This window comes from Salvelinus namaycush, chromosome 15 (genome assembly GCF_016432855.1).
Source record: "Salvelinus namaycush isolate Seneca chromosome 15, SaNama_1.0, whole genome shotgun sequence".
Lineage (NCBI taxonomy): Eukaryota > Metazoa > Chordata > Actinopteri > Salmoniformes > Salmonidae > Salvelinus > Salvelinus namaycush.
Genome location: NC_052321.1, coordinates 14,991,793 through 15,111,017, shown reverse-complemented (window position 1 = coordinate 15,111,017; position 119,225 = coordinate 14,991,793). Strand labels below are relative to the sequence as shown.

General features: G+C 43.4%; 4 protein-coding genes across 4 annotated transcripts; 3 read left to right on the top strand and 1 right to left on the bottom strand.

Annotated features, from left to right (window-relative positions):
- Positions 1 to 21,801: 21,801 nt before the first annotated feature.
- LOC120060217 (saccharopine dehydrogenase-like oxidoreductase) lies at positions 21,802 to 30,813 on the bottom strand. Its single transcript, XM_039009368.1, has 12 exons — positions 30,319 to 30,813; positions 28,566 to 28,678; positions 25,691 to 25,771; positions 25,254 to 25,383; positions 25,113 to 25,162; positions 24,844 to 24,974; positions 24,647 to 24,764; positions 23,642 to 23,761; positions 23,484 to 23,540; positions 23,154 to 23,265; positions 22,893 to 22,974; positions 21,802 to 22,794 (listed from the first exon to the last, which is right to left on the bottom strand). Exons 1-12 carry the CDS (start codon positions 30,515 to 30,517, stop codon positions 22,704 to 22,706), a joined length of 1,284 nt encoding a protein of 427 aa, XP_038865296.1. The 5' UTR covers positions 30,518 to 30,813; the 3' UTR covers positions 21,802 to 22,703.
- Positions 30,814 to 30,959: 146 nt separating this feature from the next.
- tfb2m (transcription factor B2, mitochondrial) lies at positions 30,960 to 43,259 on the top strand. The gene is made up of 10 exons (XM_039009366.1): positions 30,960 to 31,099; positions 31,809 to 32,101; positions 34,062 to 34,251; positions 35,005 to 35,096; positions 35,189 to 35,342; positions 40,449 to 40,597; positions 40,690 to 40,779; positions 40,983 to 41,042; positions 41,319 to 41,467; positions 41,642 to 43,259. The coding sequence occupies exons 2-10, from the start codon at positions 31,847 to 31,849 to the stop codon at positions 41,829 to 41,831; spliced, it is 1,329 nt and encodes a 442-aa protein (XP_038865294.1). The 5' UTR covers positions 30,960 to 31,099; positions 31,809 to 31,846; the 3' UTR covers positions 41,832 to 43,259.
- A 331-nt stretch (positions 43,260 to 43,590) lies between these two features.
- Positions 43,591 to 56,540, top strand: LOC120060215 (mucin-2-like). Its single transcript, XM_039009365.1, has 4 exons — positions 43,591 to 43,691; positions 48,301 to 48,394; positions 53,809 to 54,108; positions 56,078 to 56,540. Exons 1-4 carry the CDS (start codon positions 43,638 to 43,640, stop codon positions 56,509 to 56,511), a joined length of 882 nt encoding a protein of 293 aa, XP_038865293.1. The 5' UTR covers positions 43,591 to 43,637; the 3' UTR covers positions 56,512 to 56,540.
- Positions 56,330 to 77,698, top strand: LOC120060214 (consortin-like). The gene is made up of 10 exons (XM_039009364.1): positions 56,330 to 56,439; positions 59,884 to 60,011; positions 62,809 to 62,839; positions 67,265 to 67,351; positions 67,544 to 67,646; positions 69,740 to 69,761; positions 69,907 to 69,967; positions 71,553 to 72,178; positions 74,408 to 74,561; positions 74,738 to 77,698. The coding sequence occupies exons 2-10, from the start codon at positions 59,937 to 59,939 to the stop codon at positions 74,944 to 74,946; spliced, it is 1,368 nt and encodes a 455-aa protein (XP_038865292.1). The 5' UTR covers positions 56,330 to 56,439; positions 59,884 to 59,936; the 3' UTR covers positions 74,947 to 77,698.
- The last annotated feature ends 41,527 nt before the right edge of the window (positions 77,699 to 119,225 follow it).

Here is a 119,225-nt window from a genome sequence, read left to right as displayed (position 1 = left end):
CCTATATAAAATAACTTAACTGGCTGATGTAGGCTATGAGACTTAAAACTTCTTAGGGATAGGGGGCGACATTTTCACTTTTGGATGAATTTGTGCCCAAATTAAACGGCCTCGTACTCTGTCCTAGATCATATGATATGCATATTATTATTACTATTGGATAGAAAACACTCTGACGTTTCTAAAACTGTTTGAATTATATCTGTGAGTAAAACAGAACTCATATGGCAGGCAAACTTCCAAACAGGAAGTGAAAATTCTGAAATGGGTCGCTGTGAAAGGCATCGCCTATTCAATTGCCTTATATTTATGGATCTGTATGTACTTCATACGCCTTCCACTAGATGTCAACAGGCAGTAGAACGTGGAATGAAGCATATAGCTTCATGTGGGACCGGATGAGAGCCTTTGGAGTGACAGGTCAGGCAGATTGCCAGTTCTTGGCCATGCGCAGAGGGAATGTGATGTCTTTGTCTGCACTGCGTTAGATAGACATGAAGAAATGCTCCGTTTGGGACGTTATTGGATATATATGAGAAAAACATCCTGAAGATTGATTCTCAACTGAGTTTGACCAGTTTATTCAATTTGTAATATCACTTTTTGAAGTTTTCGTTCATTAGCGTAAAGTTCTCTGGACACGTGAACGACACATGCTAGCCAAAGTTGCTAATTCGACAGAAGTAATGGACATTATAAAACAAAACAACGATTTATTGTGGAACTAGGATTCCTGGCACTGCATTCTGATGAAAGTTCATCAAAGGTAAGGGAATATTTATGATGTTATTTCGTATTTCTGTTGACTCTGTTGACTCCAACATGGCGGAGAATGGCTGAGCGCTGTCTCAGATTATTGCATGCTGTGCTTTTTACAAAAGTTATTTTTTTTAAATCTAACACAGCGGTTGCATTAAGAACCAGTGTATCTTTAATTATATGTTAAACATGTATCTTTCATCAAAGTTTATGATGAGTATTTCTGTATTTCACGTTGCTATCTGTAATTACTTTCGCTATTTTGGAGCCATTTCTGAACATGGCGCCAATGTAAAACCACGATTTCTGCCTATAAATATGCATATAATTGAACAAAACATAAATGTATTGTATAACATGATGTCATATGACTGTCATCTGATGAAGTTGTTCAAAGGTTAGTGATTCATTTTATCTCTATTTGTGGGTTTTGTGAAAGCTATCTTTTCTGTGAAAAAATGGCGGTGTGTTTTTGGATACTGTGGTGAGCTAACATAAATATATGTTGTGTTTTCGCTGTAAAACATTTTAAAAATCGGACATGTTGGCTGGATTCACAAGATGTTTATCTTTAATTATGTGTACAACATGTATTTTTCATCAAAGTTTTATGATGAGTATTTCTGTATTTCACGTTGCTCTCTGTAATTATTCTGGCTGTTTTGGAGCCATTTCTGAACATGGCGCCAATGTAAAACCACGATTTCTGGCTATAAATATGCACATTTTCGAACAAAACATAAATGTATTGTATAACATGATGTCATAGGACTGTCATCTGATGAAGTTGTTCAAAGGTTAGTGATTAATTTTATCTCTATTTGTGGGTTTTGTGAAAGCCATCTTTGCGGTGAAAAAATGGCTGTGTTTTTTGGGATATGGTGGTGAGCTAACATAAATATATGTTGTGTTTTCACTGTAAAACATTTTAAAAATCAGACATGTTGGCTGGATTCACAAGATGTTTATCTTTCATTTGCTGTATTGGACTTGTGATTTCATGAAATTATATTATATGATATCCCTGTGGCGCTAGGCTAGGCTATTCTAGTCAGCGTTTCTGATGAGAATGATCCCGGATACGGGATGGGGGGTCCGTAGAGGCATCTTTCACAATAACAAAAATATATGGCCTAATAGCATAAGGGCTCAGGGCCAGACCCGGATGCAGACACGGGAGGCAGATGGTTTGAGTGTTTGATATGTATTACATTCAAAAAGGGTAGGCAAGAGAAGGGTCGTGGACAAACAAAAGGTCAAAACCAGTTCAGAGTCCAGGAGGTACAGTGTGGCAGGCAGGCTCGAGGTCAGGGCAGGCAGACTGGTCAGGCAGGCGGGTACAGAGTTCAGAAAACAGGCAAGGGTCAAAACCGGGAGGACTAGCAAAAGAGAGAATAGCAAAAGCAGGAGACCGGGAAAAACACGCTGGTTGACTTGAAACAGACAAGACGAACTGGCACAGAAAGACAGGAAACACAGGGATAAATACACCATGGGAAATAAGCGACACTTGGAGGGGGTGGAGACAATCATAAGGACAGGTGAAACAGATCAGGGCGTGACAAATAGAAGTGGGATTTTTTCTACATGGCCTACTTACAATTGCAACTGGCCACAAATGTAGCATCCTTCAAAAAACACTAATTTAAACCAAAAAAGGTAATATCTGTGTCTGAATGTCTGTATCGGGATAGCCTGCTCTTGTCAGCTTGAGACCTACATATCCTTGGATAAGCACTCACAATAATGTTATTATTTACTAAATATAGTCATATAGGCAGGGCAGATTTTGGTATAGGCGACATGGGCAGCCGGGGGCGGCACGGGGCGCCCACACAAAAATAATCGGAATGGTGACATTTGCGCGATCAGTTTTCTATCGCTCATTTGCACCTCACATAAATGATATAATGTCACCGTGTGGGACTGTGGGTCAATTAACCTTGTCGGAGTTGGCGCCCTGATTCTAGTTTGTGAGCTAGGCAGGCTACTGCCTGGGAAGGTCTCCCACTCAGAAGTATGAGATGGGGAGGGGGGTTGGGGTAGCTTGACCTCAGGTCTCTGCACTGGAAGCCCGAGGTAGGGGGAGCGGGGGAATCTATCAAATAGCGCACCTCTAACTTTGTACAGTACTAATGCAATTAGTAAAATCAGTCACACTACGAAATGTTACCAAATAAACCACAATTCATTCATAATACTGTGAATATATAGTTTCACAGACATATTGTTGCATTTTTTTCTGGTTTGTGCGAAATCGTTAAGAATAATATAAAACCAGTCTGCACACCACCAAGGTGAATTGGCTTAGTCTTGACTCTTGGGTGACAGTGTTGGGGGATGGGTAATGTATTGATGCTCCGTGCCAAATCAACACACATTTGTTTCTATTGGTCTTTGCTACTTCTCTTTGATATTTATGAGTCTTATTTTTGTATATATTGTTATTATTACAGGGGGGGGGGGGGGGGGGGGTTGATGAAGCCGCTGCTGGCTTATCCCGCCCTGGTTTACATTATAAAAAAACAATTAACCTCAGTTAGGGCCAGAGTAGTTACCATAATTTTCTCACATTGCCATTGACAGTTTTTTCTATTGTCTCTTTTTGGTCCATTTAGATTGTTAATATAGATTGTATACAATTTTTTATTTATTTAAATGTTATGGTTAAAAATGTTAATGTTTTACTGTGACTTGTTGTAGGCTCCTAAGTGGACCATAAGGTTAAAAACCAAACCAAATTAAGAAAACTAAAGTAAAAAATAAAAATAAAAATAATAAGTAACTCCGCTAGAGTCTCTCTTTTGGGTCACTTTTGCCGGTCCCAAGCCCGGATAAAGGAGGAGGGTTGGAATTGTGACATAAAAAAGGGAAAAAAATCGACAGATTAAAGTTCATTTGTAGTTCTTAACATATTTAGGGTGTTTTTTACTCACTTTTTGTCTCTCCCACGACGTTATTCCTCTTTCCTACAGCATCCATCACAATTACATGCACATGGCCAATTATGCAAATTAGGTGATGAAGTCATTTAGCGACTTCTAGCGACTTTTAGAACAGCCAATAGCTACTTTCCTTACTGAGGGGTTGGCAACACTGGTGGGAGCTTTTCGGCACAACACCTGTTCCTGTCGTGAGTCCATATTGCGTTCATAGAGGAAAATGAGGACTCGCAGGTGTAAGTCTATCCAAACATTGTTAGCACATAAAATGCAAGTTTCTTTATTGTGCTGTATATTGTGCATGCCACCCAAAACACACACAAGGATTCCGCACTCCTGAGCGCATCCTTGATTTGGCTCAATGTCTGGAATTCAATCAGCTCAGTTTGAATTGCGGTCTCATCCATCGAGGGTATCGTTTTCTTAGCAAGGGAGGATAATTCTCCATCTGGGCGGATTGTGAGAGGATCACATACAAATGCAATGATATCATTGGGCATGCTGTAGTCTTCAAATCTGGTGGAGAAGTGGTCCCTCAGCTGCTTGATGAAATCTTCCATCACCTCTGTGACAATGCTGCGACCTGGTACCCCTGCCTGTCGTTTCTTCAGTGTGCTGAAGTGCAGTAGCCTTCCAGATGACAAGTCCAAATCAAACAACTCAAGCTTCCTAGTAAAAGCTTCAAGTTTTTCCCACCATGTCCACCACTGTTATCCCTCATCCTTGTAACCCATTTAAGTAACATAATATGTCAGCCAAAAAAGCAGTGTGTAGCTTGCAGTTAACGCGTCAATGTTTCTGCGTGGCCTATGTCTGGGGCGGGAAGGCCACTTTGAAAGTTCCATGCTTAGATTCATAATGACGTCTGAGATTGAATTATTTTCAAACAGCGACATGTTCATTGCAAATAAGACACTGGCTTGGCATTGGGAAAAGATGGTAAAACGAACACATATCTCTCTGTACATCCTTCCCGGAAACGTTTTCATTATCCACCTTTCTTTTGATACTTTTTGATATCGACATGTACACTTGCTATCAAGCTAATTGTTCTGAACGAACGTTGACGTAAAACAAGTAGTGTAGCCTACGTAGACCTGTTTTTCCCCACCAATCAACGCATAGAGAAATAGACAAAATAATAATTGAATAGAGACATGGTGATTTTATGAGCGTAATAAGATCGAAAGTATTATGTTATTGTAACTGAATGTATTATGTACTCATCAGATGTGTTCAAAATGATGTTCAATTTATAGTGTAGGACAATTAATTGTGTTAATATTATATACTAAGTCATTTATGGTCCACCGACTATTAGCTCTGAAAAAAATTGTCCCGAGGCCAAACCTAGTTGACGAACCCTGGATTAGAAGCTTTTGCAGGAGGTGTAAGAAATTGTAATAGATACTGGAAACTTGTTATAACAACTTCTCAACATAAGCTATCTTTTCAAAATCCATGTACCCACCCCCTCTTTCTCTTTAGACACATGTTGGTCTCATTAGATACCAACCACAGACACACACACTCCCCTCCCCCATGAACAGGCCCCTGCTAAAACAAAACGCACACGCATTCTGCTCAAGGTTGGGACTCTAAGACAAAGAACCATGTTAAGAGCCAATGGAACGTCGACACCAGGCCCGAACAGGACTACCCACGACCCAGAGCGACCAATCAGAAGGCCAGACTACCAGATCAACCTACATTTTTTACTGCATATATAATCTGCACAATATGTTTAGCGCTCTCTTTTCCGACGGTTCCATACGAGCTAGACAGAAAGGGGCCGTGCAGCACGATTTCCCAGATATCTTTACCTTTGAATAAACTGCCTTATTATACAATATACACCTCGTCCTATGTCTCAACTTGATCTCCTGTCTCCAATAACGTTTTATCAACAGAGGCCCTGTGCCAATGGGAGGTCAGGGGTAAGGGTTTAGGGGTCAGTCGGAGTGAGAGCGAAGTTATAGACGTGAAGATACAGTACAACTTCAACCACAGAGTAAGGCTACCTTCAAACCACGCATGTCCAACGAGGCTGTTTGGTGAGGAAAAACGCTGTTTTACGTTTTTAATTGGTTGATGGATTGTCTTAGAAACTTTTCTGATAGACAGCACAACACAAGCCCCCACCCCCCATTGAAAACCATTGAGTTGCTGCATCTTTTACGCATCCATTTGTCTGATTGGACCCTTATATTAGTCAATCAACAATGTAAATGTTAACTCTTGCTTTCTCTTTCAAGAGCATTCAGTACCTTTATCCATCTCTCTACAGGTGCTACAGAGACAGAATATTCCAAGGACCTCCAGAGCCTTCAGACCAACTACCTGCAATTTCTCCAGAACACAGAAAAGTAAGCTCTGCTGGTGATATACTTTCACTATGGCGGTCTGTGTTATTACATTTTTATTTAACTAGTCAAGTCAGTTAAGAACAAATTCTTATTTACAATGACAGCCTACTTCTAAATCCCCCCGGCCAAACCCTCCCCTAACCCAGACGACGCTGGGCCAATTGTGCGCCGCCCTATGGGACTCCCAATCACGGCCGGTTGTGAGAGCCCGGGATTGAACGATGCAGTGCCTTAGACTGCTGCGCCACTCAGGAGGCGACATACAGCATATTATAAACCGGTGGTTCTGTGAAGGAACAATTAAGCTTAATGACAATTGTGTTAGACAACTGTACTGTCTGCTTTAAAGCTATTATCCCAGTTGAAGGGCAGTATGAAACGTGGCAATCCCACATGTCCTATACATTGAAGGGGGGGGGTATCACTTGGATGCCAATATGTCTGTCTTTTATAATGGATAAGCTTGCCAAGAAAACTCAGAGGAGAGTGCTGATCTGAAATAGATGTCCCTTGTCTACATAAGCTAAAATGTCCAATGCTGGCGGGGGTCCAGAAAAGGTCTCCCCTGTGCAGGTCACTATTGAATAAACTCTGGGTGAATGCTTAACAGTTGTCGACTACAAGAGCTGATTTTTCTACAACAGTTCGAGCCCAGAATACTGATTAGCTGACAGCCGGGGTATATCAGACCATATACCAGGGGTATGACAAAACACTTTTACTGCTCTAATTACGTTGGTAACCTGTGTCATGATGTGACCCTTTCAGGGTGTAGATTGTGGCTCCCACCACATTGGCTACACAGCTGGAAATGGTTAAACTCTTGAGACTATTGATCCCTACAGAATAAGTGCAATCTTAGATGTATAATTACTAGTCTGCAGCTGGAAATTATGTAAAACTAGGACGAGAATACAGACAACCGCAAAAGCATCTATCCTATGAGAAGATTTCTGAATGGTACTCTGAAGTATACATTCTAGCCACGTACAACCACAAAAGACTTTGTGACTTGAATGAAAGTTTACCAGAGACTCTGATGAACCCTACAGCACGGTCGAGGATTCCAACAGAGAAGACAACAACGACATACGGGCGTAAATATATATACATTGCAGTTATTCTCGAATGAGCGCCCGATCATGTGCAAAGGATGAGCATTTCAATTAATATAATTATAAACTGGGTAGTGAATCCATGTTGCATTTCCCGCTCTTTCTCAGTCCACACCCCCTTCCCTTTGTCTACCAAGCAGTCATATCAGTTTAGCCCACTAGGGACTTTTTCATCATTGTTAGTAACCAATATCTACTGTTTGTTTTGATGTATTTCTGTGATGATTTAGTTAGTAAATACATAATTAAGGCAATTTGTATATTGCTGATTCATAATTTATGCTTGGGTTCATGCAGATAACCAAGAATTTTACAACATTCAGATGAGACTGATAGAAGGTAAACAATAATTAATGATTGACTGCTGTTGATATAAAAGATCTTTAAGAGTGGATTCGGGAGATAGCCGCTCTATATAAACTAATGCTTCCGTGGTGCCCCGGATTCCTAATGAGTTAGTTATTGCCTGATTCATTTAATCATATAATTAAACGTTAGGTAATCAATTTGAAAATAGCATGTCATCACATTAAGGATAGTAAAGACACGACACCTGTTTATAATAGCAATAAGGCTCCTTGGGTTTGTAGTATATGGCCAATATAACACGGCTAAGTGCTGTATCCAGGCACTCAGTGTTGCACATAAGAACAGCCCTTAGCAGTGGTATATTGGCCACATACCACACCCCCTCAGGCCTTACTGCTTAATTATCCTGGGCCACTGGTTGGATTTGATTTGCTGTACTCACTCAAACTTATGCACTCTCCTCCCTCTAAGTCTCCCAGACTTTTATAAAAACTAAACGTGTCATCCCCCTATTCCCAGGTGAGTCTGCTGGGCCATGGAAGTCTGGAGCACTATAGCAAAACTGCCACCATGTTGTCAGCTATCAGCAGACAGTTCCCTGAGGAAGGATGCAACGATCAAGGCTTTAAAAAATAAACTACTCTTGTAAAAAAACTTTTTTTTACTAACTACATCTGACAACATGCAGACTTTCTCCAAGAAAACAGAGCTTATGATTCAAAAAGGTTTAAAATCAATGAACGTCTCATATCTAGGGTGAATACATTTGTATTCATGTATATAAGACGTCACACAGGTATGCCAAGTGAAATATATATCCCAAACAAGACTGAAGTATAGGACAAATAGGCTGCGTTTAGACTGGCAGCCCAATTCTGATATTTTTTTCACGAGTTGGTATTTTGACCAATCAGATCAGCTCTGAAAAATAACTGATGTTAATATTTGAGTTGTTACATATATCTTAAATGGCTACTAGACAGAGATAAGGAGACTCTTGCTGTCAACAAAGGGGAAGGTACCACTGAAGGCCTATGGCGATTTTTCAGTAGCATATTGTGAAATATTAATGTAATAAAACAGAATCATTAAAAGCTTGAAAGGAACCTGTAACCACACCTGTATAGCATAAGAAAAGCCAATATACAAAATAAATAGACACATTGTAATCCAGATGCATGCCTGGATAAGAAGTATCAGAATCAATATAATGAATGCACTTATGACTATAGCCTGGTGGGTGCTGATATAATCTATATAATGAATGTACTTGTGACTGCAGCCTGGTAAAGGCCCCTATTATTATTTTACCAAACTGTCACAGTTGCGCCACCAATATAATCGGTTCAATGATTAGTAGAGTGTTCAATTATTTGTAGAGGCGGGAAAAAGCCCACCTCAAACAATAGTGGCGCGAAGCCAAAAAGAGTTGATCATTAACATAAAGAGGAGTAACTGTGTATGTGATGTAAGGATGAAAACTGTATACAAGGAGTGTGCCGAGGCTGGGAAGACAGTTGATCCATGGACCAGCTCGGCTTGTTACTTTGTAATAAAGTCTACCTTGAATTCACAAGTTCCGGTATCTGAGAAATATTATTGGACAAATTTTTCTACGACAGCCCACGTATTCAGTCAGGCAACTTGAAGCAGATGTGTCACCATCCAGGCTCTTGTTACAGCATGTGACAGTGATAGAGCGTGTGCAGATTCAAAATCTGCAAGTGCATTTTTGATTCAAACCAGAATATTGATAGCCATAAATGGACTTGCAATAATTCAGAAAATAAATGATGTTTGCAAATCTTATTGAATGTATTCAAATGTCACAAGTTTGCGACTGTTGTTAAATCTTTCACACATCATGATACAAGCTTGCGAAATTAAATTACACATTTGCGAATCGTACTTGCAACCACGAATCTCAATGTGCGACCACGAAATAAACTCACGTAGTTCTGTCATCATTATAATCCCATATACATTCAGCCTCTTGCGAATTGAAGAGAAAATTATGAAAACACCGAGAGACGAAAGATACATTATTTTATGTTTTTGTCTTGGTCAATTCTTTGGGGAAGCCTGGCCTTCCTTGGCATCCATGAATACACGCCACTGCCGCAGTGGGCAATAATTTTGTTCAAGGGCTATATCGGGATTTGCTTTCGGACCGATTTGTTCATCAAAGCAATTTGCGGGCCAGAAAAAGGGCAGTTATTTAAAGATATATCATTATCATTTCTATCTGGTTTTAGATGTTAACGTCAGGGATGCACCATAGACTTAGATAGATGACTCAGCTTTGTATCTGTCCTATTATGGCATCTGTGAGAGCACGGGCAGCGCCATTGAGGCCAGCTCCATTTTTAAGTAGTCCTTTTTGCTCATCTAACACTGCTATGAGTTGGTAAACAAACTGAAAGAATGCATACTGCCACATGGAGTGTGTTGTCTGAACATACTGCCACTTACTGCCACCTGCAGTTATGGAATATCAAATCAAACTGTAGTAGTCACATGCGCCAAATACAAATACCTTACAGTGAAATGCTTACTTACGAGCCCCTAACCAACAATGCAGTAAAAAAAATATATAAAAAATGGATAAGAATAAGAAATAAAGTAACAAGTAATTAAATAGCAGCATTAAAATAACAATAGCGAGACTATATACAGGGGGGTACCGGTACAGAGTCAATATGCGGGGCCACCGGTTAGTTGAGGTAATATGTACATGTAGGTAGAGTTATTAAAGTGACTATGCATAGATGATAACAACAGAGAGTAGCAGCGGTGTAAAAGAGGGGGAGAGGCAATGCAAATAGTCTGGGTAGCCATTTGATTAGATGTTCAGGAGTCTTATGGTTAGGGGGTAGAAGCTGTTTAGAAGCCTCTTGGACCTAGACTTGACACTCCGGTACTGCTTGCCGTGTGGCAGCAGAGAGAACAGTCTATGATTAGGGTGGATGGTGTCTTTGACAATTTTTAGGGCCTTCCTCTGACACCGCAGTAATGTACTGGGCCGTTCGCACTACCCTCTGGAGGCTGAGCAGTTGCCATAACAGGCAGTGATGCAACCAGTCAGGATGCTCTCGATGGTGCAGCTGTAGAATCTTTTGAGGATTTGAGGACCCATGACAAATCTTTTCAGTCTCCTGAGGGGGAATAGGTTTTGTCGTACCCTCTTCACGACTGTCTTGGTGTGCTTGGACTATGTTAGTTTGTTGGTGATGTGGACACCACAGAACTTGAAGCTCTCAACCTGCTCCACTGCAGCCCCGTCGATGAGAATGGGGGCGTGCTCGGTCCTCTTTTTCCTGTAGTCCACAATCATCTCCTTTGTCTTGATCACTTTGAGGGAGAGGTTGTTGTCCTGGCACCACACGGCCAGGTCTCTGACCTCCTCACAAGTATAATTAATTGGCTGTTTCTTCCTGATGACCTGGATGGAATCATGTGATCTTTCCTTAACCCATAGAACTCCCACCCAGTTGACTACTTCAAAAAGGTTGGAAGCCCTCAATGGCAATCTCTATGCAAAAAATGGGTTATTTCCAAGTAGTGTTCTCCATCTATCTCTATGGGATGCACTGATGTGGCCATTCTGGCATTTAGAAAGTATTCACACCCCTTGACATTTTCCACATTTTGCTGTTACATTGTAACGGCAGTGTAGCAGGGATCGGACCAAGACGCAGCATAGTAAGTGTCCATGTTTTAATAATAATCGACTGAACAAGACACAATACAAAATAACAAAAGTGAATCTACCGAAACAGTCCTATCTGGTGCATAGAACACAAAGACAGAAGACAACCACCCACAAAACCCAACACAAAACAGGCTACCTAAATATGGCTCCCAATCAGAGGCAAACGACTAACACCTGCCTCTGATTGGGAACCATATCAGGCCAAACACAGAAACAGGAAAACTAGACACACAACATAGAATGCCCACTCAGCTCACGTCCTGACCAACACTAAAACAAAGAAAACACAAAAGAACTATGGTCAGAACGTGACATACAGCCTGAATTTAAAATGGATAACATTGAGATTTTGTGTCACTGGCCCACACACCCACACACAATACCCCATAATGTCAAAGTGGAATTATGTTTTAGAATTGTTCTTATTTTTTTAAAGTTTAAGCTGAAATGTCTGCAGTCAAAAAGTATTCAACCTATTTGTTATCGCAAGCCTAAAAAAGTTCAGGAGTAAAAACTTGCTTAACAAGTCAAATAAGTGCTATGGATTCTAACATTACATTTGAAGTCGAAAGTTTACATACAGTTAGGTTGGAGTCATTAAAACTCGTTTTTCAACCACTCCACAAATTTCTTGTTAACAAACTATAGTTTTGGCAAGTTGGTTAGGACATCTACTTTGTGCATGACACAAGTCATTTTTCCAACAATTGTTTACAGACAGATTATTTCACTTATAATTCACTGTATCACAATTCCAGTGGGTCAGAAGTTTACATACACTAAGTTGACTGTGCATTTAAACAGCTTGGAAAATTCCAGAAAATGATGTCATGGCTTTAAAAGCTTCTGTTAGGCTTAATTGACATCATTTGAGTCAATTGGAGGTGTACCTGTGGATGTATTTCAAGGCATACCTTCAAACTCAGTGCCTCTTTGCTTGACATCATGGGAAAATCAAAAGAAATCAGCCAAGACCGCAGAAAAAGAATTGTAGACCTCCACAAGTCTGGTTCATCCTTGGGAGCAATTTCCAAATGCCTGAAGGTACCACGTTCATCTGTACAAACAATAGTACGTATAAACACCATGGGACCACGCTGCTGTCATACCGCTCAGGAAGGAGACGCGTTCTGTCTCCTAGAGAGGAACATACTTTGGTGCGAAAAGTGCAAATCAATCCCAGAACAGCAGCAAAGGATCTTGTAAAGATGCTGGAGGAAACAGGTACAAAAGTATTCACAGTAAAACGACTGAACCTACATCGACAAAACCTGAAAGGCCGCTCAGCAAGGAAGAAGCCACTGCTCCAAAACAGTCATAAAAAAGACTACGGTTTGCAACTGCACATGGGGACAAAGATCGTACTTTTTGGAGAAATGTCCTCAGGTCTGATGAAACAAAAATAGAACTGTTTGGCCATAATGACCATCGTTATGTTTGGAGGAAAAAGGGGGAGACTTGCAAGCCGAAGAACACCATCCCAACCGTGAAGCACAGGGGTGGCAGCATCATGTTGTGGGGGTGCTTTGCTGGAGGAGGGACTGGTGCACTTCACAAAATAGATGGCTTCAAGAGGGAGGAAAATTATGTGAATACATTGAAGCAACATCTCAAGACATCAGTCAGGAAGTTAAAGCTTGGTCACAAATGGGTCTTCCAAATGGACAATGACCCCAAGCATACTTCCAAAGTTGTGGCAAAATGGCTTAAGGACAACAAAGTCAAGGTATTGGATTAGCCATATCAAAGCCCTGACCTCAATCCTATAGAACATTTGTGGGCAGAACTGAAAAAGCGTGTGCGAGCAAGGAGGCCTACAAACCTGACTCCGTTACATCAGCTCTGTCAGGAGGAATGGGCCAAAATTCACCCAACTTATTGTGGAAAACTTGTGGAAGGCTACCCGCAACGTTTGACCCAAGTTAAACAATTTAAAGGCAATGCTACCAAATACTAATTGAGTGTATGTAAACTTCTGACCCACTGGGAATGTGATGAAAGAAATTAAAGCTGAAATAAATCATTCTCTCTACTATTATTCTGACATTTCACATTCTTAAAATAAAGTGGTGATCCTAACTGACCTAAGACCGGGAATTTTTATTCGGATTAAATGTCAGGAATTGTGAAAAACTGAGTTTAAATGTATTTGGCAAAGGTGTATGTAAACTTCGGACTTCAACAGTATAGGTAGTGTGGTGAAGTGTAACTCTCCCCACACTCAAAGCAGGAGTAGGGCTTCTTTCCTTCATGTCGTTTCTGGTGTACTTGTAATCTTTTTAATGTATCAAACTTCATCCTACAGTCAGGGCATTCATAGCTCTTCTTCAGTTGGGTGTGGGTCTTCTCATTACTTTTCAGGCCTTGTGAAGTTGGGCATCACTTCCCGTAATGAGAGCAGGCGTAACAGTTCCCTCCTATATGTCGTCGTTGGTGTACCTTTACGTAATCGGCTGTTTTGAAAGTCTTTGGACACATACCAGAGGGAAAAAATCTCCAGACCACCTTTAATCCACACAGAGACGCATACAAAGCTCTCCCTCGCCCTCCATTTGGCAAATCTGACCATAATTCTATCCTCTTCTTACAAGCAAACATTAAAGCAGGAAGCACCTGTGACTCGGTCAATAAAAAAGTGGTCAGAGGAAGCAGATGCTAAACTACAGGACTGTTTTGCTAGCACAGACTGGAATATGTTCCGGGACTCTTCCGATGGCATTGAGGAGTACACCACATCAGTCACTGGCGTCATCAATAAGTGCATCGATGACGTCGTCCCCACAGTGACTGTACGTACAGTACATACCCCAACCAGATGCCATGGATTACAGTTAACATCCGCACCGAGCTAAAGGGTAGATCTGTCGCTTTCTGACACTAACCAGGAAGCTTATAAGAAATCCTGCTATGCCCTCCGATGAACCATCAAACAGGCAAAGCATCAATACAGGACTAAGATCGAATAGTACTACACCGGCTCCGACGCTTGTTGGATGTGGCAGGGCTTGCAAACTATTACAGACTCCAAAAAGAAGCACAGCCAAGAGCTGCCCAGTGACACGAGCCTACCAGACAAGCTAAACTACTTCTATGCTCGCTTCGAGGCAAGTAACTCTGAAACATGCATGAGAGCACCAGCTGTCCCGGGCGACTGTGTGATCACGCTCTCCGCAGCCGATATGAGTAAGACTTTGAAACAGGTCAACATTCACAGGGTCAGACGGATTACCAGGACGTGTACTGCGAGCATGCACTGACCAACTGGCAAGTGTCTTCACTGACATTTTCGACCTCTCCCTGTCTGAGTCTGTAATACCAACATGTTTCAAGCAGACCACCATAGTGCCTGTGCCCAAGAACACTAAGGTAACCTGTCTAAATGACTACCGACCTGTAGCACTCACATCCGTAGCCATGAAGTGCTTTGAAAGGCTGGTCATGGCTCACATCAACACCATTATCCCAGAAACCCTAGACCCACTCCAATTTGCATACCGCACCAACATATCCACAGATGATGCAATCTCTATTGCACTCCACACTGCCCTCTCACTCCTGGACAAAAGGAACACCTATGTGAGAATGCTATTCATTGACTACAGCTCAGCATTCAACACCATAGTGCCCTCAAAGCTCATCACTAAGCTAAGGTCCCTGGGACTAAACACCTCCCTCTGCAACTGGATCCTGGACTTCTTGACGGGCCGCCCCCAGGTGGTAAGGGTAGGTAACAACACATTCGCCACACTGATCCTCAATACGGGGGCCCTGCAGGGGTGCGTACTCAGTCCCCTCCTGTACTCCCTGTTCACTCATGACTGCACGGCCAGGCACGACTCCAACACCATCATTATGATCACCGACAACAATGAGACAGCCTATAGGGAGGAGATCAGAGACCTCACCGTGTGGTGACAGGACAACAATCTCTCCCTCAACGTGATCAAGTCAAAGGAGATGATTGTGGACTACAGGAAAAGGAGGACCGAGCACACTCCCATTCTCATCGTCGGGGCTGTAGCGGAGCAGGTTGAGAGCTTCAAGTTCCTTGGTGTCCACATCACCAACAAACCAACATGGTCCAAGCACACCAAGACAGTCGTGAAGAGGGCACGACAAAAGCTATTCCCCCTCAGGAGACTGAAAAGATTTGTCATGGGTCCTCAGATCCTCAAAAGGTTCTACAGCTGCAACATTGAGAGCATCCTGACGGGTTGCATCACTGCCTGGTATGGCAACTGCTCGGCCTCCGACCGCAAGACACTAGAGGGTAGTGCGAACGGCCCAGTACATTGCCAATCTTCCTACCATCCAGGACCTCTATACCAGGCGGTGTCAGAGGAAGGCCTTAAAAATTGTCAACGACTCCAGCCACCCTAATCATAGACTGTTCTCTCTGCTACCGCATGGCAAGCAGTACCGGAGCGCCAAGTCTAGGTCCAAGAGGCTTCTAAACAGCTTCTACCCCCTAACCATAAGACTCCTGAACATCTAATCAAATGGCTACCCAGACTATTTGCATTGCCCCTCCCCCTCTTTTACACAGCTGCTACTCTCTGTTATTATCTATGCATTGTCACTTTAATAACTCTACCTACATGTACATATTTCCTCAATTACCTCGACTAACCGGTGCCCCCTTTATATAGCCTCGCTATTGTTATTTTACTGCTGCTCTTTAATTATTTGTTACTTTTTTTAGTATTTTCTTAAAACTGCAATGTTCGTTAAGGGCTTGTAATTAAGAATTTCACTGTAAGGTCTACATCTGTTGTATTCAGCGCATGTGACAAATAACATTTGATTTGATTTGACATAGAGCAGTGGTAAGGCTGCTCTCCCGTGTGGGTAATCTGCTGTCTTTTAACCTGGCTTCCCACATTCGAGACAGCCATATTTTCCTTTTTATAGCATTCTTCTTCTCCCTTTTGTTCTTCTTCTCTTGCCATGTCGATGGTTCTTGGTCCCTCCTGAGAGAATGAGAAGATTTTGCATTATAAAAAGCAACAACATTTTTCACTATTACATCACTGCTGGACACTTCGAAAGGGAGGTAAATACTAGCGGCTAGCTGAACGATTTATCTTCCAATTCTCGAGTGAAACTTGGGGTAAAACATAACTATTAGGTTTGCAAGAATACATTAATGTGAAACTCAAATAAACAAAAACATCTACAAAACAGTTAAGTTTTGGCAATGTACAACGATAATATGTTAGGCTCATTGTTTACAATGTGACGTCATAGTGAAATAGGGTTCTTACAATTGGGGATCTATTTCACCAAACCTAATGCTGGAGCTATCTGTGACCATCAGATGCATTCCCAGTCAAATCAAATCAAATTGTATTTGTCATATACATGTGTTTAGCAGATGTTATTGCGGATGTAGCGAAATGCTTGTGTTTCTAGCTCCAACAGTGCAGTAATATCTAACAATATACACAATCTAAAGTAAAGGAATGGAATTAAGAATATATAAATATTTGGACGAGCGATGTCAGAGTGGCATAGACTAAGATACAGTAGAATAGGATAGAATACAGTATATACATATGAGATGAGTAATGCAAAATATGTAAACATTATTAAAGTGACTAGTGTTCCATTATTAAAGTGGCCAGTGATTTCAAGTCTATGTATATAGGGCAGCAGCCTCTAATGTGCTAGTGATGGCTATTTAACAGTCTGATGGCCTTGAGATAGAAGCAGTTTTTCAGTCTCTCGGGTCCCAGCTTTGATACACCTGTACTGACCTCGCCTCGCCTTCTGAATGATATCGGGGTGAACAGGCAGTGGCTCGGGTGGTTGTTGTCCTTGATGATCTTTTTGGCCCTCCTGTAACATCGGGTACTGTAGGTGTCCTGGAGGGCAGGTAGCTTGCCCCCGGTGATGCGTTGGGCAGACCGCACCACCCTCTGGAGAGCCCTGCGGTTGCGGGCAGTGCAGATGCCGTACCAGGCAGGGATACAGCCTGACAGGATGCTCTCAATTGTGCATCTATAAAAGTTTGTGAGGGTTTTAGGTGCCAAGACACATTTCTTCAGCCTGCTGAGGTTGAAGAGGCGCTGTTGCGCCTTCTTCACTACACTGTCTGTGTGGGTGGACCATTTCAGTTTGTCAGTGAAATGTACGCCTAGGAACTTGAAGCTTTCGGTCCCATCGATATGGATAGGGGGTGTTCCCTCTGCTATTTCCTTTAGTCCACAATCAGCTCCTTAGTTTTGTTGACATTGGGTGAGACGTTATTTTCCTGGCACCACACTCCCAAGGCCCTCACCTCCTTCTTCCTATAGGCTGTCTCATCATTGTTGGTAATTAGGCCTACTACTGTTGTGTCGTCTGTATTTGATGATCGAGTTGGAGGTGTGCGTGGCCACGCAGTCATGGGTGAACAGGGAGTACAGGAGGGGGATGAGCATGCATCCTTGTGGGGCCCCAGTGTTGAGGATCAGCGAAGTGGAGGTGTTATTTCCTACCTTCACCACCTGGGGGTGGGCCATCAGGAAGTCCAGGACCCAGTTGTATAGGGCGGGGTTCAGACCCAGGGCCTCAAGCTTAACGATGAACTTGGAGGGTACTATGGTGTTGAATGCTGAGCTATAGTCAATGAACAGCATTCTTACAAAGGTATTTCTCTTGTCCAGATGGGATAGGGCAGTGTGCAGTGCAATGGTGATTGCATTGTCTGTGGATCTATTGGGGTGGTAAGCAAATTGAAGAGGGTCTAGGGTGTCAGGTAAGGTAGAAGTGATATGATCCTTGACTAGTCTCTCAAAGCACTTCATGATGACATGAAGTGAGTGCTACGGGGCGATAGTCATTTAGTTCAGTTACCTTTGCTTTCTTGGGTACAGGAACAATGGTGGCCATCTTGAAGCATGTAGGGACAACAGACTGTGATAGGGAGAGATTGAATATGTCCGTAAACACTTCAGTCAGCTGGTTTGCACATTCTCTGAGGACGCGGATGCCGTCTGGGCCGGCAATCTTGCGAGGGTTAGCACGCTTAAATGTCTTACTCACTTTGGCCACGGAGAAGGAGAGCCCACAGTCCTTGGTAGTGGGCCGTGTCGGTGGCAGTGTGTTATCCTCAAAGCGGGCAAAGAAGGTGTTTAGCTTGTCCGGAAGCAAGATGTCGGTGTGCGCGACGTGGCTGGTTTTCCCTTTGTGGTCCGTGATTGTCTGTAGACCCTGCCACATACGTCTCGTGTCTGAACCTTTGAATTGCGACTCCACTTTGTCTCTATACTGATGTTTTGCATGTTTGATTGCCTTACGGAGGGAATAACTACACTGTTTGTATTCGGGCATATTCCCAGTCACCTTGCCATGGTTAAATGCGATGGTTTGCGCTTTCAGTTTTGCAGTCGTGAAATTCATAGATTAGGCCTTAAGAATTTATTTAAATTGACTGATTTTCTTATGAACTGTAACATGTTGCGTTTATATTTTTGTTCAGTATAATTAACAACCGGTGTAAGGTAGGTTCCATAAGGATAGGACCCGAATGGATGTTTTCCTCTGCGAGATCCAGGCTGATATAAAATTTCAAGAGTAAGTCCTGAGCAGAATAGATCTGTGGAGGGTAAGTCTCATAAGTCCCGAGCAGGATAGTTCCTGTGGAGGGTAAAATTTCAAGAGTAAGTCCCGAGCAGAATAGATCTGTGGTGAATAAAATCTCATAGATAAGTCCAGAGTAGAAAGCCTGTGGAGGGTAAAATCTCATAGAGTGCATTTGTAAATCAAGACCTATCTTAAATTGGGCTCTGGGATGATGCAATTGTTGAGAAAGTGAGCTTATGGTTGTGTGGGGGTAAGGGTTGAGTGTGTGTGGGTGTATGTGTGTATCCCACAACTGTTGCGAAGGAGTAAAAGATGTTAGGGACAATAGAGGATGATCCACAGCTATATATAATACAAATTGAGGTGAGGGCGATGGAAATGTATTTGGCAGTTGATCTACTTCAATTCGGTTAATGGCAATGTGCGCTCTTTTCAAAGGATGGATCCCAGTCGGTTCAGGGCTATGGGATACAGGGGGTCGAGGGTGGTCTGCCGGGCATTGGGATGACAACCCAACTCGGAATGAGGAGGGATTTTAGCGGGTGGAATAGTAGGGACCAATTGGAGGTTTACTTAGTAGAAATGCAAATATCATGGTACAGCTATATAGACACTGAATCATCATGTTACTATTTTGATACAAATAATTGAAAGTTGTGTCTCATTATGGTAAGTGGTGAAATAAGTATAGCCAGTTACAATTGTAATGGCCTAGCAGATAATAAGAAAAGACGATCAGTATTTACCTGGCTAAAAGAGAAGGAATATAATATCTATTGTTTACAGGAAACCCATTCAACAGTTTTAGATAAAGTTTTGTGGAAAAAGAACTGGGGGGGCGAAATATATTGGGGGGGGCGAAAAATCACCCTGATTAACTCTTTAGTCATATCACAGTTTACCTATTTGCTTATGGTTTTGCCTACACCTAGTGACCTGCTTTTTGAATTATATGAACAAAAAATATTCAATTTTATTTGGAACGGCAAGCCAGATAAAATTAAAAGGGCCTATTTATATAACGAATATGAATTCGGAGGGCAGAAATTATTAAATATTAAAGCATTAGACCTCTCACTAAAGGCATCAGTCATACAAAAGTATACTTAAATCCAAACTGGTTCTCTAGTAAATTGGTACGAATGTCTCATCCTATGTTCAAGAAGGGCCTTTTTCCCTTTATTCAGATTACACCTGCTCACTTTTGGTTGTTTGAAAAGGAAATAATCTCCAAAATATCTTTATTTTTTAAACAAGCCTTAGAAAGTTGGTTGCAATTTCAGTTTAATCCACCTGAAAGGACGGAACAAAGAGTACAACAAATATTGTGGTTAAATTCAAATATACTAATTGATCAAAAAAACTGTATTTATCAAAGAAAAGTTTAGAAAAGGTATAATTTTAGTCAATGATATCATAAATAGGATTGGTGGAGTTGTCACACATGCAGCTAACACAAACATATGGAAATGTCTGGAAGAGGCAAGTAGAAGGGGAAAAAAGTAAGGAACTGTATTAAAGAACATAAATGGTTAAAGAAAAGTGTGATAAATAAAAACATATACCAATTAAAAAACTGACAGCTGTGCCATATAAATTGCAAAATAGTTGGGAAGAGATTTTCGATGTACCCATTCCATGGCACATGGTTTACGAATTGATATGCAAAACAACGCCGGATTCAAAACTTCAATTTTTTCAATTTAAATTACTATACAAAATTCTTGCAACTAATAGAACGTTATATATATGGGGGATACAATCTTCCCAGCTCTGTAGATTTTGCTGTGAGAAGGCAGTCATTAGATCATTTATTTTGGTATTGTCCATATGTATCTTGTTTTTGGTCACAGGTTCAGGAATGGCTAAAGAATTGCAACATTTGCCTAGAACTAACGCTACAGATAGCAATACTGGGTGATTTGAAAAGCCATAGTCAATCAATCAATAATATAATAATAATAATTATTATTTTTTAAATTTACAATCTGTAGAAGCTATGAGAATAGGAAGGTTCAATTATTTTGTGAAGCATCACAGCACAGTTGAAAAATATATGGCAAATAGAAATCCGAAATGGATGATGTTGAGAGATAGATGGGAGGGGTTGAATGGAGCTGAAGGGTGGAACTAATAACAAGATAAACAATGTAAAACATACGGGATTTGTAAAACGTATATAGGTTCGGAACTTTTGTGAAATAGCACAGTTACAAATAGAAATCAAACTGGATGGACTAAGAACAATAATAATAATAAAAGGTATATTCTTAAAAAAGTATGTATGTCTATATAGGTATGTGTATATGTATGCATGCGTGTATGGATATATTTACCCCCCAAAAATGGGGGATTGGAAATGATACAGACAATTACATTGGAAGCAACATTCTTTCCGCAATATTAAGCTGATCCACCCCTAAAAAATAAATCTCATAGAGGGGAAGTCCTGAACACGGTAGTCCTGTGGAGGGTAAACCCCTAGTGTAATGGTATATTGGCCAGACCTGTAAGAAGGGTGGAAGCCCAGTCGCAGTGGCCGTGATTGTTTTTACCCTCTAACGTGTGCGGTCTTTGTAAATGTCTCAGAGAGCCTTTTGGGCCTTCCCTACAATCGTACCACTGACCTGCACAACTCTGTAGGCTAGGCTATTCTGACTTGCCCACGAGGGAGCCAAACCAGGCAACTTCACTAAATGTTAAGACGGGCTCAATAAAACAGATTATCATTCAGCCGTCTAAGTTTGCACAGGAAGCACATGTTTATTTGGCTGACGCATCAGAAAACCAGCTTAATTAATAATACATGGGAGAAGGTTACAACTGGACAGACAGGTCTGAAAACAACTTTTTGCCCTTAGTGCCAAGGTACTACATGCACAGTAGACTTGAAACGATTGTAGATATTGTAGACAGAATAGGTAGGTATACTGCCCCTCCTCCTGGACAAGAGTCGTTGTCAGACCAGGCCTTCTCTGATATTTTCTGTGTAACTAAACCCTTACTGGTAAAGTGAGAACTCAGACACAAGGTTGGTTGACTTCAGTAGTCTGGGTTTTATTCGGTCAGGTAGAGAAGAACTATAGCCCTAGCAGGCAAACAGAACAAGGACAAAACCTGCCCCAACACACACGCATAAATCAGTGATACACAGAAGACACGTCACTCCATCTTTCTGTGTGTTTCGAACTCAAACACCTATTTCTTACAAGCAGCAAGCACTGCTTTGTCGATCTCAGGTAAGTAATGTTGCTGCACATTCCTTAACAGATCCAGCAAAACTATGTTGGAATACTGCACACTATGGTTCACAAATGAAGAATTTCTGAAACCGTTCATAAGTGCTGATTCTCTTGAAGCAAGGTAGGTTTCTGACGATGTGCTTGAAAATTAAACAGAGAAAGGACATAGAACTTACCGGAACATCCATAACAATGCGGTCAGGCTTTTTATTGAGAAAGAAAAACACAGGCACACACCAGCACGCACGCGGGCATGGACCACACGCACGGGCATGGAACACCCACCACACACAAGCATGGAACACCCACCACACACACCCACAGGCATGGAACACCCACCACACACACACAGGCATGGAACACCCACCACACACACAGGGGAGAAGAGGCATTTGTATCCTACTCTACACAAACTGCACAACCGCTGGCGAGTTTATTAAAGCCGAGGCGACATTATTTGACAATAAAGTAACGGTCTTTTAAAAGACTCTACAGTCCCAGTCAGACAGAGGGTGGTCATTATCGGGCCATGCTGTAAAGTTAGAAAGAAGGAAAAATCTAACCTTCAGCCTAACCCTGATTAATATGTTTCTGATATAGCCAATTTTCTCTTTGTAGCATGACCATCTAGTGAGAACACCAGTGGAGTGCCAATACTGATGACCTGGGGTCAGGTCAGAGGAGGTCACACATTATATGACAGAGAACTGGATGCCATGTTTGTTGAGGCGCTCCACCAGCGTGGTTCTGGAAAAAGCTGCTCCTGGGGTGTACACACCACCCCTAAAGAGAGAGACAGAATGGGAGAGAGGGAAAGAAAACACATCAGATGTAATACAGTACCCTGGTTGTGTGTGTGTGTGTGTGTGTGTGTAACTCACTTCTTGGGGAGGGCTGTGGGTTCGTTCAGGATGGTGATGGCAGCCTGTACCATGGCGATGGGCGTGGTCACGTAGCCTGCCTCTGAAACAGGGAGAGAAGCATTGCGTTATACCCAGCAGCGGCCGCAGGTTAGGTGGAGTAGGGGTTAATAAATAGTCCTTGGACTAGTGTGTTTGTGGAGCAGAGGGCGTTTGTGTGGGTGTGTATTTAAGTACCAGGTCCTTGGACTAGTGTGTTTGTGTGGGTGTGTGTTTAAGTACCTGGTCCTTGGACTAGTGTGCGGATCTTAGCGTTGGGTCGTCCCTGGCTGGGGTCCTGTCCCTCAGTGTAGCCCTCTCCATAGAACACAAACTGGAAGGATGAACCCTCCATCTGAGACACACAAACACACCAATCACTGACAAGCGGGACCAACCCTCTGAGTGACACAAACACACCAATCATTGACTAGAAGGACCAACCTCCAGCTGAGTGACACAAACACACCAATCAATGTCAATTTCACAAACAAATTAAAGTTCAACATACCAGTAGATGTTACTCATACATTTTAACAATACACATCTCTCAAGAGATGCATAAAATTGTACCTGCTTTCTGGTTGGTCCATCCTTGGAGAAGAAACCAAAGGAGAAAAACTCTGGAAACTAAATACAGAAGAGAAAGACAGAATGGAAGGTTTTAGGTTTTCCTTTCGTGTGTGTGTGTGTGCCTATAACAATGTGTCTGTCAGTGTGTCCTAGTTCACCTTAATCAGCAGGTTTCGTCCAAAGTCGAATTTGACCAGGAACCAGAACATCATCCCAGCGAATAGCATCTTGACAATGTTGGCCACACCACCTACTCCTGCATATGCACCATACTGGACCTGGGGTCAGACAAAGGTCAAACAGAAGTCTCTCCCAAACCACCCACTTGCCCCTACCAACTCGCTCGGAAGGGCCCTCCATTGTCACGTGTTGCTGACGAAACTCAGAGGGTGACTTCCAGAGAGTGGCGAGGGGATCAATAAACCAATGACTGGACACAATCGTTTATTTAAAAAATAAAACAGTATGAAGTTCCCTGTTGTTTTACAAAATATAAAACAGTTAAACATTTAATTTGGGAGGTATTTCATTTGTTACTTGTGTCAACCCTTGAAATCAGACAAACAAATGGACGTGACATAATTAGGCACACCTCTCCATTCTTTTGTGTTTTAGTTTTTTCCTTTCAATTAAGACCTAGACAACCAGGTGAGGGGAGTTCCTTACTAATTAGTGACCTTAATTCACCAATCAAGTACAAGGGAGGAGAAAACACCCAGACATTCGGCCCTCTGGACTGAGTTTGACACGTGCTCTACACCCTCAATTTTCACTCCCTAAGCTTTGGCATGGTTGTGCATAGGACGGAGACTCGCGGGAACGTCCAAATGGAGGGACGAGGGGAAGGGGGTGATTTGGTATTTAGGCGAGGTTCTTAAACATGGACTTTTCCTCAACAGGCCCCATGTCTCATCCTTACAAATGTTAAACATAAATAAGGCTTACATAAATAAAATGTACTCAATTATCCCCTGTAACAGTTTGTAGCACACAGTATTCAAGTCATTACTCTGATATCCTATCCACACAAGCATTTATTAGGATACATTCCATTTCAAAACTAAGTTTGAACATTAGAGCCACAACACAAAATGGCACTGTGCTCATGACAACGAGAATACACATTGGTCGGTGCGTGTATGTACTGTATTTGCGTGACGTACAGGTGTTTCCTGGTGTTCCTCCAGTAGAAAGCGTTGAGATCTCTTCACCACCGAGGGGTCGGCTCCCATGAACGGGACCGCGTACTGCTGAACCTCATTACTATAGAACAGGGCACTCCTATTCACACAAACAAACAATAGAAAGTAACATTATCCAACATACACACACACACACGCACACACATGGCTCCCTGTACCTGCGTTTGATCTTTGAGCCCACCACAGGGAGAGGTTTGTGTCCAAACTTCTTCCTGAGGCTCCGCAGCTTCCCGCTGTCAGCAAAACCATAGATGGCCGACTTCCATGTCCCGTCATTGATAGATCCACCCTGAGACGGAGAGAGAAAACCGAATACCAACAAACATTCTTTAATCAAGATTGTACCTAATAATGTTACAAGGATGAAGCAGGGATTACAAGGATGAGGCCGGGGCAGTGTGAGGGTTTATGGGTAATGGAGTCTTACCTCAGGTCCTGTGCTGGCTGTCAGGAAGCTCTCCACAGCTGTAAGTGTCCCTGTGGCGAGAGACACACAAATGTGACACAAACACCCAATGGAGAGCACACACAAACAGATAAAGTAAACCAACCTCAGGGACACACACACCTTTGAATTGTTCCCTGGTGTAGAGGACTCCCATGTCTGCAGGTATGGAGTCAAAGCCACAAGCCCCCACGATGTACACTCCCTTATCAGCTGCCTGGCTGTTGTAATTCAACTGCATACTCTCTAGGAACTACACACACACACACACACACACACACACACACACACACACACACACACACACACACACAGTCTCTGTATTGGGCTGTTGTGGTGGTAGAGCATGTGATTTTATTGATGTTGTGGAGAAAACAGGCAGGGTAGGCTGAAATATTTAAGAGGACAGCATGGTGTCCAGCAGCCTTCCCATTTAACTTAGTGGTGTGTGTGAGATATTGCTTCTACCTTTCAAGCCCTGTCCGGTCTACGGGAGTGATATGGTGTAGAGGGTTGATTAGTGGTTGAGGCCTGGTGACTTTGTTGTTGCGTTGTCTTACCTGGGGTTCTCCACAGATGTCAATGCAGTGTGCGCTGTTCTCCACGCATGCCTTCACCACAGGCTCACCCCAGAACCTGTACTACACACACAGCATTATTATCTAAAATATGACACCTCACTAAGGTGTTTATGTTACTACAGCAAAAACTCATTCACATACACTGCTCAAAAAAATAAAGGGAACACTTAAACAACACAATGTAACTCCAAGTCAATCACACTTCTGTGAAATCAAACTGTCCACTTAGGAAGCAACACTGATTGACAATAAATTTCACATGCTGTTGTGCAAATGGAATAGACAAAAGGTGGAAATTATAGGCAATTAGCAAGACACCCCCAATAAAGGAGTGGTTCTGCAGGTGGTGACCACAGACCTCTTCTCAGTTCCTATGCTTCCTGGCTGATGTTTTGGTCACTTTTGAATGCTGGCGGTGCTTTCACTCTAGTGGTAGCATGAGACGGAGTCTACAACCCACACAAGTGGCTCAGGTAGCGCAGCTCATCCAGGATGGCACATCAATGCGAGCTGTGGCAAGAAGGTTTGCTGTGTCTGTCAGCGTAGTGTCCAGAGCATGGAGGCGCTACCAGGAGACAGGCCAGTACATCAGGAGACGTGGAGGAGGCCGTAGGAGGGCAACAACCCAGCAGCAGGACCGCTACCTCCGCCTTTGTGCAAGGAGGAGCACTGCCAGAGCCCTGCAAAATGACCTCCAGCAGGCCACAAATGTGCATGTGTCTGCTGAATGTTCTTCCTTGTGATCCGAACACCTCAAATTTCATCTGTCCATAACACTTTTTCCAATCTTCCTCTATCCAGTGTCTGTGTTATTTTGCCCATCTTAATCTTTTTTATTGGCCAGTCTGGGATATGGCTTTTTCTTTGCAACTCTGCCTAGAAGGCCAGCATCCCGGAGTCGCCTCTTCACTGTTGTCGTTGAGACTGGTGTTTTGCGGGTATTATTTAATGAAGCTGCCAGTTGAGGACTTGTGAGGCATCTGTTTCTCAAACTAGACACTGTAATGTACTTGTCCTCTTGCTCAGTTGTGCACCGGGGCCTCCCACTCTTTCTATTCTGGCTAGAGACAGTTTGTGCTGCTCTGTGAAGGGAATAGTACACAGCGTTGTACGAGATCTTCAGTTTCTTTGCAATTTCTCGCATGGAATAGCCTTCATTTCTCAGAACAAGAATAGACTGATGAGTTTCAGAAGAAAGTGCTTTGTTTCTTGCCATTTTGAGCCTGTAATCAAACCCACAAATGCTGATGCTCCAGATACTCAACTAGTCTAAGGAAGGCTAGTTTTATTGCTTCTTTAATCAGTACAACATTTTTCAGCTGTGCTAACATGAATGCAAAAGGGTTTTCTAATGATCAATTAGCCTTTTAAAATTATAAACTTGGATTAGCTAACACAACTTGCCATTGGAACACAGGAGTGATGGTTGCTGATAATGGGCCTCTGTACGCCTATGTAGATATTCATTTTTTTTTTTTTTATATCTGCCATTTCCAACTACAATAAGTCATTTACAACATTAACAATGTCTACACTGTATTTCTGATCAATTTGATGTTATTTTAAAATGGACAAAAAGAGTGTTTTTCTTTGAAAAACAAGGACATTTCTAACCCTAAACCCCAAAAGGCACCTAAATGACTCTCAGACCATGAGAAACAAGATTCTCTGGTCTGATGAAACTAAGATTGAACTCTTTGGCCTGAATGTCAAGCGTCACGTCTGGAGAAAACCTGGCACCATCCCTACGGTGAAGTATGGTGGTGGCAGCATCATGCTGTGGGGATGTTTCTCAGCAGCAGGGACTGGGAGACTAGTCAGGATCGAGGCAAAGATGAACGGAGCAAAGTGCAGAGAGATCCTTGATGAAAATCTGCTCCAGAGCATTCAAGACCTCAGAATGGGGCGAAGGTTTACCTTATAACAGGACAACAACCTTAGGCACACAGCCACGACAACACAGGAGTGGCTTTGGGACAAGTCTCTGGATGTCCTTGAGTGGCCCAGCCAGAGCCCGGACTGGAACCCAATCGAACATCTCTGGAGACCTGAAAATAGCTGTGCAGCGACGCTCCCCATCCAACCTGACAGAACTCAATGGAAGAATGGAAGAAACTCCCCAAATACAGGTGTGCCAAGCTTGTAGCGTGATACCTAAGAAGACTCGAGGCTGTAATCGCTGTCAAAGGTTCTTCAACAAAGTACTGCGTAAAGGGTCTGAATACGTATGTAAATTTCAGTTTTTTTTAATACATTTGCAAACATTTCTAACAACTTGTTTTTGCTTCATCATTAAGGGGTATTGTGTGTAGTTAGAGAAAAAAAACATTTAATCAATTTTAGAAAAGGCCTGCAACGTAACAAAATGTGGAAAAATCAAAGGGTATGAATACACACACATATGTATGTATATATATATATATATACACATATATACATATACATATATACATACACATATATACTGGAACATGCCACCTCATGTTACACTCACAGGTATTCTTTTTCTCTGGACTGGCTAATCCTGTGCGTATGCGTGCTGACATACAGTACAAGGTGCACTGGTGATCGCCACTATCATCATTGCTGGCGTTTCACAAGTTGCAAAGTCATGTCCTCACTGCTATTAGACCACATTCTGCAGCCCCATGGCACAACAGGAGGGCAGAGTGGTGATCAGGACTGACATCAAAACACTCTTCCATACTAATATCTCAATTCTAACAATGGAAGAGGCAGCATTGATATCCCTCTTCATTTCTGACAATCACACTCATTGTGTCTCTGCAGCACTTACAGTATGTGTCTGTGTGTGTGTGCTGTGGTGTGTGGCATCTCCACAGTCAGTACTTACTGGCCCCACACAGTTGAGAACAATAACAGCCTGTTTGCACATGGCGGCCAGAGAATCAGGCTCTCCCACATCAGCCACAATGACCTCCACCGCAGTCCTCAGCTCTGGCTTACCTGAAACACACAGCAGAGGAGTCAGTCATTTCACCATTATATTATTAACATATTTACAAATACAACACACTTCATTATGTGTTGAACAAACTACAATATATTGTACAACAATGATCTGGTTTAAAATAGCTCAGTGACCAAAAAGTAATTGGGTGGGCCAGTGTGGCTGACCCTTTGTTTGGCAGACCCCTGAATTGAATTCTGAATGTGTAGCCTATCCTTCACAGTACAAAATTGCTATCTGTTTTTACCCCCAAGCCTCTGTGTCACTGTTTCCTTCAATCTAGTCCAGATAGATTTCTAAGTGCTAAAGTGTGTCACCTTTTGGAAAATTTGTCCGAATGAGGACTAAAAGAGACCCTAATAAAATAAAATCAGCCTTTTCTATTCTGGTTCAACCTTTGAAGAGCATCATGAACAGTACACCGTCAGTTATCTCTCCTGTGCAGTTTTGCATTATCCCCCAGTATAAGTTATATGCGGTACACTACTAGCCTACTGTAATTAACAAACATGAACTGCTGTAAGTTATGCACACACTGAATGCATACACTGAATGCTGTGCCATATACGTGACACAGCCATAACAGATAGGAAAATACTGCCTGATTGAAATCTCAAGGATGGAGGAAAAACAAGGGGTCAGTAGACAGATGAACGACTATAAAACAATACAGTCACAATGTACACAAATGCCAAACTAGGCTATGTGTCTGTTGCATATTTCAAACGAACTCTCTAAAGTACCTGAGAATGCGTATTATTTTGCCATATAACCCATTACAATTGTGTCTAAAATAACAACCTGGCCACGGCTATAGAGCAGTAGACAGAGTCACCATTGAGGCCAGGGGTGGGAAGGTAGAGGCTATATCCCTGTTGGGGTATTTTCCATCAGCTGTTGGCGAGGGCTATCCCAGGAGGGCAGCAAGAACAAAGAACGGCTCCATTCTCCTAATCTCAACCCTATTAGAACCCATCCCTTTCCTGGCAAGCCAGACACTCACTAATCAAAAACTGAATTAAGATTGAATGTATTAAGTGTTGCGTAGAGCAACTTTGTAGAGTGTAAGCCATCTGGTCTAACAACATATTTCCAGCTACCACAACTACTGAAACACATAAGTGACTAAATCAAATTGTATTGGTCACATACACATGTCTAGCAGATGTTATTGTGAGTGTAGGGAAATGCTTGTTTCTGGCTCTAACAGTGCAGTTATATCTAACAATTTCACAACAATACACACACATCTAAAGTAAATTAATGGAATGAATATATACATTTATGTCTGTGCACTTGAGTTATATATTTTTTCTAAGCCTATGGCATACTGAGTGCAGAACATCCTTGCTCAAAACACTTGGTTAAATGATACAGTGACTCAGTGACTGAGTTTGCTGACTGGCACTGGCACTGGCACGACACAGTAGACACACTGTGTGACACCCAGCTAGCAAACTTCCTTGAATCCCTCTGTGAAATCCAATGACAATGCACAATGGTGTCAGTCAGCTAACTAGACCAAAGATCCTCTCTGGCTTGACATATATCCAGATTTAACTAATTCAATGTTTAACAAACTGTATTAGCTAGTTTGCTAAGGTTACATGTCAATGAGGCCAGTAACGTTATGTACCGAGGGCTCCGGCGGCCTGCTCTAGAACTTTGTCCAGTTTCTGTCTGCTTCTCCCAGCCACAGCCCATTTCAGCGTCCCATTCGGGCCCTCCGACACGATCCTGGCCACCTCTTCAACAACGAACTGCCCGGTGAAACCCGAAGCTCCGAAAATAACAATGTGATAAGGTCTGCTAGAGGAGGTATCCACCTTCGCCATAGTTACAAATAGCTAGTTATACTCAAGGAAACACACAGCACAAGCTGCGAAAACGGGAATAAGCGTACAAGAAACGTGCTCGTACAAGTCATATAGCAAAGCTGCGACTTCCGTAGTCTGATGATAATGCTGCTCGGTCGACGCAATGATCTAATTACCAAAACACCGGTGATGCAAATAGTCTACATGCACAAACTACGCGTTTTACTTATGGTAGTTTAAAGACATATTTTTGCATTTGTTATAAACATGTTATTTGATCTCATTAACCACCCGATTAGAATACATACACAAATTAAAGGGTGGAATAAAATAAATAACCGATTGAAACGGTGAGATCAAAAAGTAGGCGTGGTTATACAAAGTTTTGATTAAGATTGGCTCTCTGTGCTGTCAATCTCTTATTTTGCGTCGTCGCTTGCTAGTGACGTAAAACCATCACTGTAATATGTGCGTTGTGAAATCAACGAGGGTCAACATGTTCAATGTCACTGCATTTTTACAACATTCTGGGAGATGTAAACTGTCTTTAGATTAAAATAAGATCAACATCAGGACAAACGACGATATATCTGAGATAAAGTAAGCCCAGTTTTGACGCAATGTATCATACTTGCTGTTGATGATCAGCTTGCCAGATATATCTCTGTTAGTCAGCTAGCATTGTAGCTAGCTAGCTTATTTGCTAAACGTAGCGTTGCAGAGCATTTTCCATAGTACAAGGCATGTAAGCTAGATAACTATCCAGACCGATAGCCATATCCAAAATTGTTTGGCAGAATAACTTTAAAATACACGTTTAGGTTGGTATCTAATGTAGCTAGCTACCTAACATTTTATATAGGTAGCTAACTACCTAGCTAGCTGGCTACCTCAGCTTTTGATATAACGTTAGTAACTTAGCTAGATTACTTTACTTCCAAAGTTATCGATCCGATTTGACGATAAGTCAAATTATTCACTCAACATCACCAAGTATATAAACATAATTTAACGTTGAGAAATAATGTCAAGACACGTGGTGTCGGGCTTGAGTGTAAACTAGCTAACGTTATTTAGATTCTGTAAAGTGTCGTATTTCAAGGACATGTTTTTGTTGACTGTACGCTGGTCCCCATCAACTGTGTCTATCATGTTTTTTCTTCTAGTAAACTATAGACACTACTCGTAAACTAAGTTCTCATTGAGTGGTGTCTAACCAAACTATTGCATCCAGAATAATATGTAGTGTTAACCATAGAGACTTATTCAGAGTTCTTCTAAACCTCTGCCTCTTCTTCATCATTCACAGGTTGTGACCATCATCTCTCCTCTTGCCATCTGTCCGCCATGTCCACTCAGGCAAGTAAACTGTTTGTGGTAGCAGTGCGGTCTGCATGTTGCCACCCCAGGGCTAGGCCCACCCTGAAGCAGCCTGCCTCTCCCTGTAGCCCCAGGGTCCTGCTCCAGAGACGGCCCTTCAGTCTGGACTCGCTTTCCTCGGGCCCCGGCCGGCCACAGCCCCAACAGGCTAGAACAGACCGGGCATCCCCCTCTTCAGCCCCAACCCACAGGAACCTGTCTGCTGTGGCTGTCTCTGTCCAGGTAGAGATACCGGTGGTGTTTTATGGACAAGTAACAATGTATCCATAACAACAGCAAACCAGTTGCTCCAAAACTGTGGGAAAGCTACTGGGTTTGTGTTTGTTAACAATGTCTTATTGGTTTTGCACAACAGTTGTGCTCGAGCTCTGGGGGCCCATGTAAACCTTTTTATTTTCGGTATCTACTAGGAAGCTACGTGTTTCTTGGGCTATAGGAATGTGACTGAAAAAGTGCCTCAGGTCTTGAGAAATGAAAAAATGCAACTGATTGGAAGTATGAGTATATCGGTGAACATATGCAGTGGTCAAGGCTACGACGGCGCCAGTGCAATGAGTGGTGCTTACTCAGGTGTTCAAAAGCACGTCAGACCGAGAGCCTAATGCTACTTACTAGGGATGTGACAAATGTACAATTTCTCTTAATGTTTAAAATGTCTTTATTTTTTATTTATTTTACATTTTAAAGTGATTTGAGTTCACAATCCAGATGTGGTTCTACGTATGACCTCTAGGGGCAAAACCGGTAGTCACTAGTTGCCAAGACATAAAGCCTGCAGATTTCTACAATTTCTCTACTTGAAATTGGATTTTAAACTTAAACACACTGCTAACCTTATGCCTAACCTAAATCAAGACCAAAAATAAATAAAAATTCATGAATATTTATGAGATAGACAATTTTGGCTTTGTGGCTGTGCAGCATCAGGGAAACAGAAGAGAGGTGTTGCAGAACTGCTGTATATGAAGCATCTTTCATTGAGCCTCTCATTCTCTTTAATTGCTGGCCTCAGCACGTTATTGAACAAGATTAACTGTATAGGATGCTCTGGGGACAGGTCGTCTGGATACTGGACAGCCAATAAATTGGCTGATGCAAACAGATTATCATCTTTAGTGGATAACAATTCTCGGTTTGAGTTGTGTGGTTGCAATATCAACAGTCCCTTATCTCTGGTATATCTTGGCATGCATCATTCAAGACTATTTCAACTCAGTGTGCAGCGCAATGGACATAAGTGCCAGAGTTTACAGTACTCGATATAGAAAACAGTTGGGCCAGCAACCTCAACCTACAGGTTGTGGCAAAAACATTTGCACACAAAGGACTTCAGGCGAGTCTCAAATTGGATTTAATTATATGTATCTTGAATATTGCAGCCCATTTGTGTAGGCTATTAGTCAGACAAAACCCGCTGAGTTCAACAATAAATAGTGGCTGAATTAATCCACGAGCCGACTCCTTTTTCCCCCTCGTTAGGCTATGATATTACATTTTTATGAATAGTTACTAAATACTGTATAAAGCAATAGATGGTAGGATACACTGCATAACGAAACAATCCCTAGTAAACTAGTGTTTTGAGGGTGGACTGGCTGTATTATTTGGCATTAATAGACTGGTTTTACACACAACTTTCTATCCAAGCTGGGAGAGCGCACGAGGACAGCTCATGTCATGCAGGTTCAGGTACAATCTGCAATGTTTGAATTTCCAACTTTTTAATTACTGAACAAGTAAATACATTATTGCCAGCAGTCAAAAAATGGCAGCATTGCTACACCTATGTATAGATTTGTGAAATGTTATGCTTAGCTTGAGAAAATGGCAACCAAATAGACCTACCAAGAAACATTTATCCGTTAGCTAAAGCAAGGCTAGACATACCCTGGCACCACAGAAAGCCTATCATTAATTCAATAGACATGCAGCCGCATAGACATGTCAAAATTTGGGTACCACGGACAGTGAGCAGTATAGTTAATACTTTGAGTGGCTGACATGTTCAAATTTTTATTTGGGTGGGGGCAAACAGCGACCTTACGGGGGTCCAGAGAAACTGCATTACGCCAGTGGTGGCCGGTCCTGGGTTGAGGTCGGAGGGAGCGATGAAGGAAGAGGGGGGCGTGTTCATTGAAGCAGGGAAGATGAAAGGATAATGTTTGTTAACGTGTGTGTTTAGGACCAGAGTCGCCCGCTGGGCAGGTATGACTTCCTGGACCTGGGGGGGGTAGAGGAGAACACTCAGAGGGCTCAGCTCTGTAGAACCATCAGAAGGTTCATCATAGACCCAGCCCTGGCCAAACTGGTCATTCACCACCTAGGACCTGACCTGGAGGACAGCAAGGCCGCTATATTTGAATGTAATCCAGGTACGTGCTGCGTCTGTGTTCTATGTCATTTGGGACTTAAAATCTAATTTTAGTTGTCTCGTGCACCGAATACAACCTTACAGTGAAACGCTTACTTACAAGCCCTTAACCAACAATGCAGTTAAGAAAAATACCTAAAATAAATAACAAAATTAAAGAGCAGCAGTAAAATAACAGTAGCGAGGCTATATACAGGGGGGGGATACCGGTACAGAGTCAATGTGCGGGGGCACCGGTTAGTCAAGGTAATATGTACATGTAGGGAGAGTTATTAAAGTGACTATATGCATAGATAAGAACACAGAGCAGCAGCAGGCTTGTGTTGTCAGTAACAATGGGAGAGGTTTGTGTGTGTGGTCAGTAACAATGGGAGAGGTTTGTGTGTGTGGTCAGTAACAATGGGAGAGGTTTGTGTGTGTGGTCAGTAACAATGGGAGAGGTTTGTGTGTGTGGTCAGTAACAATGGGAGAGGTTTGTGTGTGTGGTCAGTAACAATGGGAGAGGTTTGTGTGTGTGGTCAGTAACAATGGGAGAGGTTTGTGTGTGTGGTCAGTAACAATGGGAGAGGTTTGTGTGTGTGGTCAGTAACAATGGGAGAGGTTTGTGTGTGTGGTCAGTAACAATGGGAGAGGTTTGTGTGTGTGCTCAGTAACAATGGGAGAGGTTTGTGTGTGTGCTCAGTAACAATGGGAGAGGTTTGTGTGTGTGCTCAGTAACAATGGGAGTGTTCATTAGAATGTGTGTGTGTCTCAGGCCCAGGGGTGTTGACTAGGACTCTGCTGAATGCTGGAGCTCAGAGAGTGGTGACGCTAGAGGGAGACAAGTGCTTCCTACCTGACCTACAGGTGAGTCTACCCAGCCTTGGGCCAGGGTCGTTTTCAGTAGGAGAGTTACATGTCTACACATTCATTGTACCAACATTCTGGTGTGTGTGTAGGCTTTGGAGTGTCTTCTGGATGGTCAGCTGGAGGTGGTCCACTGTGATTTCTTCAAGCTGGACCCTATGGGCAGAGGCAGCATGAGACCTCCGGCCATGTACTCTGACAAACTGTTCACTGACCTGGGCATATCAGAGGCAAACTGGACCGATGGTGAGACACAGGAAAAAGACATACAAAGACACATTATCAGATTCACCAAGTACATCTATACTAGGGATGCAACGGTACAGTGGGGCCACGGTTCGGTATGTATCACGCTTTGTGGGCAACGGTACGGTTTCGATATCATTTATATTTAAGCAAAAAATGGAAACATCACCCTTTAAACAATGTACTCTTTATTTTGCCTAAAGACAAATCAAACTTTCCATTCGGAAAATTGCCGCATGACTGACTAGGCCTGGTTTCTGTCTCCACTGTATGAAATCAAGGGGAGAAAAAAAGTTCTAATTAAAAGTGCTTCTTAGCTTTGACAACCTGTAGCTCTTCATCTCCCAATCCAGTACATAGTGAACTGTCAGAGGGGTAGCTTCCAGTACACAGTGAACCGTCAGAGAGAGGTAGCTTCCAGTACACAGTGAACTGTCAGAGAGGGGTAGCTTCCAGTACACAGTGAACCGTCAGAGAGGGGTAGCTTCCAGTACACAGTGAACCGTCAGAGAGGGGTAGCTTCCAGTACACAGTGAACCGTCAGAGAGAGGTAGCTTCCAGTACACAGTGAACCGTCAGAGAGGGGTAGCTTCCAGTACACAGTGAACCGTCAGAGAGAGGTAGCTTCCAGTACACAGTGAACTGTCAGAGAGGGGTAGCTTCCAGTACACAGTGAACCGTCAGAGAGGGGTAGCTTCCAGTACACAGTGAACCGTCAGAGAGGGGTAGCTTCCAGTACACAGTGAACCGTCAGAGAGAGGTAGCTTCCAGTACACAGTGAACCGTCAGAGAGGGGTAGCTTCCAGTACACAGTGAACCGTCAGAGGGGTAGCTTCCAGTACACAGTGAACCGTCAGAGAGAGGTAGCTTCCAGTACACAGTGAACTGTCAGAGAGGGGTAGCTTCCAGTACACAGTGAACCGTCAGAGAGGTAGCTTCCAGTACACAGTGAACCGTCAGAGAGAGGTAGCTTCCAGTACACAGTGAACCGTCAGAGAGAGGTAGCTTCCAGTACACAGTGAACCGTCAGAGAGGGGTAGCTTCCAGTACACAGTGAACCGTCAGAGAGGGGTAGCTTCCAGTACACAGTGAACCGTCAGAGAGGGGTAGCTTCCAGTACACAGTGAACCGTCAGAGAGGGGTAGCTTCCAGTACACAGTGAACCGTCAGAGAGGGGTAGCTTCCAGTACACAGTGAACCGTCAGAGAGGGGTAGCTTCCAGTACACAGTGAACCGTCAGAGAGGGGTAGCTTCCAGTACACAGTGAACCGTCAGAGGGGTAGCTTCCAGTACACAGTGAACCGTCAGAGAGAGGTAGCTTCCAGTACACAGTGAACCGTCAGAGAGGGGTAGCTTCCAGTACACAGTGAACCGTCAGAGAGGTAGCTTCCAGTACACAGTGAACCGTCAGAGAGAGGTAGCTTCCAGTACACAGTGAACCGTCAGAGAGAGGTAGCTTCCAGTACACAGTGAACCGTCAGAGAGGGGTAGCTTCCAGTACACAGTGAACCGTCAGAGAGGGGTAGCTTCCAGTACACAGTGAACCGTCAGAGAGGGGTAGCTTCCAGTACACAGTGAACCGTCAGAGAGGGGTAGCTTCCAGTACACAGTGAACCGTCAGAGAGAGGTAGCTTCCAGTACACAGTGAACCGTCAGAGAGGGGTAGCTTCCAGTACACAGTGAACCGTCAGAGAGGGGTAGCTTCCAGTACACAGTGAACCGTCAGAGGTAGCTAGCTTCCAGTACACAGTGAATTGTCAGAGAGGGGTAGCTTTGCGTTGCTCTGGATGTCCAACTATCAGTGGAGAGAGCTAGATCGGGTGTCTGTGTCAATTCCTTTTCAATTTCTCTCTGATGTTTCATAGTTTGGGAATTACTTTGCTGCTGAAATGTGTGCGGGAGGGGAAATTGTAACACGGCAAAAAAAAAAATCAGGTGACGAAATCCGAGTCAACCACCAAATAGGGCTGCAAATCTTTGGCTATATATACTCCCACTGCTTTCGTTAATTCTTAGTTTCTGAATTTGTCGCAAATTGTTATTGGAAGGCATCAGTGAGAGATTGTGTTATCGCTAATGAGTGGACTCCTTGCTCCAGCGCCACCTGCAAGGGATACGGCCGGGTGATGGATGGCGACGTAAATGACACATCATGTTAGAAGTGTTTCCACTCAAGTAGCCGACAGTGGCAAAGCAATGCTTGCAGACTGTACTTTGTTTGTTTACGGTCTTCTTACCCTCGGCATCGTATTGTAACGTCCCTGGGTTTATAAGAGCGGAAAACGACTCTGCCGTTGGAGCATATTTTTGCGGCACAGTCGATAGCGCGCTGGACTTTGGGCTAGAAGATCGAGGGTTCGAGACCTGTTCCCTGCTGTTTCATTACAGTATTGAACGCTGCGGATTTGAAAGACGGCGGTCCCTCTAAAAATGAGCTTCTCTCGGTCTTGCTAGCGCTCGCCATTGTCACGTTGGAGCTGAGAGAATACTTGTTTTTAGTTTCCCCTCTCCTCGTGGGGCCCCTTTAGGGAGATTTCCTACTGAGACGTCATTGCAAATCGTCCATTGGTTGTTTAACCAATTTAATCCCGAATTTTTCCCAGACATGAAAATATCCAAATCAAGTGTCATTAGTAACCCTTTGAAGTAATCAATCATTATTTTTTGAAATTTTAATGGAAAAGTAGGGGAAAAAGTGTGTTTCATGGTCGGTGACAATTGTGACCAGTGGGATAATGTTACGTATACTGAATTAACATATTTCTCCTATGCAGTTATCAAAGTTCTTATATATCCCAACCCAGTTATTAACACATTTAAAACTCTGTCACTGGCTGTCCCCAGCATTGCCACTAGAATGCCCCGTCACATTCTAGTGTGATTATTTTACACATCAAAAACCCTTATACAACACCGATATGAACACTGAGAGCAAAGACAAAAAAACAACAACCATCAATGTATTTCAACATTGTTACTTTATTGTAACATGTATTGAAACATTAATATTGTAACTTTTGAACTTGTACTTTAGTGCAATATTCATTGTAACATTGTCATTGTGACATTTTAGTGCAACATTCACTAACAACTGTATAGCAGTCATGTGATTCATTCCCACTGAACATAAAGGTAACATTTAGGATAGAGGTAGCCTGTAGAATATGCATTCAAGTAGAGGCCTACACTGAACAAAATACAATTTTATATATATATATATATATATATATATATATATATATATATATATATATATATATATATATATATATATATAAAAAGCACCACTGCACAATGAGTGCTTATATATATATATATCTCAGAGGTAGGCTTCAGAACCAAGTGCAAGATTAGTTTGTGCATCACTATTTTAAACTGTGATCAGTCAGACCTACTGTCATACAGTGTCTTGAATCAATTGACCTTCTTTTCCAAAAACATTTGTCATTTTGATTGTCTTTTTCGTCATCTTTTCTTTTCTTCCTAGAGTCCGTTGTACTGCTTCTCCTCACCCTTTATCGACGTTTCTATTTTTCTTTTGTCTTTTTCAGCCCTTTTTCATTCGCTCTTATCTCCTTTTCTACTGTCCATGGTATATCTTGAAGCACTCAATGTGCAGTGGCGCTTTGCATTTCTCACATGCACAGGTAGTACGTTTGTCACAATGACGACTTCTCTGGAACCGGTGCATCGTGTTGATTGGCCAGTGAGAAGCTTTGTCATATCTTGCCTGGTCTTCAACAGTAGCAGCCAGTAAAGATCTCCTTCCGTGGCTCAGTGGTTTCGTGCCAAACTTTTGCATATTTGGGCTGTATACTATGTGTTTTGGAATCACATCAGTGGCAGGCCTCTTAGATCGTTTGAACACTCAAATCTTTATTTTTGACCACCTGCAGCTTTTCCCTTGGCTCTTCTGGCTGACCCCTATGACTTGTAGAGGCCCTTTGCTCTTTTGACTGGACCCTCTGGTGGGTAGAGGCCCTTGGCTCTTCATTATCAACAATGGAGGGGGGGGGGTGTAGGTCATCATCACTGATAACGTTGTTGCTGTCATGATCTGTTGCATAGGTTCAGCATATGCATTCAACAGCCTGGCTGGCAAATGGCCTGTCCATAGTCCATATCTGACCCATCGCTATCACAATCACTCAGGACAGCATCTTTCTCATTTTGAGGGATAACTGCAATGTTGCATGCCTTGTCTGGGCGGTCACCTAGATCCAACATATCCAGAACTTGACTCAAAGTGAAACTAAAAGAAAGAACAGAGTAGAAAGTTAGTTAGAACAAGAACTATGTATGTGTATAACTATGTGAATACCTAGATGCACTGTGTTATCCCGCCGGTCACTATTGTTGCCGTCAACATGTTTACACATTCTATGACCACACTGAACAAAGTTGAGTAATTGCAAATGCATATATCAATACTAGACAAAGATTTTTGGTACACATCATCTTTATGTTAACATACTTTACTAACCTTTTGTTAGGGAGCTTTGATGCAGCCATCCTCTTCTCATGGTGCAACCAAGAAGTAAACAGCTCTGGTCATGTGACACTGCACATCTTTCATTGAGACCCTTTATTATTTCAATATTTGCTGGAAATGCATTGTTACATCATTCAGTAAAAGTTTTAGAGCCTTTTAACTGAAAACGTTTTTTTACGGTCACTATTGTGACTGATGGGATTAAATAGGTTAAGGGGGAGGGGGTTGCGGTCACTGCGGTTGCCACATTGAGACATTGTTGTGGAGTAAAGTTTGTCAGCCCTCAGGAGCCCCCTAACGGCCCCAAGCGGCACGTGTAGTCTGCAGCGCAATAAGCAAGTTTTGGAAAAGAACAGGCATACCATAATTCCACGGTTCATGTGTGCGTATTGAACCGTAGGGGGCATACTGAACGGTTCGATAACATACTGTACCGTTGCATCCCTAATCTATACCAGGAATTTGACCTGGTGAAAAGGTGCTGACCACAATAGAACAAACTATCCTGTTTTTCTGTGTTAACTCTGTGTGTGTGTGTGTGTGTGTGTGTGTGTGTGTGTGTGTGTGTGTGTGTGTGTGTGTGTGTGTGTGTGTGTGTGTGTGTGTGTGTGTAGAGGTTCCAGTGAAGGTGGTTGGTATATTGCCCCAGCGCATTGAGAGGAGTCAGCTGTGGAAGCTGCTGTATGTTCTGTTTGATCGGCTCTCTATCTACCGTTACGGACGAGTAGAGCTCACCATGTTCATCAGCGAGAAGGAATACCTGGTGAGTGCACACACACACAGAGACTCACTGAGTGCCAATGCAGTGGTGTTTTAACAATGGTGTGGATGGGTTTTGTTCTTTCTCTCCCATAGAAACTAATGGCTAAGCCAGGGGACATGTTGAACTACAGAGCGTTTGGAGCTTTATGGCAGATGGCATGCCACATCGAACTGCTACACAAGGTGAGAGGGAAGGGCTATAACTGGAGGACTGGAAATAAGCGGGAGGGGGAGAGAAGTTGATATACCTGGTGGGAAGATTAGGGTGTGTGTGAGTTAGTAAAGGTAGAACTGGAGGAATGGAAAATAAAAGCGGTGAGAGCAGATGTCACAGAGCTTTGACAGTGTCTCTTCTAACAGATGCTCTTCTCTGTGTGTTCTTTCAGGAGCCGTGGGCATCATTTGTGACTTCTTCTAAGTACAAGCTGGCCATTCCAAAGAGCAGAGTAAGGATGCACTGTTCTACCAGCATCATAATGGAACATTCACTTTGTCAGATCCTCCTGTGTTTGAATATACAGTGAAAGACTATGTCATGTACTGCATATTGGAGACTTGTTATAAATATTTGATTTGAAGTGCTAATTCTGCTCTTCTGTGCGTTTTACATTTTATGATCGTTGCTATTGAGTTAGTCTCTTCTATAAAGCATGCTGTACCGGCCTAGCTACAACCATTAGAAAACAGACACAAGGTCTGAAGCCTGTCGTTTCCCCCTCCAGCTTCCTAATGACAACCTGTGTCTGGTGCGAATCACACCTCGCAAGGACCTGTTCTCCACCTCGCTGACCCCCTCCAATGCAGCCACCCTGGTTATGATGGTCAAGCAATGTTTGGCCAAGAGGAAGGCACGGCTAGTAGACCGGCTCAAGTGAGTGGAACTTGCGCACGCACACACACACACACACACACACACACATTATCTTGCACAGACTGTTTCAAGTGAGTGCTGTACAAACTTAAATATGATCCTTGTTGGCCACATTGATAATTTAGTCTGCTCTGTTTCTCCGTCTCTGCCTCTCACCCTCATTCTCTCTCCCAGTATGTGGAGTCCAGACAGTGGTCCTAAGCTGCTGAAGGAGATGGGGATGCAGGAGGATGTACTGACGGGCCATGTCTACCCAGAGGAGTACAAACAGCTGTTTGAACTGGTGGAGAAGTCCCAGGAGTTCACCCAGAGCTGGCTGTATGAGGAGGTATTGGAGAACACCCAGAAGGAGGGATGGATATAGACACAGCGCCACCACGAGGATTGGAGGGGTAGTGCAGCCAGGCTGCCCGAGGCTACAATTCTAGATAACCCTAAACCCCCAAGTTCTTGGACTGTTGAACCACTCCCAACGTCATGGTGGTCCTGAGCTGATGAGTTTGGTATTTGATCTTTTTAAAAGGGGCAACAGTGTTTGGACTAAGCTCTATGTGAGTGCTGTCCAGTCGAGCCGAAGAGTTGACTGGTGAAAGGCTGCCGATCCTACCCTCATAGGACGTTTTCTCTACGGTTGGTTACGGGGAGCAGCAGAATGGTTACTTTATTGGCAAGGTTATAATGAGTCAAGATGTATTTAAACCATTCAATCACATTCTGTCACTCATGGGTTATTAATACTGTAGGCTTTTTGCTAACACAGCACATGCAACTAACTGGGTCATACTAGTATTTGTTTCCTGAAAACCTGATGTTGAATTGCATTGAATACTACATCGGGCAGAAATGAGCATTTTGAATCACGAAAGTTTCCTCGCATGACATCTACAAGCCAGAATGTTGAATAAAATATTTTAAAGTGCTTTAGCGGTTGGTCCTTTTGGAGGTAGGAATGTGAGACAATATATCCACAGGAAAGTGAAATTACATCAACTTTTCAAAGCACTGGTAGAGCGTTCAGATTTATATCACCTGAAGCATGCGCAGAACCATGTGAAGCCGTGCACGGGCCACGTGAAGCCGTGCACGAGCCACGTGAAGCGTGCATGAGCCACGTGAAGCAGTGCACGAGCCACGTGAAGCAGTGCACGAGCTTGGCAAGTATGCATGCTTCAGATCTAAATCTGAAAGCAATAGCAGCACTTTGAAAAGTTGATGGAATTATACTTTCCTGTGGAATTATACTTTCCTGTGGATATACTGTCTCACATTCCTGCCTGCAAAAGGGCCAACCGCATGGACAACCAGAAAAGTACATTCAAATAACATTTTATTCAACATTCTGGCTTGTAGAGGTCGTGAGAGGAAAAGTTCCTGATTCAAACGCTCGTTTCTGCCAGACATAAAATTCAATGCAATTCAACGTCAGGTTTCCAGGCAATCATATGTGATTGGTTTCTACCGCTTTAATTGTTTTGTGTATAGGTATAACTTTTTAGTGTACATGCATACCATGTCTACATGTATTGACAGTTCATTCAATTATATGTACAGTTTGGGGTATTAGGACTTCTTCTAAATGGTAAGTACTAAAATGTCTGACCATGTTCAATCACGCATGGTCAGTCCGTGCCATTCTGTATTCACTGATTGTCATCATATGCCTTAGCATTCCAGCTGGATAAAGATAGTGATTTTGTGATTGGAGTACATCAAAAAGCCTATTGAATCGTTTCATGCTATAACCATTGGAGGAAATGTAATTATCAAAATAAATGTTTTGATTTATACTGGTCGACTATTTCAAACGTAATTTATTTAAAATGTATGCATTAATTGGTGTACATTGTGTGTTGCAAATCATGACTGTGGGAGTCTGTGCATTGTTGGTCGACAATGCTGTTCAGAAACAACTAGTATTGTCACTATTTTTGACAAACTGTTTATCCCCGCAATAAACATGTGTTTCCCTCTAGAAAAACCTAACTATCTAAAAAAAAAATGAGGGAATGAAATTTGACCTGCCCTTACATTAGTCGTATTTGTAGCTACGCTATATGACCGCATGATGGCGCCAAGCCACTGCAAAAGCTGTCCACCGATGGAAAAGCGTCAGATTGTAATTTTTCCGGATAGCTGTCGGGAAGATACCGGAAAACAAATATCAGTGTCAATGTTTGGTTCAGCACCCTGCATACTGGATACAAGACACGAATTTCATTCAATCGTAAGTAGCTAGCTACCATTAGTTATGGCCGTGTTTTAGGAGACAACGACTTGTATCAAAGAGCACCGTAAAAACCTGACAAGCGCTAGCTTGACAGCCAGACATGTTTATGTAGCTAGGTCACAGCTAACATGATCCAACCGTGTGTTAAACATCACATACGTACTCATGTATTCTATATATTATTAATTCATATAGAATTTTGCAATAACACGGGACCTTAATAGCTAGCAATGTGTATAGTAGTAGGTACAGTAGCGTTAGCTTCAAGCAACGTAGACCGCTATAGGTAGGCTAACTAAGGTTAGCTTGTTATGCTAGCTAGCCAAGTAAACCCATTGACAAGCCAGTGAAGAAAACTAATCACGACATTACCTAAAATTTGCTAGCATTGTCAGGACAATTGTCTGCATTAAGAAAAAAATGTCTGCATTGTAGCCCTTGCCGTAAAGCAGTTTTTTCCCCCAATAGTTGTGTATTGTAGCTAGTCTTATGGCTACTGTTAGGTTGTCTACTCTAGGACATTGTGCGCCAGTCTTTGATGACCGTTCTGACTACAATAAACATGATGCATCATGATATTATTATGTTGGTCACCATCCGCAACTGGCAGTTTAGTACACGACAACATTAGCTAAGTGATTTGAATATGTCAGAGAGAAGACCCTTGTTACTGTCCTCTGGGTGAGGACCAGTGTATGTTCATTTTATGAGAGGAATACATAACTGTCTCCACGTAGACCCCCAGATACACATACAGCATCTGTGTAGAGGGAACATGGAAGTGCGTCTTATTACATTCAGATGAGTCACCTGAACAGTCCTCTATGTAGCTGCTGTGTGTTGTGTAATCCCTTGTATCTTCAGGTTGATGAGTCATAGAATCAACTCCGGTTAGGCTAGTTAATATTGATTATACTCCCCGTGTGTGTGAATTAATTGCAAGTTCTAGCCTGTGCATGTTCCCACTTGGGTGTTTTTGTCAGTTGAGTTGGCTTTGGATCGATTGTGTGTGTGTTCCAAACATTGTTTTTAACCCTTCTCTCACGTGAGATGGGCTGACCTACTTTCTCCTGCTGTCTAACTGTGTGTACTTCATTATTTATGGACCCCCTGGAAGAGAACGGAGACAAGGGATGATGTGGTGATAGAGAGAGAATAAGCGGTAGACCGAGAGCGGGAGCCAAGAGTAACAGAGAAGGGTAGATGGATAGGGAGGACGAGAGATAGCAAGGAGGGTTAACATTAACAGTGGCCAAGTTCAGCTGGCGCCAACATGCCCTGCTGAGACACACACACTCCCCTTAGAGATGCATTGCGAATAACACCATTCATTCAGAGGTAGGCGTTGCATAAAGCCACCATACCTGCCCTGCTCTTCAGGTTATTCTGCATGTTCCATTCAATACTCATGGGATACGTCCATTCTATGAAGTCTATTTCTTCGGGCCTAACCCTCTAGAACATGGATGGGCAATTGGCGGCCCCCCCTTTGAATGCCCTCAGATAAATTTTTCCGGAGCTAAGGGTCTCAACTTACTGTTGCGAGTTAGAATAGTAGAATAGACAAGGTGCAATATAGAAATGTGGTTGTGCATCAGCAGTTTTTCTCTGTCAGTCACTGATGGTCAGTCAATTAGCCCATGTCAGCTACATGTTTAACTGCCAGCTATCTAAATTTATCATGGTTGAATTACCGGCCGGGGGGGGGCATTGATTTTGTTAGTCTCACTCATATATCATGTAAAAAATTGCAAACATTTCTCTCCACCCTATGGCAAGATGTTTCGAATTGCAGGAAATTAGCTGTAAAATAATTGCAGATTTCTTGAGTTAGATTAATTCGGACTATTTTGAAGAAGTGTATACAGGCTACGGCGTCTCAAAATGGACAAACAGTACTATTCCCGCTTTTTTTTCTCGTTTTTCAAGCGAAGGTCTTTTAAGGGAATAGGCGTCAGCCTGCTTCAGTTTGGCTGGCGCCTAACCGAACAAATTAGTGTGCTTGCATACTCCCTTATAATACATATTTTTGGCAAGGAGATCATAGTTGAGCAATTTTGCATCAGACTAGAATGTTTGGTGCAGTATTTCTCACATCAGAAAATTTGCATGAGGATGAGTCGTCTCTTGGGGAACGACAACAGGCATTTACGAGGGGGCGTAGACCTCGGCTACCGACTTCAATTTACCTCGATAAAAAAAGGTTGTGTGCCCGAACAGCCGAAGTCCAAAATGAACAAAAACGGCACAAAATGTTGTCATAATATATGCACAAACTATTCCGAACTGCCTTTTTAATGCTGAAGTGTATTCTAAGTAGAGGTTGACCGATTAATTGCCATGGCCTTTTTGGACGCCGATTACATTGCAATCTACGAGGAGACTGCGTGGCAGGCTGACCACCTGTTACACAAGTGCAGCATCAAAAGGACCTTGTGGCTGCAAGGAGCCAAGGTGTAAGTTGCTAGCTAGCATAAAACTTATCTTTATAAAAACAATCAATCTTCACATAATCACTAGTTAACTACACATAATTTATGATTTTACTAGGTTAACTAGCTTGTCCTGCATTGCATATAATCAATGCGGTGCCTGTTAATTTACCATCGAATCACAGCCTACTTCAACTTTGCCAAACGGGTGATGATTTAACAAAAGCACATTCACGAAAAAAGCACAATCGTTGCGCAAATGTACCTAACCATAAACATCAATGCCTTTCTTAAAATCAATACACAGAAGCATATATTTTTAAACCTGTATTTAGTTAAAATAAATTCATGTTAGCAGGCAATATTAACTAGGGAAATTGTGTCACTTCTCTTGCGTTCAGTGCAAGCAGAGTCAGGGTATATGCAACAGTTTGGGCCGCCTGGCTCGTTGCGAACTGTGTGAAGACCATTTCTTCCTAACAAAGACCGTAATTAATTTGACATAACATTGAAGGTTGTGCAATGTAGCAGCAATATTTAGACTTAGGGTTGCCACCCGTTTGATAAAATACATAACGGTTCCATATTTCACTGAAAGAATTAACGTTTTGTTTTCTAAATGAAAGTTTCCAAATTTGACCATATCAATGACCAAAGGCTCGTGTTTCTGTGTGTTTATTATATTATAATTAAGTCTATGATTTGATAGAGCATTCTGACTGAGCGGCGGTAGGCAGCAGCAGGCTCGTAAGCATTCATTCATACTGTTTGCCAGCAGCTCTTAGCAATGCTTGAAGCACAGCGCTGTTTATGACTTCAAGCCTATCAACTCCCGAGATTAGACTGGCAATTCTAAAGTGCCTATAAGAACATCCAATAGTCAAAGGTATATGAAAAACAAATGGTATAGAGAGAAATAGTCCTATAATTCCTATAATAACTACAACCTAAAATTTCTTACCTGGGAATATTGATGACTCATGTTAAAAGGAACCACCAGCTTTCATATGTTCTGAGCAAGGAACTTAAACGTTAGCTTTTTTACATGGCACATATTGCACTTTTACTTTCTTCTCCAACACATTGTTTTTGAATTATTTAAATCAAATAGAACATGTTTCATTATTTATTTCAGACTAAATTGATTTTATTGATGTATTATATTGTTAAAATAAAAGTGTTCGTTGTTCATTCAGTGTTGTTGTAATTGTCATTATTTTATATATATATACATAACAAAAAAACGTCTGATTAATCGGTATCGGCTTTTTTTGGTCCTCCAATAATCGGTATCGCCGTTGAAAAATCCTAATCTGTCGACCTCTAGTTCTCAGTGTTTTCAGATCTGGAAGAATACGTCAGTTTACTCAGGAATTGCGTTAGACTTGTTCTCTCTTTTCTATTCCCTTACTTACACTGGTAATAACGCCTTGCCTTCTGATAGGCTAAGTGAAAGTTAAACCATATTGATTATGCCAATCAAATCCTCTCAGATTGTCATATGTGCGTAGGGGTCCATTTGGGATTGGGACATGACTATCTGTTGGATAGAACAGGGAATCATGTCAGCTTTATTCATTTTCTTTCTGCAATGCTCTGAACACACCCCTATTCTAACCAACTCACATCTGTTCACCTCTGACCTTCTTCCCCTGTCTCCAATCTGATTGGTCGAGATCCAGACATCTTTTAGCAACCCAGGGAGTTCTGACCAGCCCTTGTAAGGACAGAATGAGTGTTTGTGTTATGTCTCCCCGAGTTTTAATAGAGCTTTCTACGAAGGAGATTACATTTGATACTTTTATACTTCCTATAAAAACATGTAGTACATTAGGAGGAAGTCCTTTCTCTTGTTTTAGGGGTCAAAAGATCAGATTTGAGGATTTTAGCTTGTTTTACTGCTGTAATGTGGTGAAAGTTTAAACAGAATTGAACTGATTATAGGAAGGCTTATAAACAGCCCAGTATCTCAGGACAGGCAAGGCAGTGGAACAGTGAAAGCCTCTTTTCTTTCTCTCACTACTCCCTCCTTCTTTCTCCCCCCCCCCCCCCCCCCCCCTCTCTCTCAAAGGGCATTGGAAACATATGTTTACATTGCCAAAGCAAGTGGAATAGACAATAAACAAAAGGGAAATAAACTTTCTCTTTCTCTCTCTCAATCTCTCTCTCTCTAGTCAGTAGGAGGAGGGCTGTTTATTGTAGGCGTGGCAAGGGGAGTGGCCGACCTTCATGCTGAGAGGTCACGGAGGAGGAGCCCCATGGATGAGGGTAAGGATGAGAAGGTGAAGGAGGGAGGAACGGAGAGGAAGGGTGGGACCTAGTCAGTTGAACAACTGAATGCCTTCAACTGAAATGAGTCTTCTGCATTTAATCCAACACCTCTGAATTAGAGAGGTGAGGGGGGCTGCCTTAATCGACATCCACGTCTTCAGCACCCGGGGAACTGCCTTGCTCAGGGGCTGAACAACAGATGTATACCTTGTCAGCTCGGGGATTCAATCCAGCAACCTTTCGGTTACTGGCCCAACGATCTAACCACTAGGCTACCTGCCGAGCCCATGGGTGAGAGCGGGAGGCAGGGGGAGAGAGGAGCCCTCTGGATAAGGTCTAGGAGAGGAGAAGCAGGGGAGAGAGAGGAGCTCTCTGGGTAAGGTCTAGGAGAGGAGAGGCAGGGGGAGAGAGAGGAGCCCTCTGGATAAGGTCTAGGAGAGGAGAGGCAGGGGGAGAGATAGGAGCTCTCTGGATAAGGTCTAGGAGAGGCAGAGGGAGAGAGAGGAGCCCTCTGGATAAGGTCTAGGAGAGGAGAGGCAGGGGGAGAGAGAGGAGCTCTCTGGATAAGGTCTAGGAGAGGCAGGGGGAGAGAGAGGAGCCCTCTGGATAAGGTCTAGGAGAGGAGAGGCAGGGGGAGAGAGAGGAGCTCTCTGGATAAGGTCTGGGAGAGGAGAGGAGAGGCAGAGGGAGAGAGAGGGGCCCTCTGGATAAGGTCTGGGAGAGGAGAGGCAGATGGAGAGAGAGGAGCTCTCTGGATAAGGTCTGGGAGAGGAGAGGCAGGGGGAGAGATAGGAGCACTCTGGATAAGGTCTATGAGAGGAGAGGCAGGGAGAGAGAGTAGCCCTCTGGATAAGGTCTAGGAGAGGCAGAGGGAGAGAGAGGAGCTCTCTGGATAAGGTCTAGGAGAGGAGAGGCAGGGAGAGAGAGTAGCCCTCTGGATAAGGTCTAGGAGAGGCAGAGGGAGAGAGAGGAGCTCTCTGGATAAGGTCTAGGAGAGGCAGGAGGAGAGAGAGGAGCCCTCTGGATAAGGTCTAGGAGAGGAGAGGCAGAGGGAGAGAGAGGAGCCCTCTGGATAAGGTCTAGGAGAGGAGAGGCAGGGGGAGAGAGAGGAGCCCTCTGGATAAGGTCTAGGAGAGGCAGAGGGAGAGAGAGGAGCTCTCTGGATAAGGTCTAGGAGAGGAGAGGCAGGGGGAGAGAGAGGAGCTCTCTGGATAAGGTCTAGGAGAGGAGAGGCAGGGGGAGAGAGAGGAGCCCTCTGGATAAGGTCTAGGAGAGGAGAGGCAGGGGGAGAGAGAGGAGCTCTCTGGATAAGGTCTAGGAGAGGAGAGGGAGAGAGGAGCTCTCTGGATAAGGTCTAGGAGAGGAGAGGGAGAGAGGAGCTCTCTGGATAAGGTCTAGGAGAGGAGAGGGAGAGATAGGAGCCCTCTGGAAAAGGTCTAGGAGAGGAGAGGCAGGGGGAGAGATAGGAGCCCTCTGGATAAGGTCTAGGAGAGGAGAGGCAGGGGGAGAGAGAGGAGCCCTCTGGATAAGGTCTAGGAGAGGAGAGGCAGGGGGAGAGAGAGGAGCCCTCTGGATAAGGTCTAGGAGAGGAGAGGGAGAGAGGAGCTCCCTGGATAAGGTCTAGGAGAGGAGAGGGAGAGAGGAGCTCTCTGGATAAGGTCTAGGAGAGGAGAGGGAGAGAGAGGAGCCCTCTGGAAAAGGTCTAGGAGAGGAGAGGCAGGGTGAGAGAGCTGAAATATTGTCTTATGTCCCGATTCTTCACCCTTTTCTCCTGGTCATTGATTTTAAAAGCATAGTGTTAGTGTGAATATTGGCTGGAGCATTTGCTGGAGCATTGGCTGGAGGGAGTTTCCACCAGTGTAAAATACATTTGAGAAAGTGTGCAAATATCACTAGCAACAACAGAATAAACATTTTGGGATTACATATAGAAGGTCAATTTTATTCCGATTTTGTTGCGTTACCAAGTGGGATTGAAATAGATTGAATTGTACTTTTTTGTCATTGATCTCCATAATATCCAAGTGAAAAGAAACTTGACAGCCAGTGTCATAACACGTTATGAAACGGTTTTAACCATGTCAAAATATGTCATAACAGCTGACATTACTTGTCATAACCAGTGATAATATGGTCATAACACTGTCATGACCCATATAGTTACACCTGTTGTGACATATTGTGTTATTTTATGGCTGGTTATGACACCTACATAAGAATGTCAAAACCCACATTTATTCAAATTAGTTTTTTCCCAGCAAAGAAGTTTCCTTTTGTTTGAAAGTTTGTTTCTTAAATCCTTTGTTGTTGTAATGAATTCTTTAGTCATATTTTTTAAAATTATATTTATGACACTGTCATGAAGCACTATGACCATCCTGTGTCACTTTACTTGGACTAAGACAATACACTTTATGACATTAGTGCATTATGACATAATCATATAAGCCAGATAGGCCTATCACATACATGCCCTTATGTCAGTCATCAGTCACAAAGAGGGTGTCTTGTCCTGCTCCTGAAATCTGCTCCTGCATTTATCCCAGTCATCAGAAACAGAGTATTGGGGTAGCTGCATGTCTGACATTAATGTGTGCACAATTACAATGATAATTTTATATGGTCAATTTATTTTATTTTATATACAGTTGAAGTCGGAAGTTTACGAACACCTTAGCCAAATACATTTAAACTCAGTTTTTCACAATTCCTGACATTTAATCCTAGTAAAAATTCCCTGTCTTAGGTCAGTTAGGATCACCACTTCATTTTAAGAATGTGAAATGTCAGAATAATAGTAGAGAAAATGATTTATTTCAGCTTTTATTTATTTCATCACATTCCCAGTGGGTCAGAAGTTTACATACACCCAATTAGTATTTGGTAGCATTGCCTTTAAATTGTTTAACTTGGGTCAAAGTTTTGGGTAGCCTTCCACAAGCTTCCCACAATAAGTTGGGTGAATATTCGCCCATTCCTCCTGACAGAGCTGGTGTAACTGAGTCAGGTTTGTAGGCCTCCTTGCTCACACACGCTTTTTCAGTTCTGACCACATATTTTCTATAGGATTGAGGTCGGGGCTTTGTGATGGCCACTCAAATACCTTGACTTTGTTGTCCTTAAGCCATTTTGCCACAACTTTGGAAGTATGCTTGGGGTCATTGTCCATTTGGAAGACCCATTTGCGACCAAGCTTTAACTTCCGGACTGATGTCTTGAGATGTTGCTTCAATATATCGACATAATTTTCCATCCTCATGATGCCATCTATTTTGTGAAGTGCACCAGTCCCTCCTCCAGCAAAGCACCCCCACAACATGATGCTGCCACCCCCGTGCTTCACGGTTGGGATGGTGTTCTTCGGCTTGCAAGTCTCTCCCTTTTTCCTCCAAACATAACGATGGTCATTATGGCCAAACACTTCTATTTTTGTTTCATCAGACCTGAGGACATTTCTCCAAAAAGTATGATCTTTGTCCCCATGTGCAGTTGCAAACTGTAGTCTGGCTTTTTCCTTGCTGAGCGGCCTTTCAGGTTTTGTCGATATAGGACTTGTTTTACTGTGGATATAGATACTTTTGTACCTGCTTCCTCCAGCATCTTCACAAGGTCCTTTGCTGTTGTTCTGGGATTGATTTGCACTTTTCGCACCAAAGTGCGTTCATCTCTCAGAGACCGAACGTGTCTCCTTCCTGAGCGGTATGACGGCTGCGTGGTCCCATGGTGTTTACACTTGCATACTATTGCTTGTACAGATGAACGTGGTACCTTCAGGCATTTGAAAATTGCTCTCAATGATGAACCAGACTTGTGGAGGTCTATAATTTATTTTCTGAGGTCTTGGCTGATTTCTTTTGATTTTCCCGTGATGTCAAGCAAGGAGGCACTGAGTTTGAAGGTAGGCCTTGAAATACATCCACAGGTACACCTCCAATTGACTCAAATTATGTCAATTAGCCTATCAAAAGCTTCTAAAGCCATGACATCATTTTCTGGAATTTTCAAGCTGTTTAAAGGCACAGTCAACTTAGTGTATGTAAACTTCTGACCCACTGGAATTGTGATACAGTGAATTATAAGTGAAATAATCTGTCTGTAAACAATTGTTGGAAAAATGACTTGTGTCATGCACAAAGTAGATTTGCCAAAACTATAATTTGTTATCAAGAAATTTGTGGAGTGGTTGAAAAATGAGTTTTAATGACTCCAACCTAAGTGTATGTAAACTTACGACTTCAACTGTATATATATAAATATATTTTGAAAAGAATAATGTGCAAATATTGCACAAAACAGGTGTCCAAAGCTCTTAGAGACTTACCCAAGGAGACTCTCAAGAAGGCGTTTCTAACATGAATTGACTCGGGGGTGAATAATAATAATTAGTGTTTTCTTTTGAATGAATCTTAATTAAAAAAGTATTTTGTGTAGATTGTTGACAAAAATAAATGAAATCCCTTTTAATCCCACTTTTTGTAGCACAATAAAATTAAGAAATCAATGGAGGTGTAGACTTTTTTCATAGGCACTGTATCTCAACTCCTAATATTGAGATAATTACACTGACTGGAGCTAATTGCATTCATTGGAGCTAATTACACTCACTGGAGTATCTGACATGGTCTTTGAAAAGGCGAATACCAGTGGCAGAAAGTGTTGGAAAGCTTTCTTGACTTGGACAGGCATTTTTGCCGACACATGGATGACCTTTTGTTTAACCAGCTAAACAGCTGCTTTTGGCGAATGTGTTTGGAGTTATCTTAGTAGCTAATAGGCTGTTAGAGTTTACACTTCTTCTTCCAATTATAATGTGGGAAGGTCAAAATAATGAAAAACTATCTACCAAATCTATTCATTTTAAAACGTTTATTACTTCTCCTTTCCATTACCATTCACCTGATGATAAGACGAGACGTGTGGGGGAAAAAACTAGTTTTGCTAACATATGATGGGGGTTACCGGTTTGCCTGGGAGGGTGTTTCTGGGTCTCGGATTTGCCTGGGCGGGGGGTCCCTGGGTCTCTGATTTGCCTGGGAGGGGGTTTCTGGGTTGCTAATTTGCCTGGGCGGGGTTTCTGGGTTGCTAATTTGCCTGGGCGGGGGTGCCTGGGTCTCTGATTTGCCTGGGAGGGGGTTTCTGGGTTGCTAATTTGCCTGGGCGGGGGTGCCTGGGTCTCTGATTTGCCTGGGCGGGGGTGCCTGGGTCTCTGATTTGCCCGGGCGGGGGTGCCTGGGTCTCTGATTTGCCTGGGAGGGGGTTTCTGGGTTGCTAATTTGCCTGGGAGGGGGTGCCTGGGCAAGAAAAGGTTGAACACCCTGTATTAGATCTACATGAGTGCCTACAGAGTCGATTGGAATCTCCTTCTGTGTGTTATGACAACAACAGAACCTGTCTCTTTTTTCTGCTTCCAGGTCAGTGTGAGAGGGCGGGACCAGTGGTGTCAGAGGGTCAGGAGGGCGGGGTCGACCTCCACTACAACCAATCAGACCCCTCGGAACCAATTCAGGTCTCCGCCCACCAAAACCAGAACTTGACACAGACTCAACTAGATGATGGTCAAAGGGTTGGATGTGACTCCATCGAACACGACTCTTTAAACGGCAATAGGGATGAAGAGGAGGAGGAAGATGATGATGTGATAGTGGAAGAAGAGAAGGACAGCGTGACAGCACCTGACACTCCTATGACTGACTCCTCCTTCTCAGACACAGGCAAGATGTGTGTGTGTGCGTGCATGCATGTGTGTGTACGTGCATGCGTGCTTGTGTGTCTGTGTGTGCGTATGTGTCTTTGTATGTGTACACTTACAGTGCATTGCAAAAGTATTCATCCCCTTGGTGTTTTTCCAATTTTGTTTCATTTTGTGTAATTTAAATGTATTTTTATTTGGATTTCATGTAATGGACATACACAAAATAGTCCAAATTGGTGAAGTGAAATTTAAAAAATAACGTGTTTCAAATGGAGCACCATTAATTCCCTTATTAAAAAATGGAAAGAGTATGGCACCACAACAAACCTGCCAAGAGAAGGCCGCCCACCAAAACTCACAGACCAGGCAAGGAGAGCATTAATCAGAGAGGCAACAGAGCTGGGCTTTACAGAAGAGTGGCCAGAAAAAAAGCCATTGCTTAAAGAAAAAATAAGCAAACACGTTTGGTGTTTTCCAAAAGGCATGTGGGAGACTCCCCAAACATATGGAAGAAGGTCCTCTGGTCAGATGAGATGAAAATTTAGCTTTTTTTGGCCATCAAGGAAAACGCACCTCACATCACCCTGAGAACACCATCCCCACAGTGAAGCATGGTGGTGGCAGCATGCTCCGGGGATGTTTTCCATCGTCAGGGACTGAGAAACTGGTCAGAATTGAAGAAATGACTAAATACAGGGAAATTCTTGAGGGAAACCTGTTTGTCTTCCAGAGATTTGAGACTGGGACGGAGGTTCACCTTCCAGCAGGACAATGACCCTAAGCATACTGCTAAAGCAACACTCAAGTGGTTTAAGGGGAAACATTTAAATGTCTTGGAATGGCCTAGTCAAAGCCCAAACCTCAATCCAATTGAGAATCTGTGGTATGACTTAAAAATTGCAGTACACCAGCGGAACCCATCCAACTTAAAGAAGCTGGAGCAGTTTTGCCTTAAAGAATGGGCAAAAATTCCCAGTGGCTAGATGTGCTTATAGAGGTGTGCTTATAGAGATATACCCCAAGACACTTGCAGCTGTAATTGCTGCAAAAGATGGCTCTACAATGTTTTGGCTTTGGGGGGGGTGAATAGTTATGCACGGTCAAGTTTTCAGTTTTTTGTCTTATTTCTTGTTTGATTCACAAGAAAAAATATTTTGCATCTTCAAAGTGGTAGGCATGTTGTGTAAATCAAATGATACAACCCCCCCCCCAGCAGATCAGATTTGTGGCATACAGCCCAGGTCACACAGTGATGTCAGAGCAACCACATCAGCTACAGTCAGAGAGATAGAGAGGTAAAGGAGAGTGGTACAGCAAGGAGTGGGACAGAAGGAGAAGAAGAGGTAGATTGATAGGGGAAGATGTTAATAGAAGTCAGGGAGAAGAAGGGAAGACGTTGGGAGTCAGTGGAGAGGTAAAGTGATTGAGAGGAGCCTGAAAATCTGTGGTGCCTGTCCCATAACACACACTGTCTGGGCAAGGCGTGAGTAACTATCAGTTGCCACTGGGTGTTGCCTATTGTGTTGTTTTTCCATTGTGATGTCATTGTAGCCAAATGTGCTAGCCTGTGATGTGAGCTCTGTGTGTCATTGTGCTAGCCTTTGTCCATCCCTTGTTTTAGCCTTTAGTCTGGCTAACAACAAGGCTCACTGTTGTGTGTGTGGGTATGTCGGTTTAAGTGCTCAATGGTGCATTATACTATGAATGTTATGTCACTACCAACCAAATTCATTTCCCACCATGGGATAAAAAGGCTTTATTGACTTGTTAGGACTTGGGATTGTTCAAACGGGCTGTATGGTTTCCACAGAACAGAATCACAAAGAGAAAACTACATAGCGAGAGTGTGTGTGATTGCTCAGTAGATACTTTTATGACAGGGTTACTTTGATGTTTGATGTACTCTCTCTCTCTCTCTCTCTTTTTGTCTTGTCCCTTTCTCTATCTTCTCCATCCTCAATTCTCTCCCTCTCTCATTGTCTCTATAGGCAGTTTGGTAGAGCTCCACCCCTCTGTGTCTCCAGAGACTACATGTCCCATCAGCCCCGTAGCAGGTAGTCCAGACGAACCCTCCTACAGTAACCCTGAAGGGAAGACACACACCTCCACCACAGAACCTACCACCTCCACCACAGAACCTACCACCTCCACCACAGAACCTACCACCTCCACCACAGAACCAACCACCTCCACCACAGAACCAACCACCTCCATCACAGAGCCTACAGGACCCACCTCCACCACAGAACCTACCACCTCCACCACAGAGCCTAGCACTACCCTCCTAGCCTCCCTACAGGAGCTAGGGGAACGTAAAGATCACTCCCACCTTCCTCAGTCCCTCCATCAGGTGTGTGCCCGTCCCTCTCCATTCTATATATTGTATTTCTACCTGCCTGCGCTGTTCTCAAGTAAACATTAATCTGGCAGCCTGGTGTAGGTGTGATTCCCTCTGTAGTTAGCTGTAATTCCTCACTATATATGCAAAAGTATGTGGACACCCCTTCAAATGAGTGGATTAGGCTATTTCAGCCACACCCGTTGCTGACAGGTGTATAAAATCAAGCACACAGCCATGCAATCTCCATAGACAAACATTGGCAGTAGAATGGCCTTACTGAAGAGCTCGGTGACTTTCAACGTGGCACCGTCATAGGATGCCACCTTTCCAACAGGTCAGTTCGTTACATTTCTGCCCTGATAGAGCTTCTCCGGTCAACTGTAAGTGCTGTTATTGAAGTGGTAATGTCTAGTAGCAACAACGACTCAGCCGCAAAGTGGTAGGCCACACAAGCTTACAGAACGGGACCGGTGAAGTGCGTAGCGTGTAAGAATCGTCTGTCCTCGGTTGCAACACTCACTACCGAGTTTCAAACTGCATCATGGAGCTAACCAATGGGTTTCCATGGCCGAGAAGCCGCACACAAGCCCAAGATCACCGTGCACAATGCCAAGCGTCGGCTGGAGTGGTGTAAAGCTCGCCGCCATTGGACTCTGGAGCAGTGGACACGTGTTCTTTGGAGTGATGAATCACTCTTCACCATCTGGTAGGCCGACGGACGAATCTGGGTTTGGCGGATGCCAGGAGAACGCTACCTGCCCGAATACCAGTGCCAACTGTAAAGTTTGGTGGAGGAAGAATAATGGTCTGGGGATGTTTTGTTATGGTTCGGGCTAGGCTCCTTAGTTCCAGTGAAGGGACATCTTTATGCTACAGCACACAATTAGATTCTAGATGATTCTGTGTTTCTAACTTTGTGGCAACAGTTTGGGGAAGGCCCTTTCCTGTTTCAGCATGACAATGCCCCCTTGCACAAAGCGAGGTCCATACAGAAATGGTTCGTCGAGATCGGTGTGGAAGAACTTGACTGGCCTGCACAGAGCCCTGACCTCAACCCCATCGAACACCTTTGGGATTAATTGAAACTAGAGGTCGACCGATTATGATTTTTCAACGCCGAAACCGATACCAATTATTGGAGGACCAAAAAAAGCCGATTCCGATTAATCTGACTTTCTTAATTTTTTTCTATTTTTTTAATTTATTTGTAATAATGACAATTACAACAATACTGAATGAACACTTTTATTTTAACTTAATATAATACATCAATCAAATCAATTTAGCCTCGCATAAATAATGAAACATGTTCAATTTGGTTTAAATAATGCAAAAACAAAGTGTTGGAGAAGAAAGTAAAAGTGCAATATGTGCCATGTAAAAAAGCTAACGTTTAAGTTCCTTGCTCAGAACATGAGAACATATGAAAGCTGGTTGTTCCTTTTAACATGAGTCTTCAATATTCCCAGGTAAGAAGTTTTAGGTTGAGGTTATTATAGGAATTATAGGACTATTTCTCTCTATACCATTTGTATTTCATATACCTTTGACTATTGGATGTTCTTATAGGCACTTTAGTATTGCCAGTGTAATAGTATAGCTTCCGTCCCTCTCCTCGCCCCTACCTGGGCTCGAACCAGGAACACATCGACAACAGCCACCCTCGAAGCATCGTTACCCATCGCTCCACAAAAGCCGCAGCCCTTGCAGAGCAAGGGGAACAACTACTTCAAGTCTCAGAGCGAGTGACGTTTGAAACGCTATTAGCGCGCACCCCGCTAACTAGCTAGCCATTTCACATCGGTTACACCATCCTAAACTCAGGAGTTGATAGGCTTGAAGCATTGCGAAGAGCTGCTGGCAAACGCACGAAAGTGCTGTTTGAATGAATGCTTACGAGCCTGCTGCTGCCTACCACCGCTCAGTCAGACTGCTCTATCAATATCAAATCATAGACTTAATTATAACATAATAACACACAGAAATATCAGCCTTAGGTCATTAATATGGTCAAATCCGGAAACTATCATTTCGAAAACAAAACGTTTATTCTTTCAGTGAAATACGGAACCGTTCTGTATTTTATCTAACGGGTGGCATCCATAAGTCTAGATATTGCTGTTACATTGCACAACCTTCAATGTTATGTCATAATTATGTAAAATTCTGGCAAATTAGTTCGCAACGAGCCAGGTGGCCCAAACTGTTGCATATACCCTGACTGCGTGCAATGAACGCAAGAGAAGTGACACAATTTCCCTAGTTAATATTGCCTGCTAACATGAATTTATTTTAACTAAATATGCAGGTTTAAAAACATATACTTCTGTGTATTGATTTTAAGAAAGGCATTGATGTTTATGGTTAGGTACATTTGTGCAACGACGATGCTTTTTTCGCAAATGCGCTTTTGTTAAATCATCCCCCGTTTGGCGAAGTTGGCTGTCTTTGTTAGGAAGAAATAGTCTTCACAGTTCGCAACGAGCCAAGCGTCCCAAACTGCTGCATATACCCTGACTCTGTTGCACAGAACGCAAGAGAAGTGACACAATTTCCCTAGTTAAAAGAAATTCATGTTAGCAGGCAATATTTACTAAATATCTAGGTTTAAAAATATATACTTGTGTATTGATTTTAAGAAAGGCGTTGATGTTTATGGTTAGGTACACATTGGTGCAACGACAGTGCTTTTTTCGCGAATGCGCTTGTTAAATCACCCGTTTGGCGAAGTAGGCTATGATTCAATGATAAATTAACAGGCACCTCATCGATTATATGCAACGCAGGACAAGCTAGATAAACTAGTAATATCATTCACCATGTGTAGTTAACTAGTGATTATGTTAAGATTGATTGTTTTTTATAAGATACGTTTAATGCTAGCTAGCAACTTACCTTGGCTCCTTGCTGCACTCGCATAACAGGAGGTCAGCCTGCCACGCAGTCTCCTCGTGGAGTGCAATGTAATCGGCCATGATCAGTGTCCAAAAATGCCGATTACCGATTGTTATGAAAACTTGAAATTGGCCCTAATTAATCGGCCATTCCGATTAATCGGTCGACCTCTAATTGAAACGCCGACTGCCAGCCAGGCCTAATCACCCAACATCAGTGCCCGACCTCACTAATGCTCTTGTGGCTGAATGGAAGGAAGTCCCTGCAGCAATGTTCCAACATTTAGTGGAAAGCCTTCCCAAAAGATTGGAGGCTGTTATAGCAGCAAAGGGGGGACCAACTCTATATTAATGCCCATGATTTTGGAATTAGATTTTTGACGAGCAGGTGTCCACATACTTTTGGTCATGTAGTGTATTTACCAGACTGACTGAACACACACACACCACACCACACCACACACACGCGCACAGTGTGTATGGTATAATCCCTGTTGTTATGATACATACAGAGCTCTGGGTGAAGTGAAAATGTGTTGTCTATTCCCTCCTCCACCAGTAGGGGCACTGCTGTCATTTCTGATCAGCACCTCTCTGCATCTGTCTACTCCAATGATGTATATACATCATTGGTCTACTCCCTCCCTCCTCCCAACACTTTCAACTGTCTCCTGGGGGCGCGTTCAGGTGGGTTCAGCGTTACAGAATGTTCAGATATAAATGTATTGTTGAGAACAGACATGGCTCAAATGGAACCCTGGACCCTAGCACAGACTGGGAGGATTTGACCGGTGCAGTCAATATGGTAATAGCGCCACCTTGCTCTCTGATAGGTTAGGTGAAAGTTTCACCATATTGATTATGGCAATCAAATCCTCTCAGATCTTCACATTCACATAGGGCAGCGGTTCCTAAACTAGGGGTCGCAACCCCATGTGGGGTCGCCTAATATGAAAATGGTGTCACGGGAGAATTTCTAAAATCCTGCATAAGAAAATACAAAACAAATTATTTACTGTATATTATAATATCGTCTTTGTATCTCAAAATCATTGTAATGTGGTTAACCTTAAAAATCAAAATGAAAATGATTCAAATCTAAAGGGTAATATTCAACTAGATTATGGAAAAAGGCTACACTTGACCGGTGAATCGGTTGGACCCGCTACACTATGAAACCACACAATATTGCAGAGACTTTGATATTACCAGCCGCAATTTATATGGTGAACGCAATGTGTGGGGAGGGAAGAGGCACAGAAAATCACATCAATACCTTTGTCAAATAACAGTGTTTAATGAAGAATTCATGCTATTGCTAGCAATCAACAGGAACCTCTTAATGACTCAAACTGCCATATGGAAGCATTGTATGGCACAACGAGTGCAACTGGCACCAAACGAGCTGAGCAGAGAACTCTGAGATCCTCTGCAACGGTTAACTCCGATTGTAAACTACATCAAACCACACCCACTGCGCACGCCTGTTCACAAAACTTTGTGGAGATATGGGATCAGAACATGACAATGTTCTATTTCACACCGAAGCTTGGTGGTTATCAAGGGGGAGTGGTGGAAATATGTTTTTAATTAAGAGAGGAACTCTTGTAGTTCACAATGGAGGTTAAAAAAACTTGGTTGACTTTCTGTGTAATGAAAAGACAATGTGTCTCCTTGCCTATGTAACAGACACATTTAGAAACTGAACAAACTGAATGCAAGCATGCAGGGAAATACAAACACATTCTACAGATGAGTGACCGATCCAGAGGACAGCATGTTTGTAACAGAAAACAGCATCAGGAAGTGTCCCACACGAGTGATGACTGCTCACATCCAATGCTTGGAAGAGTACTTTGGGACCTACTTTCCAATCCGTTTGACTGATCCTTACTCAGTTGACATACCGGTTAGTGAAATCAAACTCGGAAATCTCTGACTTCAGTGCGTTCAAGACAACCAGAAATACTGTTAGAATGTTTTGCAGTTGACTGTCATAGTCCTTATTTTAAAAAAAGAAAAAAGAAAAAAGAAAGAAAAAAGTGAACATTGGCTATTAATGACATTATTTTCACATGGTTGGGGACGCAAGAATTTTCAGATATCAAAATGGGGTCGTGGGTCAAAAAGGTTTGGGAAGCCCTGTAGGGTCAAGTGGTCCATTTGGGATTGGGACATGAATCTCTGTTGGATAGAACAGGGAATCATGTCAGCTTTATTCATTTTCTTTCTGCAATGTTCTGAACACACCCCTATTCTAACCAACTCACATCTGTTCACCTCTGACCTTCTTTCCCTGTCTCCAATCTGATTGGTCGAGATCCAGACAGCTTTTAGCAACCCAGGGAGTTCTGACCAGCCCTTGTAAGAACAGAATGAATGTTTGTGTTATGTCTCCCCGAGTTTTAATGGAGCTTTCTACGAAGGAGATTACATTTGATACTTTTATACTTCCTATAAAAACATGTAGTACATTAGGAGGAAGTCTTTTCTCTTGTTTTTTTGTCAAAGCCTCTTATTTCTCTCTCACTGCTCCCTCATTCTCTCTCTCCCCTGCGCTCTCTCTCACTCCCTCCCCTTCTCTCTCTCTCACACACACATGTTGGCCTACGCACCACAAGCAAGCAAAATGAGCAATTCATATTTATATAAATGTTTTGTTACTTGCAACAAAGAAGAGGGAGAAAGAGTGAGTGTGAGTGAGGTCAGTGGGTTGTTACCGCCTCTCACTTGATTAGAAATGCGAGCGCTCATGCCCTCTTTCTCACACACTCTCTCACTCTCTCGCTCTCTCGCTCGCTCTCTCTCTCTCTCTCGCTCTCTCGCTCTCTCTCTCTCTCTCTCTCTCATCCTCTTTCTCACACACTCTCTCTCGCTCTCTCGCTCTCTCGCTCTCCCTCTCCCTCTCCCTCTCCCTCTCCCTCTCTCTCTCTCTCTCTCTCTCTCTCTCTCTCTCTCTCCACTTCAGTCAGCAGGAGAACAATAACAGTCACTAGAGAGGTAGAGTCTGACACACCGCTGCTGCTTTGTCAGGCTGTGGAGCTCGCCTCACCTCCTAGCTACAGGTGGATAGGGGGAACTATGGAAACTACAAATGCAACTGTGATCAAGAAGGATTTGAAAGACTTTCCAGCTATTTCCTGCATTTTCCACTGTGTCCATGGAGATTAGCAGTGTTTCTCTTGCTTACCCGACGGTGTTTGTGTGTGTTTACCTTCTTTAATGCCTCTTAGGGAGGTTGTTTACGTGTTTCTGTCTCACGGTTAAAGTCATACTAGACGTAATTTAATCATTATACCGTATTAGGCTATACACAATGTTTAACTTCTTGATAGTACAGTTGATGGTAATCCAGTATGTATTTGTCTATTCCTTGGTGGAATACACTTGTTAGTTGTTCTGGGTGACTAGATTTTAAAAGCAGTGTCTAAATGAATATACTTGTTAACCTTTAACCCTCTCCTCTCTGTCTCCCTCTCTGCAGATAGCTGAGGCCTTTGTCCTCCAGGAAGATTGTATCCTTATCACTTGTGTGTGTGCTTGTTTGACTGTGTGTGAGAGCGTATGTGTGTGTGTGTTATGCCCTCTAGGTCTATGAAGAGTGTATCCTTATCTGTCAGCTCATATCTCTGTCTCTCTAGTAAATGACAGGGTTCTCTGGTTCATTCCAACTCTCAGGCTGTGCTGTGTTCCAGTTTAAACCTACCACAGGGTTCTCTGGTTCATTCCAACTCTCAGACTGTGCTGTGTTCCAGTTTAAACCTACCACAGGGTTCTCTGGTTCATTCCAACTCTCAGACTGTGCTGTGTTCCAGTTTAAACCTACCACAGGGTTCTCTGGTTCATTCCAACTCTCAGGCTGTGCTGTGTTCCAGTTTAAACCTACCACAGGGTTCTCTGGTTCATTCCAACTCTCAGGCTGTGCTGTGTTCCAGTTTAAACCTACCACAGGGTTCTCTGGTTCATTCCAACTCTCAGGCTGTGCTGTGTTCCAGTTTAAACCTACCACAGGGTTCTCTGGTTCATTACAACTCTCAGACTGTGCTGTGTTCCAGTTTAAACCTACCACAGGGTTCTCTGGTTCATTCCAACTCTCAGACTGTGCTGTGTTCCAGTTTAAACCTACCACAGGGTTCTCTGGTTCATTCCAACTCTCAGACTGTGCTGTGTTCCAGTTTAAACCTACCACAGGGTTCTCTGGTTCATTCCAACTCTCAGACTGTGCTGTGTTCCAGTTTAAACCTACCACAGGGTTCTCTGGTTCATTCCAACTCTCAGACTGTGCTGTGTTCCAGTTTAAACCTACCACAGGGTTCTCTGGTTCATTCCAACTCTCAGACTGTGCTGTGTTCCAGTTTAAACCTACCACAGGGTTCTCTGGTTCATTCCAACTCTCAGACTGTGCTGTGTTCCAGTTTAAACCTACCACAGGGTTCTCTGGTTCATTCCAACTCTCAGACTGTGCTGTGTTCCAGTTTAAACCTACCACAGGGTTCTCTGGTTCATTCCAACTCTCAGACTGTGCTGTGTTCCAGTTTAAACCTACCACAGGGTTCTCTGGTTCATTCCAACTCTCAGGCTGTGCTGTGTTCCAGTTTAAACCTACCACAGGGTTCTCTGGTTCATTCCAACTCTCAGGCTGTGCTGTGTTCCAGTTTAAACCTACCACAGGGTTCTCTGGTTCATTCCAACTCTCAGACTGTGCTGTGTTCCAGTTTAAACCTACCACAGGGTTCTCTGGTTCATTACAACTCTCAGACTGTGCTGTGTTCCAGTTTAAACCTACCACAGGGTTCTCTGGTTCATTACAACTCTCAGACTGTGCTGTGTTCCAGTTTAAACCTACCACAGGGTTCTCTGGTTCATTCCAACTCTCAGACTGTGCTGTGTTCCAGTTTAAACCTACCACAGGGTTCTCTGGTTCATTCCCACTCTCAGACTGTGCTGTGTTCCAGTTTAAACCTACCACAGGGTTCTCTGGTTCATTCCCACTCTCAGACTGTGCTGTGTTCCAGTTTAAACCTACCACAGGGTTCTCTGGTTCATTCCCACTCTCAGACTGTGCTGTGTTCCAGTTTAAACCTACCACAGGGTTCTCTGGTTCATTACAACTCTCAGACTGTGCTGTGTTCCAGTTTAAACCTACCACAGGGTTCTCTGGTTCATTCCAACTCTCAGACTGTGCTGTGTTCCAGTTTAAACCTACCACAGGGTTCTCTGGTTCATTCCAACTCTCAGACTGTGCTGTGTTCCAGTTTAAACCTACCACAGGGTTCTCTGGTTCATTCCAACTCTCAGACTGTGCTGTGTTCCAGTTTAAACCTACCACAGGGTTCTCTGGTTCATTCCAACTCTCAGACTGTGCTGTGTTCCAGTTTAAACCTACCACAGGGTTCTCTGGTTCATTCCAACTCTCAGACTGTGCTGTGTTCCAGTTTAAACCTACCACAGGGTTCTCTGGTTCATTCCAACTCTCAGACTGTGCTGTGTTCCAGTTTAAACCTACCACAGGGTTCTCTGGTTCATTCCAACTCTCAGACTGTGCTGTGTTCCAGTTTAAACCTACCACAGGGTTCTCTGGTTCATTCCAACTCTCAGACTGTGCTGTGTTCCAGTTTAAACCTACCACAGGGTTCTCTGGTTCATTCCAACTCTCAGACTGTGCTGTGTTCCAGTTTAAACCTACCACAGGGTTCTCTGGTTCATTCCAACTCTCAGACTGTGCTGTGTTCCAGTTTAAACCTACCACAGGGTTCTCTGGTTCATTCCAACTCTGACTGTGCTGTGTTCCAGTTTAAACCTACCACAGGGTTCTCTGGTTCATTCCAACTCTCAGGCTGTGCTGTGTTCCAGTTTAAACCTACCACAGGGTTCTCTGGTTCATTCCAACTCTCAGGCTGTGCTGTGTTCCAGTTTAAACCTACCACAGGGTTCTCTGGTTCATTCCAACTCTCAGGCTGTGCTGTGTTCCAGTTTAAACCTACCACAGGGTTCTCTGGTTCATTCCAACTCTCAGACTGTGCTGTGTTCCAGTTTAAACCTACCACAGGGTTCTCTGGTTCATTCCAACTCTCAGGCTGTGCTGTGTTCCAGTTTAAACCTACCACAGGGTTCTCTGGTTCATTCCAACTCTCAGACTGTGCTGTGTTCCAGTTTAAACCTACCACAGGGTTCTCTGGTTCATTCCAACTCTCAGGCTGTGCTGTGTTCCAGTTTAAACCTACCACAGGGTTCAATCTTATCGTTGTGCTCTTTCTTGTCTTTTGGTCAGACAGGAACACTATAGATGTTTTCTGTGCAGGGGCTTTCTACAGCAAAGCTGTGGGCTTATACAGAGTGCCTCAGTGCCTGTCGAAAGAGAGAAAAAGAGAGAGGAGGATGAGAGAGCGAGAGACATGTTTATGGATGACGGTGGCTAACACACCATCCCTGTGTAATATATGGAGCTCTCAGTACACTGCTCTGTGTAAGACAGATTCAGAACCAACTGGAGACATGATGGACCACAGGGAAAAGCCCAGTAGACATACATAGTTATGTTCCTATCACCCATACAAAGCTTATTGGTTCAGAAGGAGAGAAATAAAATATGTTTACAAGTTTGGAATCTGTACCCTTCCTCGACACGCAGCCCATGGAGTGTAGTGCAACTGGGGAACGCACATATTCAAGCTCACACACAGACACACAGCTATGATCCCTTATTGATGTCAGTGTAGATGAAGGGGAGGAGACAGGTTGATGAAGGATTTTTAAGTCTTGAGACAGGTATTGTGTCTGTGCCATTCAGAGGGTGAACCAGCAAGACAAAAGATTTAAGTGTCTTTGAACGGGGTACGGTAGTAGGTGCCAGGAGCACCAGTTTGTGTCAAGAACTGCAATGCTGCTGGGTTTTTCATGTTCAACAGTTTCCCATGCATCTCAAGAATTGTCCACCACCCAAAGGACATCCAGCCATCTTGACACAACTGTGGAAAGCATTGGAGTGAACATGGGCCAGCATCCCTGTGGAACGCTTTCGACCATGCCCTGATGACTTGCGGCTGTTCTGAGGCAAAAAGGTGGTGCAGCTCAATATTAGGAAGGTGTTCCTAATGTTTTGTACACTCAGTATATCTACCATTTTAAGGTGATTCATTGTCGTTAGCCTCCTATCTTGATATCTCTTAGTGCTTGGTGAGTGCTGTGTGTTTATTGCTGCTAATCTCTTTATATTCTGTGGGGACATTCTCTATCTACTCACTCACTCTCTCTCTCCTGAGAACCCCACCCTCCCTCTATCTTTCCATCTCGTTAGCTCGGCCACTCTTTTTCCTCCCCTTAATTCCGTAAGTGTGCACTCGTTCCCTCCCCTTCATGGATTTAAAAGCCTTGTAGAGGTCCCCTGTCTACTGTTTAAAAGCCTTGTAGAGGTCCTCTGTCTAGTGTTTAAAAGCCTTGTAGAGGTCATCTGTCTAGTGTTTAAAAGCCTTGTAGAGGTCCTCTGTCTTGTGTTTAAAAGCCTTGTAGAGGTCCTCTGTCTACTGTTTAAAAGCCTTGTAGAGGTCCTCTGTCTAGTGTTTAAAAGCCTTGTAGAGGTCCTCTGTCTTGTGTTTAAAAGCCTTGTAGAGGTCCTCTGTCTAGCGTTTAAAAGCCTTGTAAAGGTCCTCTGTCTAGCATTTAAAAGCCTTGTAGAGGTTCTCTCGAGCGTTTAAAAGCCTTGTAGAGGTCCTCTGTCTAGCGTTTAAAAGCCTTGTCTGGTTTGTGTGGTTGACTCAAGTGGTTTGTTTGTCTCGTTGTTATTTTGTAGGACCCCTTCACCCTCACACAAGACACACCTACTCTTTATTCACTCATCTCGTTTGTATTACAAACCAATGACTGAATTATGTAGGCAGATTAGTCATATTGTGTGTGTGTGTGTGTGTGTGTGTGTGTTTCCTTAACCCTGTGTTGACCAGATGAGCGAGCAGTGTGCTGTGTTCAGCTGGAGAGACTCTACCACCAGAGACGACTACACAACCTGACAACACTGCAGGAACAGTGGGGTATCTCTCACTCTCTCACTCACTCTCTCACTCACTCACTCTCACTCACTCACACTCACTCACACACAGAGCCAATTGAAGTCTCATTATGTATCATTACCTCACCTTCTCTCCCTCCCCTTACTTTCTGGGTGTGTTTATGCTGTGTCATGATTCCTTCCTCCCTCTAACCTCTGACCTTTGTTCCTCCAGAGAGGAGGTGTAGGTCAGACGGTCAGGGAGAGAGGAACAGTAACACCAACCTGGCTGCACAGCAACTGGACAGACTCGCATACATCTGCAAAACACACCAACGGTTTGTGTAAAGTGGGTCTTTAGATGTGGTCCTTTACAGCTCAGTACAGGTAAATGTTGTCCTATAACAAGGAAGACCACCGTACACATGTAATATTTCATGGGAAACCTTGAGAAGCAGGTAAAGTGATGTACATCGACACACCTGTGCTCTCCCAGGTAGTTTGTGTGTGAGTTACAGTGGTGATGGGTTAAACATATGGCCTTTTGGTGTTGCTGCACTTTCAGTCATTTGAGTTGCAGCACTGCTAGAGTTTCAGACACACACTGAAAAAGCTAGGGAAATGAACATTCCCTGGTAGCCTTGGCTACTCAGAGACCTTTCTTCAATCACAGAGGAGGAAAGTCACAGTACTAACTAGAGGTCGACCGATTATGATTTTTCAACGCCGATACCGATTATTGGAGAACCAAAAAAAGCCGATACTAATTAATTGTCCGTTTAAAAAAAAAAAAGATGTATTTGTAATAATGACAATTACAACAATACTGAATGAACACTTATTTTAACTTAATATAATACATCAATAAAATCAATTTAGCCTCAAATAAATAATGAAACATGTTCAATTTGGTTTAAATAATGCCAAAACAAAGTGTTGGAGAAGAAAGTAAAAGTGCAATATGTGCCATGTAAGAAAGCTAACGTTTAAGTTCCTTGCTCAGAACATATGAAAGCTGGTGGTTCCTTTTAACATGAGTCTTCAATATTCCCAGGTAAGAAGTTTTAGGTTGTAGTTATTATAGGAATTATAGGACTATTTCCCTCTATACCATTTGTATTTCATATACCTTTGACTATTGGATGTTCTTATAGGCACTTTAGTATTGCCAGTGTAACAGTATAGCTTCCGTCTCTCTCCTCGCTCCTACCTGGGCTCGAACCAGGAACACATCGACAACAGCCACCCTCGAAGCAGCGTTACCCATGCAGAGCAAGGGGATCAACTACTCCAAGTCTCAGTGCGAGTGACATTTGAAACGCTATTAGCGCGCACCCCGCTAACTAGCTAGCCATTTCACATCGGTTACACCAGCCTCATCTCGGGAGTTGATAGGCTTGAAGTCATAAACAGCAGAGCTGCTGGTGCCCATGATCGCTCAGTCAGACTGCTCTATCAAATCATAGACTTAGTTATAACATAATAACACACAGAAATACGAGCCTTAGATCATTAATATGGTCGAATCCGGAAACTATCATCTCGAAAACAAGACGTTTATTCTTTCAGGGGAAATACGGAACCGTTCCGTATTTTATCTAACGGGTGGCATCCATAAGTCTAAATATTCCTGTTACATTGCACAACCTTCAATGTTATGTCATAATTACGTAAAATTCTGGCAAATTAGGTGGCCCAAACTGTTGCATATACACTGACTCTGCGTGCAATGAACGCAAGAGAAGTGACACCATTTCACCTGGTTAATATTGCCTGCTAACCTGGATTTCTTTTAGCAAAATATGCAGGTTTAAAAAATATATACTTCTGTGTATTGATTTTAAGAAAGGCATTGATGTTTATGGTTAGGTACACATTGGAGCAACGATACGCACCGCATCGATTATATGCAACGCAGGACACGCTAGATAAACTAGTAATATCATCAACCATGTGTAGTTAACTAGTGATTATGATTGATTGATTGTTTTTTATAAGATAAGTTTAATGCTAGCTTGCAACTTACCGTGGCTTCTTACTGCATTCGCGTAACAGGCAGGCTCCTCGTGGAGTGCAATGTAATCAGGTGGTTAGAGCGTTGGACTAGTTAACTGTAAGGTTGCAAGATTGAATCCCCCGAGCTGACAAGGTAAAAATCTGTCGTTCTGCCCCTGAACGAGGCAGTTAACCCACCGTTCCTAGGCCGTCATTGAAAATAAGAATGTGTTCTTAACTGACTTGCTTAGTTAAATAAAGATTAAATAAAGGTGTCAAAAAAATATATATACCGATTTCCGATTGTTATGAAAACTTGAAATCGGCCCTAATTAATCGGCCATTCCGATTAATCGGCCGACCTCTAGTACTAACTGACTTTCTCTCTCTCTCTCCCCCATCTCTCTCTCTTTCTCCCCCCATCTCTCTCTCACAGACTCAGTCCTGGAACAGAGAAGGTAAGAGGTCTTCTGTCTAGCAGTGACACAGTATTCTGTGCTCTGCTCAGCTGATTTGAATGGAAGTTGTTCATATTGCTCGTCATTGTGCAATGTGAATGTATGCATGGGCGTTCACTCTGCTTTCCCTTGTGTGTGTGTGTAGTGTGAGGCTGTGGACTCTGTCTCTGTGCGTGTTGAAGATACATGTCCTTCACGCAGCTCAGGTAAGTGTGTGTCTGTTTGACCTGTCCAATCAGCCAGTTGCAGGCTCTGAGCCTGGGTGTCAGTGAACCGTTGAAGTTTGGTTGAGGAAGCAGGAGTTCATCAGTGCAGGATCAGTATCTGTTACTCTGCATGTTACTGCTGAGAGGTTCTTAAGAGGCAGCTGACCTGTCAATTATTAAACAGGACATTTACAACTATACCCTTTTCCTCTACTTTCTCTCACTCTTTCTGTCTCTCCCACTTTCTGTCTTTCTCTCCCTCTCTTTGTCTCTGTCTCTCTCTTTGTCCTTTTCCCTCTCTTTGTCTCTCTGTCCCTCTCTTTGTCTCTGTCCCTCTCTTTGTCTCTCTCTCTCCCTCTGTCTCTCTTCCTCACTGTCTCTCTCTTGCTCTCTTTGTCTTTCTTCCTCTCTCTCTCTCCTTCACTCTCTCACTCTCTTTCTGTCTCTCCCTCATTCTGTCTCTCTCACTCTCTTTCTGTCTCTCTCTCCCTCATTCTGTCTCTCTCCCTCTTTCTCTTTCTCCCTCTCTGTCTCTCTCCCTCACTCTCTGTCTCTCTCTCGCTCTCTTTCTGTCTCGCTCTCTTTCTGTCTTTTTTCTCTCCCACCTGGTTACCCATGAACATCTGAAATACATTCTATCGTGTGTTTGTGTGTGTGTGTAGACACATGTAGTCCCAGGTGTGTTACCTGTCTCTACACACAGACATGTAGTCCCAGATGTGTTACCTGCCTGTACACACAGACATGTAGTCCCAGATGTGTTACCTGCCTGTACACACAGACATGTAGTCCCAGGTGTGTTACCTGTCTGTACACACAGACATGTAGTCCCAGGTGTGTTACCTGCCTGTACACACAGACATGTAGTCCCAGATGTGTTACCTGCCTGTACACACAGACACGTAGTCCCAGATGTGTTACCTGCCTGTACACACAGACATGTAGTCCCAGATGTGTTACCTGCCTGTACACACAGACATGTAGTCCCAGGTGTGTTACCTGCCTGTTCTATCATGGCCTGGTTTCACTTTCACAACCCAGGCGTGACTAGACAGAAACACACACACTTAAGTTAGAACGCTCAATGTAAGTGTTCCAGAGGCTGGATTAGTGAGGAGAGTATCACTCTGTCGCCCTCTTTTATACGGATCTGATAAATATTTTCACATTCAATAAATATTTGGATCTGAGGGACAACTTGTCCTCGCTCTGTTTTCGTTTGAGTGAAGTGGACGAGGAAGTGTGTTTGTGTGTGTCTCTGTATGTGTGTGTCTCTCTAGTGGATATGAGATAGAGGGAGTAGACAGGAAATGAGATGTGTTCCGATGACATCAAGTACCCTATAAAACAGCAGCTAAAAGAGGAAGGGGTTGTGAAGAAGATGTTTAGGAGAGAACTAGCAGGTGTATTGATGCTGAGGACCAGTGATTCCCTCTCAGTTACTGATGTAGGTTACACAGTGGCTCTTCTGGAGACTAGATGAATCTGCAGAGGGTTTGGATGTTTAGGGGATTGTAAAGGGAGAGGTTGGGGTGGGGGGCTTGTAACACTTTTCCCATGTTGCTCTCTATCATTGGTCGGTTAGTTGGGTGTGCATCAGCGATGGAGGAGGACCATAGAGTAACAGACTCCACCCTCTCCCAGAGCATCTACCCAATCAAATCAGCTGCAGCCCTGATGAACAGCCTTTGCTTTAATGACTTTGCAGCTCTGGACGTGGCACAGAACAGCAGAGACTCCAAGAGGATTGAGGGTTTCCATAGAGACCGTCTTATTGACGGCTCCCTTGCCAAAGGGGAGGAGAGGGAGGGCAGGGCTGAGTTCACAGGCGCTCAGAGCGAAGGAACAGGACAGCAGACGGAGAGAGAGATGGAACACACCACTCAGGAGGGATACGCTGGGCCTGACCCTCCTACGGATGGGGAAATTAGCCGATCCAAGCCTGAGGAGCGGCTGGGAGGAGAGGAAGAACAGGAGGAGGTGGAAGAAGCAGAGGAGGAGAAGGATAGTGACTTGTGTTTTAAAGCTCTAGAGGAGATCTCAGTCTTGGCAGTGAAGGAGCAGCTCACACTGGAGGAGGTGCAGCAGGAGGAGAACCAGATTGAGGAGCTGTGCGAGGAGTATGTTCAGGAAGAAGACGTGTTTGTTGTGGAGATTATCAGAGATGGAGCTGCGTCTCTCGACGGCCTGGCCAAACTCATCACAGTGGAGGTGAGTGGGAGAGAAACTGTCTGGGTAACCCTCCCTGGGACTGTTGTCCAGTGACACACACGGTTGCTGATTATCTGAACAAAGGGATTTTATTGCTCTGTGCATGATTGTGTGTTTGAGAAGTCTGACGTGACCTGTCTTAATGCCAACTCATTACTTCTCTACGCAGCTAGAGCCTAATGGCATTATATAGCCATTTTGTTGGAAATGAGTGTTTCCCTTGGCAGTGTGTTGGAGTAAAATGTGGCTACTCAGAGGAGTGGCCCATAAACCAGGTCTGGCTGTTACACTAAGAGAAACTTGTACTCACAGATGTGAGTTTTCTGACCATCTGGCTACCCAAAAACTCTTCCCCTCTCTCTCTCTCCCATCCTCTTGTGAGGTAGTATATCAGAGTGAAGAGTGTTATGGATGAGGTGTCTTCCTGTGTGAGGAGACAGAGGGTAAGAGTCAGTAATTAGTACACAGACAGTGTTATGTTCTCCTTGGGGGAGGGGGTGACGTTAATTTACTGCCTTTCTATATAATTATAAAACTTTTTGGAGAACAGCGAAAATGACCCCAGCCATTAACACCTTGGCTGCTGTATGTAGGTTCATTGAAACACATCCTATTAGCTATACAATTACATTTTTATTTGTATCTTTATTTAACTAGGCAAGTCAGTTAAGAACACATTCTTATTTTCAATGACGGCCTAGGAACAGTGGGTTAATTGCCTTGTTCAGGGGCAGAATGACAGATTTGTACCTTGTCAGCTCGGGGATTCGATCTTTACAGAGCCTACGCTCTGTAAAGCAACGTTGTGAGACCGTAGTAGCGTATTTCTTGCACCTACTGCGGTAGGTTATTTTTAACGTTAGTTTCTCACTTCATCCTTCTAGCTGGTTAAGTAATAATATCCAAAGCCCTTCAACATTACTGCAATAGAAGCGACTAATTACCAGTTGTGCACTCATTCTCCTAAAGTCGTTTTTTGCTTGGGGGATGTCTAGACACAGCAGGAGTCGCAGGACGGTGTCGCCCACCAGCCTGTGTCGCGAGAGTGAACCGTTTGAAAGAGTGGTGAATGTGCTGCTCAGAAGGCAAATCCAGGAGACGCAGGCAAACATAACGAACAATCCATTGTTCATGATTCCACTTGTTTGTAAAATGAGTAAAGTTGCCCAGCAAAAAAACAAGTAATGTTGCTTAAACAGAAGGAGAACTAACAGTGACAACCAAAACCAGTGTGGTTTTAGGAGGGGTTCTGAAAGACACTCATGGGGGTGTACCCAGAAAGTTGACTAGCAACAACAACTGGAACCTAACACACCTACCATGAACACCAACTACATTTGCCCAAGATAAATAAAAACTTAATGACAGGAAACTAAAAAAAATGTTGCACTTGACACATTTATGAAACTACTTATTCCAGTTACTAATAAGCACGCACTCATTAAGAAAATGTCTGTAAAAACTGTTAAATCCCCTTGGATTGATGAGGAATTGACATTGTATGGTTGAGAGGGATGAGGCAAAAGGTATGGTAATTAAGTCTGGCAGCCCAACTGATTGGCAAACGTACTGCAAATCAAGAAATCATGTGACCAAACTAAATTTAAATTAACTACACTATGAAACAAAGATAAATTATATAAAGAATGATAGTAAAAAGCTTTGGGGCAACTAAAATGAAATTTTGGGGAAAAAAGCCAACTCGGCTCCTTCATTCATTGAATCAGATGGCTCATTCATCACAAAGCCCACTGATATTGCCAACTACTTTAATGACTTTTTCATTGGCAAGATAAGAAAACTTAGGGATGACATGCCAGCAACAAACGCTGACACTACATTTCCAAGTATATCTAACCAAATTATGACAGACAAGAATTGTACTCTTGAATTCCGTAAAGTCAGTGTGGAAGAGGTGAAAAAAGTATTGTTGTCTATCAGCAATGACAAGCCACCGGGGTCTGACAATCTAGATGGAAAATTACTGGGGATAATAGCAGACGATATTGCCACATCTTCAATTTAAGCCTAAAAGTCATTACACACCACAGATCAGCAAATATTCTTTACATCAACATATGAATCATTACAAAACTTACTGTGTTTTATGTGTGTATCCTTATATGTCAGGTGTATGTGTCTATTGTGTACAGAATATTTATGGCGTGTGTGTATGATGTGTATGCTAACCAGTTGACCTGGCACTGACCTTGTCCCTCTGACCTCCAGATGACCCCTGCCCCTAGCCTGGTGTCCATCCTGAAGAAGAGGAGGAGGAGTGTGTGTGTGGAGAATGTGTGTGTTGCTCCCTCCTCGGCCCCGCACAAACATCCTGCTAAGCGCAGGGTCCGCTTCAAAGTACCTGATGACGGCTTTGACCAGGGTGAGGGTGTGTTTGAGTCAGTGTATATATGCCCAACAATGGCTATAATCAAGTGTATGTGTGTCTGCATTCTTACTATGTCACCCTCTCCCCGTCTTCTCCCTTCTCCAGACAAGAAACAGTTGAATAAAGCTCAGTTAATAGACATCTAAACATGTTGCTCTTCCCTCCTCCAGACCAGGTGGGCGGAGACTCGTGCCTGCTCCTCTTCCTGCTCTGCCTGGTCACCGTGGTGATCAGCCTGGGAGGCACTGCCGTCTACTGTGCTCTGGGCAACGCCCACTCCACCGTCTGCACCGACTTTTCTCGGAACGCAGACTTCTACCTCGCACAGCTGCATCGTGGAATGAATCAGCTCCGACACTGGCTGACCCCTGGGTTTTAGCTGACCCCCAAGGAGGAGAGAAGATGGGAGAAGGAGAGGAACGAGAATCCCTTGTTTTGCAAGGTGGATACTCTCCTTTCTCCAACTTGGACAGGATTTCTCTCCATGTCCTCCCGTTTTCCTATCTCTCTCTCCGTCTTCACTGGCTGGCCAGTTAATGTGTGTGATGGGAGAGCGAGTGATGGAAGGTGTATGTGGTACTAGTAGCCTGCAACCACACTAACAGCAGCCTAAGATATCTGCAGCGCTGCCTAGTAGAACTAGTAGGACTGAGGACCTGTAATATACTGGACTACCTATAGATTTGAACTATACACTACTGGACATAGACCGACTCTGTGTCAGCCCAGAGGAAGGGATAGACTAGGCTAGACTCATTACCACTTACCTTGGATCCGTTCACTACCATATGGAGACGTCTGGATCCTTCAGGCATGGACAAGACCGCTCACATGCGCAAACAAGAAGCGGCCGGTCAGCCTTTTTAAGAAACCGCCGCCGCTCTTTGTTTATGGACTCCATTTTGAATCTCAACTGCACTTCGAATGTGAACAATTCTGCTGTGGTCAGAAACATTAAATAATGTCTTAAAAATATTATATTAATGAACGTTTTGTTTTAATGAAACAGATTTGACTTTTCTTTATGTTCCTCACTGTTGAAGATTCTTACGGAGTATGTCAGGGTGTTTCTTTGGGCTGAAGTTAAAAGTTGCCCCTAACCACAGATCTGAGATCAAATCTTAACCTTATCCTCAACCAAAAGGGGGAGGAAATGTCTGACTCTGTATCAGTAGTAAGGGCCAACTTCTACAACTTGTGTTTGAGGGTGTCTGGGATTATTGGGTTGTTTTGGGGTACAGATTGTAGCGTTGGCCCTTGATGGCCCTCAATGACCATATATGCAACATGGACAAGAAAGCAATACGTCTGTAATCGTGTTCAAGAATGTTTAGCGCCCTAAGGGTCAGGTCGGTACTAGAAGAGGAATATCTGTTCAGCTGAGAATTGTCTTTGCTCAGGCATGTGTATATTTATCTTTATTGTAAAATAATTATGGGCATGATCAGTATTACACCGAGTGCATTACCTCCTGCGATCAATGGACTTGATTGATTTTTACTTATTATAATTTTTGTGCTCATTAATTCTTTTATTTCAGGCTTTTTATTAGTCTATTTAATCTGTGATCTATTTTACTGTTTGTGTCAGTCGGCGGTATGTTTTAGTTTCGTCTGGAGTTCAGTAGACATGTCACAGTGGCTCCTATGATAATGTAATGATGATGTAGTAGGCTGGGCAGTGACTCTTATGGTGCATCCCAACAGTCTAAAGTGTTTTCCTCTTCTTGTCTCCTCTCTTTCATCTCCTCTTATCTGAAAACACAAGACAGGTGAAACCAACAGCAAAATATCACCCTATTCAGAACTGTTTTCAAATGGACAATATAGATATGCAATATGCTTTCGTCTTTCAAGGTTCTTTCAGAGGGGGGAAGGAGAAGAGATGAGGAGAGGAAGCCACAGTAGAGTATTGAGATGCAGCCTTGGTTTTAAAATGATTTTCACGTGTCTGGCTGGTCCAGATGACTCTGTCTTACTGTTTGGATCTGAAGTATTTATATCATATCTGCACAACGTGGGGGGAGAGAAAAAAAACGACCAAAGCATGTGCTTTTCTGTTGTTTTTCTCGTTTTGGCTTGATGTGGTTATCGTTGGTTGTTATTTTCCCTTGTTTTGTTCTTGAAGACTATGTTTTGAAAAAGAGGAGTCTCTTTCCAAGACTCACCAGTTAAAGAATGCCAGTTGGAAAAGTCAGAACAGAAGCGGGACAGAACATTTTGTCTCTGTTTTCAACTTTTGATCTGTGTATGATGACATGTGAAGACGATTAGCTAATGTTTGTCATTGTGGCTAATGCTGCATTCAGAACCAAGTGGGAAGGTGGAAATTACCAGTGGTGAATTTGTAATTGCGAGTTTGATGCATTCACTTGCTTTGAACTTGTTGAGAAACGCTGATTGGCTTAAGGCAAACAAGCTGGGACAAACAAACTAAAAGTACAGCTATCATGCTTGTAAACAAATTAGAGTTCAAAAATCATATTAATACATTGCTTTTTACAAATAATGTTTTGTTGCATTTATCGAGATAATTTCCTTAGTAGGTGACGTTGGAGTTGAGCATGTGGGAGAAGTCGGCGCTCAGGGATGATAGTTTCTGACTAGTAATTACAGGTTGGAGGGCCCGGTCGTATATGGTAAGCATTTTGCTACACCTGCAATAACATCTGCTAAATATGTGTATGTGACCAATACAATTTGATTTGAATACCACCTTCACACTTAGTTATGAACGCAGCATCAAATCTTTCTTTACAGTCTGTGAAGAAAACAATGGGCAAGTTTGTTTTGCATGGCCTGGTACCCCGGATGAGTGGAGTTTGTTCATTTGAACCATTCCATTGGCACTAAGAGAAATCTCCAGCCACCTGGGGCACTGGGCAATGCAAAACGAAACTCATCCATTGGTCAAGTTTGTTTTGTATGGCCTTGTGCCCCGGGTGGGTGGTGTTTTCTCATTTTAAACCATTCCATTGGTCCTTAAGTGAAATCTCTATCTACCCAGTGCACCGGGCTTTGCAAAACGAATCACCATTGAGAGGGATGACTGTGGTGAGTACCTTTTAAACACCTGTTTCTCTCTGTTGATTGGTTAATAAACCTCACTGTGGGGACTGATCTGACACAATTGTACTTTGTTATAAAGTTGTTATTCCAGCTATTAAGTTTGTAAATTGTTATAAAGTTGTTCATCACAATAGTGTGATAAAGACTGTTACCAAATACAAAGAGGAACTCTTTAAAGAAACACTTCTGAATGATACATTTTAGGTCGCTAGGGGCAGCCTTGAACCACATTGAAGAGCCTCCCTCACACACAGTGCCTTCAGAAAGAATTCACACCCCTTAACTTTTCCCACATTTTGTTCTTACAAAGTGGAATTAAAATAGATTATTATAATTTAATGGAAAATAAACACTAATTTATGTTGATTAGATAAGTATTCAACCCTCTGAGTCAATGCATGTTAGAATCACCTTTGGCAGTGATTACAGCTGGGTCTCTAAGAGCTTTGCACACCAGGATTGTAGAATATTTGCCCATAATAATTTCAAAACATATTCAAGCTCTGTCAAGTTGGTTGTTGATCATTGCTAGACAGCCATTTTCAAATCTTACATAGATTTTCAAGTGCATTTAAGTCAAAACTGTAACTGGACCACTCAGGAACATGTTCTCTTGGTAAACAACCTCCGTGTAGCCTATATTTGGCCTGATGTCCCAGTGAAAGGTGAATTTGTCTCCCAATGCCTGTTGGAAAGCAGACTGAACCTAGTTTTCCTCTAGGGTTTTGCCTGTTTTTTTATCCTAAAAAAAACATGTGTGTGTGTGTGGTTGACTGTCATTACAATTTCTTCAGGGGAACCTGGTAAAATGAAGGTTGTAGTGTAGATAGCCACTGGATGTGTCTGAAAGCACTGTCAGCATGCAGCCAAAGTTACTAACCACTTTTGGAGCTAACTAGTGCTCTCCCAAATCGTATCCTGATGTCGACAGCAGATGAATTGTATTCATAACATGGCTAACTTAGCTATCTAATATACATTTTGAAATAACAAGTTATATTAACTGGCTAGCTAACTAGCTTTAGCAACGTTGGGTGGTCAATACTGAAAGCTAGCTAGCTAATCAGCTGAGCTAGCAAACAATGTAACAAAAGTATAATTTCTTATTTGAAAATTACTCCCAACAGGTTCTGCATTTCAGGAATTATAGTAGCAAGTACCCCTGGTGTACTGTTCAATTATTTAGCCATTTAAAAAATATATATGTTTTGGGATAAACTCTTCATTTTGGTAATGCCCTCCAATGGCTTTCATGTGTTTCAACGAAATACATCATTATAGATGAATCACACTCCTGCAAGAAACCGATGTTCATTTACAACTTTTGGTATTTTTGCAACAACAAAAAAATTGTCTAGCTATGTTTCCATAAACTTGTCCATTTTTTTTTTTTTTACATTTTAAGTTTGCATATAGAAAAGAAATGTTCAAATTGCCTGCATTTCCATGTAACTATCTTCTGTCGATAAAAAACCCCCAGCTTACTTAATGACGTAAAAAAAAAAACTCTGAACCCCTTGACGAGGTCGCTACTTTACCCCATTCCTTCGGGAGAGCGTGTCCCCATGCTTCTATACCAAGTCTCTTACGTGTACAAACCTTTCCCATGACCACCCATGCTCCATCCCATTTCTGACATCAATATAGCGAATTCGGCGGGTAGCCCTGACCAGGACTTGAACCTGGATCCAGCAACTGTCAAGCCAACACTTTAAACATTATGCCAAGAGGTTCGAACCCCTTGACAAAGTTGCTAGGTGTTAAGGTCACTACACTATTATTTTGTATTTAGCTCCTTAGCTAATGTGTCATTACAACTAAGGTACTTTTGCTGCGTTCAAAACAACTGGGAACTCGGAACTGTGTACCCGGGAAATCTCCCGACTTCAGTGCTTTCAAAACAACTGGAACTCTGAAAAAACTAGCTCAGCCTGGGAAAAATCGATTTGAATGGTCATCCAACTCGGTGACTCGGGCCTCTTTCTAGAGTTCTGACCTGAAGATTACTGAGGTCATTATTTGACCTCGTACTTTTCTGAGTTCCCAGTTGTTTTGAATGCGGCATTAGCTACAACGTTTAGCCAACTAATCGAGAACACCTTGCCTGCACATGCTTTGATCTCCGCAATGGTAGTATGCGTGAGCTCATTGACGAGCAAGGAAACGTGTGACGCTGTTTAGATGGAAACAGGCATGGCAGAGAGATTTTCCACTAATACTTTCCTTCACATAAAGTTATGTTAAACTGTTAAAGATTAGTAGGCCTATGTTAATGAATCAGTTATTGATATGTAGGCTGCTAATGATGTGATAAGTCAGTTCACCAATGACATCAAGGTATGTTGAATGAATGGCAGCCGAGTAGTCAGACCTAATTTGATGGATTAGGTCAGGGATGGAGATATGAAAAACTAATTTAGTTGTTTCATATTCCAAATAGCCTACAGTAAGCTAAACTACTATGTTGCATCCAGTAATTGAATTATTCAGAATTTTCTCCAGAAACAAAATTAAGAAGGCACTTTCCATCTTCACTAAACTATCCATATAAAGATAACAATATCCCCTAAATTGTACCTAGAAAAATGTGAACGTGTTATTGAGACCACCTCAATTTAATTTAGGATCAAACGCATGACTGCTGTGTTGGCTACCTTGTTTGATATAATATAAGACTGAGTTTAAGAAAAATGCTAAATTCTCCAACTTCCTGAGGGAGAAGTTGACTGACCCCCTCCGGACCTCCCCCTACATCAGCAACACCTTGTCAGAAAATCCCAGGGAGAGCCCTGATTTGTACATTTAAAAACATACAAATTGTTCAAGGTTGACAGTTCTGGAATTATTGGTGTTCTGACAAAGTGATATGAGAAAAATATACAGTGACAGTATAATAATAATTGTGTTGGGTTTACAGACCACAGTATGCGGATGTAACACACGGTGTTCCCAGTCCCACGTGTGAGAGTGTCACGGCAAGAAGGGATCCAGCTTTTGTCAAATTAACGTCATTTGACTTTTCGGAGCAGGTTAGGCGAATTTACTCACCAGGTTAGGAGAATTGGGCGAAGTTTAGGAAAAGTGTTAGCTAAAATGCCATTAATTTGACAAAAGCTGTATCCCTTCTAGCCATGAGAGTGAGAGAGCGGCTAACGCTTCGAACACACCGACAGTGTCACTGCATTTTGGTACACCAGAATTACATACATTTCCAATGAAACGCTGCGTTTGCCTTGCAGTTGCAGTGCATACCTTGGATTTATCGAACGTATGCGGTCAAACTGTATGCGTAAACTAGGCTTGACAGAAATTATAGCAGAAGGTGTGTTGAAGTTTTGTTGCATACATATCCAGATGATGCTGCGTGCTATTTTGCGCAATGCAAACGCAGTGTTTCGTTGGAAATCAATGTAAAACTAGTGTCGGTGTGATCGAAGCCTAAGCAGGCTGCGTGTCCAACACATGCGCCAAAGAATCTGCCACGGCTGCTTCTCACCGTAAGAATTGTAGGATGAGGTTGACCTTGTCGTTGGCTACTACTAGACACTGATCTGAAGTCAGTTTTTGCACAATAGGATTTGGAGAGGGTAAACTGAACCCCGACCTGTGCCTACGCGCAACCTCGGCGTTTAACTTGCAAATGGATCAGGTTATCAGATAAGGCTGTATAGCTAGCCAATTGATAGATAATTACTTGAATAGATCACTACAACAAAGCCGTACCTGCTCATTTTATTGTTTCCCACCAAAACGGAGTGGAGAATCATCTACAACAGTCAACAGTACAAAAACTGTGGCACACAACCACTGTACTCAAACTGATCGCTAGATGGCATTGTTGCGCTGTCATTTTCTTCTGCGCTAGAAAGTAGGGCAAGCCTACCTATCCCAGAAGTTTGGTGTAAAACCCGTGAATTCAGATAAATGAAAAGGTGTCGCATAAAGCTTTCTTAATTTTTCAATGTTTTATTTTCACTGCCTCAGGGATCACATACACAGACGTTTTGGCTTAGCAGCCTTCTTCAGTTTGTAGGTACAAATATTTTTCATCCAAAACAGCATTTGTAAGGAACATAGGTGAGCAACCGATGAGCAACAGGTGCTTCAAATCAGGGTTGCCACTCATCTGCCAATCAGGGACGTGGCTTCTCTGGTCTACCTGTTTACAAATTACAATCACAAAGAAATTCTGAATTATAGGGTATGGGAGCAGGCACAAAGGGCAACTGACTGTATTCAACACTGAACAAAAATATAAATGCAACAATTTCTAAGATTGTACTGTTACAGTTCATATAAAGAAAGTCAATTTAAATAAATTCATTAGGCCCTAATCTATGGATTTCACATGACTGGGAATACAGATATGCATCTGTTGGTCATTGATAACCAATCAGTATCTGGTGTGACTACCATTTCCCTCATGTAGCGCGACATCACCTTCACATAGAGTTGATCAGCATGTTGATTGTGACCTGTGGAATGTTGTTCCGCTCCTCTTCAATGGCTGTGTGAAGTTTCTGGATATTGGCAGGAACTGGCCCAGATCATTCCAAACATGCTCTTTGGGTGACATGTCTGGTGAGTATGCAGGCCATGGAACTACTGGGACATTTTCAGCTTCCAGGAATTGTGTACTGATCCTTGCGACATGGGGCCGTGTATTATCATGCTGAAACATGAGTTGATTGCGGTGGATGAATGGCACAGCAATGGGCCTCAGGATCTCGGCACAGTATCGCTGTGCATTCAAATTGCCATTGATAAAAAGCAATTGTGTTCATTGTCCATAGCTTATGCCTGCCCATACCATAACCCCACCATCACCATGGGGCACTCTGTTCACAATGTTGACATCAGCAAAACACTCGCCCACACAACTGCCATCTGCCCAGTAGGGTTGAAACCGGGATTCATCTGTGAAGAGCACACTTCTCCAGCGTGCCATTGGCCATCGAAGGTGAACATTTTACCACTGAAGTCAGCTACAACTGCAGTCAGGTCAAGACCCTGGTGAGGACGATGAGCACGCAGATGAGCTTCCCTGGGATGGTTTCTGACAGTTTGTACAGAAATTCTTCAATTATGCAAACCCACAGTTTCATCAGCTGTCCGGTGGCTGGTCTCAGATGATCACGCAGGTGAAGAATCCGGATGTTCAGGTCCTGGGCTGGCGGAGTTACACTTCCGTGGTTGTGAGGACGGTTGGACATACCGCCAAATTCTCTAAAACGACGGAGGTGGTTTATGGTAGAGAAATGGACATTCAATTCTTTAAGCATCAGCTGTGGTGGACATTCCTGCAGTCAGCATGCCAATTGCACGCTCCTGAGACATCTGTGGCATTGTGTTGTGTGACAAAACTGGACATTTTAGAGTGGTCTTTTATTCTCCCCAGGACAAGGTGCACCTGTGTAATGATCATGCTGTTTAATCACTTTCTTGATATGCCACACCTGTCAGGTGGATTATCTTGGCAAAGCTCATGAAACATGGGACCAACACTTTTCATGTTGCGTTTATATTTTTATTCATTGTAGTAGACTGTGAGATTCACAGATGATCAATTTAATGCATGATACAGAGATATTTAGCTAGTCTATAATTTCAGACGGCACACACTGTTCAGTCCCATAAAGTTTCACTCAGAAAAACCCAATTATGTAATTTACAGTAAATTAAGCAAGCCTATTTGATTTAATGCAGACATAGGCCAGCTGGGAGTTTTGTAATGTCTGTCATTAGTTCTAATCCCGCTCTCTGTAGGCTAGCTGAGGAGAATGGTGTCGGCAGAACATCCGGAGCGGCTCCTGGAATGACCTCCGCAGGTAGTTGTGGAGAACACATGTGGCCTTAACGCAGGCATCGTCATTTGGGGCTGAGACCAAGCACTCTCCAATACATTCTCCACCGGGCTGCCAGAATCCCAAAGACGCATTCAACAACTAACCTTGCCCTGGACAGTCGTTTGTTAAAGATCCTTACAGGCTTTGGCAATGGCAGCTGGCGTCCAGCGTAGGGCCTCATGAGGTGGGGTCTTAAAGGGAAGGCTTCATCGCCGACGAAGACGTGGGGAACAGGTTCCAGGTCTTCAGCCCCAGGGAGTGATGCAGGTGGTGGAATCTCCAGGGTGCCATCCTGAAGTGCCCGCCATCACTTCCCTTGCCGTAAGCACCAACATCGACAACACGGAAACAGTAGATGGCATCTACTACAGCCAAGAGTACAACTGAATATGTACCCTTGTAGTTGTAGAATTGCGAACCTGAGCATGGTGGAGCCTGGATTACTACATGTTTCCCGTCAATGGAGCCAAGACAGTTGGGGAAATTCTACCTCTCCAGGAACTCGGCAGCGATGGCCCTCCAGTCTTCCTCCTTGGGGACAGGCATGTATTCACCAACCAGACAGTCCCAAATGGCTTGTGCCACAGAGGGGACAATGCCTGCCACCGTGGCCTGTCCAACTCGGAAGCTGAATCCTATGGTCCCAAGAATCTGAAATATAATTCAAAATAATGATCAATATTGTGTGTAACTTGAATTACACACCCACATATTCTATCTAGTCATATAGCTACCTCATTACAGTTTATTATGCTCTACTAATTATATTGTAATACTCATCAACCATCATTAACAATGCCTTGAAACAGTACAATTCAGTCTATGACTATATCAATAAACTGTAGCCCAGGCCAACTCTACTCTTAGAAAGAATGGTACTGTCACGATCGTCGTATGAGAGAGACCAAGGTGCAGCGTGGTATGCGTACATTCTCTTTAATGAATGAACACTGAACAAAAACAACTAACGAAACGTGAAGCTATACAAATAGTGCAGAGGCAACTAAACATAGACATGATCCCACAAACACAAAAGGGAAATGGCTGCCTAAATATGATCCCCAATCAGAGACAACGATAAACAGCTGCCTCTGATTGGGAACCATATCAGGCCACCATAGACATACAAATTCACCTAGATAACCCACCCAAGTCACCATCACGCCCCAACCAACACAGAGAAAAAACAGCTTACTATGTTCAGGGCGTGACAGGTACTATCTACTTAAAAGGGTTCTCCGGCTGTCCCCATAGGATATCCCTTTTTGGTTCCAGGTAGTACCCCTTTTGGTTCCAAGTAGAACCTTATTGGGTTCCATGTACAGTGGGGCAAAAAAGTATTTAGTCAGCCACCAATTGTGCAAGTTCTCCCACTTAAAAAGATGAGAGAGGCCTGTAATTTTCATCATAGGTACACTTCAACTATGACAGACAAAATGAGAGAAAAAAAATCCAGAAAATCACATTGTAGGATTTTTAATGAATTTATTTGCAAATTATGGTGGAAAATAAGTATTTGGTCAATAACAAAAGTTTATCTCAATACTTTGTTATATACCCTTTGTTGGCAATGACAGAGGTCAAACGTTTTCTGTAAGTCTTCACAAAGTTTTCACACACTGTTGCTGGTATTTTGGCCCATTCCTCCATGCAGATCTCCTCTAGAGCAGTGATGTTTTGGGGCTGTTGCTGGGCAACACGGACTTTCAACTCCCTCCAAAGATTTTCTATGGGGTTGAGATCTGGAGACTGGCTAGGCCACTCCAGGACCTTGAAATGCTTCTTACGAAGCCACTCCTTCGTTGCCCGGGCGGTGTGTTTGGGATCATTGTCATGCTGAAAGACCCAGCCACGTTTCATCTTCAATGCCCTTGCTGATGGAAGGAGGTTTTCACTCAAAATCTCACGATACATGGCCCCATTCATTCTTTCCTTTACACGGATCAGTCGTCCTGGTCCCTTTGCAGAAAAACAGCCCCAAAGCATGATGTTTCCACCCCCATGCTTCACAGTAGGTATGGTGTTCTTTGGATGCAACTCAGCATTCTTTGTCCTCCAAACACGACGAGTTGAGTTTTTACCAAAAAGTTCTATTTTGGTTTCATCTGACCATATGACATTCTCCCAATCTTCTTCTGGATCATCCAAATGCTCTCTAGCAAACTTCAGACGGGCCTGGACATGTACTGGCTTAAGCAGGGGGACACGTCTGGCACTGCAGGATTTGAGTCCCTGGCGGCGTAGTGTGTTACTGATGGTAGGCTTTGTTACTTTGGTCCCAGCTCTCTGCAGGTCATTCACTAGGTCCCCCCGTGTGGTTCTGGGATTTTTGCTCACCGTTCTTGTGATCATTTTGACCCCACGTGGTGAGATCTTGCGTGGAGCCCCAGATCGAGGGAGATTATCAGTGGTCTTGTATGTCTTCCATTTCCTAATAATTGCTCCCACAGTTGATTTCTTCAAACCAAGCTGCTTACCTATTGCAGATTCAGTCTTCCCAGCCTGGTGCAGGTCTACAATTTTGTTTCTGGTGTCCTTTGACAGCTCTTTGGTCTTGGCCATAGTGGAGTTAGGAGTGTGACTGTTTGAGGTTGTGGACAGGTGTCTTTTATACTGATAACAAGTTCAAACAGGTGCCATTAATACAGGTAACGAGTGGAGGACAGAGGAGCCTCTTAAAGAAGAAGTTACAGGTCTGTGAGAGCCAGAAATCTTGCTTGTTTGTAGGTGACCAAATACTTATTTTCCACCATAATTTGCAAATAAATTCATTAAAAATCCTACAATGTGATTTTCTGGATTTTTTTCCCTCATTTTGTCTGTCATAGTTGAAGTGTACCTATGATGAAAATTACAGGCCTCTCATCTTTTTAAGTGGGAGAACTTGCACAATTGGTGGCTGACTAAATACTTTTTTGCCCCACTGTATAACATTTTCCCAAAAGGGTTATACCTGGAAGCAAAAATGGTTATCCTATGGGGAAAGCAGAAGGACACTTTTGGAACCTTTTTCTCTAAGAGTGTATGTGAGTCCAATAAGAATGTAATGAATGACTGTAACTGTGTTGAACAACAATGGGTCCTGGAGAAGACTAGCCTACCTTCATCAGGGCAGAAGGCACCTCAACTTCCTTTTAATTTGGTAACATTGCATAATTAAAAAAGGATTATAAACCAACTTTGGGAAAAGCTATAGTCCTAATGAACATTCTGTAAAAGTACATCTGATGTCAAATAGGGACTATTAACTAGAGCCCTTTAGCTAGCTAGGTTGCACATAAATACAATGTATCAAATATCAATCAATTATGGTATCAAAGGCTTTAAAAATGTACTAGAATGTATCTTTCTTACCGGAGACAAATCGCCAGGCGTTCAACTGGGCTGATGGACTCCCGGTAGTTGGTATCCATCCGGGCGATCCTGGCTCCAACCATCTGGAGCACGTGATCGAACTGGCTTTGGTCCAGACGAAAGTAACTTCAGAATTCCTCTCCAAACAGTCGAAGCGCTTGAATGAGACGGTGGAACTCCCCTGCCTGCTTTCGGGAATTGAACCATCTCTGGAACCACACAGACCTGTGCTTTCTGGACTTTAACCATCTCTAGAACCACACAGACCTGTGCTTTCTGGACTTTAACCATCTCTGGAACCACACAGACCTGTGCTTTCTGGACTTTAACCATCTCTAGAACCACACAGACCTGTGCTTTCTGGACTTTAACCATCTCTGGACCCACACAGACCTGTGCTTTCTGGACTTTAACCATCTCTGGAAAAACACAGACCTGTGCTTTCTGGACTTTAACCATCTCTAGAACCACACAGACCTGTGCTTTCTGGACTTTAACCATCTCTGGACCCACACAGACCTGTGCTTTCTGTACTTTAACCATCTCTGGACCCACACAGACCTGTGCTTTCTGGACTTTAACCATCTCTGGACCCACACAGACCTGTGCTTTCTGTACTTTAACCATCTCTGGACCCACACAGACCTGTGCTTTCTGGACTTTAACCATCTCTGGAACCACACAGACCTGTGCTTTCTGGACTTGAACCATCTCTGGACCCACACAGACCTGTGCTTTCTGGACTTTAACCATCTCTGGAACCACACAGACCTGTGCTTTCTGGACTTGAACCATCTCTGGACCCACACAGACCTGTGCTTTCTGGACTTTAACCATCTCTGGATGTAATGTAATCCCACATTTTTTTACTGGATATGTGTGCAACAAAAATTCAACATTAACATTTTGCTACTTTCTGTCAAGTCTACGCATACAGAACGTACTGCAACTGCCTCTGCAACGCAATGCTGCAAGGCAAACGCAGCGTTCCATTGGAAATTAATGTCCTTCTGGTGTATCAAAACGCAATAACGCAGTCGGTGTGTTCGAAGCGTTACTTACAAGCCCTTAACCAACAAAGCAGTTCAATGAATAGAGTTAAGAAAATATTTACTAAATAAACTAATTTAAAAAAAAATCGAAAACGAACACAAGTAAATTGACACCGTCTAGTATATTGGTCCTGGATGTTAGGAAGCTTGGCCCCAGTGATGTTTGTTTGTTGACCTGTGGCTACCAAGCCCACGCTGGGGTGTGTGAGGGTATGAACTAGCTAGAGGGGCAAATCAAAGGAATTAAAGCCACATTAAAGCAGGAAGTAAATGCTGCCTAGGTGATCTCTCCGTGGTTTGTTCTTAATGAGAGCTAGGGGGTGGAGGACACACACACACACACACACACACACACACACACACACACACACACACACACACAGTTGAATAACCCCATGATGGGATGAAAAGATCTGGCAGTCATGAAGCATACAAATGCCTACTTTAGATAAAAGGGGAAAGATGCAATGTTCACAGAAAATCTCCAATGCAAAGCAGGGGACGGGGATTGTTGAGCGCCTAGTCAGCTTTCCTCTCCATCCTCCTCTCTCCTACTGCAGTCAGGTGTCTCAAAACATCTGAATGTGAGGATACACACGTAACGGCAACATCTGTCACACACACACACACACACACATGCTAAATGCTATCGTGCTGAGCTCATGGTGTCGTGTGAATGGGTGTGTTTTAGGATGTTTTAACTCTATAAATGGACTCAATAGCCAGCTGATTCATTATAATGGTGGGGATTTTTTATTATCTAGATTTTAAAGCATCTGGTTGGTCAGGTGAGATCAAACAGAGTGCAGCTCTGTGAACAGTGTGTGTACACATTTACTATACTTGTGAGTACCAGAAATTCTCACAAGAATAGTAAACAAACAAAAATGCAGAGAAATGAGGACATTTTGCCGGTCCTCACTTGTAAAAATGCTGTTTTAGGCTAGGTTAGGTTTAAGGTTAGAATTTGGGTTAGGTTTAAGGTTAAGGTGGGGGTTAGGGGTTAAGGAAAATAGGATTTTGAATGGAAATCAATTGTTGGTCCCCAAAAAGTCCTCACAAGTATAGTAAGACACAGCTGTGCGTGTGTGTTGTGCGATCAATGCCGTAGTAAAAGTTTATGAAGCATGCAAATAGGTCATTGTAAGTCAGCATTTCACTGTAAGGTTTACACCTGTTGTATTCGGTGCATGTGACAAATAACATTTGATTAAATTTTTTTGAAATAAATTCATTAGGTCCTAATCTATGGATTTCACATGACTGGGCAGGGGCACAGCCATGGCAATCCAAATAATTTTTTCTCCACAAAAGGGCTTTATTACAGACAGAAATACTCCTCAGTTTCATCAGCTGCCCGGGTGGCTGGCCTCAGACGATCCCACAGATGAAGAAGGCGGATGTGGAGGTCTTTGGCTGGCGTGGTTACATGTTGTCTGCGGTTGTGAGGCCGGTTGGATGTACTGCCAAATTCTCTAAAATGACGTTGGAGGAGGCTTATGGTAGAGAAATGAACATTCAATACTCTGGCAACAGCCCTGGTGGACATACCTGTAAACAGCACGCCAATTGCACGCTCCCTCAAAACTTGTGATGATCATGCTGTTTAATCAGCTTCTTGATATGCCACACCTGTCAGGCAGATAGATTATTTTGGCAAAGGAGAAATGCTCACTAACAGGGATGTAAACAAATTTGTGCACAAAGTTTGAGAGAAATAAGCTTTTGGTGCAAATGGAACGTTTCTGGGATCTTTTATTTCAGCTCATGGAACATGGAAGCAACACTTTACATGTTGCGTTTATATTTTTGTTCAGTATAACTACATTGGTAACCAGTTTATAATAGTAATAAGGCACCTCGGGGGTTTGCGGTATATGGCCAATATACCACGGCTAAGGGCTGTATCCAGGCACTCTGTGCATAAGAACATCCGTTAGGTGTGGTATATTGGTCATATACCACACCTCTTTGGGTCTTATTGCTTCATTAAAAAGAATGGTTCCAAAAGGGTTATTTGGCTGTCCCCCATAGGAGAACCATTTTTAGTTCCAGGTAGAACCCTTTATGGAACCCAAAAGGGTTATTCAAAGGGTTATCTTATGGGGACAGCCGAAGAACCCTTTTAAGTTCTAGATAGCACCTTTTTTTCTGAGTGTAGCATCTTAAACATGACAAACAGACCTGTCAGATCAGAGTACAGAGGCAGGAGAAAGCACCGCTAAACTGTATTAGCCTCTAAGCCTGGAAATGAGAAAATCAGTCAGCCACGACGGGGCAGCCCTGAGAAAAGGAACCCACCAATTTCTACCTCACATTGAACTACCACTATACAGCATACTGGGGAAATGAATTACCGTGCACACACACTTTCATCAAAGCAGACTTCCATCTTCATTCAGCACATACAGTACCAGTATTCCATCTAAAATGAAAATGTACATTAATATGAATGATCCAGAGAGGGAGAGGAATAGAGAGAGCAGCTACTTTAATTCTATACTGATTTTAAACGTTTAAACTCCATTCAATATATTCATGAATGTATTGATACTGTGGCAGAATACAGACTCTCTAGCAAAATGTCATCACCCTATCGATCAGCTGAGAGAGAGAGATGAAAGTCATGAGATGTGGGGGGAAGAAAAAGAGAGATTTAGATGAGAGGAGGAGACGCACATTTTGGGTAAAGACTCAGAAGATGGACAAATCCAGTGTAGATAAAAAGCACAATCTTACAGGATGAGGGAAGGATGCTTCTAGAAGTGTCCTCACCTTGATTTGCTGAGAGAGCAGAACAGAGATCACATAGACTCAATAACCTGCTACATATTGGCAGGGCCAGGTCAATAACAGCAGTAGTCAACCTGTGTGCAGTAATATTGATATTTACAGAGAAAAATCATTGGATATCTCTGAAGACTGATGGGGTAAATAGAACAGTTTGTGTGTGTGTGTTTGACTGGGGTGTCTGTGTTTGTGTGTTTGTGTCTGACTGTGTGTCTGTGTGTCTGTGTGTGTGAAGGCATATGAGGTCAGTAGAACAGACAGGATTATGAACACACTTAATCTGATGGTTCCAAATTTAAATCCCAGCATTCCCTGTGTGCGCTCTGGTTTATTCCACACCATGTAACCATTTAACTACTGACAGGACTGAGATAAAGGGTCTGTCTGTGTGTCTGTCTGTCTGTGTGTATATCTGTGTGTTTGTGTTTTGACAGCACCTCCATGGTTAGTCTAGATGTCTATCTCTCTCTGACTGGCTCCCTCCCGTAGTCAAACAAAGCTAAGAGCTGAAACATATGCTAGAGAGTTCTCCAGTATACTGGGAAAATGAATAGGCGATACATCATACTAATAATCTGATTTATTAGGAGTTCGCTCATGAAAGCTTTTCCCAACTTTTACTGTACTGGTACTACTTTATATTAGGCAGGATATAGACTCTGTGTAATGACACCACTCAGAGCTTTCCCTAACCAGCATGGAGTGGACTTCCTCAGTATAAGGACCTGGCAAACACTGGGATTTATGGTGCGTGTGTGCGTTCCATCCAACCTAGTAATATGAGCTGAGATGACATCATCAATGTCACATTCTCATGCTAGCTCTGTTCAGGCTGTGAGTCAGTGACAAAAGCATTAGGACTTCTCATACAGGATACTTCTGTTGGAATTATTTGACAGAGAGAAAATACCACCCCTACCTTGTCACAACACAACTGATTGGCTCAAACGCATTAAGAAGGAAAGAAATTCCACAAATTAACTTTTAACAAGGCACACCTGTTTATTGAAATGCATTCCATGTGACTACCTCATGAAGCTGGTTGAGAGAATGCCAAGAGTGTGCAAAGCTATCATCAATCTCTGTTAGAAATGAGTGAGTGGGCTGTTTCTCCACTTTGTGAAGTCTCTTCCCCAAACGATTAGTTTAATATCAGACAGGATTCACACTGCCACTGGCATAACATTAATACACACACACACACACACACACACACACACACACACACACACACACACACACACACACACACACACACACACACACACACACACACACACACACACACACACACACACACACACACACACAGCTAGTCCCTTGGATAACTTGGCTCTCCTTAGGGAGGAGTGGGATGTGTAATTGTATTTATTTATTCGTTATTAAGCCAAAATGATCCTGGACTGGTGTGGAGGAATGTCCAATTAGGATGGGATGGAAGCGTAAAAGTGGTGTGTGTGTATTATGCACTGGGGTATGTGTGTGTGGAGATGTGAAAAACAGGAAAATCCTGATTTAAACAGGGATCATCCGATGGGACCTGTTACATTCTGATGGAGGGAAAGAGAGAGCGAGATGGAGAGAGGAGCATCAACATGTTTAATTAAAGTTGCAGAGCGAGGATTGGTTATCACCCTGGAGAGAGGGAGTGGCAGAGGGAGAGGGAGAAAGTGAGAATGTACAGCGCATTCGGAAAGTAGTCAGACCACTTCCCTTTTAACACATTTTGTTACGTTACAGCCTTATTCTGAAATTGAAGTATTTTTTTCCCTCATCAAGCTACACCCAATACCCTATGATGACAAAGTGAAAACCGGTATTTAGACATTTTTGCAAATGTATTACAAACTAAAATAGAAATACCTTATTTGCATAAGTATTCAGACCCTTTGCTATGAAACCTGAAATTGAGCTCAGATGCATCCTGTTTCCCATACAGGTGCATCAAAGCTGGGACCAAGAGACTGAGAAATAGCTTCTATCTCAAGGCTATCAGATTGTTAAACAGCCATCACTAACACAGAGAGGCTGATGTCTACATACAGACTTGAAATCATTGGCCACTTTAATAAATGGATCACTAGTCACTTTATTAATGCCACTTTAATAATGTTTACATATCTTGCATTACTCATCTCATATGTAGATACTGTATGTTATACCATCTATTGCATCTTGCCTATGCCGCTCGGTCGTCGATCATCCATATATTTAAATGTATATATTCTTATTCCATCCCTTTAGATTTGTGTGTATTAGGTAGTTGTTGTGGAATTGTTAGATATTACTTGTTAGATATTACAGCACTGTCTGAACTAGAAGAGCAAGCCTTTCGCTAAACTCGCAATAACGTCTGCTAACCATGTGTATGTGACCAATACAATTGGTTTTGATTTGATCATCCTTAAGATGTTTCTACAACTTGATTGGAGTCCACCTGTGGTAAATTCAAGTGATTGGACATGATTTGGAAAGGCACACATCTGTCTATATAAGGTCCCACAGTTGACAGTCCATGTCAGAGCAAAAACCAAGTCATGAGGTGGAAGGTATTGTCCGTAGCGCTCTGAGACAGGATTGTGTTGAGGCACAGATCTGGGGGAACGGTACCAAATGTCTGCAGCATTGGAGGTCCCCAAGAACACGGGCCTCCATCATTCTTAAATGGAAGAAGTTTGGAACCACGGACTCTTCCTAGAGCTGACCACCCGGCCAAACTGAGCAATCGGGGGAGAAGGGCCTTTTTCAGGGAGGTGACCAAGAACCCGATGGTCTCTCTGACAGAGCTCTCTCTGACAGAGCTCCAGAGTTCCTCTGTGGAGATGGGAGAACCTTCCAGAAGGACAACCATCTCTGCAGCCCTCCACCAATCAGTCATCTATGGTAGACTGGCCAGACGGAAGCCACACCTCATTAAAAGGCACATGACAGTCCGCTTGGAGTTTGCCAAAAGGCACCTAAAGACTCTCAGACCATGAGAAACAAGATTCTCTGGTCTGATGAAAACAAGATTGAACTCTTTGGCCTGAATATCAAGCGCCACGTTTGGAGGAAACCTGGCACCATCCCAACGGTGAAACATGGTTGGGCAGCATCAGGCTGTGTGGATGTTTTTCAGCAGCAGGGACTGGGAGACTAGTCAGTATTGAGGGAAAGATTAACGGAGCAAAGTACAGAGAGATCCTTGATGAAAACCTGCTCCAGACTGCTCAGAACCTCAGACTGGGGTGGAGGTTCACCTTCCAACAGGACAACAACCTTAAGCACACAGCCACGACAACACAGGAGTGGCTTTGGGACAAGTCTCTGAATGTCCTTGAGTGGCCCAGCCAGAGCCCGATCAAACATCTCTGGAGAGACCTGAAAATAGCTGATGCTCCCCATCCAACCTGACAGAGCTTGAGAGGATCTGCAGAGGAATGGAAGAAACTCCCCAAATACAGGTGTACCAAGCTTGTAGCGTCATACCCAAGAAGACTCGAGGCTGTAATCGCTGTCAAAGGCGTTATAACAAAGTACTGAGTAAAGGGTCTGAATACTTATGTAAATTTAATTAAAAATAATAATTTGCAAACATTTCTAAAAACCTGTTTTTGCTTTGTCATAATGGGCTTTTATGTGAAGATTGAGGGGGAAAAAATATTTAATTAATTTTACAATAAGGCTGTAATGTAACAAAAGGTGGAAAAAGTCAAAGGGTCTGATTTCTTTCCGAATGTACTGTATGTGTGAGAGAGTTATCGTCATGCATTCATGAGCACAGTTAGAATAGATTCTTCTGGAAGGTCTTTTAGACCCCAGCCACTCAAGCCATAGGCTGTTCTCTCTGTTTCCGCACAGCAAGCAGTAACAGTGCATTAAGTCTGACACCAACAGGCTCTTGAACTGTTTCTATCCGCAAGCCTTAAGACTACTAAAAAGCTAACTAAATAGCTAACTTAATGACTACACGGACTATCTGAGTTGACCTGTGTATTTTATTAAAACAAATGTGCACTGTCTCTATGCCCACTCACAGGGCCCTACACACTCACACACACTGACACACACACAAACATTCACTTCATCATTAGCACACTCACACATCAATTGTTTGAAAGGGAAGGTCTGCACATACATTTATACTGACTCTACACACACGCACACCTACACACACGCACACCTCAGGTGGTAGAGCATGGAGCTCAGGTGGTAGAGCATGGAGCTCAGGTGGTAGAGCATGGAGCTCAGGTGGTAGAGTATGAAGCTTGCAACGCCAGGGTTTGATTCCCACAGCGGACCAGTACGAAAATGTATGCACTCACTCTGTAAGTTGCTCTGGATAAGAGCTTCTGCTAAATTACTTAAATATAAATATCTATCACTCAAGTATCCCTGCACGTTGTAAATCTGGTACTGACTGACCCTATATATATATATATAGTATGCTTACTTACTTTTTGTTATGTGTGTTTTTTTGTTCTACCTTGTTATTTTTAAGTATTACATTGTAATTGATTACGGCATTGTTGTGTTTACAGTTTGCAAGAAAGGCATTTCACTGTACTTGTGCACCTGACATTAAAACTTAAAACTTGAAACTTCGGTTTGAATATTTCAGCTCTTTTTTGAGTTTCTTTTAGTTTCTGAAGAACAACTGAGTAACGTTCTCTATGAAAAGGGGTGCTGACTAACCAAAAGTACAACTCAGATGTATTTTTGTTTCGGCCAATAACTGATACCTCACACATGGGAATGGTGAGTGAGTGATGGATGGAGAGAGGGAAGGAGGAGAGAGAAAGCGACAGACAGAGGGACACTATGAAAAGGGCAGGTCTGTATCCACCTGCCCCAGGAGAAATAGAGGGATGGAGAGTGAGAGAAAAAGGAGCGAGAGACCACCTAGACTCGTGTGTGGTGTCTGGCCTTTTGGCCTTTTCCCTTTTGACCAGCTGTGTGACATATGTTGGCATCAGGTCTGAGACACTCCTCATCATAACTCACTTCCTCTTTCACTTTTCCTCCTTTCATCTCTCTCTTCCCCCAGGCTGAATATTACCTTTGGTCATTCAGTAATAATATTGTGTGTGTGTGTACCTATACGGCTGCCAGAGGGAGGGCCAGTGCCGGCAGAGTAAAAACAATCACATATTACCCCTGGGGTCACAGACGTCAATGGCCATACAGCAGACCACCAAAATGATATACTGGTATAGACACACACAAACTTGTGCACGCACACACACCATCCCTCCCTAGGGCAGTATTCCTGATAATCCCATTACGGGAACGTGGAGCTGACAGTGGAAGAAAACAGCACCTGGAAGTGATAGCTGACGGATGGAATACTACACTGTTTCAGCTCCATGGAATAACACTATAATTCTCAGGGACCAGCACGGTGTTTTCAGTGCCAGGAACAGGCAAGCTTAGGTCCTTCCTCTTTGGTTTAAATTTAACTAACACTGTAGATCTGATTAAATCAGTGTCAATCAGATGACCATCTGAGGGACCGCTCAGCATCATCCTAGGGACCAGCGCTGGCCCCCAGACCGCAAGTTGAGCAACACTGCTCCCTGGCCTCCTTTCATTTAATCCCACGTCTTAGGTAGCACTTCGGTACAGGGAGAGAAACTTAACCGGATAGTAGCTGAATATAACATGAACACATTATGATGTCACTGTGTAGCTGAAGCTAACGCTAGGCTAAAAATATACAGGTTAAAAGAAGAGGATTCTAATATCTCAGAACTCTTTGCTCTACTATTCTGATAACCATCACTTTTTTAATAGCAAACACAGTCTGCATGACTGGTGTGTCAGAGAGCGACAAAGAGGCTCTGTGGTACTTCTGTGCTACTCCACATCTACATAATGCAAAGCAGTCCAACTTTAGTTCACAATTCATGGACAGAGAAAGGGGAAGGGTGGGTTAGTGGGAGAGAGCGAGACAGAGACGGAGAGGGAAAGGCAGACAGACGTACACAGAAAGATGTGTTGTCACATTGATGTAAGACAAGATGGAGGAGTGAAGAGCCAGGGCCCACACCATTGTCTTACATCAGATGGTGTCATTCTAATGTGACACACTGTTGTCGCGCTATCTGATCTGAGACAATGGCGTCCACACCATAATACCCAGTCTCTCCATTATATCAACACACTCATCACTCCCACTCAACAACGCTGCCTTGGCACAGTATAGGCATGAAGTCACTTGCATAAATTGTTTGAAATAGGGATGTGACAAATGGAAAATTGTTCTTAACGTTTAAAAAGCCCTTTCTTTCTGCTTTTCCGTTAAAACGATGAGAAAAATTTAAAAAATGTCACGTGAATTCACAATGCAGAATATGGTGGTTCTATTTATCCAGTGGCTACTTGCTGTTGTTTACGATAGTGATTACTCTAGTCTGCAAGTGTTTTGACCAAAATGAGCATTGAGACGATGTGCACTCGATGTCCCAACTAACACTTATCAAAATTACAAAATTCTAAATCCATTCGCAAGCATTGTCCCCCTCGACCTGTTTTGTGCATGGCCCCCTCGACCTGTTTTGTGCATGTCTCCCTCGACCTGTTTTGTGCATGTCCCCCTCGACCTGTTTTGTGCATGTCTCCCTCGACCTGTTTTGTGCATGTCTCCCTCGACCTGTTTTGTGCATGTCCCCCTCGACCTGTTTTGTGCATGTCTCCCTCGACCTGTTTTGTGCATGTCTCCCTCGACCTGTTTTGTGCATGGCCCCCTCGACCTGTTTTGTGCATGTCTCCCTCGACCTGTTTTGTGCATGGCTCCCTCGACCTGTTTTGTGCATGTCTCCCTCGACCTGTTTTGTGCATGTCCCCCTCGACCTGTTTTGTGCATGTCTCCCTCGACCTGTTTTGTGCATGTCTCCCTCGACCTGTTTTGTGCATGGCTCCCTCGACCTGTTTTGTGCATGTCCCCCTCGACCTGTTTTGTGCATGTCTCCCTCGACCTGTTTTGTGCATGTCTCCCTCGACCTGTTTTGTGCATGGCTCCCTCGACCTGTTTTGTGCATGTCCCCCTCGACCTGTTTTGTGCATGTCTCCCTCGACCTGTTTTGTGCATGTCCCCCTCGACCTGTTTTGTGCATGTCTCCCTCGACCTGTTTTGTGCATGTCTCCCTCGACCTGTTTTGTGCATGGCTCCCTCGACCTGTTTTGTGCATGTCCCCCTCGACCTGTTTTGTGCATGGCTCCCTCGACCTGTTTTGTGCATGGCTCCCTCGACCTGTTTTGTGCATGTCTCCCTCGACCTGTTTTGTGCATGTCTCCCTCGACCTGTTTTGTGCATGTCTCCCTCGACCTGTTTTGTGCAAGTCTCCCTCGACCTGTTTTGTGCATGTCTCCCTCGACCTGTTTTGTGCATGGCTCCCTCGACCTGTTTTGTGCATGGCTCCCTCGACCTGTTTTGTGCATGGCTCCCTCGACCTGTTTTGTGCATGTCTCCCTCGACCTGTTTTGTGCATGTCTCCCTCGACCTGTTTTGTGCATGTCTCCCTCGACCTGTTTTGTGCATGTCTCCCTCGACCTGTTTTGTGCAAGTCTCCCTCGACCTGTTTTGTGCATGTCTCCCTCGACCTGTTTTGTGCATGGCTCCCTCGACCTGTTTTGTGCATGGCTCCCTCGACCTGTTTTGTGCATGGCTCCCTCGACCTGTTTTGTGCATGTCTCCCTCGACCTGTTTTGTGCATGGCTCCCTCGACCTGTTTTGTGCATGGCTCACTCACTGTGAAACACGGGTACTGGGGAAGACACAGATACATACTCTGATACACAGTGAGAACGCTGTCAAAATATATACATATATACAGTACCAGTCAAAAGTTTGGACACTACTCATTCAAGGGTTTTTCTTTATTTTTTAAACTATTTTCTACATTGTAGAATAATAGTGAAGACATCAAAACTATGAAATAACACATATGGAATCATGTAGTAACGAAAAATGTGTTAAAATAATCCAAATATATTTTATATGGGAGATTCTTCAAAGTAGCCACCCTTTGACTTGATGACAGCTTTGCACATCTCATTGCAAAATCATGGGCATTAATATGGAGTTGGTCCCCTCCTTTACTGCTACAACAGCCTTCTGGGAAGGCTTTCCACTAGATGTTGGAACATTGTTGCGGGGACTTGCTTCCATTCAGCCATAAGAGCATTAGTGAGGTCGGCACTGATGTTGGGCGATTAGGCCTGGCTCACAGTCGGCATTCTAATTCATCCCAAATGTGTTCGATGGGGTTGAGGTCAGGACTCTGTGCAAGCCAGTCAAGTTCTTCTACACTGATCTCGACAAACCATTTCTGTATGGACCTCATTTTGTGCACGGGGGCATTGTCATGCTGAAACAGGAAAGGGCTTTCCCCAAACTGTTGCCACAAAGTTGGAAGCACAGACTCGTCAAGAATGTAATTGTATGCTGTAGAGTTAAGGTTTCACTTCACTGGAACTAAGGGGCCTAGCCCGAACCGTGAAACAAAGCCCCAGACCATTATTCCTCCTCCTAACTTTACAGTTGGCACTATGCATTCGGGCAGTTAGCGTTCTCCTGGCATCCGCCAAACCCAGATTTGTCCGTTGGATTGCCAATGGCAGCGAGCTTTACACCACTCCAGCCGATGCTTGGCATTGGCAATGGTGATCTTTAGGCTTGTGTGCGGCTGATCGGCCATGGAAACCCATTTCATGAAGCACCCGACTTACAGTTGACCGGGACAGCTCTAGCATGGCAGAAATGTAACTAACTGACTTGTTGGAAAGGTGGCATCCTATGACGGTGCCACGTTGAAAGTCACTGAGCTCTTCAGTAAGGCCATTCTACTGCCTATGTTTGTCTATGGAGATTGCATGGCAGTGTGCTCGATTTTATACACCTGTCAGCAACGGGTGTGGCTGAAATAGCTGAATCCCCTCATTTGAAGGGCTGTCCACATACTGCTGTATATATAGTGTGTATGTATAGTGTTCACACAGCTTTATTCTGTGCCCGTATTGTAATGCAGCCTGACATTCTCTATACCACAGAGAGGGGGCACTGTGGCCTCAGGTATTAGCCCACTTTCTATCTCTTTCTCTCTCTCTCTCTCTCTACCCATCTTTCTCTCTCTCTCTCTACCCATCTTTCTCTCTCTCTCTCTACCCATCTTTCTCTCTCTCTCTCTACCCATCTTTCTCTCTCTCTCTCTACCCATCTTTCTCTCTCTCTCTCTACCCATCTTTCTCTCTCTCTCTCTACCCATCTTTCTCTCTCTCTCTCTACCCATCTTTCTCTCTCTCTCTCTACCCATCTTTCTCTCTCTCTCTCTACCCATCTTTCTCTCTCTCTCTCTACCCATCTTTCTCTCTCTCTCTCTACCCATCTTTCTCTCTCTCTCTACCCATCTTTCTCTCTCTCTCTCTACCCATCTTTCTCTCTCTCTCTCTACCCATCTTTCTCTCTCTCTCTCTACCCATCTTTCTCTCTCTCTCTCTACCCATCTTTCTCTCTCTCTCTCTACCCATCTTTCTCTCTCTCTCTCTACCCATCTTTCTCTCTCTCTCTCTACCCATCTTTCTCTCTCTCTCTCTACCCATCTTTCTCTCTCTCTCTCTACCCATCTTTCTCTCTCTCTCTCTACCCATCTTTCTCTCTCTCTCTCTACCCATCTTTCTCTCTCTCTCTCTACCCATCTTTCTCTCTCTCTCTCTACCCATCTTTCTCTCTCTCTCTCTACCCATCTTTCTCTCTCTCTCTCTACCCATCTTTCTCTCTCTCTCTCTACCCATCTTTCTCTCTCTCTCTCTACCCATCTTTCTCTCTCTCTCTCTACCCATCTTTCTCTCTCTCTCTCTACCCATCTTTCTCTCTCTCTCTCTACCCATCTTTCTCTCTCTCTCTCTACCCATCTTTCTCTCTCTCTCTCTACCCATCTTTCTCTCTCTCTCTCTACCCATCTTTCTCTCTCTACCCATCTTTCTCTCTCTACCCATCTTTCTCTCTCTACCCATCTTTCTCTCTCTCCCCATCTTTCTCTCTCTCTCTCTCTCTCTCTCTCTCTCTCTCTCTCTCTCTCTCTCTCTCTCTCTCTCTCTCTCTCTCTCTCTCTCTCTCTCTCTCTCTCTCTCTCTCTCTCTCTCTCTCTCTCTCTCTCTCTCTCTCTCTCTCTCTCTCTCTCTCTCTCCCCATCTTTCTCTCTCTCTGCCCATCTCTCTCTGCCCATCTCTCTCTACCCATCTCTCTACCCATCTCTCTCTCTACCCATCTCTCTCTGTCTACCCATCTCTCTACCCATCTCTCTCTCTCTACCCATCTCTCTCTCTCTCTCGCTCTCTCTCTACCCATCTCTCTCTCCACCCCCCATCTTTCTCTCACTCTCATATTCTCTCTCTCGGTCTCTCTCCCCATCTTTCTCTCACTCTCATATTCTCTCTCTCTCTCGGTCTCTCTCCCCATCTTTCTCTCACTCTCATATTCCCTCTCTCTCTCTCTCTCTCTCTCTCTCTCTGTTTCTCTGTCTCTCTACCCATCTTTCACTCACAGTTGCAGAGAGCCTTATTTGGTGTGTGTGTGTCTGAGTGATGCATCTCTCTGCAGTGGTGCAATAATCAGGGACAGATTATATCTCGCCGTGCAACGTTTCATTGCTTCCCCATGAACTTCCCCTCAGCATGCCTTATTGTTATGCTGCATCACCTCCCTCCATTTCTCTCTCTCTCTCGCACGCACGCACGCACGCACGCACGCACGCACGCACGCACGCACGCACGCACGCACCCTCTCTTATCCTCCCCTCTCTTATCCTATCCTCTCTTATCCTCCCCTCTCTTATCCTCCCCTCTCTTATCCTATCCTCTCTTATCCTCCCCTCTCTTATCCTATCCTCTCTTATCCTCCCCTCTCTTATCCTCCCCTCTCTTATCCTCCCCTCTCTTATCCTATCCTCTCTTATCCTCCCCTCTCTTATCCTCCCCTCTTTTATCCTATCCTCTCTTATCCTATCCTCTCTTATCCTCCCCTCTCTTATCCTCTCTTATCCTATCCTCTCTTATCCTCCCCTCTCTTCTTTTTCCTTTTCTCTTCTATCATTATTTTCTTCCTATCATATCACTCTTCTCTCTCCCTCCTACTCTCCCTCTCTTCTACTCCCCCTCATCTTTCCCTACCCTCCCTCTCCTCTGTCTCTTGTCTCCTACTCTCCCTCTCCTCTGTATCCGGTCTTCTCTCTCCTTCTCTCCCTCTCCTGTCTTCTCTCTCTCCTCTATATCCTGTCTTCTCTCACCTACTCTCCCTCTCTTATCTTATCCTCTCTTATCCTCCCCTCTCTTATCCTCCCCTCTCTTATCCTATCCTCTCTTATCCTCCCCTCTCTTATCCTCCCCTCTCTTATCCTATCCTCTCTTATCCTCCCCTCTCTTATCCTCTCTTATCCTCCCCTCTCTTATCCTATCCTCTCTTATCCTATCCTCTCTTATCCTCCCCTCTTTTATCCTATCGTCTCTTATCCTCCCCTCTCTTATCCTCCCCTCTTTTATCCTATCGTCTCTTATCCTCCCCTCTCTTATCCTCCCCTCTCTTATCCTATCCTCTCTTATCCTATCCTCTCTTATCCTCCCCTCTCTTATCTTATCCTGTCTTATTCTATCCTCTCTTATCCTCCCCTCTCTTATCCTATCCTCTATTATCCTCCCCTCTCTTATCCTATCCTCTCTTATCCTATCCTCTCTTATCCTCCCCTCTCTTATCCTCTCTTATCCTATCCTCTCTTATCCTATCCTATCCTCTCTTATCCTATCCTCTCTTATCCTCCCCTCTCTTATCCTATCCTCTCTTATCCTATCTTTTCTTATCCTCCCCTCTCTTATCCTCCCCTCTCTTATCCTATCCTCTCTTATCCTATCCTCTCTTATCCTCCCCTCTCTTATCCTATCCTCTCTTATCCTATCCTCTCTTATCCTCCCCTCTCTTATCCTATCCTCTCTTATCCTCCCCTCTCTTATCCTCCCCTCTCTTATCCTATCCTCTCTTATCCTCCCCTCTCTTATCTTATCCTGTCTTATCCTATCCTCTCTTATCCTCCCCTCTCTTATCCTATCCTCTCTTATCCTATCCTCTCTTATCCTCCCCTCTCTTATCTTATCCTGTCTTATCCTATCCTCTCTTATCCTCCCCTCTCTTATCCTCCCCTCTCTTATCCTCCCCTCTCTTATCCTATCCTCTCTTATCCTCCCCTCTCTTATCCTCTCTTATCCTATCCTCTCTTATCCTATCCTCTCTTATCCTCCCCTCTCTTATCCTCCCCTCTCTTATCCTATCCTCTCTTATCCTCCCCTATCTTATCCTCCCCTCTCTTATCCTATCCTCTCTTATCCTCCCCTCTCTTATCCTCCCCTCTCTTATCCTATCCTCTCTTATCCTCCCCTCTCTTATCCTCCCCTCTCTTATCCTATCCTCTCTTATCCTCCCCTCTCTTATCCTCCCCTCTCTTATCCTATCCTCTCTTATCCTATCCTCTCTTATCCTCCCCTCTCTTATCCTTTCTTATCCTATCCTCTCTTATCCTCCCCTCTTTTCTTTTTCCTTTTCTCTTCTGTCATTATTTTCTTCCTATCATATCACTCTTCTCTCTCCCTCCTACTCTCCCTCTCTTTTACTCCCCCTCATCTTTCCTACCCTCCCCTACCTTCCTACCCTCCTCTGTCTCTTGTCTCCTACACTCCCTCTCCTCTGTCTCACGTCTTCTCCCTTCTCCTCTCCATCCTGTCTTTTCTCTCCTACTCTCCCTCTCCTCTGTATCCGGTCTTCTCTCTCCTTCTCTCCCTCTCCTGTCTTCTCTCTCTCCTCTGTATCCTGTCTTCTCTCACCTACTCTCCCTTTCTTATTTCACACATGAACAGTATAGTGTGCTGTGTGTACAGGGTCATTCCCCCCAACATTTGAGGAGGAACAAAGTATGTGGACAATTTAGCTTTTTTCAAACACCTGAAACAGATTTTTCCTGCAATCTAACTAGGCAAGTCTGTTAAGAACAAATTCTTATTTACAATGACAGCCTACCCCGGCCAAACGTGCGCCGCCCTATGGGACTCCCAATCACGGCCGGATGTGATACAGCCTGGAATCGAACCAGGGACTGAGATGCAGTGCCTTAGACCGCTGCGCCACTCAGGAGCCCCTAAAAAACATTTTTTCTGCATATCTAGGCCTCTTGTCTGTATCTTCCTGACTGGTGGCTCTTTTTTTAAAGAAACTACACTGAGTGTACAAAACATTAAGGACACCTGTTCTTTCCATGTCATAGACAGACCAGGTGAATCCAGGTTATAAGCTTTGATTCCTTATTGATGCCGCTTGGTTAATCCACTTCAGTCAGTGTAAATGAAGGGGAAGAGACAGGTTAAAGGTTTTTAAGCCTTGAGACAATTGAGACATGGATTGTGTATGTATGCCATTCAGAGGGTGAATGGTCAAGACACAAGATTTGAGTGACTTTGAACAGGGTATGGTAGTAGGTGACACCAGTTTGTGCCAAGAACTGCAATGCTGCTGTGTTTTTCATGCTCAACAGTTTCTCATGTGTATCAAGAATGGTTCACCACCTAAAAGAACATCCAGCCAACTTGACACAACTGTGGGAAGCATTGGTTGTCAACATGGGCCAGCATCCTTGTGGAACGCTTTCGACACCGTGTAGAGTCCATGCTCTGATGAATTGAGGCTGTTCTGAGGGCAAAAAGGGGGGAGGGTAAGGCAACGACATAGGGATTTTGTCTCTGATCTCAAAACTTGTCCTGGACAGCTAAATCGTAGCCAAAATTGTATATAATGTACACCCAGCTTAAGATAGTTAGACAAGCTAGCTCCTCTAACTTGATTGATAGCCTAAAATGGCTTCCTGGTAGCTAGTTATGAGGTTGGGAACCTATCTGGGCTAGCTAAAGACAACTTCATTAAATTGTATTATTACAGAAAAAAAAATATATATATATTTTTGAAACAGGACAAATCTGAGGGGCACGTTCCCACTATGGGAATGACGCCTCTCTCTCTGTGTGTACTCTAGGGAGCCGGGGGGGGGGGGGGGGGGGGTACTCTAGGGAGCCAGAGGGGGTGGGGGGTACTCTAGGAAGCCAGAGGGGGTGGGGGGTACTCTAGGGAGCCAGAGGGGGTGGGGGGTACTCTAGGGAGCCAGAGGGGGTGGGGGGTACTCTAGGGAGCCAGAAGGGGTGGGGGGTACTCTAGGGAGCCAGAAGGGGTGGGGGGTACTCTAGGGAGCCAGAGGGGGTGGGGGGTACTCTAGGGAGCCAGAGGGGGTGGGGGGTACTCTAGGGAGCCAGAAGGGGTGGGGGGTACTCTAGGGAGCCAGAAGGGGTGGGGGGTACTCTAGGGAGCCAGAGGGGGTGGGGGGTACTCTAGGGAGCCAGAGGGGGTGGGGGGTACTCTAGGGAGCCAGAGGGGGTGGGGGGTACTCTAGGGAGCCAGAGGGGGTGGGGGGTACTCTAGGGAGCCAGAGGGGGTGGGGGGTACTCTAGGGAGCCAGAGGGGGTGGGGGGTACTCTAAGGAGCCAGAGGGGGTGGGGGGTACTCTCGGGAGCCAGAGGGGGTGGGGGGTACTCTAGGGAGCCAGAGGGGGTGGGGGGTACTCTAGGGAGCTAGAGGGGGTGGGGGGTACTCTAGGGAGCCAGAGGGGCTGGGGGGTACTCTAAGGAGCCAGAGGGGGTGGGGGGTACTCTCGGGAGCCAGAGGGGGTGGGGGGTACTCTAGGGAGCCAGAGGGGGTGGGGGGTACTCTAGGGAGCTAGAGGGGGTGGGGGGTACTCTAGGGAGCCAGAAGGGGTGGGGGGTACTCTAGGGAGCCAGAGGGGCTGGGAGGTACTCTAGGGAGCCAGAGGGGGTGGGGGGTACTCTCGGGAGCCAGAACCTCTATAAAACACTGTGTTATAGGGGTACACCCTGAGCTATTACTGAATTAATAACACACACGCACACACCTGACACTGTATATAACAGTTACAGATGTCAAATAGGACTGTGTATCATTATGAGCCGTGTGCTGAGCCAAGGGAGGGGACTGTGGCACATAACTACAACATAATGCTGTTGTGTTAATGGGCTCAGAAACTCTCAAACATATCAAACTCAAGCTACAATAGGCCAACAGTTGTAGTTTCAACTCAGACATACTTTATTTTTATGTGGATACATTGTATTTTTGATACTTCAAGGAGCACATGAAACCAGAATTTGAACCGCTTATAGCTAACCTACATTTTAACAGCTGTGTCAAAAGGATGAATTCCACATACGTAACGTACGATTAAATACACATTATGATCCTAATAATATTTTAGTAAAAAACTGAATATAAATGACAAACAGAGTCATTATGGGTGTCAGCCAGACAGTGGAGGGAAGGAGAGAAAGGATGAATGAAAGACAGAATACAGCGCTGTCCTGCCTTGTGTCGCATTAGGGCGCGTGCGTGCGTGTGTGCGTGCGTGCGTGTGTGTGTGTAGCGTTATCTTACTAGCATGTTCTGCCCCAGCCCACGCTAGTCATCCCACCCAGACAGTACCAGGGGTCCTATGCTAATTATCTTAGCGACAGATTAGTGTACTGACTACAGGACCATTGTGTAGGCAGAGACACAGATAGATAGAGAACACACAGATAGAGGAAGACATTAGTTTAATAGACCTGGCTTACTGTCACTGTGTGTGCGTGTGCGTGTGCGTGTGCGTGTGCGTGTGCGTGTGCGTGTGTGTGTGTGTGTGTGTGTTAGTGATGCGCTGGTCAGCTGTTTGTTTACCCTCACCAGTGTTCATTTTGGGTACTCATTTTTGGGGGGGATTTAGTCTAGTCTTAGACGTCATGATTTGTTTGTCAAAATGACTAAGTCACATTTTTGTTATTTGAATAATGATTTAGTCTAGTTATTGTCCAGATGAAAACAGTGGCCTATTTTAGTAAACCAAATGGCCTTTAATTTTAGTCACATTTTAGTCACATCACATTTGTATTGGCTCATTAACCTATAGGCATGGACTCTACAAGGTGTTGAAATACTTCCCACAGTTGTGTCAAGTTGGCTGGATGTCCTTTGGGTGGTGGACCATTTTTGAGACACATGAGAAACTGTTGAGCATGAAAAACCCAGCAGCGTTGCAGTTCTTGACACAAACCGGTGCACCTGGCACCTACTGCCATACCCCGTTCAAAGGCACTAAAATATATTTTTAAAGGCACTTTTGCATCTTGGCTACAGAACCTGGCTATGAAATTCCGTGGGGAAAGTGGGAGGGCTGACCGAGACTACAAATTCAAAGACTACTTCAAAGCCTACTTTTCTATACTCAAGGGAGCTAGACAGTTTTTTTTACTATTGTTCATTCATTTCGTTAATTCCGTTCATTCATTTCGTAAAGCAGCTTGTGTTTCTTAACCAGGCAAGGGGTAGCTAACCAGGAAGCTGCTGGTGACTGGTTAGCTATTGGGAAGCAAGACAGCTGCCTGCACAATGTGTATAATTGGAGTCGGAGCGGATCCTGTCTGCCCACACTTATCGCTTGCTCCCCCACAGCTCACCAGCTGATGTATGGTGTGTGCCAGATATGGCACGTCCTTCCCACTGCTGAACAAAACTGCGCTGCGCATCTGTGCTGCTAATATTAATTGTGCTGATCACTTTAAAGCTCTCAATCTCTCCAAAAACTTGTCCAGTCCACTTAGTTGTCAGATTTTAGTCACCGTCTCTTCTGTTGTTTTTAGTTTTGTTATCATTTTTCTGGGTCTATTTAGTCAATTATATTCTTGTCAAATGACACAAAAATAGGTCTTTGATGAATATTTAAGAAGGATTTTTGTTTTGACGAAATTAACACAGACCTGAACCCGCCCAGAATATCTAATAACCTATCCGCAACCGCCTGATTAGGCCTATACAGTATGTGACATCAATAAAGTTTTCTATTTCATCTTTGCTTCTCTCATGCAGCAAAGATGTTTAGGGACCGGGGAGAAACTGCAATAACAAAAAAGAAAAAAACAGGAATGCTTTTCCATGCAAAATTTCCAAATTACGTCAGTTAGACCGGTTTTAAGGGAATTAAAAGCTGTGAAACCGACCCAACATGTTTCTGATATGATTTCAATTCGGCTTGGATGTATATTTTCTGTGGTTTAAATACTATTAGCTTTTATGATGCTGGTAAAGATAGCACCTTTAAAGACAGTCCCATCTTCATTCTCTGAAATAAATAAATAATATTTCTCCACTCCTGTTCCCGGAGTAAAAATGTACATTTGGTGTATAATTTTACTGCAAGAAATGCTTAATTCAGTTAATATTATATTAGGCTATGTGAAAGGTTATAGACGTACAGTCGGTGTCCAAATTTCAGTTACTATTCCATTTAACCCATCTGAACAGTGAAGTTCCCTTGACGTGCCATATTTAAAGTTGTCACGCCCTGACCGTAGAGAGCTTTTTATGTCTTTATTTTGGTTTGGTCAGGGTGTGATTTGGGTGGGCATTCTATGTTCATTTTCTATGTTTTGTATTTCTTTGTTGTTTGGCCGGGTGTGGTTCTCAATCAGAGGCAGCTGTCTATCGTTGTCTCTGATTGAGAACCATACTTAGGTATCTTTTTCCCACATGGTTTTTGTGGGTAGTTGTTTTCTCTTTTGTGTTTTCTGCACCAGACAGAACTGTTTCGTGTTGTTCTATTTTTGGTTATTTTGTCTCAGTGTTCAGTTTTAATAAAAAAAGCATGAACACTTACCACGCTGCGCTTTGGTCCACTCCCTCTTCTTCAGACGGCCGTGACAAAAGTTCCTGTCTTTTGACTGTCGAATTTGTATAGCGCCTCACAATCATCACACATCTTTCCCAAACATTACTTTTCTGGCCCTCCCTTTTCTATATTTTCAACTCTCCATTTCGTAGCTTTTCTCTCATTGAAATAAACTCTGACATTGTTCTTTTTGCCTCAGTGGATCGGCGTTAGAGGAAAACAACAACCTCAATGTAGTGTACAGATATGAATTGCACAAGAATAATATATTTATGTTTTCTCTTTATTCAACCTGCCCGCCACCAACCCTCCCTTCATCCACACACTATTTAATGAACCTAAACCCGGATATAACCGTGGGGACTGCGGGTTGTGATTCAATCCCAGCATCACTAGTGTGTCTGTGTGTGTGACATAATGTTAAGAGAGCAAAACAATAAGCCAACCCCCATCCAGGATCTTACTCTACTGAAATGGAATGCAGTCCATGTAGTCCAGTGTTACTAGACTGAAGAACTAGTGTGGAGGAGAATAGGAGGGAAGGGTGGAGTGTTTCAGGGGAAGGGATGTAGGGTTGTCTGCGCATGTGGCATGTGTGTGTGTGTGTGTTTATTTGTGAGAAATGGGGGTGGGTAGAGGGATGTTTAATAGAACTGGTCTCTAGCTGTGACAGCCAAGCTACCTACACCCCCTCTCTCTCGCTCCTTATTTCTTTCTCTTCTCTCTCTCTCTCTTGCTCTTTCTGTCTCTTCTCTCTCTCTCTCCCTATTTCTTGCTCTTTCTGTCTTTCTCTCTCTCTCTTTCTGTCTTTCTCTCTCTCTCTCTCCTTATTTTTTTCTCTTTCTCTCTCTCTCTCTTTCTCTTTCTCTTTCTGTCTCTTCTCTCTCTCTCTTTCTCTCTCTCTTTCTGTCTCTTCTCTCTCTCTCTCCTTATTTCTTTCTCTTCTCTTTACTCCAACATTTACAGTAATTGCTGTCCTTTGGTCCAAGGCAGGCCTGCAGTGAAATGATATATAATATAGCGTACAACCCTGTGTGTGTGTGTGTGTGTGTGTGTGTGTGTGTGTGTGTGTGTGTGTGTGTGTGTGTGCCCAAAATATTCAAGCTGACAGACAACTGTAAATATGCCAAATTATGCTAATCAACCCACCCCCCTCCTGTAAGGAAGAGCCATAGTCATTAACTCAATTATCACCAAGACAAGATGACATATACTGTGTACACACACACACACACACACACACACACACACACACACACACACACACACACACACACACACACACACACACACACACACCAGTCAGGATGGGGAAAGACAGACTCCCATCGGACCTAGACATTTCTTTCAGATTCCTACTGAGTCTATCTGTGTGCAGATCAGTGTATTCCAACACATTGCTAGATAAAAAACCCAATGTGGTTTTGAGGGTTGACAAAGCTACTTTAATGCTGATATTGTACGATTCGTTCTGCGTTGGCTGGATCAATCTGTGCTGCTTCTAGTGCTGTTCACCTGCTGCTCCATCTCTTTCAATCAAATCAATCAAATGTATTTATAAAACCCTTTTTACATCAGCCGATGTCACAACGTGCTTATACACAAACCAGGCCTAAAACCCCAAACAGCAAGCAATGCAGGTGTAGACGCACGGTGGCTAAGAAAAACTCCCTAGAAAGGCGCAAGCCTGGTTCTTCTCTAGGAAGAAACCTAGAGAGGAACCAGGCTCTGAGGGGTGGCCAGTCCTCTTCTGGCTGTGCCAGGTGGAGATTTTAACAGTACATGGCCAAGATGGGAAACAGACTCCTATCTTCTGTCTTCTATTAGAGGCCAAGACTAGAATCCATGCAGCCCAGTGAGGGACATATAGAGCCAAACACACTCCCTGGGTGTGTATTGATGCAGTATGGAGAATACATTAGTTGGAGACAAACTTTAGTTGATTGACGGGGAAACTGTGGCTGTTTGTTTGGTTGTGGTTAAAACACTCTTGAGGCGGTTGGATAGATGCTATCGGTGTGCGTTTGTGTGTGTGTGTGTGCGTGTGGTCATGGTTGAAATGTTCTCCTCCGGCGTTTGGAAAGACGCCAACAGAGAAAATGCTGCTTCGTTGCTGTGGTGCAGAGTTTCTATGGCGCCTGGCTGCGTTCGCTTTGTTTATATGGTCGTCCACGCTTCTGAGCTTCCTCTCACCAGCCTCGCTAACGACCCACGGCTGATCAGCAATGCTAATGAAGGCTAGTTGGTTTGTGTGATGAACTGTTTACGTATTTATGCTTGTACTTTTAAATTCCACAGTGTGTGCATGTTTTTAATGGAGCTTTAACCTCCCTTTAGATCGGGCCTAACCAACTCTGGTCCTGGAGGGCCCAAACACTTCTGGTTTTCATCCTTCTAATCAGGACCTGGGACACCAGGTGGGTGCAATGAATTATTAGGTAGAACAGAAAAGCATCAGTACTCCAGACCTCCAGGGTAGAATCCGAATACACCTGTTGATACTAAAATATTAAAATATATGCCATTTAGCAGACACTTTTATCCAAAGCCACTTCCAGTCATGCGTGCGTATTTTTTCTGTATGGTTGGTGGTGGGAATCAGACACACTACCCTGGCATTACAAGTGCCATGCCTACCAACTGCGCTACAAAGGATTGTCTAGAGCTGGCAACACATTTACTTTTACAATCTGTTTTCTTGGTAACTGTTCTGAGTAAACCTGGTTAAACAAAGGTAACAGATGACTTACATTCCGTCTGAGACAAATAGACCTGATGGCTGACAGAGGGCCTATTCTCATACCCTTCCTCTCTCCCATCCATAAATAATAACGGGATATAATAAGGATTTTCCCTCCCTCTCCTGTTTCTCCCGGAGTGAATCTACAGATGTGTGTCTCTTTCCCCGTGTCTCAGAGGTCGGAGGTGGGAATGGGAATGCCAGGTGAGGGGGATAGAAGACCGGGATAGAGTGTGGCCAAAACAATCACCTCAGAGTTTGACTGGAGGAATGAACCATGGAGAGATGCCCTGGGTAGACAGGAGAAAGAAACTATAGACTTTAATGGACTTTCCAATCATATGACCTCACATCAGAACACACTACACTGACTACAGTACCTTCTAGTAGACTCAAGGTAGGATTTTCTCAAGTCTCCTAAAGTTAACCAATCTCTTACATCAACGGACACTAGTCTTGAAGTTTGAACAACTTCCGCAAATGGTGACCAAAAGAGGATCCAAAGAAATTGGGAGAAATTTATGTTTTTAGCTGTTGATATTCAAACTCTGAGGTGCATAAATAAGTGTCTGCTAAATGCCATATATTGAAGCTGAAAGGTTTCCCTTTCCATATAAAATATCTATATTATCATGTCACAGATACACATCTCTATCTCTCTCTCTCTCTGTGTGTCTGTCTGTCTGTCTGTCCTAGGAGAGATGAGAGATGTATGGTTTAGTAAGGAGATCCATAGCAGATAGAACCGGGAAACACTATGCCACCTAAAGACTGTCCCTGGAAGAAAGAGAAGCAACCATAGAATTACACAGTGTACAAAACAATAAGAACATCTGCTCTTTCCTTGACATAAACTGAGTTAAGTTACTTGTTAAATCCACTTCAATCAGTGTAGATGAACGGGAGACAGGTTAAAGAAGGATTTTTAAGCCTTGAGACAATTGAGACATGGATTGTGTATGTGTGCCATTCAGAGGGTGAATGTGCAAGACAAAGACTTAACTTCTCTGCGCTACGGATCCCTTTAGCGGGATCATTTTCCTAAACAACCGCTGAATTGCAGGGCGCAAAATATTACTAAAAATATTTATAATCATGCAATCACAAGTGAAATATACCAAAACACAGCTTAGCTTGTTGTTAATCCACCTATCGTGTCAGATTTTGAAAATATGCTTTGCAGCGAAAGCAATCCAAGCTTTTGTGAGTGTATCAATCAATGCTAGAACAGTTAGCCTTATATTAGCTTGGTTAGCTTGGTCACGAGTCAGAAAAGCAATAAAATGAATCGCTTACCTTTGATAATCTTCGGATGTTTGCACTCACGAGACTCTAAGTTACACAACAAATGTTGTTTTTGTTCGATAAATATTACTTTTCTAACAAAAAAACGCCATTTGGGTTGCGCGTTATGTTCAGAAAACCAAAGCCTCGTTCCGTTCGACGAAAATTCCAAAAAGTATCCGTAATGTTCGTAGAAACATGTCAAATGTTTTTTATAATCAATCCTCAGGTTGTTTTTAACAAACATAACCGATAATATTTAAACCGGACCGTAACCTATTCAATAAAAGAGAGAAAGAAAATGGAGAGCTAAAATAAAAAAAATCACTTCCGGGTTAGATTTCCTCAGGTTTTCGCCTGCAGAATATGTTTTATTATACTCACAGACAATATTAAGACAGTTTTGGAAACTTTGGAGTGTTTTCTATCCTAATCTGTAAATTATATGCATATTCTACGATTTGGACCTGAGAAATAGTCCGTTCACCTTGGGAACGTTATTTAAAAATAAAAACAAATCTGACCCCTAGCGTCAAGAGGTTTTAAGTGCCTTTGAACGTGTTATGGTAGAAGGTGCCACCGGTTTGTGTCAAGAATAGTCCACCACCCAAAGGACATCCAGCCGATTTGACACAACTATGGGATGCATTGGGTTCAACATGGGTCAACATCCCTGTCGAACGCTTTCGACACCTTGTAGAGTCCATGCCCCGACAAATTGAGGCTGTTCAAATCACATTTTATTGGTCACATACATGTACTTAACAGATGTTATTGTGGGTGTAGCGAAATGCTTGTGCTTCTAGCTCCGACAGTGCAGTAATATCTAACAAGTAATATCTAACAGTTTCACAACATATACCCAAAATACACGTACATCTAAGTAAGGAATGGATTAATAACCTTTACTTAATACCCATCCCGGATCCGGGATCCTCCTCATCAAAAAAGCTGACTAGCATAGCCTAGCGCGACAGGGATATCATATAATATAATTTTCATGAAATCACAAGTCCAATACAGCAAATGAAAGATAAACATCTTGTGAATCCAGCCATCATTTCCGATTTTTAAAATGTTTTACAGCGAAAACACAATATGTATTTCTATTAGCTAACCACAATAGCCAAAGACTCAACCGCATATTTTCACCATGTTTCTACCGCATAGGTAGCTATCACAAAACCGACCAAATAGAGATATAATTAGTCACTAACCAAGAAACAACTTCATCAGATGACAGTCTTATAACATGTTATACAATACATTTATGTTTTGTTCGAAAAATGTGCATATTTGAGGTATAAATCATAGTTTTACATTGCAGCTACCATCAAAAATATCACCAAAGCAGCCAGAATAATTACAGAGAGCAACGTGAAATACCTAAATACTCATCATAAAACATTTATGAAAAATACATGGTGTACAGCAAATGAAAGATAAACATCTTGTGAATCCAGCCAATATTTCCGATTTTTTAAGTGTTTTACAGCGAAAACACAATATAGAATTATATTAGCTTACCACAATAGCCAAACACACAAATGCATTTATTCACCGCAAAAACCAGCAAAAGATATAAAATGAATCACTAACCTTGAACAACTTCATCAGATGACAGTCTTATAACATCAGGTTATACAATACACTTATGTTTTGTTCGAAAATGTGCATATTTAGAGCTGCAAACCGTGGTTATACATTGTGAATATGTAGCAACATTTCCCCAGAATGTCCGGAGCTATTTTGGACACTCACCTAATCTGACCAAAGAACTCATCATAAACTTTACATACAAATACTTGTTGTATGGCAAATGAAAGATACACTGGTTCTTAATACAACCGCCGTGTTAGATTTTTTAAAATAACTTTACCATAATGTACAGCTTGCGTTATTGTGAGACAGCACTCACCAAAACGGCGGAGAATAGGACTCAACAATTTACACAGAAATACGAAATAACATCATAAATGTTTTCTTACTTTTGTTGAGCTTCCATCAGAATGTTGTACAAGGAGTCCTTGGTCCAGAATAAATCGTTGTTTGGTTTTAGAATGTCAATTTCTTCTGTCGAATTAGCAACCTTAGCTAGCCATGTGGCGCGAACATGCCCATCTTCTCTTGGCGCAAAGAACGGAAAATTCCAAAAGTCCCAATAAACGTTGAATAAACTGATAAAACTCGGTTGAAAAAACCTACTTTATGATGTTATTATCACATGTATCAAATAAAATCAGAGCCGGAGATATCCACCGTGTAAACCGAACACTTGTCGAGGTACTTCGCGCGCCAGAGAAGACAAAGAATTTCCAGACCTGTCACTCCAAAAGCTCTTGTTCGGCCTCAGATCAAGCTAGACACCCCATTCCACCTTCCACTGCCTGTTGACATCTAGTGGAAGGCGTATGAAGTGCATGCATATCGATAAATATAAGGCAATTGAATAGGCAGGCCCTGAAACAGAGCCTCGTTTTCAGATTCTTCACTTCCTGCATGGAAGTTTGCTGCAAAATGAGTTCTGTTTTACTCACAGACATAATTCAAACAGTTTTAGAAACTTGAGAGTGTTTTCTATCCAATAGTAATAATAATATGCATATTGTATGATCTAGAAAAGAGTACGAGGCCGTTTCATTTGGGCACGATTTTTTCCAAAGTGAAAACAGCGCCCCCCTATTAAGAATATATATACATATATGTCAGAGCAGCATTGGACTAAGATACAGTGGCATAGTATAGAGTACAGTATATACATATGAGATGGGTGATGCAATATTTACACACAACTACAGTGACAAAGATAGTATAGAGTACAGTTTACAAATATGAGATGAGTAATGCAAGATACGGAGACATTATTAAAGTGGCTAGTGTTTCATTTCCTTAAAGTGGCCAGTGATTCCTAATCTATGTCTATAGGCAGCAGCCTCTGATGTGCTGGAGATGGCTGTTTAACAGTCAGTGGTGTAGTATAAAATACAATACAGTATATACATATGAAATGGGTGATGCAATATGTAAACACAATTTAAAAGTGACTAAGATACCGTAGAATAGTGTGGAGTGCAGTTTATACATATGAGATGAGTAATACTAGACACGGAACATTATTAAAGTGGCTAGTGATCCATTTCTAAAAGTGGTCAGTGATTCCTAATCTATGTCTAAAGGCAGCAGCCTCTGATGTGCTGGAGATGGCTGTTAAACAATCTGATGTCCTTGATGACCTTTTTGACCTTCCTTTTTGGCATCGGATGCCGGTAATGCGTTGGGCAGACCACACCACCCTCTGGAGAGCTTTGCGGTTGAAGGTGTTGCAGTTGCCGTACCAGGCTGTGATACAGCCCGACAGGAAGCTCTCAGTTGTTCATCTGTAAAAGTTTGTGAGGGTTTTAGGTTTTAAGCCAAATTTCTTCAGCCTCCTGAGGTTGAAGAGGCGCTGTTGCACCTTCTTCACCACACTGTCTGTGTGGGTGGACCATTTCAGATCGTCAGTGATGTATACGCAGACGAACTTGAAGCTTTCCACCTTCTGCACTGCTGTCCCTCGATGTGGATAGGGGGGTGCACCCTCTGATGTTTCCTGAAGTCCATGATCAACTCCCTAGTTTTGTTGACGTTGAGTGAGATGTTTCCTGGCACCACACTCCCAGAGCCCTCACCTCCTCCCTGTAGGCTGTCTCATCGTTGTTGGTAATCAGGCCTACTACTGTTGTGTCATCTGCAAACTTGATGATTGAGTTGGAGGCATGCTTGGCTACGCAGTCATGGGTGAACAGGGAGTACAGAAGGGGGCTGAGCATGCACCCTTGTGGGGCCCCAGTGTTGAGGATCAGTGAAGAGGAGGTGCTGTTTTCTACCTTCACCACCTGGGGGGCAACCCGTCAGGAAGTCCAGGACCCAGTTGCACAGGGTGGGGTTCAGACCCAGGGCCTCGAGCTTAATGATGAGCTTGGAGGATACTATGGTGTTGAATGCTGAGCTATAGTCAATGAACAGCATTCTTACATAGGTACGCCTCTTGTCCAGATGGGACAGGGCAGTGTGCAGTGTGGTGGCGATTGCATCGTCTGCGGATCTTTTGGGGCGTTAAGAAAACTGAAGAGGGTCTAGGGTGTCACGTAAGGTGGAAGTGATATGATCCTTGGCTAGCCTCTCAAAGCACTTCATGATGACAGAGGTGAGTGCTACGGGGCGATAGTAATTTAGTTCAGTTACCTTTGCTTTCTTAGGTACAGGGACAATGGTGGTTCTGAGGGGAAAAAGGGGTGTGGAACTCAATATTAGGAAGGTGCCCTTAATGTTTTGTACACTCAGTGAACATGTTAGAACTCTAGAGTTTAACAGGATCTCTGTGAGTAACAAGGTAGTGATACAGTACAAGGTAGTCTGTCAGGCTTAATGATCCTCATCAGGCAGGGACCCTGGATATGGGAGGAAAAAGGGGGGGAAGAGAAGAATAATCCCCAGTAATTTAATTGTGTTGTTTCCTTGTCTCCTCTCCATGTCTAATTTCACACACACACACACACACACACACACACACACACACACACACACACACACACACACACACACACACACACACACACACACACACACACACACACACAGTCCCTGTGCACTGTTGTAGAATCTGCACATGTCCGCTGTTTTCGGTGGCGTCAAACAATTTGTCATCCTGAGTGGTCAGTATCTCTCTCTCTCTCTCTCTCTCTCTCTCTCTCTCTCTGTCTTTCTCTCTCCTTCTCTGAAGGTCACTTCACAACCCTCCCTCTCTCCTCCTCTCTCTCCCCCTCTCTCCACCACTCCGGTGAAGTGTTCAGATATTTAGTCCAACTTCCTGTTCTCTCATTGGTCCAAAACCAGTATTTCCCTGGAGATCTGTCCATCAAAGACATTCAGGAAGCAGTTTTCCTCTATTTGCTTTTCATATCTTAAGGAAAATGTCTCTCTCTCTCCTACTCTCCCCCCTCTTTCATTGGGGAGTATTAATGAAATGGTTATGTAGGATTGGTAGAGCTGATAACAGTGGTATGGATTGGCTATATAATGTCTGTATTGAATATCTCTTATCCGGAATATACGCTTCCCTCTATCGAGTGTGTGTGTGTGTATTGATCTCTCCCTCAGCCAGGCTGGACTTTTCTTGTCAGCACTTTTCTCATCCGTATTAGGGGTTATGGGGCTGCAGTGTAGGGGGTAGGGGTATGTGTGTGTGAGAGAGAGAGAAAGATTACTCAGTCCTCTGGGCAATCACGCTCATCCTATAGTCTTACACTGGGACGTGACTGCACAACTTCTCTAGGGCCTGGTCCGTGCAGTGTGTGTCAATGTCAATGTCAATATAAATCTCTCTCTCTCTCTCTCTCTCTCTCTCTCTCTCTCTCTCTCTCTCTCTCTCTCTCTCTCTCTCTCTCTCTCTCTCTCTCTCTCTCTCTCTCTCTCTCTCTCTCTCTCTCTCTCTCTCTCTCTCTCTCTCTCTCTCTCTCTCTCTCTCTCTCTCTCTCTCTCTCTCTCTCTCTCTCTCTCTCGTGTGTGTGCCACTGTGATCGATAGGGGTGATATGCTGAGTTTTTCTGTCGATCTGTGTTTCTGTCTATATCTATCTAACACACACACACAGCACAGGAGGCTGCTGAAGCCAGAACAGAGCAAATGGAAGGGGATCAAACATCTGGAAACCATGCATTTGATGTATTTGTTACAATTCCGCTCCAGTTATTACCACGAGACTGTCCTCCCCAATTAATGTGCCACCAACCTCCTGTGACAGACACACACACACACACACACACAGAGACAGATGAAAGAACTTCTGTTTAGTCCTTCCAAGTCAAGGACAAACGTTCTTAGGTGAGAGAACACAAGCTATTCCTGTACCATTCGGAGGGAGGGAGGAGCAGGCTGGGGGAAGGACAAATACAAGTAAAAGACTTCAAACCCCCAAAGAACACCATTAAGGGTTTCTACTGTCCTGCTTTCATCTCTTGGGGTTACACACACACACACACACACACACACACACACACACACACACACACACACACACACACACACACACACACACACACACACACACACACACACACACACACACACACACACACACACACGAGTGAAAACAAGTCTGTGAAAACCTGACAGATCCCTCTCCCCTCCCTCTCTTTCCTCTGTTTGTCTGTCCGCCCGTCTGTCTGTCCGTCTGTCCGTCTCTCTGGCCTTGAGCACTGTCTTAATCTGTTCTAATTAGACCCATTTCACATTAATGTATGTCACACAAGTTGGGGCGTATGTGTGTGTGAGTTACCCAGACAGCCTCTAAGACATCCATAGAAAGCTAGTGTGCCACTGTGAGAGCCTCTAGACACACACACACCGTGAGCCCAGCTGTAAAGGTCAACGTGTGGGATTGTTAAATGAGGCTTTGGTTTATTTGGGTATAGAGAGACTGAAAATGGAAACAGTGACTCCTCTCTCTCATTCCCTTTCTCTCTCATTCGCTCTCTTACTCTCTCATTCCCTCTCTCCTCTACTCTCTCATACTCTCTCTCTCTCTCTCTCTCATTCCCTCTCTTGCTCTCTCTCTCATTCCCTTTCTCTCTCATTCCCTCTCTCCTCTCCTCTCTCTCTCTCATTCCCCCTCTCCTCGCTCTTTTTCTATCTCTCCTTCTCTCTCATTCCCCCTCACTCTCACTCATTCCGTCTCTCCTCTCTTCCTCTAGAGATAGTCAAATCCATTGC

Excerpts from the sequence above, each read along its gene's own strand:
- LOC120060217 (XM_039009368.1), bottom strand. The coding sequence starts at position 30,517 with ATGGCGAAGGTGGATACCTCCTCTAGCAGACCTTATCACATTGTTATT. Across the intron at positions 28,679-30,318 it reads GCAGGCCGCCGGAGCCCTCG|GTAAGCCAGAGCTGAGGACT; the intron begins GTACATAACGTT and ends TGTGTGTTTCAG. Across the intron at positions 23,266-23,483 it reads ATGGACCAACCAGAAAGCAG|ATGGAGGGTTCATCCTTCCA; the intron begins GTACAATTTTAT and ends TGTGTGTCTCAG.
- LOC120060215 (XM_039009365.1), top strand. The coding sequence starts at position 43,638 with ATGTTTGGTTCAGCACCCTGCATACTGGATACAAGACACGAATTTCAT. Across the intron at positions 48,395-53,808 it reads GAGGAGCCCCATGGATGAGG|GTCAGTGTGAGAGGGCGGGA; the intron begins GTAAGGATGAGA and ends TTCTGCTTCCAG. Across the intron at positions 54,109-56,077 it reads CTCCTCCTTCTCAGACACAG|GCAGTTTGGTAGAGCTCCAC; the intron begins GCAAGATGTGTG and ends TTGTCTCTATAG.
- tfb2m (XM_039009366.1), top strand. The coding sequence starts at position 31,847 with ATGTCCACTCAGGCAAGTAAACTGTTTGTGGTAGCAGTGCGGTCTGCA. Across the intron at positions 34,252-35,004 it reads TATATTTGAATGTAATCCAG|GCCCAGGGGTGTTGACTAGG; the intron begins GTACGTGCTGCG and ends TGTGTGTCTCAG. Across the intron at positions 41,468-41,641 it reads CGGCTAGTAGACCGGCTCAA|TATGTGGAGTCCAGACAGTG; the intron begins GTGAGTGGAACT and ends TCTCTCTCCCAG.
- LOC120060214 (XM_039009364.1), top strand. The coding sequence starts at position 59,937 with ATGATGTATATACATCATTGGTCTACTCCCTCCCTCCTCCCAACACTT. Across the intron at positions 60,012-62,808 it reads TCTCCTGGGGGCGCGTTCAG|ATAGCTGAGGCCTTTGTCCT; the intron begins GTGGGTTCAGCG and ends CCCTCTCTGCAG. Across the intron at positions 67,647-69,739 it reads ATCTGCAAAACACACCAACG|ACTCAGTCCTGGAACAGAGA; the intron begins GTTTGTGTAAAG and ends TCTCTCTCACAG.